General features: G+C 38.0%; 6 protein-coding genes and 1 pseudogene across 7 annotated transcripts; 4 read left to right on the forward strand and 3 right to left on the reverse strand.

The window, feature by feature from the left end:
- The first annotated feature begins 39763 nt into the window (after nucleotides 1-39763).
- On the forward strand, nucleotides 39764-45439 carry LOC107618189 (bifunctional L-3-cyanoalanine synthase/cysteine synthase D1). 2 transcript variants are annotated; one of them, XR_015900041.1, is made up of 11 exons: nucleotides 39764-39993; nucleotides 40268-40326; nucleotides 40447-40556; nucleotides 40667-40724; nucleotides 40871-41134; nucleotides 41213-41350; nucleotides 41498-41549; nucleotides 41645-42284; nucleotides 42935-42994; nucleotides 43094-43174; nucleotides 45175-45439. XR_015900041.1 is itself a non-coding variant. In XM_088500246.1 (11 exons), exons 2-11 carry the CDS (start codon nucleotides 40279-40281, stop codon nucleotides 45262-45264), a joined length of 981 nt encoding a protein of 326 aa, XP_088356372.1. In that variant the 5' UTR covers nucleotides 39764-39993; nucleotides 40268-40278; the 3' UTR covers nucleotides 45265-45439. The 2 variants fall into 2 exon arrangements, 1 of the variants encoding a protein (XP_088356372.1); XM_088500246.1 differs by having other exon boundaries at nucleotides 42205-42284.
- Nucleotides 45440-78101: 32662 nt separating this feature from the next.
- LOC107619037 (proteasome subunit beta type-4) lies at nucleotides 78102-82006 on the forward strand. Its single transcript, XM_016321245.3, has 6 exons — nucleotides 78102-78402; nucleotides 78558-78634; nucleotides 79192-79321; nucleotides 79595-79754; nucleotides 79829-80014; nucleotides 81624-82006. The coding sequence occupies exons 1-6, from the start codon at nucleotides 78359-78361 to the stop codon at nucleotides 81735-81737; spliced, it is 711 nt and encodes a 236-aa protein (XP_016176731.1). The 5' UTR covers nucleotides 78102-78358; the 3' UTR covers nucleotides 81738-82006.
- A 733-nt stretch (nucleotides 82007-82739) lies between these two features.
- LOC107619298 (putative rRNA-processing protein EBP2 homolog) lies at nucleotides 82740-85106 on the reverse strand. Its single transcript, XM_088500247.1, has 2 exons — nucleotides 84846-85106; nucleotides 82740-83917 (listed from the first exon to the last, which is right to left on the reverse strand). The coding sequence occupies exon 2, from the start codon at nucleotides 83910-83912 to the stop codon at nucleotides 83043-83045; it is 870 nt and encodes a 289-aa protein (XP_088356373.1). The 5' UTR covers nucleotides 83913-83917; nucleotides 84846-85106; the 3' UTR covers nucleotides 82740-83042.
- Nucleotides 85107-90054: 4948 nt separating this feature from the next.
- LOC148544676 (uncharacterized) lies at nucleotides 90055-104790 on the reverse strand (annotated as a pseudogene).
- A 6288-nt stretch (nucleotides 104791-111078) lies between these two features.
- On the reverse strand, nucleotides 111079-112745 carry LOC148544677 (uncharacterized). Its single transcript, XM_088497788.1, has one exon. The coding sequence runs from the start codon at nucleotides 112743-112745 to the stop codon at nucleotides 111234-111236; it is 1512 nt and encodes a 503-aa protein (XP_088353914.1). The 3' UTR covers nucleotides 111079-111233.
- An 8719-nt stretch (nucleotides 112746-121464) lies between these two features.
- Nucleotides 121465-122652, forward strand: LOC107615455 (uncharacterized). Its single transcript, XM_016317516.1, has one exon. It carries the CDS (start codon nucleotides 121465-121467, stop codon nucleotides 122650-122652), a length of 1188 nt encoding a protein of 395 aa, XP_016173002.1.
- Nucleotides 122653-125114: 2462 nt separating this feature from the next.
- On the forward strand, nucleotides 125115-125653 carry LOC148544678 (uncharacterized). The gene is made up of 2 exons (XM_088498977.1): nucleotides 125115-125261; nucleotides 125381-125653. Exons 1-2 carry the CDS (start codon nucleotides 125115-125117, stop codon nucleotides 125651-125653), a joined length of 420 nt encoding a protein of 139 aa, XP_088355103.1.
- Nucleotides 125654-144179: the final 18526 nt, after the last annotated feature.

A 144179-nucleotide genomic window follows, 5' to 3' on the forward strand; every position in this document is an offset into this window, starting at 1 on the left:
ACTCGAAGTAAATTTTCTGGAGCTACAGAAACCCAATTGGCAAGTTCTCAATTGCGTTGGAAATTAGACATCCTAGGCTTTCCAGCAATATATAATAGTCCATATTTTGTCCAAGATTTGATGGCCCAAACTGGCGTTCAAAGTCAGCCTAAAATATCTTGGCGTAAAACACCAAATTGGCACCAAAATTGGAGTTAAACGCCCAAACTGGCACCAAAGCTGGCGTTTAACTCCAGGAACAGCCTATGCATAAAAAAGCTTCAACGCTCAGCCCAAGCACACACCAAGCGGGCCCCGAAAATGGATTTCTGCACTATCTGCACTTAGTTATTCATTTTCTGTAAACCCTAGTAGCTAGTTTAGTATAAAAACTACTTTTAAAGATTTATTTTATATCTTTGGAATATCTTTTTGATCACTTTGATCTTAGAGACCATTGTACACGTTTGAAGGCTGGCCTCACGGCCATGCCTAGACCTTTTTCACTTATGTATTTTCTACGGTGGAGTTTCTACACCCCATAGATTAAGGTGTGGAGCTCTGCTGTTCTTCATGAATTAATGCAATTACTACTGTTTTCATTTCAATTCACGCCTACTTCTTCTCCAAGATATACTCTCGTACTTAATTCAGTTAAGTCAAAATGAAGGGGTGACCCGTGACAATCACCCAATCTTCGTTACTCGCTTAGCCAAGATCGCGTGCCTGACAACCACAAAGCGGTCTACATGGTGTTCAATGTAGTCATTGGACGACAGCCAGAGTATATTCTCTTGGGTTCACAATCAACGATCCACATTGTCTCTCCTGACAACAGAACATCTGAATCTGAGATTAGAACCTTCGTGGTATAGGCTAGAACCATTGGCAGCATTCCTGAGATCCAGAAAGTCTAAACCTTGTCTGTGGTATTCCGTGTAGGATCTGGGAAGGGATGACTGTGACAAGCTTCAAACTTGTGAATGCTGGGCGCAGTGACAGTGTGCAAAAGGACAATGGTCTTATTCCGACACTAGCGGGAACCGACAGATGATTAGCCGTGCGGTGACAGCGCATATGGATTTGTTTTCATCCGAGAGGATCATACAGCTTGCCATGGAAGGAGGTAACGCATAGTTGGAAGAAGGCAGTAGGAAAGCAGAGGTTCTGAAGCAACAAAGTATCTCCATATGCTTATCTGAAACTCATACCAGTGAATTACATAAGTAACTTTATCTCTTTTATGTTTTATTTATATTTCAATTATCAAACCTCGTAACCATTTGAATCTGCCTGACTGAGATTTACAAGGATGACCATAGCTTGCTTCAAGCCGACAATCTCCATGGGATCGACCCTTACTCATGTAAGGTATTACTTGGACGACCCAGTGCACTTACTGGTTAGTTATGTTGAGTTGTGAAGAAGTGTTGAGACCACGTCACGTGCACCAAGTTTTTGGCGCCATTGCGGGGAACAAATAATTCGCGTACCAAGTTTTTGGCACCGTTGCCGGGGAACAAACAATTCGCGTACTAGTCTCCTTTTAATCAACCCCCAAGTCAAGTTGGGAGTCTACTCCGTTGACAGGAATATAACGTTCACAGACATATAAGAAGAGTAAAAAGAATAGATGATAAATTAAATAAAATAGGAACTAAAAATCAATTAAAGGTAAAAATAGTTCTTTGCATTAATAAATCCCAAAATCATAAACATACGTATCTGAACAGGGTTAATAAGAAATCAAAAGAGTAAAGGAATAAGGAAACAAACTAGAATAATGGCAACTTCAACGGAGGTAGTGATTCTTCTCAATATCCAAAGCAAAAGCATAAAACTCTAAAAAAACTATGAATGTGAAGGAAACCTAGAGAAAATAGTAGAATTCTCTCTAAGATTCAAAACTAAAAACTAAAAACTATGCGAATGAGAATGTCTGTTGAGTCTCTACTCGTTCCCTGGCTCTAGTCTGTGTTTCTGGGCCGAAAACTGAGTCCAAACTCAGCCCAAAATCGCCCCCAGCATTTTCTGCGATTTCTGCAGGTAGCGCATGTCACGCATACGCGTCAGTTACGCGTACGCGTCACTGGTCATCTTTGCGTGTCACGCGCACGTGTGAGCCATGCGTGCGCGTCGCTTCTCGCTGGTTGTCTCCTTTATTTCTTGTGCTCCTTCCATATATGCAAGCTTCCTCTCCATTCTCTAAGCCATTCCTGCCCTATAAAGTCCGAAAACACTTAACACACAAATCACGGCATCGAATGGTAGAAAGGGGGATCAAAAATATATAATTTAAAGGTTTAGGAAGCAAGTTTTCAATCATAAAACAAAATTGGGAAGGGATTGTAAAATCATGAAAATTGTATGAATATGTGTGCAAAGGCTTGATAAAAACCACTCAAATTAGCACAAGATAAACCATAAAATAGTGGTTTATCAGAGAGCTTTGCATAGCCACTGACGGCACGTAAATCGGAGCACCGTAGCTCGAGTTATAGCCACCGGAAGTGGTGGATGAATAGTAACACTTCTCTTCTCCTCTCTTCACACATGCAGCTGGTGTGTTGTGTTTTGGTCGACTAAATGAGCTGAAAAGCTCATTAAGTGAACTTATATATGTTAGGCTTGGTCCCAACTTTGGCCCGGTCCAACCCGTTAGCATTTTTGGCCCGTTTGGCCCGAAATTGGGCCAAACCTTTAAAATTAGTGTCCAGTTTTTCAATTTTAATTATTTTCCTAACTTTTTCTATTGTTTTTATCATTTCCGCACAGTACTGGACAGACTTAAGCCGGTTCTACCGGTTAATTTATCAGTACGCATTTTTATGCAATTTTCTGCATAAATTACATTTTCCAACTCAAAAAAATCTACTGAGTCCAAATATTATATTTAAATTTTCTAATTAATATTCTAAAATTTTGAACCTATTCTGGACAATTAAATTATTATTATTTTAGACTAATTAATCGGTTAATTAATTTATGGTTCTTACAGTATCATTCTCAACCAAGAGTATGTAGGGTGAACCACACCCTTGCATCTATCCCGGGAGCTCAAACCCTAATTTGGAGCAAAGGGAACAATTGCACTGCATCTACCCAGGCAGGTATATCTTAATCATAGTCAATTTTTTTTAATCAAATTCACCCTAAATCTCATTTCACTTTATTCAAAATCATATTCAAACTCAATCAACATTATCTCTCATTATCTTAATTATAGTCATTATCCTCAATCAAAATCAATCATCATCCTTTAGAATTATCATAATCATCCTCATCATATCTCTTATTATATTTAATCCATCTTTCTCTAATTCATTGTCTCACCTAATTAGATCTCATTCCTAACTCCTCTACACTCTATTACACTGGTTCTAAACTCATAACAGGGTTTACAGAGGTTTAGAAGGCTAGAAGAATGGTTGAGAACTTAAAAATTTATTTTTAGCAAAACAGGGTGGTCATGCGTATGTGTGCCTTCCGCGTACGCGAGAAGAATGGACATAAGCGGTTGCTCGCATACTAAAAGAAGATTTTCGTCGGTTAGAAATTTCACACAAATAATCTGGTTGATAGTATAGTTTCCAACCAACAAACAACCTTCAATCAAAGTTTTAATTTTGGTTGTCACAAGTACAAACCCCAATAAAAATAAACCGAAGTATTTAAACATCGGGTCGTCTCACAAGGAATTGCAATGAAGTGATCAATTATTGGCTATGAAGGGACAAGGGGGGTTTGATTTGGTATTTGACAAGAAAAGTAAATAACAAGAAAGTAAATGACAATTAACTAATAAAGGGAATGAAAAGAACTCTTGGCTAAGGCATGGAAATTGAGATCACCATCCTTGTCTACAAACTATGTGTTGACAATTATGAGGGACCAACCCATCAAGTCTACTTCTATGCTTAAAGTAAGTCAAATAGGCTTGATCAACATCAACCCATAAGTCTCAACCTAGCTACTAATTGACTTAGTAGTAGGCTAGCATTAATACGTATCAAATTGACCACTAAGGGTTCTCAAATCACCAATTCAATGAGATCCAATGACTCAAGGTCACCCAATTTTCTTAGCCTAGGCCAAGAGTAAAGAAAACTACTCTAATACTAGTGGAAACATTTCATCAAACACCTAGAGTGCAATAAAAATAAACATCATAAAATGCAAGAATTAATGAAAACCATAACTAACACAAGAAATCAACAATAGTAACTAAGATAAATATAAAAAGACATGGAAACATAAAATAGCATTAAAAGGAAATTGAAATCAACAAGAGTGCATGAACATAAAAGCAACAAAATAAAGAAAATGACAAGTAAAACTAGAAGAGCAAAGATGTAATAACAAGAAATCAAAAGGGAAAACTAAATCAAAACAAGAATTAAAAGTTGGATCTAAGAAAATTTGACCTAAACTACCCTAAATTCTAGAGAGAAGGGAGAGCTTCTCTCTCTCTCTCTCTTTCTCGAATTCTAGCCTAAAACATGATGAAAAACTATACTATGACTACTCCCCCCATTCCTTTCCAATTCTTGGGTTCAAAAGCATCAGAACATGAGTTGGATTTGGGCCTCCTTGAGCTCAGAAATCGGCCCCAGCGTTTTGCCTTTAATGAGGTCACGTGCCGCTTGTCACGCGTACGTATGGGTCATGCGTACGCATCACTGGCAACTTTCTCTTTCACGCGTACGGGTGAGTGATGCGTGCGCGTCATTGGCGAATCCCCTCCTCACGCGTACGCGTGGCTGACGCGTGCGCATGGCCTTGAGTCCTCCAAATCCTCATTTTCCATGAATTCTCCTTCTTGCATGCTTTTCTCTTCACTCTTTTGATCCATTCCTTGCCCTTTTAACCCTGAAATCACTAACAAACACATCAAGGCACCGAGTGGAATCAAAGTGGATTAAATTTAACCAATTTAAGGCCTAAAAAGCATGTTTTTACTTTTAAGCACAAATTAGGAAAAATTCACAAAACTATGCTATTTAATTGAATAAATGTGGGAAAAGTTGATAAAATTCCCTAAATTCAACACAAGATAAATCACAAAATTGGGGTTTATCAAACCTCCCCACACTTAAACTAAGCATGTCCTCATGCTAAACTAAGAAAGACAAGAAATGGGGTATGAACATTTATTCAATGCAAATAAACTATATGAATGCAACTAAATGTAAAATGCTTCTACCTACTTGGCTAAAAGTAAATCAATCTCCAAGAATACATATGTACATGTAGGGCTAACGTAGTATGGTGATTCATGAATCCCACCAATTCAAATATCAAAATGAAGTTCAAATAGACTTGCAAGAAGAAAGCTCATGAAAGCCGGGAATAAGGAATTGAGCATCGAACCCTCAGCGGAAGTGTATCTGCTCTAGTCGCTCAAGTGTACAGGGTTGATTCACTCAATTCTCCTCTAATCATGCTTTCCAAGATTTGTTTTTCATCTAACAATCAACAATTATTCAATGCATGCATACATTTATCATGAGGACTTATTCATAGGTTGTAATGGAGTTAGGGTAAAGGTAAGGATGCATATGGTTAAGTGAGCTTGAAATTTGAATCTTTAATTAACCTAAGCTCTCACCTAATACACATAACAACCTATACAATTCTAATACGCCACCTACCTACCCATGATTCCCACTTTTTTTCACATACTCATGCATTCTCTTTAATTCACATTCCATATGCATTGTTGTTATTACTTTGCTTTGGGGCATTTTTGTCCCCTTTTATTGCTTTTCTTTTTCTCTTTTTCTTTTATATATATTTTTTCTCTTTTTTTATTTTTTTATTTTTCTTTTTTTTTCAAACTAAAATATATATAAGAACATCAATGCATATGGTTTTAAACATTTAATGCATGAATATGTATCCAATTTCCAAAATCTCAACAAAAATATAAAAACACACTTTTATCTCAACCAATGTTCCCAAGCTTCCTTCCCGCTTAAATGACACACACCCTCACTCGCCTAAGCTAATCAAAGATCCAAATCAGAGGACCTTTATTATTTTTCACTTAGGGGGTAGTGATGTGCTAAATTAAAGAACAAAGGGGGTTTATCATAGTCTCAAAATTGGTTAACAAAGGTGGATAAAAGGGTTAAGGCTACTTGGGTAAGTGACCTATTGAAATAACGGCCTCAATCATATAAATGCATTCATACGCAAAATAATGGACATATAAAATCAAGCAAATCAAAGATTGCAATCATAGAAAGTGAACAATACACACAAGAGTGAAAATAGTGGTTATAAGATGTAACCACACAATTAGGCTCAAAACTCACATGCTTGTGTGTTCTTAGCTCAAAAACCATGTTCCAAATTAAATTCTTCAATCAAGTTCACACAAATTTTTTTAATTCAAATTGGTAGGGTGCTCTAAAACAGTTTTCTTGGAAAAAAATCATCACTATAACCAAGTAGTCCTAACAAGAAAGAAGTGGTGGAATATATACAAATTATAACTATCATGCAATCTATCCTGCAATGCAACAACTAACTAACGAAGATGATTAAGAATTGGTGTTGGAGAAGGAGATAATTACCCACGGAGGTCGGTCCTCGACCTCCCCACACTTGAAAATTGCACCATCCTCGGTACATGTAAAGATGAGCAAGGGGGATGGGTTGCTACAACTGATGAGCTCCTTCAAAAGGTTATGCAGAAGAACTTGTTTGACTCTCCATTCGTAATCTTTTTCTTTCCCTTCTTGGTGACCAGCCTAAAAGGAGAAAAAAAGAAAGAAAATTAAGCCCACAACAAAGATATCAAAGCAAATAGAACATAGGCGGGGACTAATGCCAAATAAGAGTAGGGTTCTCAACTACATGGTAGCTACAACATGTAAATGAGAGAGCAATATAAGCTAAGGCATATCAACTAATACTTGATGCAAGAGTAAAATCAAATCATAAGCAAATGGCATGAAGAGAACACTTGGAAGCATCAAGTTCTAATAGGAATTATCACAAACAAGATTAGTGATAAGCATGAGAGCATTTGGTCCCATCCTAGCTCAATGATAATGAGGCACAAGAACGAAGAATAATGAGTTGGGAAGGACTAAAGCACTAATCTTGTGTGTGGAACAAATATTACAATTAATGCTAAACAAGTCACGAAGCACCAAAATAATGCAAGAAATTCTCAACAATTGAGTAGGAGAATTCAACACAAATATTAAAATAAAAAACTTAGAAAAGAAAATAAGAACAAGCTATAAAAACAAAATTAAAATGCCATGAATGAAAATAAGCAAATGTAACATTCAAAAGAAAATGAAAAATAAGAAAAATAAGAAGTGGAATTTTGAAGAGAGGGAGAAGAAGGAAGTAAGAAAGAAAGAAGAGAGAAGAAGAAAAGTAGAAAGAAAGAAGAAGGAGAGAAGAAAGAAGAGGACAAGAGAAGAAACAGAGGAGAAACAGGGTGCGAAGGCGACGCACGCGCATGGGCGACTCGTGCGCGCGAAAAGAAGAAAGGGGAAGTGGCGCGTAAGCGTCCTGCACGCGTACACGTGGGATGCATAAAAGAGAGGGTGACGCGTACGCGTCAATCACGCGTACGCGTGGGCGTCAATCGTGCTCTTCACACAAATGCAGCACCACTCCAGCGCAACTCTCTAGTTTTTATACCAAGAGTCCCAACATCAGCATTTTGACGCGTACGTGTCGCTCACGGTCACGCGTGGGTGTGCGAAAAAGACCAGGGACGCGTATGCGTCGTCCACGCCCACACGTGGAACGCCCTTTTTTTTAAAGAAGCCTAAAAACATAATTTAACACTCTCCTAACCTATAAACATTCTAAATCTACCAAAATTTAAATTTAACAAAAATCTTTTAGTTTTTGAAAAATTTTCAAAGACAAAATAAACAAAACTTGCACTTCAAGCAAAATACAATTCAAAACAACTATCCTACTCAAAACATGAATTTAACAAGTAACTTAACAATCAAAGCAAGGTATCCAAAAGTATGAAAAGAAGAAAACTACCTAACAATGGCAACTCAATTCATTCATTGATTATATATACAAGAGAATGGAAAGAGTTTACCATGGTGGGGTGTCTCCCACCTAGCACTTTTAGTTTAAGTACTTAAGTTGGACAATTGGGAGGCTCCTTGTCAAGGTGGTTTATGCTTGTACTCATCCTTGAACTCCCAAGGATGCTTGCTCCTCAAATGGTTGTCAGAATTTCCAACCGACTTCACCAACCTTGGGTGAAGTTCTTCCCAAGATATGAGCTCCCAAAATTGGTCTTCATGTTGTGATATGGGATCCCATATCTTATTTTCACACCCGTCTTCTAATTGATTATCATAGTTCCATCCGGGTGGCAGGCACATAGAATTCTTATATAGGCACCCAAACATCCTCCTAGATCCATGCAATTTAGTATTCTTCCAACCATAGTACCTATGCCTTGAGGGTTCAACCTTAATGAGCCTAACATCATTTTGCCAACTACTACACATTCTCTCTTACTCTTCAATCCACAAAGAACTCTAAGTTGCCTATCCGTCTCAAGCAAACCATATTCAAGTGAGAAAGTAAAGTTTAGGATAAGGATTTTACCCACTTGAATGTTATGTTGGATGGTGACTTAGGAAGGGAGGTCTCAAACAACTTGGGCAAGGAAATTTTCACTCCCTTGTGCTCTTCTTGGATGGCATCCACCTCTTGACAAGATTCTTCAATTTCAATTCCTTGTTCACCAACTTCTTTTATACATTCCTCATTGCTCAAGTCATATGTTGGAAGTTGTGCTCTAGCCTCCTCAACATCAATTTCACAACACAATGAGGAAGGTTCAAAAATCTCAAACAGCACATTAGTTGGTGTGGAATCATCTTCAATACTTGCTCAACTTCTTCCAATCTTTCATCATCCACAATATGCTCAAGAGGTTACATATTATCCTCTTCAACATCAATTTCAAGCTCAATGGAAAAGGTTCAACAACTTCCACAAAATCACCAACAACATCACTTGGTGTGGAAGTGTCTTCAAGCTTGAAATCCACCTCTTGTTCAAATTCGCCTAGGTCTTCAACCACTTTTTCTTTTTCAACAATCTCTTCCTCATCCACTTATTGCAAGACATACCCCATCTCCTTGTCCTCATGTTGGGATTCTAAAAACTCCTTCATGCTCCACTCTTCAGTTCATTTTTCACATTCATCCGTGGAGATGCTTTGTCTACGGTATAAATCCCACGAGTCCAAGTTGGCTTTAATTTTGGCAAGGTTAGCCTCGATAGCTTCGTTCGTCCTTTGGGCTTCCTCTTGCTTTTTTTGACGGATGATTACTTGAAGCTGATCCATTTCTTCTTTGAAGCGATCCCTTGGCTCTTGTTCCGCTTGACTAGTATAAGTAGGATCATATTGCTCTTGGATGGATGGATATGGGTGTTCTTCCATGGAGGGTTGTGGTGGAAAGAAAAATTCATCTTGTGGTTGAAAGTTTTTATACATGGGAGGTGATTCATCTTGGTAATGGTATGGAGGTGGTGGTTCTTGAAAGTATTGAGGTTGGAATGGTTGTGGTTCTATGTGTGGTGTGTATGGCTCATATGGTTGTTGGCATGGTGGATAAGGGTTAGGATCATATGGAGGTGTCTGGTGGTAAGGGGCTTGTGAGTATAGTGGTTGAGGACTATATTGAGGAGGGGATTCATAGGCATATGGTAGGGTTATTGGTAATCACAAGGAGCTCCACCATAGCCATTGGATTGGTATGCATCATGGAATAGTTCTTGCTCATCGTACATGGAAGGAGGTTGTTGCCAAGAATGTTGATCATAAGCACATGGATCCTCCCACCTTTGATTATCCCATCCTTGATGCATGTTCTTAATGTAGTTTCCCTCTCCTACAATATAGTTAGAACCACACTCATAGCCAAAGTGATGAGAATTCATAGAGACAAGAGAAAATAAAAACAAATACTAATAAAAACTAATAAAAACTAACTCCTAAAGCAAGCAAAAACTAACAAAGAAGCAGATTCACAATATTAACATATATACAATAGCCAATAACATAACACCATTGCAATTGCTCAGCAATGGCGCCAAAAACATGAAAGAGTATTTTTGTCGGTTAGGAATTTCACACAAATAATCTCGTTGATAGTATAGTTCCTAACCAACAAACAACCTTCAATCAAAGTTTTAATTTTGGTTGTCACAAGTACAAACCACAATAAAAATAAACCGAAGTATTTAAACATCGGGTCGTCTCACAAGGAATTGCAATGAAGTGATCAATTATTGGCTATGAAGGGGCAAGGGGGGTTTGATTTGGTATTTGACAAGAAAAGTAAATAACAAGAAAGTGAATAACAAGAAAGTAAATGACAATTAACTAATAAAGGGAATGAAAAGAACTCTTGGCTAAGGCATGGAAATTGAGATCACCATCCTTGTCTACAAACCATATGTTGACAATTATGAAGGACCAACCCATCAAGTCTACTTCTATGCTTGAAGTAAGTCAAATAGGCTTGATCAACATCAACCCATAAGTCCCAACTTAGCTACTAATTGACTTAGTAGTAGGCTAGCGTTAATGGGTATCAAATTGACCACTAAGAGTTCACAAATCACCAATGCAATGAGACCCAATGACTCAAGGTCACCCAATTTTCTTAGCCTAGGCCAAGAGTAAAGAAAACTACTCTAATACTAGTGGAAACATTTCATCAAACACCTAGAGTGCAATAAACGTAAACATCATAAAATGCAAGAATTAATGAAAACCATAACTAACACAAGCAAGAAATCAACAATAGTAACTAAGATAAATATAAAAAGACATGGAAACATAAAATGGCATTAAAAGGAAATTGAAATCAACAAGAGTGCATGAACATAAAAGCAACAAAATAAAGAAAATGACAAGTAAAACTAGAAGAGCAAAGATGTAATAACAAGAAATCAAAAGGGAAAACTAAATCAAAACAATAATTAAAAGTTGGATCTAAGAAAATTTGACCTAAACTACCCTAAATTCTAGAGAGAAGGGAGAGCTTCTCTCTCTCGAATTCTAGCCTAAAACATGATGAAAAACTACACTATGACTACTCCCCCCATTCCCTTCCAATTCTTGGGTTCAAAAGCATCAGAAAATGAGTTGGATTTGGGCCTCCTTGAGCTCAGAAATCGCCCCCAGCGTTTTGCCTTTAATGAGGTCACGTGCCACTTGTCACGCGTACGCATGGGCCACGCGTATGCGTCACTGGCAACTTTCTCTTTCACGCGTACGCGTGGGTGATGCGTGCGCGTCGTTGGCGAATCCCCTCCTCACACGTACGCGTGGCTGATGCGTGCGCGTGGCCTTGAGTCCTCCAAATGCTCATTTTCCATGAATTCTCCTTCTTGCATGCTTTTCTCTTCACTCCTTTGATCCATTCCTTGCCCTTTTAACCCTAAAATCACTAACAAACACATCAAGGCACCGAGGGAAATCAAAATGGATTAAATTTAACCAATTTAAGGCCTAAAAAGCATGTTTTTACTTTTAAGCACAAATTAGGAGAAATTCACAAAACCATGGTATTTCATTGAATAAATGTAGGAAAAGTTGATAAAATTCCCTAAATTCAACACAAGATAAACCACAAAATTGGGGTTTATCACATACGCATGACACTTCTGAATACGCATTAGTTTCAAAATGGAATTGTCCCATACGCGGACCACGTTCGCATACACGAGAGCACTTGGCAGAACCTGTTGCTTGCATACGCATGACCTGCCAGATACACACGGATACGGATTTTCAGAAAAGCTACTATGATGCAAAAATTTAGTTTTTCAACCCGAACTTTAAACTTTCATAACTTTTTATACAAAACTCATTTTTCCACCATTCTTGAATCATTGGAAAGATCATTAAATAAATTCTTATAAAAAAAGTAATTTCATTGAATTTCTAACTCCGAGGGCCGAGTTACGGCCAACCGAAGTTGGCCAAAAACTAGTTTTTAACCAAAAAAAGAATTTATCGGTTTCCAAAGGGTTCGCAAGCTATATTAGTTTCTTTATTAATATAATACCTCTCAACTATCCCAATTCACTCCTTTATTCTCAACTAAATTCAAGCCTACTTAATTTACACATTATAACTCTAAATCATCATTTTCACACCTCAATTTCATGCTTTAGCATTCGAAGCATTTCATCAACTTATTCATTTTCAAAGCCAATTCAAACCATGATGGTAATCAGTGGCTAAGATAAGGGGGGTTGAATCTTAGCATCTTTTTGTTGAATATTAATTTCTGCTTTTTGAAAGAAACTTCAGGAGATATTTCTGCTTTTGTCTCATAACAAGTCAAGAGACATTTTCTTTTTGTCTCCTAATGGGTTAGGAGATATTTTTCATTTTTGTCTCCAACGCAACAGAAACAGAATAGGAGTAGAAGAAAAAGAGAGAATCACACCCAGATGTATCCTGGTTCAGCTGCTAAGTTTAATGCAACCTACATCCAGTCTCCATCACAACAGTGACAGAATTTCACAATAATAATCAAATTACATACACCAAACTTTCCTAGGATCTACCCAATCCTATATGGGACAAATCCAAATTCTATCCCCAAATCTGAACTTGACTTGTACTTCTAGCAAGCTTTCAACCGCAAAGTGCTAACCCAACTTGCAAGGGAATCCCACAGGATCATAAAACACAATATACAGATGTACAAAGAAACTCTGAGACATCTATGGCTTTTTCTTTAATTTTGCTCACTGCCTTTTACCACTCACTGGCTTTTTCTTACAAATCTCACCTTATTTGACTTTTACCATGAGACTCAAACAGACAAAACTAAAGAAAAGAAAACAAAATGAAACCCATTGAAGGAGAAGAACTCTGCTAGCTTAGGGTAGCTATGAGAAATCTGTGCTTTCTCTCCTTGATCTCAACTCTTGGCCGTTCACCCTTAATATAGAAGGGGAAGCTTCCAAGGTTGAAACCCGTTCAACCAAGCTAGCAACATCTTCTCCAACAAATAGCATCGGTTCGGACAGAGAGAAGAGAGAGGGAAAACAGAAATAGAACCAACATGCATGTACCTCTCTCAACCCTTCTCATCAAGTTCCTTCACTCTGAGCCCTTGATCTTGACTTTGGCTCTAAGAAAGAACTCTGACGCTTGATGAATCTCTGATCCTTGATAGCTCTATGCTTTCAATTTTTGCTTCTTCCTATCTTGTAGCTCTAGAAGCTTTCTTCTTTCTTTGATGGACAAAAACAGAAATAAGCTTTTGCCACTGAGATCTTCTTCTCTGACCGAGGTAGATCTTTCCTATTCTTGGCAAGGAAGATCTTAAATCTCTTCTTGAAATCTTGCCTTCAATGGCAAAAATCTAGCCATACCCTGCTTCGGATCTTCCTTCTTCACAGGCTTTCTTCATCCTAGCTTTTTCTTCTTCCATAGCTTCACTGTTTACTTTTTCTCTGATAGCTTGTTTTCTTTTTCTTCTTTTGATTGATTGATAATCAAAAACAAGAAAGAGATGAGAGAGAAGAGACAAAGCATTCAATATAAAATTAACTCAATTTAATTTTATGTTTCGGTTACCTATGCAAGCAATTAATTCATTTGAATTTTGAATTCCATTCCACAATGTAGTAGGTAATCGTGGCTTGTATGGAGTCTTTCTCTCTTCCTTCAATTCGGACCAAGGCTTTGTTAGTCTAAGAAGAAAATTGTTTTGGGTTGTGCACATATTTCTTGGCCCAATTAGCCTTGCTATCCCTTTAAATAATTCGGCCATATAGTATGGAATAATTTTGCACAAAGGCTGATCACATTTTCATCATATTGGGCTTATATTGCCTTTTAGCCCAAATTGGAAACTTATTTTAATTTCCTGCACACTAACACACTTATTATACAAACAATTGGAAGCAATTATCAAATTAATAATTTTCTGATTAATATTTTAATAAAATTTGATCATCATAATAATTCAAGTTTTTCAAACTTAATAATCTCCCCCTTGATGATAAACATTATTAAAACTGAATTGAAAAAGATTAGGATTGGAAAACTCCCTTGATAATTTGGCCGAATCCTCCCTCTTTTAATTGATCAAATTGCTCCCCCTTAATTTGTGCCTCATTATCCATCAATTTATGGAAGCAATACCTGTAAACATGCTTAAACAGTTCCAAAAAAATTTTATATTTTTCAAAACATGGAACCTTAAGAAGCCGAGCCATAGTTTATCAAAGAAAGGCTTGTACTTGAGCAAACACTTTTATCAAACAAATGATCAAGGCTCAAATTCTAACACACTGCTCAAAGTAACATATTCAAAGCAAAACATCAATCCAAAAAAATATAGTGTTTCCTGCCAATAAAGCAACACATCAAAGCAACCAATAAAACAGAGTGTTCACCCACAAAAACAGAGCATGAAATAATAACCAAACAGGGCATAAAATCTAATTAGATCAGAAACAGAGGGCTCAAAAATAGAGCACAAGAATTAGAGCAACTGACAGCCCCAATTCTATTTTCAATTCAGCCTTTTTTTAATCTTTTCCTTCCCATTTTGTCATCAAGGAGGGAACCTGCAAAATAGATGAAACAGCAAAGCAATTCATAACATAAATATTAAAAAATAAATAAAGTATCAAAGTGATTAAGTACAGTCATCCCAAAATGAAACAGTTCAAATGAAACTAAGTCCAAAAGCAACAAAATAAATTGTGTCCATGGGCATAAGTAGCAGAGATCAAATATCTAGGCATCAAATAGGTTGATATCAGAATCAAGAAAATCTTGTTCTCCTTCAAAAAGAGTCGTATCCTTGTCAGTAGTTTCCAAACTCTTAACAAGCAACTTGATCCTTTCACGGCATTTGGTCCAGGTTTTCTCATTTTCACAGGCTTGCTTTCGCGCCTCTTTATAGGACTTGACCATCATGCTGAACATATTAGAGAACTCTGTAAGGACATCTTTTATGGTTTCTGAGAATCGAGACTTGTCAGAAGAATCATGAGGAAGACTTTCATCTTCACTTTCAGTGAATACTGATGCCTTGGAGCTCTTAACCTTTTTCTCTTTTGCAGAATCGGGAACTCCTCTGCCTTTGATTGTAGAGACCCTATTCTCAACTGGCTCATTGCTGAGATCCACATTAAAATACTCAAAAATACATGTCAGGAACATACCATATGACAGATTGGATTTCTTATCACTACGGACACAGTCCCATATGTGTCTGATCATAAGATAAGCAAATGAAATAGAAGCAGAGTTTAGAATTGTAAACAGCATAAGGGTATCACAAACAATAACCCTCTAGTAAGAACCACTTTGAGGCATCAAAATATGAGTGATGATTCGGTGTAGCAAGGCTCGCACAAGACCGAGAGCCTTATGGGTTAGATTTGTGCCATCAAGAGCAGAAAAATTTTCACACACCCGAGTCAGAGCCACTTGAAGGGAAACACCAGCATGGTTATCCCATTTACCAGACATATATGCCCTAGCCCCTTCATCTTGATACCCTAGAGCAGCACTTATGGTATCACGATTCAAAGTAAGATGAACTCTTTTGACATATGAATGCAGTGCACTATCATGAAACATCATGTTAGCATAAAATTTACGTACCAAGTTTGGGTAAACTGGTTTTCAAATTTTGAAAATAGGAGTCCATTTCAAATCATCATAATATGTAATGAAACCAATTCCTTTTTCAGAAAGATTTTCAAGATTAACCACATAAGAGGCACAGAAATGACGATTTACCAACACTTGGGAGTGAAACTCAAAAGCCGCACAAGATATAAAGCGGGAAGGATCAAAGTGAGAGTGGCTTTTATCATATTTATTTTTGAAGTCCAATGAATCAAGGTTAGATGGTTCTCTGGTGTCATGAAGGATAGGCTTCTTTGTACGTTGAGTGGGGGCTGACCGTCCTAAAGGATAAGGGGTAGAACGCCGTGGTGGTGGAGACGGACGTGGAGATGGAGGTGGTGAGTCTTCTTCTACTTTGGGTACTTGTTCCTTTCCCTTTGAAATTTTCTTTGAAGATGCTACTTCCTGCCTTGTTGAGGCCCTCGCATGGATTCCTTTTCTTGCCATGGAGTCCGTGGAGTGAGAAGAGGGTGAAGAGGTCGAATGAGAATAAATGTGTATGTGTGTGTGGGATTGTGGACCTTTGGATGATGGAGGATTTTGGGTTATGGGGGTTTGGGTGCTTCAGCGAATGGCAAGTTTCTTTCTCATGATGAAGAGAGTGAAATGGAAAGGGAGAAGTTGAAGAGAGGGCCGAAGAGAGTGAAAGGTGGAGAGAGGTTACACCATCATAAATGCTTAGTGGAGGAAAACTCATTTAAAGCAATCAGCATTAAATAAAACGGTTTTAACAAGGAATTTAAAAATCAAAAAGAATAACTAAAAAGACCTTTCCTTGAAAAGTAGGAGAAGATATGGGAAAAAGATTTGATAGGACAAAAACTCCCTTTTGAAACATATGATGTGAAACCCTTTTCAAAAAATAAATTATTTAAAAAATAATTTATTAAAAATATGATGCCAAAAAATAATGAGGAATGGGCTCAAAGGTGGTTGAACGGGCTTGAGTCCAAGGTATCAGTTTTCAGTCTCCCCCTGTTTAGTGACTTGGTCATCATGTGCCCAGATTTGTCTCCCTGCTGCCTACGAGACAAAAACAAACAGAGGCATCAAAATCACATTTTTTCAACAAAACTTAAATCCATCATCCCCAAACTATTTTTCAATGAACAAAATCTATCTTCACACAGTGGTTTAGTGAAAATATCAACAAGTAGCTCTTCAGATTTTGCAAATTGGATATCAATAGTACCCTTTTGCACATGTTCCCTAATAGAGTGATATCTCACTTCAATGTGCTTAGTTCTAGAGTGCATTACAGGATTTTTTGAAATGTTTATTGCACTCATATTGTCACAAAACAAAGGTATACTATTGATTTTCAATTTGTAATCTTACAATTGAATTTTTAACCAAATTAATTGTGAGCAACATGCAACGGCAGATATATATTCAGCTTTAGCCATGGATAGGGCAACAGTAGCTTGCTTCTTGCTTGACCACATGTTTAGTGAGCTTCAAAGGAAGCAACACATTCCAAAAATGCTTCTTCTATCCACTCGGTGTCCCACATAATCTGCATCACAAAATCCTACTGCACAAAATTCATTAGATTTAGGATACCACAAGCCAAGATCACATGTTCCTTTAATGTATCTAATGATTCTTTTAACGGCCGAAAGATTGGATTCTTTTGGGTGAGATTGAAACCTTGAGCACACACCCACACTTTGAATAATATCCGGCCTAGAGAATGTAAGATACATGAGGGATCCTATCATTTCTCTATACTTTGTTTCATCCACATCTTTCCAATTTTCATCTTTGTCAAGTTTAGTGTTTGGAGACATAGGAGTTCCCATTGGTTTGGAGTTTTCAAGACCAAATTTCTTGATTAACTCTTTGGCATATTTTTTTGGTGAATAAAGATACCACTAGGAGTTTGTTTGATTTGAAGACCAAGGAAGAAGGTTAATTCTCCCATTAAACTCATTTCAAACTCACTAGTCATAAGTTTTCTAAACTCTTTACACAAGGATTCATTGGCCGATCTAAACACAATGTCATCCACATAAACTTGAACAAGTAAGATATCATCATTAGATTATTTTATAAACAAAGTAGTATCGGTGGTACCCCTTTGAAAATTATTTTTCAACAAGAAGGCACTAAGCCTTTCATACCAAGCTCTTGGAGCTTGCCTAAGGCCATAAAGAGCCTTAGAGAGTTTAAAAATATGATTTGAAAACTTTTTGCTTTCAAAACCGGGGGGTTGAGCCACAAATACTTCCCTATCTATAAAACCATTAAGAAAAGCACATTTGGCATCCATTTGAAACATTTTAAAGCCCTTGTGGGCAGAATAGGCAAAATGCAACCTAATTGCTTTTATTCTTGCTACCGGAGCAAATGACTCATCAAAATCTATACCTTCCTCTTGATCGTAACCTTAGGCCACTAGTCTAGCCTTGTTACAAACAACACTACCATCCTCACCCAATTTATTTTTGAAAATCCATTTTGTACCAGTTACCTTTTTACCATTTAGATTTGGTACAAGAGTCTAAACCTCATTTTTTTTTCAAATTGTGCTAGCTCTTCCTCCATGGCTTTAACCCATGAGGGGTCTTCAAGAGCTTGCTTCACATTGAGAGGTTCCAATTGGGACAAGAAGGCAACATTGCTTGGTTCCATTTGCTTCTTGCTTGAGGATCTAGTGGTTATGCCTTGTGAAGGATCACCAATAATGAATTCATGATGGTAACCCTTCAAAAATTTTCATTCACATGGCCTTTGAGATAAGTTTCTGCCTTTACGAGTTTCATTGGACAGCTCTATTCTAGATTCTCTGGCTTGTTCAGGAGACAAAACAGAAATGTCTCCTTCATTCTGAAGAGATGTTTCTGGACAGACAGATTCAACAGCTGGGACAGACTTGGGATTCTCTTGACTGGCTTGTTGATTCACATCAGTTTCACTACCTGCCTCATCATCTAACACAGCACTTGGAATAGAGTTAGAATCACAAAAAGACACATGTATGAATTCCTCAATTGTTCTATGTTCTTTGAGGTAAACCCTAAACGCTTTGCTAGGTGGAGTATCCAACAAACATTCCTTTATAAGATTTTGGATCAAATTTTCCAAGATTTTCTTTATTGTTAAGTACAAAACATTTGCATCCAAAAATATGGAAATACTTAAGATTAGGTGGGGTTCCTTTCTAAAGCTCATATGGAGTTTTCTTTAAACCTTTCGAATGATGGTTCTATTTAAAATATAACAAGCTGTGTTTACAGCTTCAGCCCACAAAAACTTTGGAACATCATTTTCACAAAGCATTACCCTAGTCATTTCTTGAAGGCTTCTATTCCTTCTTTCAACAACCCCATTTTGTTGAGGTGTTCTTGGGAATGAAAAGTTATGTGCTATTCCAAATTCATCACAAAAATTTTTAAAATCTTGATTTTCAAACTCCTTTCCAAGATCACTTCTCAAGTGGGCAATTTTTAAATATTTTTCATTTTAGATCTTTTTACAAAGAGAAGAAAAAGCATGAAATGCATCATTCTTGTGAGCTAAGAAAAGAACCCAACCAAATCTAGAGTAATCATCCACCACCACCAATCCATAGTATTTACCGCCCAAACTTTGAGTTCTAGTTGGACCAAAAAGATCAATATGCAACATTTCTAATGACCTTTTAGTGAAAATTTCATCTTTTGGTTTAAAAGAAAATCTTACTTGTTTACCTAGTTGACAAGCATCACAAGTAATATCCTTATCAAATTTAATATTAGGAATTCCTCTAACCAAATTTTTCTTAACAAGCTTAGAAATTTGGTACATGCTTGCATGACCCAATTTCTTATGCCAAAGCCATTTTTCAGATTCAAGAGAAGTAAAACATGTTACTTTTTGATCTTTTAGATCCTCTAGAGTTAATCCATACACATTATTACATCTTTTTTGCTTCAAACAAAATTTCATTGGATTTTTCACAAATAACCAAGCAATTCAATTTTCTAAAAATAACCAAATAACCAAGATCACGTAATTGGCTAATGCTTAGAAGATTGTGCTTTAATCCATTAACAAGCAAAACATCATTAATGAAAGAAGAGAAATTCTTATCCACTTTACCTATGGCCACTATTTTTCCTTTTTCATTGTCACCGAAAGTAACAAAGCCTCCATCATATTCATCAAGCTTGATGAAGAATGTTGACTTTTCGGTCATATGCCTAGAGCACCCACTATTCATATACCACATGTTGTCCTTTCTTTTGGATGCTAGGCAAACCTGCTCTATGTGATCGGCCATGAGACAAGTATGAGATTTTGTTTCTGATTCTTCGTCTTCATCAGTGTCATTTTCCAAGTCTTCCCAAGATTCCATGAGACCTTTCTTCTTTCCTCTTTTCGGCTTGTCCTCCTTCTTCAGTTTTGGACAATCAGACTTGAAGTGCCCAGCTTCTTTACAGTTATAACAGATCACTTTGCTGATATCCCTCTTTGGCTTTCTTGAGCTGTCTCCTTTGTTTCGTTCCTTCAGCTTCACCATTTTCATGAATTTATTAGCAAACAAAACAAATTCATTTTTAGATGAGTTATCACTGGATTTATCATCAAGAGGTTCAGTAATAGATTTGAGAGCAATTTCTTTCTTCTTTGTATTTTTTTTTCAAATATGTATTTTCAAAGGCAAGTAAATTTTCTCTCAAATCATCATAAGTCATAGTATCAATGCCACTGCTCTCAGCTATTACTATTGTCTTAGTTTTCCACTCTTTAGTGAGACATCTCAATATTCTCCTCACAAGCACAAATTCGGAATATGTGATCCCATAGCATCTAAGCCAGGGATGATAACGTTGAATCTTTCAAACATTTCATTAATCGTCTCTCCTTCCTTCATTGAAAACATTTCATATTCTCTATTTAGCATGTCTATTCTGGATCTTTTGACTTGAGTTGTGCCTTCATGAGTAACTTGAAGCTTGTCCCAAATTTCTTTTGCTGTTGTGCATCTTGATAACCGTCGGTATTCCTCGAAGCTGACAGCACAGTTGAGCAAGTTGACAGCTTTAGCATTGAGCTCTATTTTCTTTTTGTCATCTTCATTCCAATCGGCCTCAGCCTTGGGAGCAACTACTCCATTAGCTCCAGTGGTGGTTGAAAATTATGGACCTTCCAGGATTATCTTCCAAAGCCTGTAATCTACAAACTGAACAAAGATCTTCATTCTTTCTTTCCAATAGCTGTAGTTTTTCCCATTGAAGAATGGAGGTCTGTTGTTTGACTGCCCTTCTGTCAGAGTATAGGCCACCAGATTTGAGCCACTGTTAACCGCCATCAGGATCTTTTCTCCAAGCTGCAAAACTTGATCTCTTTGAGACCAACCTCTGATACCAATTGATGGTAATCAGTGGCTAAGAGAAGGGGGGGTTGAATCTTAGCCTCTTTTTGCTGAATATTAATTTCTACTTTTGTCTCATAACAAGTGAAGAGACATTTTCTTTTTATCTCGTAACGGGTTAGGAGATATTTTTCATTTTTGTCTCCAACGCAACAAAAACAGAATAGGAGTAGAAGAGAAAGAGAGAATCACACCCAGATGTATCCTGGTTCAGCTGCTAAGTACAATGCAGCCTACATCCAGTCTCCATCACAACAGTGACAGAATTTCACTATAATCATCAGATTACATACACCAATACTTTCCTAGGATCTACCCAATCCTATCTGGGACAAATCTAGATTCTATCCCTAAATCTGAACTTGACTTGGACTCCTACCAAGCTTTCAACTGCAAAGTGCTAACCAACTTCAAAGGGAATCCCCACAGGATCATGAAATACAACATACAGATGTACAAAAAAAACTCTGAGACATCTATGGCTTTTTCTTTAATTTTGCTCACTTCCTTTTACCACTCACTGGCTTTTTCTTACAAACCTCACTTTGTTTGCCTTTTACCATGAGACTCGGACAGACAAAACTAAAGAAAAGAAAACAAAATGAAACCAATTGAAGGAGAAGAACTCTGTTAGCTTAGGGCAGCTATGAGAACTCTGTGCTTTCTCTCCTTGATCTCAACCCTTGGCCGTTCACCCTTAATATAGAAGGGGAAGCTTCCAAGGTTGAAACCGGTTCAACCAAGGCAGCAACATCTTCTCCAACAAACAGTAGCGATTCGGACAGAAAGAAGAGAGAGGGAAAACTGAAACAGAACTAACATGCATGTACCTCTCTCAACCCTTCTCATCAAGTTCCTTCACTCTGAGACCTTGATCTTGACTTTGGCTCCAAGAAAGAACTCTAACCCTTGATGAACCTCTGATCCTTGACAGCTCCATGCTTTTCATTTTTGCTTCTTCCTATCTTGTAGCTCCAAAAGTTTTCTTCTTTCTTTGATGGACAAAAATGGAAATGAGCTTTTGCCACTGAGATCTTCTTCTCTGACCGAGGCGGATCTTTCCTATTCTTAGCATGGAAGATCTTGAAGCTCTTCTTGAAATCTTACCTTCAATGGCAAAAATCTAGTCATACCCTGCTTTGGATCTTCCTTCTTCACAGGCTTTCTTCATCCTAGCCTTTTCTTCTTCCAAAGCTTCAGTGTTTACTTTTTCTCTGATAGCTTGTTTTTTTCTCTTCTTCTGATTGATTGACAACTGAAAATAAGAGAGAGAGAGAGGAGAGAGAAGAGACAAAGCATTAAATATAAAATTAACTCAATTTAATTTTATGTTTCGGTTACCTATGCAAGCAATTAATTCATTTGAATTTTGAATTCCATTCCACAATGTACTAGGTAACCGTGGCTTGTATGGAGTCTTTCTCTCTTCTTTCAATTCGGACCAAGGCTTTGTTAGTCTAAGAAGAAAATTGTTTTGGGTTGTGCACATATTTCTTGGCCCAATTCGCCTTGCTATCCCTTTAAATAATTCAGCCATATAGTATGGAATAATTTTGTACAAAGGCTGATCACATTTTCATCATGTTGGGCTTATATTTCCTTTTAGCCCAAATTGAAAACTTATTTTAATTTCTTGCACACTAACACACTTATTATACAAACAATTGGAAGCAATTATCAAATTAATAATTTTCTGATTAATATTTTAATAATGTTTGATCATTATAATAAGTCAAGTTTTTCAAACTCAACAATCCACATTTTAAACTTCCTTAATGACCTATCATCATTCTCAAATTATATTAAAATCATTTATGACCTAAATTACCCATTTTCGTCCAGTTCCAAGTATAATCATTTCTTCCTAACCATTTCAATCAACAATTCAAAAATCCAACAACTTTTTACATAGTCAATACAAATTTCAATAATTACCAATCCAATAAATCACACATTTTAATCTATCACACTTATCCGGACTTACCCGGTCACAGCTCAAGCCCAAAATTCACGGCCTCCAACCCAACATTCATCAATTCAACTCATAAATTATAAACACATAATCACCATCCAAAGTCAATTTCAACAATGCATCAATTACAATATATCAATTCCATCCAATTACACAATTTAAGCTTATTTCTAGGGGAACTGAGCCTAGGACTTCATATCATATTACATGGTATTTAAATGAAACTTAAATCGTACCTTAATGTCGGTGATTTCCAAACTCTCGAAGCTTTATAATCACTCCCACACCAATATCACACAGAGCAAGCTTCGCCTTACGCCCAAAATCAATCCAACAAGCTCTAATCCATCTAATTACATAATTTCACATAGTCTCAACCTAGAATTTCTGTGTTAAATGGAGAAAATAGGAAAAATTGAGATTCCTTACCTTACTTCGCCTTACCTTGGGCTGAAACCTTAAGAGCACTCAAAGTTGGACCTCCCCTAAATGCCAAAAACCAAAACCCTTCTATATTTAACCCTAAAAACGCAAAATTAGAAAGAATAGAAAACTGGGCACATAATTTGAAGTTTTTTACCAATTTATTCAGATAGAATCAAAGAGGATTTTGATATGAATACATAACCACAAATGGCTCGTCAATCGAAACTCCGGAGAGAAAATTATGGGCAGAAGAAAGAGAAGATGAATAGTAAAAATCGCTTCTTCTCAGTCTCACTCTCTTCTCACTAACTCATGCTCTCTCTCTTTCCTTGTTGAAATGAGCTAAATGGCTCTTTGGGTAAGGGTTATAAGGGTTGGATTGTGGGTCTTAGGTCCAATTTGGGCCTAACTTAGACCCGGTTCATTTGTTTTAGCTCGTTGAACAAGTAATCACAATTAGCAGATAATCACAAGTAATCACAAAGGCAAACCAAGTACAATATGCACATGCAAACAATGTCACATAGATGCATATGATGAATGCATGTTCTAGTGGCTGATGATATCATCTGTCGGTTATAAAGCCAACTCGACAAGTCCTGGTAGCTAACCATTGGACTGTCCCTCTATCGTGCATCCCCAACTCGAGTTATTTACAATCATAATCATAATTCACATCCAAAACCCTCACTGGTGTTTATTCACGGGGGCGAGCTCATCCGAAACTTTCACAGTGTCCGGCCGCACTTACAACATATGGTCAGTGGTATGCGAAATTGTTACTCAGGTTGTGAATTATTGTTCGAAATTGATTCCCTGGCAATGGCACCAAAAACGGATGCACAGAACCATGGTCTAAACATATCTTCACAACTTCGCATAACTAACCAGCAAGTGCACTAGGTCGTCCAAGTAATACCTTACGTGAGTAAGGGTCGAATCCCACGGAGATTGTTGGTATGAAGCAAGCTATGGTCACCTTGTAAATCTCAGTCAGGCGGATATAAAATAGTTATGTAGTTTTCGAAATGTAGTAATAAAAGAAGGATAGAAATACTTATGTAAATCATTGGTGAGAATTTCAGATAAGCGTATGGAGATGCAATCGTTCCTCTGAACCTCCGCTTTCCTGCTGTCTTCATCCAATCAGTCTTACTCCTTTCTATGGCTGGCTTTATGCAAGGGCATCACCGTTGTCAGTGGCTACATCCCCTCCTCTTGTGAAAATGGTCCAAGATGCCCTGTCACAGCACGGCTAATCATCTGAGGTTCCCGATCATGCTGGAATAGGATTCACCCTCCTTTTGCGTCTGTCACTACGCCCAGCACTCGCGAGTTTGAAGCTCGTCACAGTCATTCAATCATTGAATACTACTCGGAATACCACAGACAAGGTTTAGACTTTCTGGATTCTCTTGAATGCCGCCATCATTCTAGCTTACACCACGAAGATTCTGATTAAGAGATCTAAGAGACACTCATTCAATCTAAGGTAGAACGGAAGTGGTTGTCAGGTACACGTTCATAGGGAATGATGATGATTGTTACGTTCATCTCATTCAGGTTGAAGTACGAATGAATATCTTAGAAGCGAAATAAGATGAATTGAATAGAAAACAGTAGTACTTTGCATTAATCTTTGAGGAACAGCAGAGCTCCACACCTTAATCTATGGAGTGTAGAAACTCTACCGTTTGAAAATACATAAGTGAAAGGTTCAGGCATGGCCGAATGGCCAGCCCCCAAAACGTGATCACTATGATCCTAAGATGAACTAAAAATCATAAGATGTCTAATACAATAGTAAAAAGTCCTATTTATAATAAACTAGCTACTAGGGTTTACAGAAGTAAGTAATTGATGTATAAATCCACTTCCGGGGCCCACTTGGTGTGTGCTTGGGCTGAGCTTGAATGTTACACGTGCAGAGGCTCTTTCTGGAGTTGAACGCCAGGTTGTAACGTATTTCTGGCGTTCAACTCTGGTTTGTGACTTGTTTCTGGCGTTTAACTCCAGACAGCAGCGTAGAACTGGCATTCAACGCCCTTTTACGTCGTCTAAACTCGTTCAAAGTAAGGACTATTGTACATTGCTGGAAAGCCCTGGATGTCTACTTTCCAACGCAATTAGGAACGCGCCATTTTGAGTTCTGTAGCTCCAGAAAATCCACTTTGAGTGCAGGGAGGTCAGAATCCAACAGCATCAACAGTCCTTCTTCAACCTCTGAATCTGATTTTTGCTCAAGTCCCTCAATTTCAGCCAGAAAATACCTGAAATCACAGAAAAACACACAAACTCATAGTAAAGTCCAGAAATGTGAATTTAACATAAAAACTAATGAAAACATCCCTAAAAGTAACTAGATTCTACTAAAAACATACTAAAGACAATGCCAAAAAGCGTATAAATTATCCGCTCATCACAACACCAAACTTAAATTGTTGCTTGTCCCTAAGCAACTAAAAATCAAATAGGATAAAAAGAATAGAATATACTATAAATTTCAAACTATCAATGAAAACATAGCTTCAATCATATGAGCGGGACTTGTAGCTTTTTGCTTCTTGAATAGTTTTGGCATCTCACTTTATCCATTGAGGTTCAGAATGATTGGCATCTATAGGAACTCAGAGTTCAGATAGTGTTATTGACTCTCCTAGTTCAGTATGATGATTCTTGAACACAGCTTTTTTATGAGTCTTGGCCGTGGCCCTAAGCACTTTGTTTTCCAGTATTACCACCGGATACATAAATGCCACAGACACATAATTGGGTGAACCTTTTCAAATTGTGACTCAGCTTTGCTAAAGTCCCCAATTAGAGGTGTCCAAGGTTCTTAAGCACACTCTTCTTTTGCTTTGGACCTTGACTTTAACCGCTCAGTCTCAAGTTTTCACTTGACACCTTCACGCCACAAGCACATGATTAGGGACAACTTGGTTTAGCCGCTTAGGCCAGGATTTTATTCCTTTAGGCCCTCCTATCCACTGATGCTCAAAGCCTTGGAATCCTTTTTATTGCCCTTGCCTTTTGGTTTTAAGGGTTACTGGCTTTTTGCTCTTGCCTCTTGGTTTTAAGAGCTTTTGGCTTTTTCTGCTTGCTTTTTCTTTTTCTTTCTATTTTTTTTTCGCCTATTTTTTTTTCCTGCAAGCTTTGTTCTTTGCTGCTTTTTCTTGCTTCAAGAATCATTTTTATGATTTTTCAAATTATCAAATAACATGTCTCCTTGTCATCATTCTTTCAAGAGCCAACATATTTAACATTCTTAAACAACAACTTCAAAAGACATATGCACTGTTCAAGCATACATTCAGAAAACAAGAAGCATTGTCGCCACATCAATATAATTAAACTAAGTTCAAGGATAAATTTGAAACTCATGTACTTCTTGTTCTTTTGAATTAAAACATTTTTCATTTAAGAGAGGTGATAGATTTATAGGACATTCATAGCTTTAAGACATAGTTACTAACTACTAATGATCATGTAATGAAGACACAAACATAGATAAGCACTTAACATAGAAAATGAAAAACAGAGAATGTAAGAACAAGGAATGAGTCCACCTTAGTGATGGTGGCGTTTCCTTCTTGAGGAACCAATGATGTCCTTGAGCTCTTCTATGTCTCTTCCTTGTCTTTGTTGCTCCTCCCTCATTGCTTTTTGATCTTCTCTAATTTCATGAAGGATGATGGAGTGCTCTTGATGTTCCACCCTTAATTGTCCCATGTTGGAACTTAATTCTCCTAGGGAGGTATTGATTTGCTCCCAATAGTTTTGTGGAGGAAAATGCATTTGAGGCATCTCCGGGATCTCATGGTGATGAGATTCATGCGCCTCTTGAGCTCCATGAATGGGCTCTCTTGCTTGCTCCATCTTTTTCTTAGTGATGGGCTTGTCCTCTTTAATGAGGATATCTCCCTCTATGTCAATCCCAGCCGAATTGCATAGGTGGCAAATGAGGTGAGGAAAGGCTAACCTTGCCATAGTGGAGGACTTGTCAGCCACCTTGTAGAGTTCTTGAGGTATAATCTCATGAACTTCCACCTCTTCTCCAATCATGATGCTATGGATCATGATGGCCAGGTCTATAGTAACTTCAGACCGGTTGCTAGTGGGAATGATTGAGCATTGAATGAACTCCAACCATCCTCTAGCTGCAGGCTTAAGGTCCAGTCTTCTTAGTTGAATCGGTTTGCCTTTTGAGTCAATCTTCCATTGAGCTCCTTCTACACATATGTCCATGAGGACTTGGTCCAACCTTTGATCAAAGTTGACTCTCCTTGTGTAGGGGCGTGCGTTCTCTTCCATGTTTGGCAAGTTGAACACCAACCTCACATTTTTCGGACTAAAATCTAAGTATTTTCCCCGAACCATGGTAAGATAATTCTTTGGTTTTTGGTTCGGGTTCTTACTTTGATCATGGTTCCTAGTGATCCATGCATTGGCATAGAACTGTTGAACCATTAGGATGCCGACTTGTTGGATGGGGTTTGTTAGAACTTCCCAACCTCTTCTTTGAATTTCATGTCGGATCTCCGGATACTCATTTCTTTTGAGTTTGAAAGGGACCTCGGGGATCACCTTCTTCTTGGCCACAACATCATAGAAGTGGTCTTGATGGGCTTTGGAGATGAACCTTTCCATCTCCCATGACTCGGAGGTGGAAGCTTTTGTCTTCCCTTTCCCTTTTCTAGAGGATTCTCCGGTCTTAGGTGCCATCAATGGTAATGGAAAAATAAAAAGCTTATGCTTTTACCACACCAAACTTAGAATTTTTCTCGCCCTCGAGCAATAGAAGAAAGAATAGATGAAGAAGAAGAGGAAATGGAGGAGAGGGAGAAGGGGTTATGTTTCGGCCAAGAAGAGAAGAGAGGGTTGTGTTGTGTGAAAATGAGGAAGAATGGAGGGTTATATATAGGGATGGGAGGGGGTGAAGGTTCGGCCATTTAGGGTGGGTTTGGGTGGGAAATTGATTTTGAATTTTGAAGGTAGGTGGAGTTTATGAGGTAGGTTTATGGGGAAGAGTGGATGGATGTGAGTGGTGAAGTGGTGATGGGGAAGAGAGATTGAGGTGATTGGTGAAGAGTTTTGGCGAAGAGTGTTTATGGGATTGTGTGAAAGAGGGGTGAGAAGAAGTGAGTGGAGGTAGGTGGGGATCCTGTGGGGTCCACAGATCCTGAGGTGTTCAAGGATTTACAGCCTTGCACCAAATTGGGCATGCAAAATGCCCTTGCACACAACTCTGGGCGCTCAGCGCCAGGTTGGTGCTTGTTCTGGGTGTTGAACGCCCATTTGTAGCCTATTTCTGGCATTGAACGCCAGAACCATGCTTGTTCTGGGCGTTCAGCGCCAGCTCTCCTCCAGGGTGCATTTCTGGTGTTGAACGCCCAAAACATGCTTCTTACTGGCGTTTAAACACCAGTAAGGTCTTCCTCCAGGGTGTGATTTTTCTTCTGCTATTTTTGATTTCGTTTTCAATTTTTATATTTATTTTGTGATTCCACATGATCATGAACCTAATAAAACATGAAAAACAAAAATAAAATTAGATAATTAAACATTGGGTTGCCTCCCAATAAGTGCTTCTTTAATGTCAATAGCTTGACAGTGGGCTCTCATGGAGCCTCACAGATGTGCAGAGCTTTGTTGAGACCTCCCAACACCAAACTTAGAGTTTGGATATGAGGGTTTGACACCAAACTTAGAGTTTGGTTGTGGCCTCCCAACACAAAACTTAGAGTTTGACTGTGGGGGCTTTGGTTGACTCTGCTTTGAGAGAAGCTTTTTCTGCTTCCTCTCCATGGATGCAGAGAGAGATCCTTGAGTTGTAAACACAAGGTTGTCCTCATTTAATTGAATGATCAATTCTCCTCTGTCCACATTAATCACAGCTCTTGCTGTGGCTAGGAAAGGTCTTCCTAGGATGATGGATTCATCCTCTTCCTTTCCAGTATCCAGGACTATGAAATCAGCAGGGATGTAAAGGCCTTCAACCTTTACTAACACGTCCTCTACTTGTCCATAAGCCTGTTTTCTTGAATTGTCTGCCATCTCTAATGAGATTTTAGCAGCTTGTACCCCATAGATTCCCAGTTTCTCTATTACAGAGAGGGGCATGAGGTTTATCCCTGAACCAAGGTCACACAGAGCCTTAAAGATCATGGTGCCTATAGTACAAGGTATTATGAACTTTCCAGGATCCTGGCTCTTCTGAGGCAGTGTCAGTTGATCCAGATCACTTAGTTCATTGGTGAACAAGGGAGGTTCATCTTCCCAAGTCTCAATACCAAATAATTTGGCATTCAGCTTCATGATTGCACCAAGGAACTTGGCAGCTTGCTCTTCAGTAACATCCTCATTCTCTTCAGAAGAGGAATACTCATCAGAGCTCATGAATGGCATAAGGAGGTTCAATGGAATCTCTATGGTCTCTAGATGAGCCTCAGAGTCCTTTGGTTCCTCAGAGGGAAGCTCCTTAGTGATCACTGGACGTCCCAGGAGGTCTTCCTCCTTGGGGTTTACGTCCTCTCCTTCCCTTACAGGTTCGGCCATGGTGCTTATGTCAATGGCCTTGCACTCTCCTTTTGGATTCTCTTCTGTATTGCTTGGGAGAGTACTAGGAGGGATTTCAGTGATCCTTTTACTCAGCTGGCCCACTTGTGCTTCCAAATTTCTAATGAAAGACCTTGTTTCATTCACGAAACTTACAGTGGCCTTGGATAGATCAGAGACTAAGTTTGCTAAATTAGAGGTATTTTGTTCAGAGTTCTCTGTCTGTTGCTGAGTGGATGATGGAAAAGGTTTATTATTGTTAAACCTGTTTCTTCCACCATTATTAAAGCCTTGTTGAGGCCTTTGATCCTTCCATGAGAGATTTGGATGATTTCTCCATGATGGATTATAGGTGTTTCCATATGGTTCACCCATGTAATTTACCTCTGCTATTGCAGGGTTCTCAGGATCATAAGCTTCTTCCTTAGAAGATACCTCTTGAGTACTGTTGGATGCAGCTTGCATTCCATTCAGACTCTGAGAGATCATATTGACTTGCTGAGTCAATATTTTGTTCTGAGCCAATATGGCATTCAGAGTATCAATTTCAAGAACTCCCTTCTTCATAGGCGTCCTATTACTCACAGGATTCCTCTCAGAAGTGTACATGAACTGGTTATTAGCAACCATGTCAATGAGTTCTTGAGCTTCTGCAGGCGTTTTCTTTAGGTGAATGGATCCACCTGCAAAAGTATCAAATGACATCTTTGATAGCTCAGATAAACCATCATAGAATATATCCAGGATGGTTCATTCTGAAAGCATGTCAGAAGGACACTTTTTGGTCAGCTGTTTGTATCTTTCCCAAGCTTCATAGAGGGATTCACCTTCTTTTTGTCTGAAGGTTTGAACATCAGCTCTAAGCTTGCTCAGCTTTTGAGGAGGAAAGAACTTGGCTAAGAAAGCCATGACCAGCTTATCCCAAGAGTTCAGGCTGTCTTTGGGTTGAGAGTCCAACCATATTCTAGCTCTGTCTCTTACAGCAAAAGGGAAAAGCATGAGCCTGTAGACTTCAGGATCTACTCCATTAGTCTTAACAGTATCACAGATCTGCAAGAATTCAGTTAAGAACAGAAAAGGATCTTCAGATGGAAGTCCATGAAACTTGCAGTTCTGCTGCATCAGAGAAACTAGCTGAGGTTTCAGCTCAAAGTTGTTTGCTCCAATGGTAGGAATGGAGATGCTTCTTCCATGTAAATTGGAATTAGGTGCAGTAAAGTCACCAAGCATTCTCCTTGCATTATTGTTGTTGGGTTCGGCTGCCATCTCCTTTACTTGTTCGAAATTTTCAATAAGGTTGTCTCTGGATTGTTGTAATTTAGCTTCTCTTAGTTTTCTCTTCAGAGTCCTTTCAGGTTCTGGATCAGCTTCAACAAAAATGCCTTTTTCTTTGTCCCTGCTCATAAGAAAGAGAAGAGAAAAAGAAAAGAAGAGGAATCCTCTATGTCACAGTAAAGAGGTTCCTTATTGTTAGTAGAAGAAGAAAAGGAATAGGGGTGAAGAAGAATGAAGAATCCAAACACAAAGGTGATGATAGGAGCAGAGATGTGAGATGAAGAGAAGTGTTAGTAGATGAATAAATAAATAGAAGGAGATGAGGGAGAAGGATTTTCGAAAATAATTTTTGAAAAAGAGTTAGTAATTTTCGAAAATAGTTTTTGAAAAAGGTTAGTAGTTTTTTTGAAAATTCAAATAAAAAATAAAATAATTAGTCTAATTAAAAAGAAATTTTGAAAAAGAGGGAAGATATTTTCGAAAATTAGAGAGAGAGAGTTAGTTAGGTAGTTTTGAAAAAGGTAAGAAACAAACAAAGAGTTAGTTAGTTAGTTGAAACAAATTTTGAAAATCAATTTTGAAAAGATGAGAAGATAAGAAGTTAGAAAAGATATTTTGAAATCAAATTTTTGAAAAAGGTAAGATAAGAAGATATTTTTGAAAAGATATGATTGAAATTAGTTTTTGAAAAAGATTTGATTTTTAAAATCACAATTAATGACTTGATTCACAAGAAATCACAAGATATGATTCTAGAACTTAAAGTTTGAATCTTTCTTAACAAGGAAGTAACAAACTTGAAATTTTTGAATCAAAACATTAATTGATGATGTTATTTTCGAAAATATGATGTAAAATTAAGAAAAAGATTTTTGAAAAATATTTTTGAAATTTTCGAAAATAACTAAAAAAATTGAAAAAAGATTTGATTTTTGAAAAAGATTTTGAAAAAGATAAGATTTTTTTAAAATTGAAAATTTGATTTGACTCATAAAAACAACTAGATTTTAAAAATTTTTGAAAAAGTCAAATCTAATTTTCGAAATTTTAAGAGAGAAAAAGGGAAAGATATTTTTTTTATTTTTGAATTGTTATGATGAGAGAGAAAAACAAGAAAAATGATGCAATGCATGAAAGTTATGGATCAAAACAATGAATGCATGCAAGAATACTATGAATGTCAAGATGAACACCAAGAACACTATGAAGATCATGATGAACATCAAGAACACATTTTTGAAAAATTTTTTAATGCAAAGAAAACATGCAAGACACCAAACTTAGAATTCTTTAATGCTTAGACATAAAGAATTCAGGAATGCATATGAAAAACAAGAAAAGATACAAAACATGCAAATGCAAAGATCAAACAAGAAGACTTACTAAGAACAACTTGAAGATCATGAAGAACACTATGAATGCATGAATTTTTTTCGAAAAATGCAAAATGAACATGCAATTGACACCAAACTTATAACATGACTCAAGACTCAAACAAGAAACACAAAAAAATATTTTTGATTTTTATGATTTTCTAATTTTTTATTTTATTTTTTTCGAAAATTATTTGAAAAAGAAAAATAAGGATTCCAAAATTTTTAATATGAATTCCAGGAATCTTATGCTCCTTAAACTAAAGCTCCAATCAAGGGGTCAGGCATGGCTTAATAGCCAGCCAAGCTTTAGAATGGAATTACATCCATTGAGGTGATTAGTTGAAGACCAATCCCAAAGGAGTTTGGATATGGCTTTACAGCCAGCCAGGCTTCAACATGCTTCATGAAACACTAGAATTCATTCTTAAAAATTCTGAAGAGAGAAATATATTTTTGAAAACAATTTTATTTTAAGATTTTTTTTTCGAAAACAAAGGAGAAATTTTTTGAAAAATTTTTGAAAAATTTTTGAAAACAAAACAAAAAGAAAATTACCTAATCTGAGCAACAAGATGAACCGTCAGTTGTTCAAACTCGAACAATCCCCGGCAACGGCGCCAAAAACTTGGTATGCGAAATTGTTACTCAGGTTGTGAATTGTTGTTCGAAATTGATTCCCTGGCAATGGCACCAAAAACGGATGCACAGAACCATGGTCTAAACATATCTTCACAACTTCGCATAACTAACCAGCAAGTGCACTGGGTCGTCCAAGTAATACCTTACGTGAGTAAGGGTCGAATCCCACGGAGATTGTTGGTATGAAGCAAGCTATGGTCACCTTGTAAATCTCAGTCAGGCGGATATAAAATAGTTATGTAGTTTTCGAAATGTAGTAATAAAAGAAGGATAGAAATACTTATGTAAATCATTGGTGAGAATTTCAGATAAGCGTATGGAGATGCAATCGTTCCTCTGAACCTCCGCTTTCCTACTGTCTTCATCCATTCAGTCTTACTCCTTTCTATGGCTGGCTTTATGTAAGGGCATCACCGTTGTCAGTGGCTACATCCCCTCCTCTTGTGAAAATGGTCCAAGATGCCCTGTCACGGCACGGCTAATCATCTGAGGTTCCCGATCATGCTGGAATAGGATTCACCCTCCTTTTGCGTCTGTCACTACGCCCAGCACTCGCGAGTTTGAAGCTCGTCACAGTCATTCAATCATTGAATCCTACTCGGAATACCACAGACAAGGTTTAGACTTTCTGGATTCTCTTGAATGCCGCCATCATTCTAGCTTACACCACGAAGATTCTGATTAAGAGATCTAAGAGACACTCATTCAATCTAAGGTAGAACGGAAGTGGTTGTCAGGCACACGTTCATAGGGAATGATGATGATTGTCACGTTCATCTCATTCAGGTTGAAGTACGAATGAATATCTTAGAAGCGAAATAAGATGAATTGAATAGAAAACAGTAGTACATTGCATTAATCTTTGAGGAACAGCAGAGCTCCACACCTTAATCTATGGAGTGTAGAAACTCTACCGTTTGAAAATACATAAGTGAAAGGTTCAGGCATAGCCGAATGGCCAGCCCCCAAAACGTGATCACTATGATCCTAAGATGAACTAAAAATCATAAGATGTCTAATACAATAGTAAAAAGTCCTATTTATAATAAACTAGCTACTAGGGTTTACAGAAGTAAGTAATTGATGTATAAATCCACTTCCGGGACCCACTTGGTGTGTGCTTGGGCTGAGCTTGAATGTTACACGTGCAGAGGCTCTTTCTGGAGTTGAACGCCAGGTTATAACGTATTTCTGGCGTTCAACTCTGGTTTGTGACTTGTTTCTGGCGTTTAACTCCAGACAGCAGCATAGAACTGGCGTTCAACGCCCTTTTACGTCATCTAAACTCGTTCAAAGTAAGGACTATTATATATTGCTGGAAAGCCCTTGATGTCTACTTTCCAACGCAATTGGAAGTGCGCCATTTTGAGTTCTGTAGCTCCAGAAAATCTACTTTGAGTGCAGGGAGGTCAGAATCCAACAGCATCAGCAGTCCTTCTTCAACCTCTGTATCTGATTTTTGCTCAAGTCCCTCAATTTCAGCCAGAAAATACCTGAAGTCACAGAAAAACACACAAACTCATAGTAAAGTCCAGAAATGTGAATTTAACATAAAAACTAATGAAAACATCCCTAAAAGTAACTAGATTCTACTAAAAACATACTAAAGACAATGCCAAAAAGCGTATAAATTATCCGCTCATCAGTCAGCAGAATATCGAGTCTCAACCTGGAGCACGTGGACGTGGTGGCTAGCCACTGCTTTCACCCAGAAAAATTCGTATTTCAGATAATTGGAAGTGCAACAATCACTTTATCAGCTCCAAATCATTCATATTCATATTCAGCCATCCGGCTCATAACATATTCCACAATTAGCCATAATTCATTATCATATACAGCCATTCCGGCTCATAACATAAAAGCACTTCCACCATCCAACATCATCAAACTCATAAAATCATCATTCAAGCCATAAATCACTTTTTCTCAATTCAATTTACTTTGAAATCGAAAATCAATTCTTTCCAACCTTGTCTTTAAAATCCCCATTTCACAAATCTTTTCAGACTCATAGCCACTTTTCCTCAAATGTAACTTTCTCTTTTCTAAAACAAAGTCACCCTCAGCATCATATTTCCAAAATTCCAAAACTAGGCCAAATTAAAATCTCCTTTGCAGGATTCAAGATCATTCATCCTAATATAGGATTCGATAATAAAATTTCTCAACCGAGTCTCAAGACTTTAGGGAAGGATAACCTATCTCAATTTCCTAAAAATTCATTGAAATTCTTAAAATCATAGATCCTTGGTTTAAGAAAATAAAAACAGAGTTTATTATAAAACCGGATCATATAAAGTCACAAGTACCAACCCAATCCAAAATCAATTCACTTGAAACGGAACTGATTCATTTAAATTAAAACCACTTTCAGGTTCCTCCTTAAAACCAATTCTCTGACTTCTTCCAAAATGCCACAAACGCAACTATTCAGTCAAAGTCCAATTTCCTTTAAAATCACTAAAAGCTCCTCTGAATGAAATCTTTAAGTCTAACCAAAAGCAAAAGTCCTTTTTATATTAAAATCAATATTAGAACATAATACTTTCCTTCAGTGATTCAAATAGCAAAATAATTTATTTCTAAATAAATCGAACACAAGATATATAGTTTACTTAAATAAATTAAGCTCGAAAACATAAATATTTTCTTAATAAATCAAATAATACAATTTCTCAAATCCAAACCTTTCTAATATAACTTTTCAAACCAAGTCTAGGATTTTTATAGAAATTTCGGCAGCACCTCCCCTAAAACTTGGACTTTGCCACCTGGTTCGGGTCCCAACTAAACCATTCCACAATCCTTTTCAATGGTCCAAAATCCAAAATCAGTTCAAAAGCAAGCTAAATCCAACAGTCACCTCATTTTCATATCTCAAGGGAGCCGTTTCAAAATCAAATCATTATCAACCGATTAAACTCATTTCCAAAACTTTAAAGAAACAGTTCAGCAACATTTCATTTATCAAAACCAAACAATAATCTAATCAAAACATATAATCATATTCATCCAAGGTAGCCAAATAATATATAAGACTGGTACAATCACTAAAAGTATATAAATCTCACACCAGTATCTATTTATAACAATTCCAGATATAAAATAGCTTTTTAGAAAAGCCCCTACCTTAATACGCAAAACTATAACTCAAATGCGTCACAGGAACCTCCTCTCTCAACCCGAAATCACCGACAACCGCAACCTCAGCTCCAAGCCACTTTCGCAGTAACCACAGCAAATCTAATCGCAACATACAACAACCGAAACTCAATCTTATAGCAATTAACGCCGTAAAACTTCAGCGTATGATAACAGAGCAGCAATTAAAGGACTCTTCAAAACAAAAATGCTTACCGTATGCGAGGGAACCAAGCTGCGGCAGCACCAGTGGTGGTTCCGGCAACACCAACGCCACAGCCGGTGACCAGAACGACGGCAACTCTCGATAAACTCCTAGCACAACCAGCCTTAGCAACAACTTTCATGGCAATGGAGAACTTAACGGATAAAGAAGTTGAAGCAGGGTTAGAACTTACCAACACAGAGGACTCAGTGGCTGTTTTCGGCGACAGAGGCGGCGGCAGAAGCGGCCAAAAACAGTGCACGTCTCCCCTTCTCTCCTCTGCTCCCATGTTTTCTCTCTCTCTCACTCTGTGCGACCCGACGACCTTCTTTCCAGTGGCACGGTGGCGGCCGGGACGACTGGGAGATGCGACGATAGCAGCTGGCTTCGCGTTGGACGGCGGCGGGGTAGTGAGCGGCGAGGATGACAACGGAGGCGCCACGTTCGGCCTCTCTTTCCCTTCGGCGCTGCTCTCCCCCGGTGACCCTCCTGAGTGCGACGCGGTGTGACAGGGGCTGGGTGCAGCTCCACCAGCATCGCGTCTTCTCCCTCCGAGGCATCCATGGCTCGCGCCTCCAACGGCGGTAGACAGATCGGCGAGGGCGACTTCAGTGGTGACGGCGAGTAGGCTCGGCGACGTGACACTGGCGGCGCTGGCTTTCCCCTGGTGATGACGAACACGCATGGACTGCAGCGGTGGCGCGACGCGGTGAGGGCGACGGCGACGCGGTGAGCTTCCCTCCTCCTCTCCTCTGCCGCAACTCAGTCTCCCTCTCCCTTTCTGCTTCTGTTTTTTTCTTTCATGGAACAGGAAAACCGTGTGTGTGCTTGTCAATAGGGTGTGGGATGTGCGGCTGAGGGGTGAGGTCTGTGTGTGTGTGTGTTGAAAATTAGGGTTTGGGTAGAAATTAGGTTTTAGGGTAATTTGGTCATTTCAAATAAAAATAGGGATAATATAATAATTAGAAATAATTTTTAATCCAACAATAATAATGTATAAAAATACTATTTGTTCATCAATTTCACAAATTATTTTCAATAAAATGTTCAAATCCAAAAATTAGAAATAATATACTTAATTTCTTCATTTTCCAAAACAGCGGTATTAATATTTAAAATATTAGTTATTTAATCCAAATCATATAAAATTCTTATTATTTCATAACTATCAACTTTATAATCTAAATATAGAAAATAATTCAATAATTGTAAAATTGGATAATAATCTTAATTTATTTCAAATTCAATTAATCAAAACTTGCTTTAATTATCTTTAATAAAGAAATTTCTGAAATTAAAGTTACAAAAATATTGAATTTGAAATTAGCTCATGATAGTCCTTTTTCAAAAGTTTTGGGTCTTACACCAGATAGACTTAAGCCAGTACTACCGGTTAAATTACGAATATGCGTTTTTACGCATTTTTCCGAAATACATTACATGTTCCTACTCGAAAAAATTCTCCGAATCTAATTATTATTGTTAAATTTTTAAATTTCTAAATTTTAATTTTTGAACCCCTCGTTCGGGAGTATTTTTTAACTATTTAATTTAATGATTAATTATCCAATTAATCCTTTTATAATTTTTTCGGGTCTTACTGTTTTTCAACTCTTTGATTTTTTCTCTGGATGAACCCATGCTTTAACCAATCAACCAAGCTTTCGCCAAGTGCTCCGCAAGAAACTCAAGTGCCAAAATTCACACCAAGATCAACCAAGCACCCAAGCTATTTCCTATTATCTAGTTACATCAATCATTCAACAATTACATTAGTGTTTGCACTCAAAATTGGAGATAATAGATGGATTGAGTTTTCTTACCTTGTATCACATACTCTTGGATTAAAATCCCGCTAGAACTCAAGGTTAAGCTTCTCTTAAACTTCAAAATCACAAAAATCTGAACACCACATACTCAAAACGTAAATTCTGAGGAGAAATGAAAAATAAGGCAAGGATTTTGAAGTTTCTTACCATAATCTTTAAATAAAATTTAAGACGGAGTTGAGACGAATGCATAACCACAAATGAGTCATCAATCAGAGCTCTGAATTAAGAGAAAAGTGAAATTGAAGTTAGGAGCGAATAGTAGCTAGGGCTTGGTTCTTCCCCTCTCTCAATCTCTTCGTGGATCTCTCTTCAAAATGGAGGGATGACTTGTTGAATTGTTAAGTTTGGATGGCTTATAAGCCTTGGACTTGGACCCAATAACATCATAATTGTAAAAATTGAACTGGACCGATCAATTTGCCTGAAAAATTAATGAACCGAATTTTAAACCGTTTTAATTCATTTCTTGGACCGTTCAAGGATGAAAACCAATAAAAATCGGTCAAATTCGATTAGAACCGACAAAATCAAATCCAATTGAACCGTTTTGGTAACACTATGTGCACGCTCTACGGTGCTCCATAGCACTACTTGGCTCCCAATTGCCACTCTACCATCATGCTTCCTAATATTATGTATGACAAAAACTAATTATACAATAAATCTTGAATTAAATAATTTTATAAATCTAATTTAATTTTAATTTTGTATTTTCTATTTTTTCGAATTAATTATATTTTTAATTATGTACAATTATTAATAAAAATATAAATTTTACTAAAAATTTATTGATTTGCTCTATCTATTTTAATACTAATGTTGTGATTAATGTTATCTGTTTTGATATTAGTATTAAAATCTATTGAAATTATAGTTAAATGTTAGATCTTGTGAATTAATTAAGTGATGCACTAATGTAATTATTATTTTTATTTTGTTAAATTAAAATATTATTATAATAATATTGATAAATTTATATTTATTTTTGCATTAGTTATTTTTAAAATTTGAGATTTGATTATTTTTAAATATTAATGAAGATATATATTTTAAATTTTAAATTTTAAATTATTTTATATTTTTTATTTAAATAACACTAAATCAATTGATTTAACTAATAATTTATTAATTGAGTTAATAAATCAATAAACCAATAGAGAACATTTTCAATCATCAATTGAATCCTGACAATTATGCATAACACTACCGTAACACACGTACAATCTTCGTCTCAAGAAAAAAGAGCCGTAGTTTCACTCACATCAAAAGGCAGACATATATATATTTATTATTTTATATGAAAAACGCCGAAAATATAATTCATTAATTATTGGATAACATTAAAGCGTGACTCTTGAACGATAACGTGCAGACAAATCCATAAAACAAAAATATCTTAAAACATGTAATCTTCTGAAGTTAAATCGTTGACATGGTTATGCTTTTGTTTTGTGTCTCTTCTGATTCGGAGTCTTTCTCCTGGCTTAACAGGTTCGCTTGCCTGTAGTCACTGAAGACATAGCAACTGAAGTTCAACTAGGTAATCACCAATTACACCTTTGCAATCTCCATGTTTTACACCTTTACACTTTTGCAATAACTGTAATTTCCTCTGATGGTGCTTCATGGTTGCTGCAATACTTAGCTTACTTCCCGTTTTTTAGTCCAAGAGGAGGAGTCAACCGTCAATTTTCTTTATTTATTTACCTTTTTGGGTGTGGGTGTGTGTGTGTGTGAAAAATCTTGACTGAGTTGTTCATATTCTTGGCCAACATTCTTTTCTTCTTATCATTTTTCACTTGATCTGCTTGTAGGTTTTCTTTTAATGGAAGACATTGAGCCAAATCTTGCAATTAAGAAGGATTTTACTGAAGTAATGCTTTGCCATAACAACTATAACTTCTGCAGTTTTTATATTTGCCAAGCCTGCAGAATTTTGATCTTTATGTTCAAGAGAATAATTAAAATTTTTCTCCTTTTCTTCTATCTACAGTTAATTGGGGCAACCCCAATGGTGTACCTGAACCACATTGTGGACGGTTGCACAGCTCGAATTGCTGCTAAGCTAGAGTCAATGCAACCCTGTTCTAGTGTCAAAGATAGGCATGAAAATGAAATCTCTCAATTTCAATAATTAAAGGCAAAGCTGTTTAGTATAGGGTTTAAGGATATTTGAGAACTTGCAATGATGATATTCTCCTTTACTCCTTCAGGATAGCGTTGAGCATGATTGAAGATGCTGAGGCAAAAGGCCTAATTACACCCGGAAAAGTTAGTAATTTCTTTCATACATATGCAGAGATTCTTCAGTGTTCATGTTCCTCTCAGGAATTAAATTAAATGTACTGTACTACATATTGATATTGTTTGGTGTATAACCTAAGAAAGTTTAATCTGGTTGAATGATGGTTGGAAAGACCGTTCTTGTGGAGGCGACTAGTGGCAATACCGGTATAGGACTCGCGTCGATAGCAGCATTGAAGGGTTACAAGCTTCAAGTGACTATGCCATCTTATGTGAGTCTTGAGAGAAAAATTGTATTGTTAGCCTTTGGAGCTGAGGTGTATCTGACAGATCCTGCTAAAGGAGTCGCTGGGGTTTTCCAGAAGGCAGAAGAGCTAGTAGCGAAGAATCCTAATAGCCATATGCTCCATCAATTTGAGAATCCTGCAAATCCAAAGGTATTCTCTTCATTCATTTTGCCTAATTTGGTTTCTAGGTTGGGAATTTCGCAGCATATTAATTTTTCAACCTTGTAGATTCATTATGACACCACTGGCCCAGAGATTTGGCGAGACTCGGGAGGCAAAGTTGATGCTTTGGTTGCAGGGATCGGAACTGGGGGTACAATTCAAGGCGCTGGAAAATTCCTCAAGGAGAAAAACCCAGATATCAAGGTGGGCTTCTTATTTGCCACGAATGCTTTCTGCACTGAGTGATTGATCGAATGTTTGAACAAGTTTTCTACTGTTTGATACTTTGATTGAGCTAACTCTATTATTTTTGCTGTTTTGTTTTTTGTTTTCGCTTTTGTTTTGAAATAGGTGTATGGTGTTGAACCAGCTGAAAGTGCAGTTCTAAATGGAGGAACCCCAGGTGATTTTTTACTTTACCTTTCTGTATATTTCTTTTTAGTAATCTATTGCTCTTTCATTGAGTAACTTCATGGCTCTATGATGATGTTCATGAAGGATTTAGAAGTCAAGGAATACAATACTTTACTTTCATCAATGTATCAATTACTATATATCAAAGTACATTTGTTTATCTACCGAAGAAGAGAATCGGAGCAATAGAAGATAATGAAGCCCTGCTGCAGGAACAGGAAGACTGTCAACAAATCAGATATCTGGTCTAACTGATTCAGATTAATTGATGCAGGTCAATTTCATTGTCTTCAGACCTGAGAGTGTGACTGGATTAATAGTAGGTGGTTGCCATGAAAACCAATGTGAAGTCTCAAGCATGGAAGTCACATTGTTTAATTTACTAGTCTCTCGACATTGAAAAACACTAAAACAAAGATATACAAATTAGTCCTCCTATGCATTTATTTCGTATGGAAGAACTAAGCTGTAGCCCCTTTACGAATGGTGCAAGAGCTGAGAGGAATGTCATTGTCAAATCCTAAGCAATGACTTTGTCCTTCATGTGTTTTGTCAGGCATCAGGGGTTTACTCTATTTTTATATTTATTATTATGACATGAAGCTGTTTACTAATTGTTCTCTCTATTTGTGCAAATGTCAAAGGTAAGCATCTTATCCAAGGGATTGGTGCTGGTATCATTCCCCATGTGCTTGATGTTAATCTCCTAGATGAAGTTATTCAGGTAACTACTAATACATTTGGAGATTGTTTTTCTATTTTGATTTAAAACTTGACCATTCCCTTTCTTTGGAATGATGAGATTTTGTGCTTTATAGCAATCTCACTCGTTCTGTTTGGGATAATACTGTCATTATTTGTATTTTTCAGTGAATTTACTAAAAATAATTTAATTAGATTATGTGCAGAGATCTTTCTCACTTAGCATTGGATGGTACAATAGTACAATATCTAGGTATCAAAACGAATTCAGAAGATTGCACAATCAAACTTTTATATAATTGACAGGTCAAACAAACATAGGCCCCCACTAAGTCATAATTTGTCTTAGTGGGGGCCTATGTTCGTGCTCCCCTGTTCAAATATAAGTTTAAATATTTTCGTTGCATGGTTTATATAGTATATAATTCTTGAAAGGAAAAGTCTAGGAGGCCAGCAACTTTATTAAATTCTGGCCAGTATATAACCAACAAAGAAAAGTGAGCCATTGGATGAAATCTCACACCCATCTCACACTATTAAAACTATCATTGATGGCTATTTGATGGCTACAAATCATAAAGTTGCTGGCCCCTAACATTTCTCTTCTTGAAACATGGTATGTAATATGTTTTTGGTTTCTGTTTTGACCAAACAAGGTTTTATGAGCTGCAGGTTACAAGTCAAGAAGCTATTGAAACAGCTAAGTTGCTCGCCTTGAAAGAAGGTTTGCTGGTATGAAATGAAGTTATTGTTGTTGGCTGTTTATATCCTATTCAATAAATAATAATTGTTTCAACTTTACATACTGGCTGTGTGTGGATACTTCTGCAGATGGGAATTTCATCAGGAGCCGCAGCAGCAGCTGCAATAAAATTGGCGAAGAAACCAGAGAATGCCGGAAAGCTCATTGTTGTAAGTTATGATCCTCAGTTTGTCTAAGACTCTAGCCTGTTTATTTTTTTTGGTGACTTCTCTAGCCTGTGTTTGTTTTAGGGTCTCAAAACACAAAAATATATGTTGGTAACCGCTTCGATAGGTACTCAACGTGAACAACGGGATGGAAATTTAACCCAAAAAAATTGAAAAAAAAAATACTCTACCCTAATTACCCAACCAAAAAACTCTATTTAGTAATTCAAAAACTTAATCATCCAGATACCTAGTAAATTGAACATCCAACATATTTTAATTGTATCTAACTAAACTCGTTCCAATCAAATAACCATCCACATAAAAATTAAAATAACCATCTAAATACCTACTAAAAATGACTATCCGACTAAGAATTAAAATAATCATCCACATACCTACTAAAATAATCCAAGGAGGCAGCGTACCAGATAATAAACGACGAGTTCATGCTAGACGGAAATAAAAGTGATTTAATGTTATCCTGCCGTCAATTAAAATAATATATCAGATTGTATTTTTCAATTATTCTCACTTGAATGTATTCATTCTCAATTAGGTCTCACTTGGATGTATTCGATTTTAATATTGTACCCACTATTTGTATTTAGGTTCAATTATGTCTCTAGAAAAGTGAATTATATAAATGTGCAAGACTCAGTTTCAACTTTTGATGAACTACTTTTTGGAGTGGATCATTAATTCTATCCCAAACATTTGTATTCTAATTTTAAGAAGAGATTTTTAAAACTCGAACTAAAGCTCATGATGTGTAATTGATGGTAGGATAACATTGAATCACTTTTACAAATGTTAGGGATACGAATAAGACTATTTAAACATTAGAGACACAAATAGGACTTACTCCAAACATTTGGGACAAAAATTGATTCTTTGCGGTTATATATTGTGTAGGTACCAAAAGTATTAAAATAATATGATAATAATAATTTAAAGAGAAAAATTATTCTTTTGTACATTTATTTAAAAAAAATTGCTCTGTTTAAACTACTTTACTTTTATTCTTTAAAAATTTGCAACAATGATTTATATCCAATAGAAAACTTTTAATAAAATTTTTGTTTAAAGTGGGTGGAAATTTTTATTTAAAATAATTAATGGTTGTATAGGAAAATTTTTTTCAATAATAAATTTTTTTATTAAAGGTAATATTAGAACTTAAATTTAGACATCAAAACTTCTGAGATTGTCATTATATATTGTTATAGATGTTGTTATAGATAATGAAAAACTAATTTTATCCATAATAAAGAAAAAGTTGTTAATGTTAATGAGTTATAGTTCAAATGACATCATCTTCCCATATTCATCTAAAAGGTCGCGGGTTCGAGCCTCCTTATCTTTGGTAAAAAGAAATAAACATGTGTCATCATGTTCATGTCTAATAGGCATAGACATCAGCTAAACTCACAGTAAGAGGTTGTTTATTGACTTTATTCTTAGGTAAATTTTTTTTTTTTTGGTAAATTTTAAAAATATCACTAATGTTTAATTTGATTCGATTTTCTCTCTTATAAATTCCAATTCTATTCTTATTATATTGCTTTTTCAACAATCAACAAATTGCCAAATTCTTTTTTCAATTTTTGTCCCTCTGTTGTCATCATCAATGTCAATATCATATTACCACTCATCACATTCTTCTCCCTCCATCATCATCAACACACCACATCTGATCCATCAACAACCCATCCCATCCAGTCATTGTTATTGCCACCACCACCCTCAACCTCAGTCCCACAACCCCACTCCACCCAACAGCCACCTCCACCACCCTAACCTCAACCTCACAACCACTGATGGAGGGACAATCATGTATGAAAATTATAACTAAATTTAAATATTAGGGACAACATTAAATTAAATTAAATATTAGAAGTATTTTTAAAACTTTTTAAGTTATGATCTTGGGGCAGAAGTGGTTATAACTTATAACTCCTTTAATGTCATTGCTCAGAAATTTTATTACCATTGTTTTGCAGGTGATATTCCCCAGTTTTGGAGAGCGTTATTTGTCTTCACCATTGTTTGAATCCATCAGGCACGAAGCTGAACAATTGACATTTGACTAAGGTCCCAATTCGATAATAGTTTGCATAAATTTCTTAGCTCCATTGTTATAATCCATAGTGCAATCTATATACTATATAGTAAGTTAGATGATGTGCAGACCGATGATACTTCGGGAGCTGTCTACGAAATAATGGGAATTTTTATTAAATTAAATAAAATAAAATTCTTACAAACCTAGCTTAAAATTATAAAAAAATGGTGATGTTACATGACTAAGTTATTTTACTAATTAAGTTTAATTAAGTTTGACCAATAACATAAAAACTAGCGGGTTAATTATGGTAAGCTGACAAAAAATTTCTAAAATATGTTATTGATCAAGCAAACTATTGATAATTTGAAAATGTGACAAAAAGAACTAATAAATATTATATATTTTGTAAGTGATAAAAAATTTGTCGTATTTAACAAATAGTTTATTCATTTGATTCGAATTCTTGTGATAATATTTGAATAAATATTTAGAATATGTAACAAAAAATTAAGAGAAAAAATTAATCTCTTTTTTTTATTTTTCAAAAAAATCTGGTCATTTACACTAAAAATATTTTAAAAATTCACTTTATGTAAAATTATCAAATTTTAAGAATGAAAAGATCTTTTTTTTTTATCAATGATTGTAAATTTGTATCCATATCTAATCTGTAAAGTTTTTTTTTAGAGTATATATTTAATATTTAGTTTTTTTTTATCGCATTTTTAAATCTTTCAGGGGTTTATTTGTCGTAAGTGTGTTTTGGGGTTCTTGTCATTCAGCAATGTAAACTTTTGGATATCATTTTGGTAGTTTACTAAAAAACTAGCTAAAAAGGAGACACGTAATGAGAAAAAAAGCTTGGTTGAATTTGGTTACTAAAATAACTTGTTGATCTAGTATTTTACTATTTTAGCTATCAAATTACCACCAATATAAAATATATGTTAAAATATAAAATACACATTAAAAATGAGTTAAACAGTATATGTATTTATGCACAAATATATAGTAATTGATTTGGTAGTTAATTTTTTGTGTGTACATGGTATTTTTGAAAATAAAATCTATTTAACTATTAAAGAGAATTTGACTCTCGAGAATATTATTATCATGGTTCTGAAAATCGGACTGGATTGGCCATTCGAGCCAGTTCAATCGAGAACCGGTGAAAATACTAGTTTGGTCATAGGAAAAAAACCGTCATGGAAAAGTCGTTTTGAAATACCCACCATTTTAGTATTTTTAAAAAATCATAAAAAAAAAAAGGGTTTAGAAATGCAGAAACAGTCTCTGTCTTTCCCCTTTCACTCACATAGAGGCACAGTTACAAGGTTGTCTCAAAGCTCTTTCCCATTCTTCCTTGAAAACCCTAGCTTCCATGGTGCTACCGTTGGTCTCACCGTTGCCGCCTGGGTTCGTCATGGTCATTTGCCAATCCTCCCGGTTTATTGTGCTCGAAGGCCCTTCTGTTCACCCAACACCAACATCTCCAGGTCCTTCTTCGCTTTTGTCTGTTGCCAGTGTTCGTTGCCAGCTTGTCATCGTCTGTTGCTAGCTTTTCTTTGTCTGTCGCTCTCCATAAAATCTCTGGTCACTATCCTTGCCGAAGGTAATGCCTCGGATGCTCAGTCAGTTTTTAGTGCTTGTTCTTGGTTGATTGACTTTGCTTACTGCTTGATGATAAAGTTTAACTCTATTACTGGCTTACTGATTGATGATATATTGGTACTGATAAATTATTAATATCTCTTATGATTTTTCTTTTAGTTATAGATGTTAGTATTAATCAAGAAGCACTTGCTGATAATAATGCATTTGTGGATAATAATCTGGATGCTAATTCTCCCAATTCTAATTATGCTGCTAATCCTCTTGATTCCAATGATAGTCAATCACAAACTTCTTCTAATATACGGGAAAAAAGAGATTCAGCTTAAAAATATGTTGCGTTACAAGTAGGGTGAATAGAAAGTCACATTACCAATGCTTGTTTTGTCTACAAACTTTTGGAGGAAACGGACTCAGAATGAAAAAACCATTTAGCAAAGATAACTAGAGACATTAAAAAATGTACTAAAGTTTCTTATGATATGAAAAAACATATGGATGGCTTATTGAAAGAAACTCAAATAGATGTTTTACCAGAACATCTCTTTGAAGATATTATCAATTCAAGACTACATATCAGCCTTACACAGATATTATCAATTTAAGATGGGACAAGCATTTGAAGAAAGATCTACATGCTACAGCTTATTTCTTGAATTCTGCTTTGTTTTTTATGAAAATTACAAAGAAGCGCCTGATGTCATGCGAGGTTTATCTGATATTGTTACATTGCATTGCAAGTGTAACAATTTCAATTCAGTTAAGGCAATGAAAGAAATATACTTATATAGAAATCGAAAGGAAAGCTTTGATGGATATCGAATCGATCACCGGACCGTTCTAGTTACTGATTTATTGATTTACGAATTCAACCAGTTCAACCGTGATCTAATTGAAATAATTATTTTATAACCAAAAAAAAAAAAAAAACACCTCAAAAGGGACTGCTAGCACCTAAAAATTACTCAACTAAGTGTTCAAATCCTCATATCAAGTCTTCTACTACTAGTATACCCAAAACACAAAAATACAATAATCAAAATTTTCTATTCTAAAACTAATAAATCTCCAAAAAAAAACACTAGACCCATTTGATTACTCACTAATTTCTATAAAAACCAAGTCATATCAACCCTTAAATTCATATAAAGTTCACAATTTTAGAAACAAGTTCACATTATGATGCCTATTGGAAGAGGTGACAGCAAACTCATTCCAACCAACTTCATTTCCTTCCCACTTTAGAATCCAGCCATCTGCAACGTCGGTGTATGGCCTTCTATCGTGACGATCGAACGCGAAACTCTCAGGACTAAGGGATCCGGTGACGTGGAGGAGGCACATGGCATGGAGTAGTAAAGGGCTAAAGTGAGGCTAAATTGAGGCTAAACACCATAATAATGAGCTCAACATGGAAATTTAGCCCTTATGTTAGGATTTTATGTCCATTACAAGAGGCTAAATTAAGGCTATGACAACATTTGTCATTTCAGATAACTATTGTCAGACTATCTATTAGCCAACGTGTCACTTAACATTTTAGCTAAGCATGCTGTTAACAGAGATAGGCGAAGGAGCTATCGTGAGTAAACTTTTAAATTTGAGAGTATAATTTGAATAAATTAAAAATTGAAGGGCCAATTTGAGGCTGACCTCAAATTTCAGGGGGTCATTTTGAGTATTAACTCTAATGAGTTCTGATAAACACCATTTTATCATTCTAAATTGTGTAAAAAAGTATGAAGTTTATCAACTAATCTATACAATTTTGGTCTAATTGAGTTTTCTAAACCATACTTATGATGAAGTTGTGTGTAAAAAAATATGCTTTTCGTACTTCTAATTATTAATTTTTAATCTCTTTTTATGCCATTTAATGCCATGATGAGAATTTAGCAGATCCCATAGGGCGGATACCTCAGTCCCCACCCTTGTCTCCATTTATTTGTGGAAACGGGTCCCCGTCACCGTGGGGACTTAGTGGGTCTCTGTTTTCCTCCCCGTCGCAAGTAATCCCCACGGGTTCAAATTTTTTTTTTGCCATCCCTAACTATAGGTCAATCGTCATCGGGAAAGTCACTATCGGTATCGTATTCACGGTCCAACAAGATTGCTTCCCTTTTCTTGTTGTACTCTACTTTAGGCATAACATCTCTCAAGGCATTGAGGTCCCCTATGACCTTGAAATGGTTAAGCCTGATCATCATCTGATTATTCTCGTGCTTTATGACATTCACTGCCTTCTCCAGGCCTTCAAATGTTGAACGATCCAGTCTAAGAGAATACCTAACCGGCCTCCTACACGAGTAGGCAATCAGAGTTTCCACAAGCTTTAGTCCTTCCTTCTCCCTATACGCCTATTCCTTCCTCAAGGTCCTCAAATTTCTTATGGAAAACCTAGCACTGGGATGCATGTTGTAAGCAAACATGCTAGACCTTTCTAATGCCTAATACCTCTCCATCAAGTCATACATTTTTTTAGGTGTGTAGTTGATCTCAAGAGGAAGCACTGGATCATAAAACCTATCAGGCCAGGGAATACTCATCCTTCTTACTTATGAAGAATTTGTATTTACAACTGATGGTATTTATAGGAATAGGTGAAAGAGACTTCTTCGATAGAGAGACCTTCCCTCAAATATTGGCCTAATAGGCTCACAAGGATCACCAGAGGGCTTTACTTGCGGTTTGAGTTCCACATTCAGCAGTCGAACTCGTCAAGTTGTCACTCATCAGATGCTGCTAAAAATGTGATAGAAAAATTTAGTCTATGGATTCGACTACATGGTACACCCTTCAACCTAGTTAAGACAGGTAAGGGGTGATATTTAGGAAAGGGATACAATGAGAAATTTCTCACAACCCACGGTTCATGATTTCGACCTTACACAATAGGTATATGAGATTTTAAAATATTATAAGAATTCGGTCATAATGTAACATGGATCTTATTAGAGCTACACGTACATCGAAAGGAAATGCAACTGTTGAGGGAATAAAATTTCATACTATAATTGCTAAAAGAAACACACTATTTCAACACGTGATGACCAATGAAAAGAGATTTTGAATTGTTGGTTTCTGACTAAAAGATGGTGAAAATCTACACATCTCACTGCAAAGAATCCTACAGCATAGAACTTGCTATAGATGGATGGAACATGTCGTAACAAGTGGGCACATGTTCCAAAAGAAAGAAGGAAGATATCATGAAGATTTTCACCTTCACATGCCCCTGCCTTATGCGAAGGAACATCTACTTATGTGTAGAGGTATCTCCAAGGTCAATCTTGATGAATATTTTAACCAATATTTGACACCCGATTTGACGGAGGTGCAACTTCCAATGAAGTTTTAAGTGTTGTCCTTCCAATGACAAGACAATAGCTGATATAGGATTTTCTGATGCAACTCTACTAGTCAATCCCGAGAATATTCCAGAGCTTATTTTCACACATGTTCGAGATTTTATTCTCCCACCATGATTTTACTCATCTTGGGAATTACAAGAAATAGTCCAGCTAGACATGTTACGGAAAAACAAAGAAATAATGGTGAAAAAGAACAGAGGAAGCAAAATAGATCTATATCGGCTAATATAAACATGCCTCATTATCAAAGTGGTTTTCAACTCCAACAACTGAATCACTTTCATGGCGATACAATAAGTAGTATCCCATGTATCCCTAAGCCTTACCACGATCGAAAATTCTTTCGGGACGGCTATATCAACATGCTGGACTGGGTGTACTAGCAGTATGAGACCATCGTGCCTGAGGAGCTTGAGAAAGAGGCTATAAGGCGTGAATATGAGTTCCGTGTGAAAGAGTAAGATGATTTCAAAAGAGACCTAGAGAGGCTCGGTGGGGCTATGCCAAACTTGAAGGTTCTAATGACAATGATTATGAAATCTCCTTCCTAAGAATCCGTAAGGAGAACAAAAAAAATAGCTATTGTATAGGTAGATTAGCCATCAGGGAAGCTTGCATGAAGTGGGCAAAGGCAAAATAAGTAGAAGTAACAGAAAATGATGAAGACAACTTTTTTGGTAATGAAGACTACCTTTCAAACCCTGAGGACAATAACAGCGATGACGAGTAGAATGTGTATGACCGTGATCCAAACAAATCTACCTCCGCTAGCTATGACTATGCACCACATTCTACTATCTTCCAACCATGAATATATATTATCCTTGGTTTTACTATTGATGCTTAGTTTATGCTAGTTTTTTCTGATGCTTAAATTATTTATATGTGATACTCCTTGATGCTTTGTTTATGTGCCTCTGATGCTTAGTTTATGTGTATGTGTGACGCAATAGTGTACATGTACCTGATGATTTGTTTATGTATCTCTACGATGCAAAGTTTATGTGTTTGTCTTTATGCCTATGCTTCCTTCCGTTTAACCCTCACGGGACTACGATGTTGAGATTGGTGTCCGTTTTAACTCTACCACACTCGCTTACTCCTTTTCAACCATGATTAACGGATGCACCGCAGTCATTGCAAGAAATGTTTTGGGGAAGACGGGCACGAAACTCCTTGAGCAAGTTGTCTAGGAGGTTACTGTACTGCTCAGAGCGTACAACCGCTTCTACAACCTTGCTGAAATAGTTCTAAAGGCAGTCATAATGCTTCACGTGCAGTAGTCTATGGTCTACCATGTAACAACTGTTGATGGTTGAATGCCTTCTGAAAATCCACTTGCTCTACCTCGGAAGTAAATACCAATTAAAGATAGCCGAAACTCTCTCCTGTTAAAGCACAACTAGTAAATGACAGCACATAATGTCCTTAAACTCACATAGCAGGCAATCACACTGTATAGACCCCCGTCCCTCTTGAACTTGACTCGGTGCCTCACTTCTCGTCATCGGCCTGCTATCTTCACATCATGGACCACCTCAAAGACTTGGTTATCATCTTTATCTTGCGTCAACGATACAGCACAGTTCATCTTCTCTCGAAATTCACGCTGCACCTTCTAAAAGATGTCATTCATGTATTCGAATTGAAACTGCACTTTAATCTCGCTGTTAAAGGAGCAACATGGCACAACTTTTTTTAGAGAGTCAAAATTCTTGCGGCTTCCCAAGGTTGTCTGCGGGTTCAGATACTTGTCGAACAAAAAATGGACACTCTCGCTTCTCTGAGTGGATGATATTCTAGCCTAAAAGTCACCCTTCAGATACACTGGAACCCAGCATCTACGATCATTCCACATCCCTTGCAACCATTCGTTGTCCTCGAGACAGTAGGCATTCATAAAACCAGTCCAATTGTCTTCAAAATTCTCTATAGTCAAACTTTGGTGAATGACTTCACTCATTGTAACCTGAATATGTTCGTACCAGCCGTATCCTTTCAATTTCTCACGAACCTTCTTCATTATGTCCCACAAGCACCATATATGCGTAGTATGTGGCAGGGCCTTCCTAATAGCAGCTTTCATAGAGGAATGTTGGTTAGTTACAATAGTTGCTGGTGGCCGTTCGGACATACAGTTCCCCCAAGAATTAAACAACCACACAAAGAAAGCCTCATCTTCGGAGTTAAGTAACCCACATCCAAGAAGTACAAATTACCTATGATGGTTAACTCTGACAAAGGCAGCAAATGGCATGTCGTACTTGTTTGGTAGGTATATCATATCAAAGCTAACAATATCCTCGAAGCACTCGTACACGGCAATGCTCTGAGGATTAGCAAAATATATCCGAATAATTCGACCTTCTCATTGTAATCAGCTTCATAGTAAAAACGATTGTCTCGCTCCTTCATCAGTTTGAAGTAGTCCATCACTGCTTTACCATCGCCTCCTTTCCCAATTGACCTCCTATCCAAATCAATGAAATTCTTCACATCTTTCTCCTGAAAACTAAGGCTATCAGGTCCACAGCATGATTAAGCAGATTCTAAAATGTTTTACATACTCGAATGCCGGCTTGTGAATCAATTTGGCAAGTCCTTTTAACTTGGATAGAAATAACCTTATTTCTCCTCAATAACCTCAAATTAGTGCAGTTCAAATCATGACAGTATTTAAGTTCAACTACCTTAACAATCCAACTACCACCGACATCGAAAGAGGCAATCATCTTGGCTTTACACCCTGTAGGTCCTTTTGGGAAGGTCTTCCTCATTTCATCAACCTTTGATTCGGCTCTGCTCTCCCAGTTGCAGACAAGTATAACATAGTATATAACCCCATCGACATTCTTTTTCGAACACTTATTCCTCTAGTCAAAGGCAACACTTCTCGCGTAGGTGTAGTAAAATTGGATTACTTCATCCATAGATTCAAATTCCAAGCCAACAATGGGAACATCATCACCAATTTCTGATTGACATTCCATGACGGCACCTTAATTGATAGAACACTTCCAAAGTTCTTTGGAAGAAAATCACAAAGGGGTCGAAAAAATTAACATCTAACCATAAATGCTTGTACCAACAACATAAGCATGATCAAACAGAATGCATTAAATCAAATAAATACACTTAAATGCAACCAGAAGAATTTACGTAAAAAACCAACTGACTACTTTGAAAAACAACCATGTTTTGGACCAGGTAATAATTGAAAACTCTGCCTCCAAACTAACTAATGATTAATAACTTACAAAAATATTTTAACGCCACTATATTGGTTCAACTACCCTAAGTCGCATCTACAATCGGTTTCTTAGTAGGGTTTACAAAATACTAAAACTAGAAAAATAACTCTAATCTCTCACGAGCCGTGTGACATCAGTCTAATCTCTCACATGGGCCATGTGACAGTCATTTCCTGTTTGATCTCTGAAGGTTGTGGTAGGCTTAGAGAAGGGGGATTGAATCTATGCCTTTCTTTTTAAGTTGCTGGTATGACCCTTTAAAACAAACTTTGAATTCTGATTCTGTTTGAACTCAGCAGTGGAAATTTATGAGACAATTTGTTATTGTCTCATGAATATCAGAAAACAGAATAGTGCAGAAAAGAGAAAAGCTAACACCAGCATATATCCTGGTTCGGTTGCCTTGTGCTACGCAACCTACATCCAGTCTCCTCCACAACAATGAAGGAATTTCCACTATAGTTAACAGTATTACATACACCAATTCCATAGGATTGACACAATCCTTTCACACTCAAGTTCTAACCTAACTTGACATTGGCTATGCTAATACCTAACTATTCACTCTTAGTGCTGACTCAACTAAGAAAGGGATACCTCACGGGTACAAGATACAAGACACAGATATTCCTAAAGAAATATGAAAATAACTCTAGGCTTTTCTCTCAAGTGTATCTCTCGGCCTTTTTCCACTCATGGCTTTTACTTGAGCTTTCTCACAATGCCTTTTCTCACAAGAAATTACAGAAAGATAAATATAAAATAGTACATTACAATCTGTAAAACATGAAGGAGATTGACTTCATCAGCAGCCTCTTTACTATGTACAAAACCAGATTCGCAAACCTCAGATACAGTTCTTCAGTATTGGCCGAATGCTTCTTTGAAAGAAAGCATTATCCAAGTATAGGAACTTCTTTGCAGAACACTATTCTCAAATTCTGGTTTTCTCTCCTTGGCTTCTGAATGAACAACAAGACTTCTTTTATCTCCTTGCATGTTGCTGGGTTCTTCTTCCAAGGTCAACACCTTGAGCCTTGAGCTTCACCAACCCACAGATTCACTTTTTCTCATTAAACCTCAGAGTAGAAACTTTGCTTCTGAATTCTTCATCTTGACCGAAAGCCATAAAGCAGCAACCACAAGAGTCTTCCAATGGTCAACTTGATCTGAGCCCTTGAAAACCAACTTGGTCCCCAAGACATGTTTGAGACCGTGGATTTACAGCAGAAAAGAACAGAAATCCTCTTTTCCATATAGCTCAAAACTGAGATACAGGGAGTTGAAGATGAACAAAAGAAAATGTGTTGCATGCAAGAGGAAATGGATTACCTTGAGCTTTCTGATCTTTTCTTGATATGGATGATTAGACCTCACCCTTCTTTGCTTAACCTTCTCTTTCCTTCTTCTTTCATGACTAGCTTAGGGACTAAGCTCTCTTTCTTACTTTTTCTAAGTTCAGTGATTTGACTAAGACCGAGAGGAAAGGAATGTTGCTTTGGAAGCAATGAGAAAGAGTGAAGACTTCAATCTTGTATGAGAAGCTTGGTGTGATCAACTTGAATTGATGGACATGGGCTTGGATCGGTTTTGATTAGCTTGGCACGTTGGTTCCTTTGGCTTTGTTTCTTTTATGCTTTGCTTGTTTATTGACCCACCAGCCTTGCTATATTATTTTCATACCAATTTGGGCTGCTCAACTAAGTTTTGGCCTGCAACATATAATAAATAATTAGTAACATATAATTATTAACACTCAACACTAATTATTTATTTTGCCCAAAAATAATGTTTGTCATCACTAATTAATTTAGTTAATTTCTCAACTCAACAATCTCCCCCTTGATGACAAACATGATTTAAGTAATAATCAAAAGGAAATGAATTTGATTAAGGTTTAGAAACTCCCTTTGATTTTCGTCATTTGCTTTTATATTGCTCCCCTTTTTCTTTTCAAGATTAGCTCCCCCTGGATTTATGCTTTCCTCTTTGTACCTATTTTACATTGTGCTTAAAGAGAACACAATAGAGAGATATATACATTTATCTTGTCTAAGGGATATCAACCAAACAACACCAGATAACCAGCCCAACAACAAGCTAATATCAGCAGCACAAAGATTCAACATGTGAAAGCAATTTTTAATGCAGCAAACAGACAAAAATTCCAAAAGAAATACTAGTAGCTGCAGCAATGCCAAAAAAAAATTCCTAGGACACATTTACCATCCTATTGCTATTACTCCCCCTTTTGTCATCAAGGGCGGACAATAAGCATGATCAACAAAAACAATGTCTTGAATCCTGCAGAAAAGAGTCAGTTCACAGTGCAAAGTGCGAACTAAACTACCAAAGGTACAACAGTATTTAGAGTTATTACAGTCATCCAAAATAAAATAGTTCAAAAGGAGCAAAAGAAAACAGAGTTCATGAGACAAAAAAGGAGATCAGTAGCAGCAGTTTTCATGAGACAAATCCTAGGCATCTGAACCATTCCCCTCCGAGTCAGCTTCATCTTCACCATCAGTGGCAGGATCTTCATCCTTTTGAAGGTTATCAATGAAAGTCATGAACACAGCCACTCTATCCCTTGATTTCTTTAGGAAATTCTCATGCTTGCTGGCCAGCTTCCTTTGTTCCTTGCTCATGGCAATCATATGATTGGATTGGGAGACAAACTCCTGAACAACATCTTTGACCACATTCAGCAGAGTCGACTTCTTCCCAGTAGATATGGATGTACCCTCAGTGGAAAGAGAGGAAGATTCCTCAGGAACAAAGTCATCATCTTCATCATCTAAGACCACCCGTTCAGATCGAGAAGGTCCTTTGGGCTATTTCACTGAACCACACCCTTTTAGGTATGAATGTCTATTTTGATATTCCTCATTGGTCAAGTCAACACCAAAATACTCAAATATGCAAGTTAGAAACATGCCATAAGGAAGTGCTTTGTCCTTTTCACTCCTAACAGAGTCAAACATGTATCTAACCATCAAGTATGCAAATGAAATTTCAGTTTTGGTGGGAAGAGCATATAAAACAAGAGTATCAGTGTAGGAAACTGATAAACCCATATTTTATGATATATTTTGTGCTTAGTTTGAGTGATTTATTCAATCCTTCACCCACTTATTCATATTAATTGCATGGTTTTACTTTTTCTTCCTTATTATATGATGTATGTGAAAAACATGTTTCCTATGCTTTAAAATTAATTATTTTAATTACCTTTATTTCCATTCGATACCGTGATTAGTGTGTTGAGTAGTTTCAGATCTTCTAAGGCAGAAATGACTTAAAGGATGGAAAGAAAACGTACAAAAATGGAAGGAAAGCATAAAACGGAGTTTTTGAAGAAACTGGCAGCCACGCGATCGCATGGACGACGCAGTCGCATGCCAAGCGCGAAGAAGCAGCGACGCGGTCGCATGACTGACGCGACCGCGCGCCTTAAGCAGAACACATATGACGCGGTCACATGACTGACGCGACCGCGTGACAAGGAAAACTCCGAATGACGCGACCGCATGACCCACGCGGACGTGTGACAGAGGCCACGCACAAGAAATTGCAGAAAACGCTCCCAGCGAATTCTGAAGCCCTTTTTGGCCCAAATCCAAGTCCAGAAGGCATAGACCAAAGGTTATGAAGTGGGGGAATACATCCATTCAGAGAGAGACGACTTTAGTTAGTTTTCATGATTTAGATTTAGTTTTGAGAGGGAGATTCTCTCCTCTCTCTTCTCTCTTAGGATTAGGATTTAGGATTTCTCTTAGTTTTAGGAGTGACTCTCGATCCCAGGTTCAATGTTCTTTTACTTTATATTTATCTCTTACTTTCAGATACTTTAATGCTTATATTAGTTATGTTGCCTATTTGGCTTATGCTACATTCATGTTACATATTACTCTTTTGAATTAATGTTATTTGAGGTATTTCAGTTTAATATTGCTTTCTCTTATTTACATTATTGTTATTCACATCTAAAGACATTTTTATTCCAGTAGATTTACTTTCCTCCCTTTTGGTCTTGGTTAAGAAATCAGTAATTCAGGAGTTATCAAACTCAAACATGAATGGTAATTGTTATCTTTGTTAATTGAATTGAACTTCAATAATCCCAATCTTTCCTTAGGAAATAAATAGGATTCGAAGATCAACCAATTAATCCCTTGACCTTCCTTTATCTTAGTAAAGGTTAACAAAGTGGAATTAAGATTCAATTCTCATCATCATTGATAAGGGTAACTAGGATAGGACCTCTAATTTCTCATACCTTACCAAAAGTATTTACAGTCATTTGTTTATTTTACTTGCCATTTAAATTACTTGTTCTTCATTTACTTTATTTGCTAATTAAACTATTCACTCCTCATTCTCAAAACCCCAATTTACAATCTCCATAACCAATAATAAGAACATACTTCCCTGCAGTTCCTTGAGAGACGACCCGAGGTTTGAATACTTCGGTTATCAATTTATTTAGGGGTTTGTTACTTGTGACAACCAAAACGTTTGTACGAAGGGATTTCTGTTGGTTTAGAGACTATATCTACAACGCGACTGTTTTTATAAAATTCTTTACCACCATAAAATCCTAACGTCAAAATGGCGCCGTTGCCGGGGAACTGCAAACGTGTGCCTTATTATTGGTTATTGTAAATATTTTTCTTTTACTTGTTTATTTGTCTTTATTTTTCCCCTCTTTATTTCTTTTTAGCTACTATGAATTCTCACCCCTTTCGCTTTGAGTTTGGTTCTAATGTTATTGAAAGGAATGAAAGTTATAACAGGAACATGCATCAAGGTTAGAGCAATCAAAGATGGATGGAGCCAAGAGGATCTGATCAACCCTTTAGGCAACAACACCCTCCAAGATATCATGGACAAAGACCATTCCACAATGCATACCAAGCAAATAGACATGGTGGACAACCTTGTAATTACCAACAAGCCCCACCATATGCTTATAAACTATCCTCTCAACATAACTTCGAACCACCACACTCTCAAGCTCCTTTTCACCATTCACCACCGTATGATCCTCATTTACCCCAGTTCCAATCCAATCACTCCCACACACCACCACTTCCCCCTGTGCTATATCCAAATCTATCACCCCGAGAATCAGAGGTTCGCCTCAAGGAAACAGTAAATCGACTTCAAACAACCCTTCATCAACTGGAGCAAGCAGTAAGTCAATTATCTTCTAGACATTCGAACATTCAAGGACATCCCACAGCCCCATGTGGACAATCTAATGAAGAGCATAGTATGAAGGAGATACTAGAAACTCCAGTAGACAAGACAGAGCATGGTTTCGTACTGGAACAAGTAGAAGAAGCTATCATTATTGAAGAAGAAGAGTTGGTTGAAGACTTAGGAGACGCTGAACCTTCATGGGAATCCAAAGTTGTGGAGCATTCTGTCAAGGATGTTACAATTGATGCTAAGGAGGATTGTGCGCAATCCCCAGAGCAAGTCTTTCATGAAGAACTAGACAGAATGACCCAAGAAGCAAATTTTCTTGATGATGATAGTCACAAGTCAAGTTCTCCCAGTAATGAACTTGCATCCGCAAGTGAATTCTCTGAGATCGAAGAATCTTCCCCAAGTGAATACGAAGATGATACGGAGGTAGATTTCTCTCACCCTCCAGTTTATGACTTAAGTGATGAGGAAGACATAGATGGCTTTGATCAGGACATGGATATGTTTGAAGAATCTTGCAAAGAAGTGGAGAATTTCACAGAAGAACACAAGGGAGTAGAACTCACAGAACCACTGGAACCACCTATCCTAAGGCCATTACCACCCAATACAAGTTTTAAGTGGGTACAATCCTTAACCTTTAGCTTTATTTTTCTACTTGAATATGGTTTGCTTGAAACAGATGGCCAGCTTAGAGCTCTCTGCGGCTTTAAGAGTAAGCGGGAAATGGCTCGTACTCAGAGCTGGTGCACAAGGTTCAATAAGGATCCACACTTCGACTCGAAGTGCACGGATTGGCACCATGATCAATCGGAAGGATCTCGGAAAACGTTTGGTTATCCTGGTGAGTTTAAAAGCAAAGTTTGGGATCCTGGAATCTATGCTGACAATCATCACCCCGGAAGCCTGACAATCTGTTTGAAGCTGCTCAGAAGCTTTACATGCCTAGTTTGGGATCCCGGAGGCTATTGGCATTCCAAGCATTGATGGAGATTTTTGGATGAATTTAAGCATAAGCCGCCATAACAGGAAGCTCATCCAATGTCCAACTTAAGGACTTTAACTAAAAGTGCTAGGTGGGAGATAACCCACCATGGTATGATCGTCCCTTTTTCAATTTTTATTTAGTTTTATTTGTTTTCAAGTTTTAATTTATTGAACCTGGAGTTTTGCATCTCATTCATATTAATCATTGCATTCTGCATACTGCATAAAAAAAAGGGGGTGTGCGACGCGATTGCATCCCTCATGCAATCGCGTCAAGTTGCGAAAAACACTCCCCACGCGACCGCGTCATTCACGCGGCCGCGTGACCTGGAGATCGGCGTAAAGATCCAACGTCTAGAAAGTTAGGCTGGAATCGTGCGGCCATTGTGCGTTTTGCACAAATGACCCACGCGATCACGTCCCTGATACGATCGCGTCACTTGCACAACACACATCCCACGCGACAGCGTGAGCGACGCGATCGCGTCGCATAGGATTACACAACACCCCAAAAGGAGACAGAGAGTTGCGCTGAAACGACGCTGGATTCGTGCGTTTAGCACAATTTCCAGCGACGCGATCGCATGCCCCAGGCGATCGCGTCATTCACTCTTTTCCCATTCCTTGCGATTGCGTGCCCCACGCGATCGCGTCAATCACCTTTTCGCCCCAACCACGCAACCGTGCGCCCCATGCGATCACGTGGATTCAAATTATAACTACCCCAGTCACGCGAACCCTATCAGCCGCGCCCCCCTCCCCAAACCCCTCTACTTCCTCTCTTCTTCTCCAACCCCAAACCACCACCCAGCCACCATCACCGCCACCACCAGACGCCGCCGCCGTCACCGCCCAGCACCACCCTTTTCTCCCTTCCTTCCCCTATTACCCCCTACCCCCATTCCACCCCCCTTTCCCTCCCTTCCTCCGAACAGCACCCACCGCCACCACGCCACCCTCTTCCGCCGCGCCGGTTGCCACCTCTGTCATCCCCAGCCACCTCTCTGCCCCACTCTCTCTCTTACGCCTACCAGGTTCCGACGAACGCCACCCTTCTATCCTTCGTAGTTAATTCATATTTTTTCTGTTTATTTTCGTCATTAGGCTAGTTAGATATGCATGTTGTAGTAGATTTTAGGTTGTTAGGTAGCCTAGGATGTGGTTAGTGGATTTAGGTCTGTTTAATTGCGCTGTTCGTGTTTCTTATTTTATTCTGCTGTTGCTGTGATGATTGTAATGTTCATATGCTATGCTTCCTTGTTTCCTGCTGCTCTGTACACTGAATTTTCATGTTTATATTCCTTATATGTAATTGCAGCTTTAATTTTGATTCCTATGAACTATTCTGTTGCTGTTTATTTTCCGGGACAATCCAATTTTAGCCGGAATGCTGCCCAAATTTCTGTAAAATGTTTCCATTCATGTCTTGATTTTGGCATTTTCAACTGTGCTTTCCTTAGATCTAACCAAAACATTTCATGAATGCCAGGGCAAGCTTTCTTATTCTCTTTGATTTCCTGGTTCATAATTTGCTTTTTTTGATGTTTGATTCCAATTTTTGCTATTTCTATATCTATTTGAATCATCATCAACCTGTTTTCCATGTTTGGTTATGAGTTACCTGTAGCCTTTAATTGTGAATGCTTGTTACTTAGAAACTTATCATTATGCCACTTACTTTAACCCACTTTTTACTAACTCACTAATGTTAACTTCCTAACTCTTTTTCAATTCTAACCAACCTAACCTTTCAAAACTTCTCTTCTGATTTTCTTTCACTTTCTTTTAACATTCTAACTATGGCAGGATGTTAATTTTTCTATTTAACATGAATTCAATTACATTTTGGATTGTGATTTCTTCTTTTCGAACTTTTAACTCCTATTCAATCCTTAATGCATATTTACTTAGCTCATATTCATTACTCTCCTGCTCCTTTGCCACTATGTGCTTCTTTTGTTAATTGCCTCCTTGTTTTCCTGTTTTTATTATATCCTTGAATTCTGTTTTTCAGGATGTCGGACTCCCACAGAAAAGGGAAAGAAAAGGCAACAACTGGCAAACGGAAAAGAGGAGAAGCCTCTATGTCTATCATAGATCTCATGCATGATGCCTCCTTGTGGGAGAAAAACTTTACCCCGCAGGAGAAGGCCAACCAGCTTATCCCTGCCACTGATCCAGTAAAGTTTGCAAACCGATACTGTGAACTGAGGTATCCGGTGTTTGCAGCCTCCAGGAACCTATACCTGGAGAGAACTTTAAAGATCTCTAAAGAACTCCAGCAATACACCTCTGAGCAAATCAAACAAAGAGGCTGGTTCTTCCTGGAAAGACCCCTGACTGAGGTCAATGCATCTTGGGTTAGGGAATTCTATTGCAATTACTTCAAAACCTCCCTAGATGCAGTGAACCTCAGAGGGAAGCAGATTCTGGTTACTGAAGAGGCAATTGAAGATGTTTTGAAGCTTCTGCCTAAAACTGATCAGCTGGATGGTTATCAGAAAGCTGAGGAAGATATGCACTTCATACGATTTGATTGGGATGCAGTCAAGGCCCGGATAGCCCTCGACCCGACCATTCCTTGGATTATGGGTCAGAACACCACCATGCCAAAGGAAATTAAGCGGATTTACATGAATGATGAGGCTCGGCTATGGCATCAGATACTTAGCAACTTCATTATGCCGAGTACTCACGAGACTGAGATACCAGCCGCTATGATCACCCTCTTTTGGTGTGTGATGGAGGGTAAGGACCTGTACCTGCCACGCTTTATCCGGTACTATATGGCCAGGGTCTATGTCTGAGGCACTCTTCCCTTTCCTTATCTGATTACGCAGCTAGGACGTCGAGCTGACGTGCCTTGGGAGGATGCTGATGAAAAGCCACCTGCTGCAGAATGCAAGAAGATTATCCCGCACAGCAGGAACTTTCTGGCTTTGGGTTACAGACCTCCATTCCTCACTGCTACTGCTAACACAGCCACACCATCTGCCGGCCCCTCTTCTTCCACAGCTATCCCTGCCACCACCCTTGCACCTCCACCTTCCCCAGAGCCCATCTATCATCTAGTGCACCGTCTGTTTCGACGGCTTGACCAGATGGAGCGTCGCAACAAGCGACGCTATGAGCACCTAAAGCTGATGATACGCTCTGGCGACATCCCCTCCGAGCCTGACACACCATCCGAGGCATCTGAGGAGGAGGCGGATGATCACGAGGCAGAGACCCATCCACAGAGCGAGGCAGAGCAGGCAGGCACCCAGCAGACAGCATCACATCAGGAGGCTCCGCCTCAGATTCAGGCTGTAGACCCCGAGATCCCTATCCAGTCAGCACCTCCTCTGCAGCAGCCAGATCCTCAGACCACCACCACAGAGACCCCAGCTACCCACCCTTCCAGTGATGACACCCCTTCACACCCTGCTTGAGTGAGCATCGGGGACGATGCTACATTTTAAGTGTGGGGAGGTCACCATCTCTGGCGTTCTTTTTTTTTTTGGTGAACCACTACATACTCTTTTTATTTATTTTGCTAATTTTCTGTATTTTTCTCTTTATTTTTATTTTTATTTTCTCAGTACTTATATATATTACTATTTTTATGTATTTATTCTATGTTGCACTTTAGTTCATATTTTAGCCATTTAGTTTAGTTGCAATTCTAACTTATTAGTTATAGAAATTGTGGATTAATTAGTATGGTTTACCCTTTTTAGCATAAGATAGCTTAGTTTGAATTGAAAAATATAAAAAGGAAGTAAACTAGGAACTTGAACACAATAGAAACAATCCACACACCTTGTATATATAGCATTACATGTTAGTTAGTTAACAACATTTCATCAAGGAGAAACACTAGAACTTTAAAGCCATTCAATATAAGTTTTACATTGAGAATAATGGGAATTTTTAACTAAACCTGCATGACATACATAACTGATAAATGATTTTTGAGCTAGAGAACACACAGCCTGTGAGTTTTGAGCTTAATTGTATGGTTACATTCAAACCATAATATTTTATTCATGTGTATTCCGCCCTTCTTTTTTATTCTAATGTTCTTTACCTTGTTTTAATCTATATGTCCAATTATAGAATAGAAATACATACCAAGAGAGTGATTGAGGCCATTATTTGATTTTAGCTCACTTATCCCAAAATAGCTTATCCTTTTACATCACCCTTGTTAGCCCCCTTGAGCCTTTAAATCCCTTTTTTTCTATAAACCACATTACTAGCCTTAAGCAGAAAAACAAAATAAAAATTCCAAGTTGAATCCTTGGTTACCTTAAGATAGGAAGTATATATGGTTTAAATGTGAAAAAAAAAAACTATTGGGAACATGGATGATAAAAACAAAAGGTAGAAAAAGTTGAAAAGAATAAAATAATTCAAATAAAAATTTTGGGAAGTATGCTCATGTAAAATCAAATTAATTGAATTACCATGTGCATTAAAAAAAATTTTTATTTATTCTTTAGTACTTAAATAAAGGGGACACAAAAGAATTCCCCAAGTGTGAAATAAAGCAATGCACATGGGATAAAAATAATAAACATTAAAACATGAGCATGTAACATCAAAAGTGGGAAAATATGGAAAATAGGTAAAGAAGCTTTGCCTTAGAAAGTATGTATGTTAGGTGAGATCTTAGACTAATTAAGGATTCACTTATTAGCTCACTTAGCCTTATACATATATCCTTACCTTTACCTTGGCCCCATTACAACCTTAACTAAAGACCTCATGATTTTTGGTATGTCTATATTCTATAATTGTTGATTGGTTAGATGAAGAACAAAGTTATAGAAAGTAAGGATAAAAAGAAGAATAGAGTGATTAACCCAATAAACACTGAGTGACTAGAGAGTAAACACAAAATCCAGTGAGGGTTCAATAGCTCATTAACATATGTCTCTGCTTAAATTATTAATTGTCTTGCAAGTTTATAAAATGTTTTTCTCTCCCATCTCAATTGTAAAGGCACTTTATCAATTATATAAGGTTTGACTATATATATATATATATGACTCCTTGAGAATGTGGATTAGTTCAACTACATGCAAGCTTTATATACATGTGAATAAAAAAATTAGAATTGCATGATGCATCTAGGTAGTTGCATTTAGATTAGATTGCATTGCATGGCATTCCACCACTTTAACCTAACATTACTCTTGGACTTAGCATGAGGACATGTTATTGTTTAAGTGTGGGGAGGTTGATAAACCCATATTTTATGATATATTTTGTGCTTAGTTTGAGTGATTTATTCAATCATTCACCCACTTATTCATATTAATTGCATGGTTTTACTTTTCTTTCCTTATTATATGATGTATGTGAAAAGCATGTTTCCTATGCTTTAAAATTAATTATTTTAATTACCTTTATTTCCATTCGATGTCGTGATTAGTGTGTTGAGTAGTTTCAGATCTTCTAAGGCAGGAATGACTTAAAGGATGGAAAGGAAACATACAAAAATGGAAGGAAAGCATAAAACGGAGTTTTTGAAGAAACGGGCAGCCACGCGATCGCATGGACAACGCGGTCGCATGCCAAACGCGAAGAAGCAGCGACACGATCGCATGACTGACACGACCACGCACCTTAAGCAGAACACATATGACACGGTCACATGACTGACGCGACCGCGTGACAAGGAAAACTCCGAATGACGCGACCGCATGACCCACGCGGACGTGTGACAGAGGCTACGCACCAGAAATTGCAGAAAATGCTCCCAGCGAATTCTGAAGCCCTTTTTGGCCCAAATCTAAGTCTAGAAGGCATAGACCAGAGGTTATGAAGTGGGGGAATACATCCATTCAGAGAGAGACGACTTTAGTTAGTTTTAATGATTTAGATTTAGTTTTGAGAGGGAGATTCTCTCCTCTCTTTTCTCTCTTAGGATTAGGATTTAGGATTTCTCTTAGTTTTAGGAGTGACTCTCGATCCCAGGTTCAATGTTCTTTTACTTTATATTTATCTCTTACTTTCAGATACTTTAATGCTTATATTAGTTATGTTGCCTATTTGGCTTATGCTACATTCATGTTACAGATTACTCTTTTGAATTAATGTTATTTGAGGTATTTCAGTTTAATATTGCTTTCTCTTATTTACATTATTGTTATTCACATCTAAAGACATTTTTATTCCAGTAGATTTACTTTCCTCCCTTTTGGTCTTGGTTAAGAAATCAGTAATTCAGGAGTTATCAAACTCAAACATGAATGGTAATTGTTATCTTTGTTAATTGAATTGAACTTCAATAATCCCAATCTTTCCTTAGTAAATAAATAGGATTCGAAGATCAACCAATTAATCCCTTGACCTTCCTTTATCTTAGTAAAGGTTAACAAAGTGGAATTAAGATTCAATTCTCATCATCATTGATAAGGGTAACTAGGATAGGACCTCTAATTTCTCATACCTTGCCAAAAGTATTTACAGTCATTTGTTTATTTTACTTGCCATTTAAATTGCTTGTTCTTCATTTACTTTATTTGCTAATTAAATTATTCACTCCTCATTCTCAAAACCCCAATTTACAATCTCCATAACCAATAATAAGAACATACTTCCCTGCAGTTCCTTGAGAAGACGACCCGAGGTTTGAATACTTCGGTTATCAATTTATTTAGGGGTTTGTTACTTGTGACAACCAAAACATTTGTACGAAGGGATTTCTGTTGGTTTAGAGACTATATCTACAACGCGACTGTTTTTATAAAATTCTTTACGACCATAAAATCCTAACGTCAGAAACCCTTTGATATGAGCCACTTTGAGGAAGTATAATGTGGTTAATCATTCGGTGCAACTGAGCACGCTCATGTCCTAGGGCTTTGTGAGTGGGTGTAATGCCATCAATTAAGGAAACATATTCACAAATGTGAGCCAATGTATCATTATAAGAAATTCCAACACCTTCATCCCACTTAACTGAAGTGTAAGCACAAGGCCCAACATCAGTATACTTCAAAGCATCACTGATAGTTTCATTTTTTAAAACTATATCTCGGCCCTTTACATATGAGTGAGCAGTGTCTTCATGATAAGTCATGTTGGCATAAAATTTTTTGACCAATAAGGGATAAACAGGCTTTTTGATGTCAAAAAGATGATTCTAGTCCAGAAAAATCAAGTTATTAACAAATGGAAAACCTTTTCTTTTCAAAGATGGCAAATTAGCGAGAAAAGATGGACACATGATACGATACTGGATAACCCCCTCATAAAAGTCATTATTAATGGTAGATTTGAATCTATAGGGGTTATAGTTCGAATGAGAGGTCAAAAAATGAGCTTTGTGATCAAAAGGTCCAATGTCTGGTTCTTTAACATTTTTGAGAGGGACTCGAGTTTTACCTCATTGAGAGCGCACAGGAACCGACCTGGATTTTGGTTGTGTTGGTTCGAAAACAGGTTCCTCAACCGCCGGACGTTTGCCTTTGGAGGAGTTAGGCTTTGAAGAACCAGGTTTTGAGGAGCCTGGCTTGGAAGGAGTCACCTTCGGTGGTGGCGTCGGCTTGGCAGAGGCAGGGAATCTAGGAGTGTTTTTGGTACGAGCCATGGGGTCACACCGAGGAGGAGAGGTAGGAGGAGAAGGAGAGGGTGTGAAGGTTTGGTCTTGGGAGCGAGTTGATGGCTTGGAGGAACGCTTGAGGATTTTCTCACGAGGAGGCCTTTTAGCAATGGTTTTCTTCCTCATTTGGTAATATTTAGGCTTTTGAGGGAAGGGAAGCAGTAAAGAGAGTGGGAAGAAACTGAAGAGTTTGAGGAGAAGTTATAGAGGGAAGAGAGGGAGTGTTGGTAACCATACCCAAAAGAAAGTTTCTCAAACCATACAACTGCATCACCACTGATTTGACTTGAAAAGACATGACCTCATGAAAGAAAGATTTTATTTGATTTTTAAAATAAAATGGGAAATTAATTTTAAATTTTGAGAAAAAATCAAATTGAAAATCTCTTTGGATCAAAAACATTAAATGAAAATCCTTTCAAAAAATTTTAAACACACAGCCCATCAAAAAATAACAACCAAACAAATATTGTAACATTCATATATGGGCCCAGAGATGGTTGGATTTAAGAAAACACATAGGACCACTCTGAATCTGATTTATGAGGTTGGCCCAAATCATTTCTCACTTGCAACAAGCCCAAAACACGCTGATTAAGGGGAACGTTCTTCTTCTGCCCAGAATTGTCTCATACCTGTTTATGAGACAAAAAGCTCCAGTGAATACATCAGCAATTATCAAACAAAGAATAATAACTCAAAATTCCTAGACTGGTCCTAAGCATGCAGAATCTGTCCTCAGCTAATGGTTTTGTAAAAATATCTACTAATTGCTCCTCTGATTTAACAAATTGAATGCTAATATCCCCCTTTTGGACATGTTCTCTTATTGAGTGAAATTTCACTTCAATATGCTTAGTCCTAGAGTGCAAAACTGGATTTTTAGAAATATTAATGGCACTCATATTATCACACATCAAGGGAATATTTTCAGCATTTAATTTGTAATCGGCAAGCTGTGTTTTTAACCATAAAAGCTGAGAACAACAAGAAGAAGCAGCAATATACTCAGCCTCTGCAGTGGATAAGGCCACTGTTTTGCTTTTTTACTTGACCAAACATTCAATGACTTTCCAAGGAAGCAACATAGGCCTGAAGTACTCCTTCTATCAACTCTATCACCAGCAAGATCTGCATCACAATAACCGACTGCAGAAAAATCATCAATCTTAAGATACCAAAGACCAAAATTGGATGTGCCATGAACATATCTAATGATTCTCTTAACTGCAGAAAGATGTGACTCTTTTGGTTTGGATTGGAACCTAGAACACAATCCAACACTTTGCACAATATCGGGTCTAGAGGAAGTTAAGTACATAAGAGAACCAATCATTCCTCTATACCTAGTCTCATCAACATCTTTCTCAGTTTCTCCCTTATCTAATTTTGAACTAGGATGCATGGGAGTTCCCATAGGTTTGGCATTTTCCATACCAAATTTCTTAACTAATTCCTTGGCATACTTCTCTTGATGAATGAAAATACCTTTTTTAGTTTGTTTAATTTGCATCCCAAGGAAAAAATTAAGTTCACCCATCATACTCATGTCAAATTCACTTGTCATGAGTTTTCCAAAATCAGAACAGAGGGATTTATTGGCTGATCCAAAAATAATGTCATCAACAAATATTTGGACTAGAATAAAAGAATCATTAGAGTTCTTGATAAATAGAGTTGTGTCAGTGGTGCCTCTTTGAAAATCATTTTTCAAAAGAAAAGAGCTAAGTCTCTCATACCAAGCTTTAGGAGCTTGTCTTAAACCATAGAGAGCTTTAGATAATTTGAAAACATGATTAGAATGCTCTTTATTTTCAAAACCAGGAGGCTGCTCCACATACACTTCTCTATCTATCACACTATTCAAAAATGCACATTTCACATCCATTTGATATAATTTAAAACCACAAAATGCAGCATAGGCTAAGAGAAGTCTTATGGCTTCCATTTGGGCAACAAGGGCAAAGGATTCATCAAAGTCTATTCCTTCTTCTTGGTCATATCCTTGTGCCACTAGCCTTGCCTTGTTTCTTGCAATGCTACCATCTTCTCCCAACTTGTTCCAGAATATCCACTTGGTGCCGGTCACTTTCTTTCCACTTGGCCTTGGAACCAAAGTCCACACTTGATTCTTTTCAAACTCAAGAAGCTCATCCTCCATAGCTTTAACCCAAGAGGGGTCACTAAGGGCTTCCTTGACATTTTGAGGCTCTATTTGTGAAAGAAGGGCAATGTTTGATCCTTCATTTGCCTTTCTAGTGGAAGACCGTGTTTGCACTCTATGAGAGATGTCCTCAATGACAAATTCCTCAGGATAATTCTTTAAGAATCTCCATTCACAAGGTCTGGTAGATTTGGAGGCAGATTCAGATACCAAGGGATTCTGGGTGCTGCTGGCTTCAGGATTTCCTTCAGATTTATGAGGCAAAATGGAATTGTCTCTTGAATTTTCAGCAGTTGTAGTTTCTGGTTCAGTTTGACCAGACTTTTCCTTTTCATTATTTTGAGTGGTTTCATTTTCCTTTTGAGCTTGATTTCCTGCATCACAATCTTCCAAAATGCTTTGCACTAAGTTAGTATCACAAAATGTAACATGTATGGACTCCTCAATAATCCTAGCATCTTGATGATAAACCCTATATGCTTTACTAGTTGTGGAATACCCTACAAACAAACACTCATATGCCTTTGGATCAAAATTTCCCAAATTATCCTTGTTATTTAAAACAAAACATTTGCATCCAAATATGTGCAAGTAGTCTAAGTTTGGTGGGTAGCCTTTCCAAAGTTCATAAGGGGTTTTCTTCAAAAATTTCCTTATGATTGTTCTATTCAAAATGTGGCAAGCCATGTTAACCGCTTCAGCCCAAAGAAATTTTGGAACATTACTCTCACAAAGCATAGCTCTTATCATCTCTTGTATGCTTCTATTTCTTCTTTCCACAACACAATTTTGTTGTGGTGTTCTTGGACAAGAGAAGTTGTGAGATATTCTAAATTCCTCACAAAAGGATTCAAATAAATTATTTTCAAATTCAGTTCCATGATCACTTCTTATAGAAGATATTTTTAAATCCTTTTCATTTTGAATTTTCTTGCAAAAAGGTTCAAAGGCCGAAAAGGCTTCATTTTTGTGTGCAAGAAATAAAACCCAACCAAACCTAGTATAGTCATCCACAATTACTAAACCATAATGTTTACCACCTAGGCTTTGAGTTCTTGTTGGACCAAATAAATCAATGTGTAGCAATTCAAGTGGTATTTTAGTAGAGATGTCTTCCTTTGGTTTAAAAGAATTTTTTGTTTGTTTTCCCATTTGGCAAGCATCACAAGTGATGTCTTTGTCAAACTTTATCAAAGGAAGGCCTCTTACTAATTCTTTCTTTACAAGTTTGTTTATTTGAAACATACTTGCATGGCCCAATCTTTTGTGCCATAACCACTTTTCAGATTCTTTAGAGTGAAGACAAGCTACATTTTGATCCTTTAGTTCATCAAGAGTAAGTCCATATATATTATTAAAACGCTTAGCAACAAACATCACTTCATTTGTCTTTTCATTAACAACACAGCATTCAAGTCTTTTGAAAGTCACTAAATATCCTAAATCACACAGCTGACTTATGCTCAAAAGATTGTGCTTCAAGCCACATACCAAAAGTACATCATCAATGAAAGTAGATTGCTCATTACCTACTTTTCCAACAGCAATGATTTTACCTTTACCATCATCTCCAAAGGTCACAAAACCTCCATCATACTTATTTAGTTTGATGAAGTAGGTTGACCTTCCAGTCATGTGCCTTGAACATCCACTATCCATGTATCACATGTCCTTTTTGTTCTTGGATGCTAGGCAAATCTGCATGAAGAGTTTCAAGTAGCCTTAGGTATCCAAATTAATTTGGATCCTTTGAAGTTAATCCATCTTGGTTGCCCAAGTGCATTGAAATCACAAACAACATTGTAAACTTTGTTTCCTACAACTCTCTTTTCAATGAAACATTGTGCATATGAGTGACCAAATTTCTTGCAATTAACATAATGATTTTCTGATGTGTGTCGCTGAAATTGAGGTGAGTTATATTGGTTGAAGTGATTAAAGGGTTAAAATTTTCTAGTTTTTGGAGGAGATGCATTTCTTTTGACAAACTGATTTTTGTTATAATTATTTCTCTTTGCAAAAATATTTTCACCAGAATTTTTGAAAACCTTTGGATTTTTCGAAAATGAGATTTTGTTGTAAAAAAGTGGTTTCTTGAAAGCTCCCTCATTTTTTGAAATGTATCCCAAGCCTAGTCTGTTTGAACTCGGTTCGGTACTTGGTGAAGTCTCATTTTCACTTGTGTCTACTTCATCAAATTTTTCTTCAAATGTTAGAGCATATCCAATATCAGATTTGTTTGGTATGGTTTTGGTATTTGATGAAGAAGCCACAAACTTTATAGAGAAGACATTTGAAACTGCATCTTCCTTTGCTATATAACCTAAACCATATTTTTCAAACAATGGTCTTTGACTTGCAAGTCATTTGTCCAAGTTACTAGAACCTTGAGCAAATTTTGCTAAGTCACCATTCAGCCTTTTAATCATATCATTTAATCTTTCATTTTCAGCAATTAACTCATGAGAAGGATCCACAATGTGCTTTCCTTTTAATTTTTTAAGTTCAGATTTTAGAAATCTGTTTTCTTCAATAATGTCCAAAGCACATTCAGTTTTCTTCACTTTTTCTTTTAAAAAATTATTTTCAGCTCTTAACACATTTCTTTCAGATCTGCATTCATTATACTTATCAAGCAGTTTTGATGTGTTTAAAGTGAGATCATCAATAATAGCATGTAAGTCCTCAATGGTCAAATCATAGTAATTTACCTCATCAAGATTGTTGTTTCCAGCCATAAAGCAGTCTTTATCATCTCCTTCAGATTCTTCTTCTTCATTTGAGTCGTTCTCAAGATCCTCCCAAGCTGTCATGAGCACTCTCTTCCTTTCCTTCTTACCTTTGTCCTCCTTTTTGAGCTTTAGACAGTTTAGCTTGAAATGTCCAGCCTCCTTACAGTGATGGCACGTCACCTTGCTCAAGTCGATCTTGTGCTCCTTTGAACTTGAACCCTTGTATTTGCCCTTGTTCTTCATCATCCTTCTAAATCTCCTAGCAAAAAACAAAAGCTCATCATCTGAAATATCATCACTAGACTCACTCTCTTTTGGTTCTATTTGTGACTTGAGGGATATTTCCTTTTTTTTGAGTCTGTGTTTGTGTGTATGGTTTCATAGGCAAGGAGGTTTTCTCTTAGCTCATCATAGGTTATGGGACTTAGGTTATTGCTCTCGATTAGGACAGTGGCAGTGATTTTCCATTCTTTTGTGGGGCTTCTAAGGAGTTTTTTCACTAAGGTTTGTTCTGCATAGTTTGTACCCATAGCATCAAGGTTGTTGATTACGATTGAGAATCTCTCAAACGCTTCATCAATGCTTTCTCCATCCTTCATGCTAAACATCTCGTACTCTTTTCGCAGCATATCAATCCTCGTTTCTTTGACTTGTTTAGTGCCTTCGTGTGTAACCTGGAGTTTTTCCCAGATTTCTTTGTCTGTCTTGCATCTAGACACCTTCCGGTACTCTTCAAAGCTGATAACACAGTGAAGAAGGTTGATTGCTTTAGCATTCAGCTCCATCTTCTTCTTATCATCTTTATTCCATTCAGCTTCTTCTTTTGGAGTCACTACTCCATCAGCACTTGTTTTTGTTAGGATCTTGGGACCGCTCACAACAATCTTCCATATGTTGTAGTCAATGGATTGGATGAATATCCTTATCCTTTTTTTCCAGTAGGCATAGTTCTTCCCGTTGAAGAAAGGTGGCCGGTTGTTTGACTGGCCTTCAGTGAGGGTGTAGGCAACTGTGGTTGTGCCCAAGTTGTTTGCCATTGGATCTTTGCTCCAAGCGGTTAAGCTTGATTCTTGAGACCTTAGCTCCTGAAACCAATTGAAGGTTGTGGTAGGCTTAGAGAAGGGGGGTTGAATCTATGCCTTTCTTTTTAAGTTGCTGTTATGATCCTTTAAAACAAACTTTGAATTCTGATTCTATTTGAACTCAACAGCAGAAATTTATGAGACAATTTGTTATTGTCTCATGAATATCAGAAAACAGAACAGTACAGAGAAGAGAAAAGCTAACACCAGCATATATCCTGGTTCGGTTGCATTGTGCTATGCAACCTACATCCAGTCTCCTCTACAACAATGAAGGAATTTCCACTATAGTTAACAGTATTACATATACCAATTCCACAGGATTGACACAATCCTTTCACACTCAAGTTCTAACCTAACTTGACATTGGCTATGCTAATACCTAACTATTCACTCTTAGTGCTGACTCAACTAAGAAAGGGATACCTCACGGGTACAAGATACAAGACACAGACATTCCTAAAGAAATCTGAAAATAACTCTAGGCTTTTCTCTCAAGTGTATCTCTCAGCATTTTTCCACTCATGGCTTTTACTTGAGCTTTCTCACAATGTCTTTTCTCACAAGAAATTACAGAAAGATAAACATAGAAAAGTACATTACAATCTGTAAAACATGAAGGAGATTGACTTCATCAGCAGCCTCTTTGCTATATGCAAAACCAGATTCGCAAACCTCAGATACAGTTCTTTAGTATTGGCCGAATGCTTCTTTGAAAGAAAGCATTATCCAAGTAGAGGAACTTCTTTGCAGAACACTATTCTCAAATTCTGGTTTTCTCTCCTTGGCTTCTGAATGAACAGCAAGACTTCTTTTATCTCCTTGCATGTTGTTGGGTTCTTCTTCCAAGGTCAACACCTTGAGCTTTGAGTTTTACCAACCCACAGATTCACTTTTTCTCATTAAACTTCAGAGTAGAAACTTTGCTTCTGACTTCTTCATCTTGACCGAAAGCCATAAAGCAGCAACTACAAGAGTCTTTCAATGGTCAACTTGATCTGAGCCCTTGAAAACCAACTTGGTCCCCAATACATGTTTGAGACCGTGGATTTACAGCAGAAAAGAACAGAAATTCTCTTTTTCATATAGCTCAAAATGGAGATACAGGGAGTTGAAGATGAAGAAAACAAAGTGTGTTTCATGCAAGAGGAAATGGATTACCTTGAGCTTTCTGATCTTTTCTTGATATGGATGATTAGACCTTACCCTTCTTTGCTTAACCTTCTCTTTCCTTCTTTTTTCATGACTAGCTTAGGGACTAAGCTCTCTTTCTTACTTTTTCTAAACTCAGTGATTTGACTAAGGCAGAGAGGAAATGAATGTTGCTTTGGAAGCAATGAGAAAGAGTGAAGACTTCAATCTTGTATGAGAAGTTTGGTGTGATCAACTTGAATTGATGGAGATGGGCTTGGATCGATTTTGATTAGCTTAGCCCGTTGGTTCCTTTGGCTTTGTTTCTTTTGGGCTTTGCTTGTTTATTGACCCACCAGCCTTGCTATATTATTTTTATACCAATTTGGGCTGCAACATATAATAAATAATTAGTAACATATAATTATTAACACTCAACACTAATTATTTATTTTGCCCAAAAATAATGTTTGTCATCACTAATTAATTTAGTTAATTTGTTAACTCAACAATCTCTTATACGAGCCGTGTGACAACCCTTAGATCTATCACACGAGCTGTGTGACAATCATCTGATCTCTCACACGAGCCGTGTCAAAGCGAGTCGCTTTCTAACACGAGCCGTGTGACATCCCATGGAACCCCCCGGTGTCCCATCGAATGAAACTCACATCAAACACGAATTAAATTGATGCAATCCTAAATTAAACACAAATTAAATTGATGCAAGCAAAAAATTAGCTGTGTAAAACTATCCCGTATTTTTTCCCACCAAATGCTATTAACAATCGAACTGAAACTCCAAAATCGTCAAAATCACAGGTATTTATATAATCATCGAATCAAAACTCGAATCTCAAAATTGATTTCAGCCAGGTAAAATAAACAATATCCGAACAAACCATCCTTACCAGCATAACATAGCAGAAGGTCGAAAACTATCACATCGCGATTTCATTGTGGCGTTGAGGAGGATAAATAGTACACGAAGCTTTATATTTCGTAAAAAAAAGAGGATATATTTTTTGGAAACAAATCAAACAGATATAATTTAAATTTTGGAGAGAAATAATTTAAGACGAAAGGTAAGTATATTTTCAGCGAAAACAAGTTGCGAGAGACACGTATGAGCCTGTCAAACCCATCAAAAATAATTCTATAAAACTACAATTAGTATACATTACATATTCGTAATTGGAAACTGCCAACTACATATTCCATTGGTAAAATAGCACATCTCTTAAATATTCTAACTAAAATTACTTTACTTTATAATAAAAAATTACGCAAAAATGATTTTACAAGAAAATTGTCAAAAACTATTGACTACAGAAAATGGATAGACAAGATTATTCTATGTAAAATTTGTTAAAACTTACAAGACTTGCTTTGGAACTTTTAATATATAAATAAAAAAATTTATCTTGATAATTAATTTTTTATGATTATATTAAAATTTTGAAGTCATAAAAATATTAAAACTATTAATTTTTAAATTTAATATTTTAAAAACCATCTAATTATATGAATCTAATTATATATTAAAATTAAATTTTATATAAAATTTAATTAATTTAATTTGATCTAATAATTAATTTATTAGTCTACTTAAACAAATGTTAAAAATTCTAATCTTAAAATGGATAGGGCCAGGACGACGACGACGACGACAACAATAACAACAACTACTACTACTGCTACTACTACTACTTTGGGTCGAGTGGTCAGCTCACTCGTCTGCTTAAACAAGTGTCGGGGGTTCGAATTCCGCCTTATGCATGTAGCAACTCATTGGCAGACCCTTAAATGGAGTTCAGATCTGCGATGAATTAGTCTTTGACCTATCGGGTTGAGAGATACCATAGGCAACTAATAATAATAATAATAATAATAATATGATCAATAAATATTAGGGTTTTTATTTTTCAAATTAATTCAAAAAATATTTATAATGCTAAATTTTAATATGATCGAAAAGATTGTTGCATCTTATTTGTTATTAAAACAAAAGTTATAATTTTATATATCAAGATAATATTAAATTTACTGTTAACATGAAAAAAATAATATGATACATGAAAATCATCGTACATTGTTTTATTATTAGCTACACCCAAAACCATAATATTAAATGTGAAAAAACTAATAATATTTAATCTATTTTTAACATAAAAAAATTATTATACAAATAAAAATTATAAAATACTTTAAAATGGTATTTTTTAAATTTTGAATAATTTAAAATTTTAATAATTAAATTAAAACTAAACATTGTAGCAATTTCTTTTTTAATGTGATAGACAATCGTCTTTCATCTTATTTTTTAACCTTGTGTTAATTGATTAAGGAACCAATAAAATATAAAATAATCCTAAATTAAATAGATAAAAAATTAACCGATTTCTTAAAGATGATAAAGAAAAAATATAATTACTTGAAAATTAGTTTGAAATAGTAAAATTTCAAAAAATTACAACTTATAATTTTTTTTATCAATCTACAAGAATACAATTACTCTAATCTTTGTTTAATATTTTTTCTAATATAAAAATATTAAATTAGAAACTAATAAAACATAAAATAATAACAAATTACATAGATTTAAGAAATACCTAATTTCCATGAGTCCAATATGTTTACTTTGAAATAGAAAAATAATGTTTTGAATGCATGGTGAAAATTGGAATAACATATGGTATTGTACCTAGTAGTGAGGGACTTAAACCGGTGGATTTATTTTAAGATTTAACCATGATCAACTTCCAAACTTCATACACTGATTACAACCTTAATCATTACCAGCTTTTGTTAACACCTAAACCCTCAGAACTTTAAATACCCAGCAACTACTAATCACATGCACTTCCACTCAATCAACTCCTATTTAACACATTTCCGTATAAATTAGACTAAACATGCATGTGTACCTAATGTTCATGTTCTCCATACATTATCGATTTATCAATTGTCCTACCTGAAATTCTAAAATGATCTTACATTGCAACAATAATGTTCGACCTCATCTATGACCACAACTTGTCATTTGCAATGTTTTTTTTTAACCAAACAGTGGCTCGAGTATTTGATTATAATCACTCTCACCAAATAAAATTTTTTATTTAATATAACATTAGTAAAAGTTTTAATATTAATATATTATCATATAGTTTGAATAGTACTCATGTCAATGCTTAGGTTATTTCTAATGTTAGTTATTTTTTTTTTCTTCTACCTCCTAAGTCCTTCCAAGTCTCTACTATATATAAAAAGAAGAAACAAATTCTTTTTCCCATGTTACACGGTCCAATTACCTATGCCTAATATCAACATGCTAGTTTTCTCTCTCAAACTGAATATTTTCAAAAGCAAAATCTGTTCTTCCACCGTTAGACCCTATACAATACAAAAACAATCCTTAAAAAATTCCAAGCCCACTCTTACAACCAAAAATTTTCATGACCTACAAAAATATCCAATCTAAAAACATAACTATCAGGCTCTAATAGCATTTTTTTCCCCTCTCTACTTCGAGGTCTAAGGTTTAAACTCTAAAAAATACAATTAAAAAAAATAATAAAATATGTGATAAATATATGAATTTGTTGTGTATCTAAGATTGGAAGTTATCTAATCCATTGAAATACTTAAAATTGGAGTTGTCCAATAAAAAAAAAAAACTATCATTAATTAACTTATATTGATTATCCCAACTCACATAAATCCCTCTCTGCAACCACTGCAGCGGAACAGTTTTTGTCTGTGCGTGTAGGTGTCCACTAAATAATAACGCCAGCGCAGTTTATCACCTGCTGAAATATAAGAGCTTCAGCAACGGCCAAATCGAAAATCGTTTCTTCAACAAAAAGAAACGAAAAATAAACTCTTTAAACGACGCCGTTGTTTGCTCCCCCTCCGTAAGACCTTTACATGCTTTACTCTTTACCTTTCTCTCTTGCTTGCAATTGTTTTCTTGCTCACTACGATGGCCTCTAACTTGGACTCAGTCTCTGATACACAGCGAACTCTGTAAGTTCTCTCTACTCCATCAATCTTCATTCCTTTTTCTTCAAATTTCAATGCACCAATTCGATTTTTCGTTTCAATGTATCTGTCCCCGTTCGCTTTCGCGTACAAAATGGATGGATTATTGTTGACCCTGAAATTTTGATTTCACTTGTTAGGTATCCCTATGTAACTGGAACCTCTGTGGTTGCTCTCAAATACAAAAATGGGATTCTTATGGCTGCTGACATGGGAGGTAAGATTCTGTTAAATATTTAAATTGATTTTTTTGTGGGAGGGGTTATTGTTAGAAATCGGGGTGAGTGTATTTGATTTTGTTTTCAGTTAACTATTATATGTTTTTCAGCTGAAAAATTTTATGATAATATTATGGTCAAGTAAAAGTTTCTTCTTTTCGTTTCTCTAGAAAAAATAAATAAATAAATAAATAAATGTGCTTGTTGAAATAAAGATGTGCATTTTGTTATTGGCTATTGAACTTTTGTCTGGTAGTTAATGACTTAGTGGTGATTATTTGGTGCTACCTATTCTTAGATATTGTGGTTATATGTATGTTGTTTATCTTTATACCCAGCACCCAAAGAATGCTGTATCAGTGGCATCTGAATCTGATTTCCACGGGCATTCACAGTGCTTTTTGAAAAGGTTCTTTTGCAGGGAACAATGATATGTGATGATTTTTTTACATGTTCTGGTTTGGCAGTTGTGATCTGTTTTATGTTGCGAATGTGATGTTTTATGTTAGTATTGGCCTCAGTCTGCATCTCATTTCAATTATCAGTACATTAATAGGTTCCTATGGCTCTACCTTACGGTACAAAAGTATTGATCGTTTGAAGCCTATTGGGAAACATTCTCTTCTTGGTGCTAGTGGGGAAATAAGTGATTTTCAGGAGATTCTACGCTACCTTGACGAGCTTATGTAAGCACTTTGTATTTATGTATTTATATCGTTACTTAAATAAGCGCATATTTTGTTGCATAAATGTGCATTTGCTATTTTAAAATGAAGCAGAAAAGGATCTGTTTAGGTAAAATAATCTTAGATGCTTTTCTTTGATGTTTATGGTGTTTATATTCTATATTGTGTTTCAAACATCGAGTTAAAGAGTATATCTGCATTTTCTCCTCTTTTCTATGTTACATGTTTTAATTTTCCCATGTAACAGTTGATTTTGACCTTTTACCACTGCAGCCTTTATGACAACATGTGGGATGACGGAAACTCCCTGGGACCTAAGGAAATGCATAACTATTTAACTCGTGTGATGTATAATAGACGTAACAAGTTCAACCCATTGTGGAATGCACTTGTACTGGGTGGTGTGAAAAATGGGCAGAAGTACCTTGGCATGGTACAAAATGGTTTACCTTTATTTTTATCACTGAGTTACCCACATGCTTATTCCTTTTTGTGAATCTTATCCAGGTCAACATGATTGGCATTAATTTTGAAGACAATCATGTAGCCACAGGGCTTGGAAATCATCTTGCAAGGCCAATTCTACGTGATGAATGGCATGAAAATTTAACCTTTGAAGAGGGAGTCAAGCTATTGGAGAAGTGTATGCGTGTGCTCTTATATCGTGATAGGTCTGCTATCAACAAGATTCAGGTGTGTGCTTTTTCCTCTTCTTGCCTCTGCTAAAAAATTATGAAAATATGCCATACATCTTCCCGACCAAGGACTAGGTGCTGCTGCACCCATTTCCTAGAATACTTTCCTATTGGTTTTGCCTTCTCTATTTCAAATTCATCATTTTAATACATTGCCCAATTCTGTTTGTTTTGGATTATGAATGGATTCTTTCTGTAAATAGTAAAGCAGGCATCATAATATAGATAGGGTTATGTGTGGAATTTGAAAGTAGGTGTTTGGAATGGAATGATCATTTTCTGCAGCTCACTATGCCTAGTATTTCATAATCCATATTCTCTTTTCCGGTTATGTTAGAGATATAACTATTAATGTGCCTCTTCCCATCACTTTAAGCTTTCACATGATAATCACTCTCTAAACATGGTATTAGAGCCTCCATGACCAAAAGGTCTAGAGTTTGATCCATGTTATATTCAAAAGGAAGAAATTCAGCATAAAGACAAACTACAAAGAAGAAATAAAAAAGCCTATGCATAATCATATTTCAAGCCCAAAAAGAGGCTGTTGCGTAAGGGAGCATGTTTGAGATGTAACCATTTATATGGCTCTGATCACTTTAAGCTTTCACATGATAGTCACTCTCTAAACAAGTTTGCACTGTAATCACATGATTAATCTATTGACAAGTATAGGGTTCTGGTCTAGTGCTTGTTATGAAAGTTTGGTTAGTAGCTTTGAGCTGCTATCAATAACAACCATGATCTCTAGGCCTCTTATCTCTACATGCACCTTGTCTTTTTAGGTTTGGATACTTGTAGTCTAATCTCCACTCATCCCAAAGAAGTTAGTAGGTTTCTAGATGTTAACATAACAATATAAGTATGTGAACTTACTTGGAAATCAGGAGTAATGACCAAGGTTTCTTTGAATGCATAAAATAATTTGTCTTCTCTGCTCAAATTAGCTTGGCATACAGAGATTCACAATCTAAGAAATGAAAGTTTAACTTGGAACCCTATTGTGACAGGAAAAATGACTATCTGATAAAATATTGGGTTGTGTTTGAGTTTCCTTCATCTTTAGCAACTAAATCAAGATTTTAAATTAACTGGTCAGGAGTTAGGTTTACTAGCTCATTAGTCATTACCCAATTAAGAAACCACGTAAGAGGATCAAAAGTTTTTTTTCTTTTTTCTTTTTTTGTTTGGTAATTGCCTGATTTTCTGGAAGAGAGCAACACCTAACATATTGTTGTTCATAAGTTATCATAGCATTGAGTTGTAATGTTTAAAAGTTGAATAAGTTGAATATAACAACTTGTTTGTGATCAAAATGTGAAAATTTCATTTTCTTTTACATCAGAGTGTTTCTTATTTTTATGTTTTCAAGTCTTTATTAGAGAAACTATTATATACAAATTTTTATTTACCCCATGTTAGAAATGTTAGATGATTTTCCATTAGGGTTGTGAACTGTGGTTCTTACAATGCCTAAATCTGAACTGAATAACTTCTTTTTTCATTGATTTTTGGATTTTATTTTGTGTATAAATTCTTTTTTCAATTACAAAAGGTTTATTTATTGTGTGATGATACTTATCACATATGTAATGTCAAATTTGCAGATATCCAAAATTACTGAAGAAGGTGCTACCCTCTTCCCACCATTCTCATTGAAGACTTACTGGGAATTCTCTGCCTTCAAGAATCCAACTGTCGGTGCTGAAGGTTCATGGTAGCTTGAAATGTGAAATGAACAAATTATATCAGTTGGACAGGAAATGGTTTCCTGGGAGATCTCTTCATTATGTTAAAATGGATAAGAAACGGATCAGCCTTTGAAAATTGATATGCTCATAGATCACTTTAGTTTCACATGGTTGTTTGAGTTGACTTCAATTTCACAGTAGAATTTCTTTCGGTTATCAGAATTCTTTTGTTATAGTATCAGCCCATTGCATGTCTTTGAAATGAATTAATATGGATTATCTTAAGATTTGGGGACCAATTTCCTTTCTGCATATTTTCAGCTTCTACCGTTTTTGGTTCTTGCTAGTTCAATGGCAATAATTAATAGTTACTCTTCACACAAAGTGAAGGAAAACATTTTGAAACGAAACGATGATAGATACCATCGTGGGGTGAAAAGCTAGACTTCGGACTAATGGAGTTGTTTGTTTACGTAAAACCTAAGCTAGCATTACAAGAGGGAGAAAAGAGGTGGCCTACAATGGAGATTGTGCAAGAAGGAACCAACAACTGTCGTATCCATCCTTGCTGCAAGGAGCTCGACAAAAAAATTTTCAATGACTAAAGATGCATTTGACATTATGTTTTACATCAGTTATCCATTAACATCGTTAACTTCGCAACTGGCAAAGAGGAGGAACTAGCTCAATTCACATTTTAAAATTGAATGACTAACTAACCATTTTAAAAACTGAGATCAATTTATTGAAATGAAATTTGAAAAACCAATTTTATTGTTAACTCTTTCTATTTTAATGAAACTAAGTATATAATGTAATATCTTATACAATGAAATATCAAACTCTATCAAATGTTATCATATCCTGTTGAATTTGATAAATAGTATTTCTCCTATAACTTTTACTCAATATGTGATTTTGGGTTTGTAAACAATTCAACTATTCAAGCATGCTGTCAACGATAAAAAGTAAATTTGATCTTTGAGCAAAAACAACAAAATATATTTGAACCAGCTAAACAAATATAACAACTAAACCAGAAAATAACAGTAAATAAATCACTCTGAATATACGCCTAAGTTACACTGTCTTCAAGTCAAAAAAGAGCTACAATTAATACATGCCATACAACGGACAGCATATAGTAATAGATCATTGAACTACCAAGCACCAAAACTGGAGTAAATATTTAAGAATTTGTAATTGTCGATAAGAAAGTTACAATGAATTCACGTAAAATAGAACTAGAGTAGATAAAAATTTCAGGGGAACCACCACCATCGGCACATACCATAATATCCATCCCTCGAAAAACATACAAGAAACGGGTGTATTTTACCTCTTTCTCTTCTTATTTCCTTTGCCTTCGCCCTTGTTGAATCCCTTAACATCATAAGTCGTGTCAGCGGTGTTCTGCTTCTTCATTCCCTTCCTGCCTCCAAAACCGAATTTGGAATTCCTAAATTCCCTTTTCTTATGTGTCTTTCCTTTTCCAAAAGCTTGCTTCCCCTTCCCTCCTGACCGATCACCCGGAGACACTCCTGGCCTTTTGCCCTTTGACCTCTCAAATGACTTCCCATCCTCAAAGTCAAAACCCAAATCTGCATCATTGCTATTGTCAGCAAACCCACTCTGTTGCCTTTGTTTCCTCCATTTCTTAACAGATTCAATGTCCTGCTTTTTCTGCTTGGCCCGTTCTTTCATCTTCTGGGCTTGAATCTCTTTCGCCAACCTCTTGGCCTCCCTAGCCTTTCTTCTCTCTTCGGCCTCTTCCATCTTCCGCTTCTCTGCCAGTACACGTCCTTTCACCTTTTGCATGTGGTTATCAGTCTTCACCATTTCAGCGTAATAATCTGGAGGCCTCAGAAAAGGGAGACCCATTGACTGGAGTTTCTGATATGCCTGCTTTGTTCCCTCAAATGCCTGGTTGTAAAATGCAAGCTCACGTGTTAAGTCATCATTGACATCTACTTCTTGCTCTTGATCAATATCAATGGAGAGTGTGTGAATCCATCCCACGTTCTCTGGCCAACTGATATCTCCAAGTTTATCCAACAGAGCATCTCTATTATAAACTGCAGTTTTCGACGGTTCAGTTAATTTCACATCTTCGTCAGATTCTGATTCTGATGCAGACATTTCCTCATTAAAATCTTCAGCTTCACCACCAATGGTGGTATCATCATTTACCAAATGCTCCTCCATTCAACCTATTGAAAAAATTGGGGAAAACTTCATTTTAGAGCAAAATATTGCAGTCTAGCATTTATAACTATCAATTTCGTTCTTGCACTTTGGCTAAACAGAACTTCATTGAAAATAGGAGACTGTGCAAGGTATTGCATCAAAAGCAGAACATAACTTGAGATACACATGCCACACAAACCAGTTAAATGCTAACAGACATAACTTAGGGAAACACGGAGGACAAGAATCCTACATATTCTGCTTAACAAATTAATGATTGAGGACAACTATAACTATAATAACACATACAATATCAGAGCGGCATAGGGTAATTCAAACTACTCTTCTTTTCATATCACCAAAAACATAAAATAAGAAACAAAACAATACTATGCTTCAATAAAAAATAAACTAAAGTACTTAAATTTTCAAATTACTGGAACATAGAACCTAAAAACTGTAAGTCACCAAAAAGGACATAAAAAACCGAATCATAACACAACTTCGTTCTAAATGGGAAGTAAAATCAGAAACTCAAGTGCATTATGCAAGTGACAAGCAATAACATTTTTCTTCCTTTTTGGTTTTAACATTATAAGAAGCTCAAACTTTGCCCAGTATGGGTAAGGAGCACCAAAATAGAGTATCCAACAGTACATTAACTAACACAACAACGACCTCGGAGCAACATGAAGGCACAAAAGAAGCTACAAATATTGGTCCACCCTGATAACAATAACAATAAAATTACAAAATGAAAAAACAAAACCCGAGAAACCAAATCACAGCTTCCATCTCTTTCAATTTCAGTTCAAATTAAAAAGATTTGGCAGCCTCCTAAGTTCTAACAAATATAAATTTTAAACTCAACAGCAGAAATTCAGAATCCTAATTAACATTTAACAATATATAAACAAATATTAACAATGAACAAATATATAATATATCTACCTGAACTGTGAACTTCAAACCGCGAAAGGTGAGAGAGAGAGAGAGAGAGAGAGAGAGAGAGAGAGAGAGAGAGAGAGAGAGAGGGGGGGTTGAGGTTTAGGGTGAAGATGACCAGCAGCAGAAAGCTTGAGGAGGCAGTAGGTTTCAGGTTTAGGGTTTAAGAGAACGGAAGCAAAGGGTCTGGGAACAAAAAGCTTGTGACGGGCTGACGGCTACAGTAGGTGTTCGAACCGAATCCGTGATCAAATTATTTAGCTAACTAATTTATTGATAAATTCATTAGTTAAACTAATAAAACCGATTTTACTTACATAAAAAATATAAAATAATTAATTAATAAGTATTAAGTTTAAATTAATAAAAAATACATAACAACAATCAATATTTAAAAAATGTCTAATAAAAAAATTTCAATAAATATTAAATCTAAATTAAAATAATTAAATAAAAATAACAATCAAATATTAGACTTATATTAAAACAGCATTAATTAAATATTAAATCTATGTTAAAATAGCAATAATTAAATATTAAAACAGCAACAATCAACGATAATAATTAAATATTTTATAAAAATTTTAATTAGTATCAAATTTTAATTAGTAAATATCTCCTATATCTTAACTGTTTCTCTCATTGATTTTCACACCAAACTCATTATTTACTTCTTTTACTTTTGTTTTATAGTTTAATGTTCTTAAAACTTACACAACTAACTTTTCTGTTCGCTTGACTAAGCTAATCAGTTGACCATTGTTGCTCAGTTCTTCAGTTCTTGTGGGATCGACCCTCACTTACTGAAGTATTACTTGAACGATCCCGTGCACTTATCGATTCAGTTGTGGATTCTCTAATTCCGCACCAACCAACCAGTTCAAACAGGTTTTCACCGATTTTCTTTCTTGTCTAGTCCATTGGTGCAGAATTTCTAACCACAAACTAACCGGCAAGTGCACCGGGTCGTACCAAGTAATACCTCAGGTGAGTGAGGGTCGATCCCACGAGGATTGATGGACTAAGCAACAATGGTTGATTAATTTACTTAGTTAGACAAACAGAAAAGAGTGTTTTGGTATTCAAAAGCATTAAACAATAATTCAGAAATTTAATAAAGCAAGCAGTAAACAAGTTGTGAATAATATATAGAGAAACAGTTAAGGCTTCAGAGTTATCTATTTTTCGGATTGACTTTTCTTATTAATTTATTTTAATCATGCAAGATTTAATTCATGGCAAACTATATGTGACTAGACCCTAATTCTTTAGACCTTTCTAGTCTTCTCTAACTTTCATCAACCGCCAATTCCTTGGTCAATTAATTCCAATTAGGGGGTGAAGCTTAATTCTAGTTTATATGCCACAAAAATACTAATTACCCAAATATAAGAGGTTTATATGTCACGTATCCGTTAAGTCTAGATAATTAAAATTTAGGAGAAATTGTTTTCAAGCCGTTGTTCAAGTAAAGAGCTTTTCCAAGTTATACAAGAACTCAATTAGAAAGAGGGTCATACTTCCGTTCCACCCAAATTCATAAGATAAAGAACGGAAACAATTCTTGAAATATAAATCAGTACATGAATTAAAATAGAAAAATAATAGTGTCAATCGATACAATAGACATAGCTCCTAACCTTAACAGTAGAGGTTTAGTTGCTCATGGTTCAGAGTGGAAAATTAGGATTGTAAATTGGGCTGAGGTGGAATGAAAAGTTAACTAATGTTCAGAATCGAATCCCTAAAAGAGAAGTTCCTTTTCTCTTTTATATCTAATCCTAATTAATTTAAAATCTATTTTCTAAAACTAAAATAATATCTTTTCCTATTTATAAAAATTAAATTTTAAATTCGAATTAATTACAGCAATCAGTATTTTCTACACATGGGGCATGTCACGCGTACGCGTCAGTCACGCGTACACGTCGATGGTATTCTTCGTATGTCACGCGCACGCGTCGCTTTGCAACTTCGCTTTTCACGCGTACGCGTCAGGTATGCGCACACGTCGTGACGGAGGCAGAAATTGGCCGATTAAGAAATTAATAATATAAGAACAGCGTTGTAAGTACAATTCTTAACCAGCAAAAATCCGCTTGTCAATTTAGAAAGGTTGTCACAAATTTAGAACAAAAATACTGGGAGTATGAATCCCAGGTCGTCTCCCAACGAGTTGACAAAAGAGTGCAGCTTATTCGTCAGAGGTTTTCTCAGAAATTTTGAGTTTGAGAAACAGAAAAATAAATAATTATAAAATTAAGCAACAGAAATTAACGAGAAAATTTATATAATTCAATTAAAAACCTTGATCGGGAGAAGATTAATTGGAATTTCTATCCTTGTTGAAATTTTCCAGGTGTAATAATAAAAGATTGTTGCTCTACTTGGTCATCCCTTAATTAATAAGGAAAAGTCAAGTAACTAACTAACCAACTATATTCTTAGGTCCTAATCCTCTCCTAAGGAAGGATTAGAGTGAGAGACTAGAGTTGTCAGTCATCAACTACCAATTAGGATTAACACTTGAGTATTCCAACTCAAGGTTCTGCTTTTAATCAACTCACATTCAAGTTAGGAAACTACTCCATTAACATGAATATAAACTTCACAGAATCAAAAAGGTAATAAAAAGAAGACATGATAAACAATAATTAAAAATCAATTAAAAGTAAAAAAGGTTCCATACATTAATAAATCCCAAAATGCAACATACTTATCCGAACAGGATTAACGGGCAGTAAAAAGTAAAGGAATAAGAAAACAAACTAGAATAATGAAACTTCCACGGAGGTAATGATCCTTCTCAGTATCCAAAAGCAAAAGCATGAAACTCTAAAACTATGAATGTGAAGAACCCTAGAGGAAGGAGTAGAATTCTCTCTAAGATTCAAAAACTAAAACTTGAACTATGCGTAATGAGAATGTGTCTTGAGTCTCTGCTGTTCCCTGACTCTAGTCTGCGTTTCCAGACCAAAAATTGGGTCTAAACTCGGCCCAAAATCACCCTTAGCATTTTTCTGTGATTTCTGCAGATCGCGCATGTCACGCGTACGCGTCAGTCACGCGTACACGTCGCTGGTCATTTTCGCGTGTCACACGTACGCGTTAGGTGCGCGCAAGCGTCGCTGTGCAAACTCGCTTCCACGCGTACGCGTCAGGTACACGTACACGTCGCTGTGAATTTCTCCAAATCGCGCGCACGCGTGAGCCATGCGTGCGCGTCGCTTCTCGCTGGTTGCCTCCTTTATTTTTTGTGCTCCTTCCATTTTTTGCAAGCTCCCTTTCCATCCTTTGAGCCATTCCTGCCCTGTAAAGCCTGAAAATACTGAACACACGGATCACGGCATCGAATGATATGAAATGACATTAAAAATACACTATTTAAAGGCTTAGGAATCAAGTTTTCAATCATAGAGCATAATTAGGAAGGAATTATAAAATCATGCAAATAGTATAATAAGTGAGTAAAGAGTTGATAAAAACCACTCAAATTAGCACAAGATAAACTACATAATAGTGGTTTATCAAACTCCCCACACTTAAACATTAGCATGTCCTCATGCTAAGTTCAAGGAGACAAAGAAAATGAATAAGGGAAAGTAAGACTCATGTAATGCAATGCAACCTATGTATGAATGCAACTATATGCTGAAATGATTCTGTCTACTTAGTTAAAAGTAAATAAGTTCTCCAAGACAAACATAATTCCAATTCCACTAATTCAAATCACACAATAAGAAACAGTTAAACTTGTAAGAAGATAGCTCATGAAAGCAGGGAAAGTAGAATCAAGCATTGAACCTTCACTGGTAATGTATATCACTCTAACTCTCAAGTGTCTAGGGTTAATCGCTCTACTCTTTTCTAGTTATGCTCTCTAAACTTTATTCTTCATCTAACCAATCAACAAATATCTAGTATATCAATGCAGACATCATGAGGTCTTTTCAGGGTTGTAATGGGGCTAAGGTAAAGGTGAAGATACATGTATGGCCAAGTGAGCTATAATATGAATCTTTGACTAACCTAAGCTCTTATCTAACACACACACACACACTCTATGCAATTCTAAAATCATACCTAGCTACCCAAAATTCCCACTTTTGTATAATTTCCATACTCATGTACCAAATTTTCTTTAAGTTTCACCACATATGCATTGACCTTTTATCAGAACTTAACATTGGGGTAATTTTTTCCCCTCATTCACTTATTTACTTAATTAACTAAAATATATATATATATATATATATATATATTTGAATTACAAAAGCGAACATAGCATATCAATGCACATGGATTTTTTTTTCTGGTCTTACATGAGTAGGTACCCAAATTTCTAATATTTTGTCAATAAAACACTGTATACTTTTATCAATCCAAGTTCCCACAGTTTCCCTCACTTAATTTATACACAATCTCTAACTTAAGCTAACCAAAGATTCATTTGGGGTAATTAATTGTTTTTCCACTTAAGGCTAGTGATGTGGTAAAATATAGAACAAAAGGGGATTAAAGGGCTCAAAGTGGTTAACAAAGGTGATTGAATGGGTAGGCTATTTGGGATAAGTGAGCTAATAACCAAATAATGGCCTCAATCATATACAAGCATGTAAATATACTAAACAATGGACATATAGAATGGAACAAAGCAAAGATTGCAGTCATAGAGAAGAAAACACACAAGAATAAAATATTATGGTTAAATAATATAACCATGTAGTTAAGCTCAAGTCTCACAGGTTGTGTGTTCATAGCTATAATTCATGTTTCAAATACAACTTCAAACAAGTTTAACAAAAATTTTCAATTTAAATTAGTGAATTGCTATAAAAAAATCTTGAAAAAGAAACTCATCACTTTAACCAAGCAAAACATACATGCAAACGACTATTAATATGCAATCTATCCTATCTGATAAAAGAAAAACTAAAAATGTTGGTGTTAAGAGAGAGAAGTTACCTCCGGAAGTCAAGGACTGACCTCCCCACACTTAAAGCTTGGCACAGTCCTCCGTGCCGTCAGTAAGGAGCAAGGGAGTGCTGGAAGCGTCGCCTCTAGTGTCTGGTTCACCTTGGCTGCCTGTGCTACTGGATGAAAGGGAGTTTGGGGTGTCCTTTGGTTCTGGAGGTGGGTGTGTACCAAGTATGAGTTCCTTTAGGTAGTTGTATCGGCGCTTGTTACGGCGCTCCATTCGTTCCATTTGCCGGTCCTACCGGTCGAGTCTCTCAAGAATCTGAAGGAACATCTGATGGGTAGATGGTGCTTGTGGTGTAGAAGATGGTGGGATAGAGGAGGGAGGGGGATCCAAAGATGGACCTGCAGGCTGGATTGCGGAGGGGACTGGCGGCCTGATGTACTTCCCATTTGGGACATACTGATCGGCTATGGGAATCATGACCTTCGTGTCGCCTGCCCGAGAGGACACACCTGCTGCAGAGACTAAATCTAAAACCAAAGCGGGGAAGGACAGGTTACCCGCTATTTATACGTGTCCTATGGCAGCCTGGATGTGTCGGGGCAGGTTGAGGGGTTGCTCTGTCAAGATGCACCAGATGAGCACAACCATGTCTGCTGTGAAGGTCGACTCGTGAGTGCTCGGATAGACATAGTGGGACATGATTTGGGCCCACACGCAAGCCTCCAGGGTGAGTGACTGGGCTGAGATGCTCTTAGGTCGAGTCCTATGCTGTCCATAAATCCACTTGCTGCCAGGTTGTGCTATGACACCAAGGACGCTATTCCAGTCGAACTGGTATGTCTGGCGCTTGAGATAGGCCTCTTGATAGGCGTCCCATCCCTCTGGACTAGGGGGAAGGTCCAATGCTCTCTGTATTGCACTCTCAGAGACAGGGACTTGCTGATGACGAACGTAGACAGTTTGCAGAGTAGGCGAGTGGAGGTTTGAGTAAAACTCAACGATCCATGATAAGTTGGTCTCTCGCGGCTGTCTTTTCAAAAATCCCTACTGTCTCCTCTCTATGCGGGCTCCACAAAATCAACAATGTGTGTTGGGACAATGAGCAGACGCTCATTGTTGTAGATCCTCTCAGCTAGGATGGGGAACATCTATTCGCAATAACGATTAGCAAACCGTGTGGAGTCTCGGGCGGGAAAGGCTTTCTCTGATTCATCAACTTTAATGATCCTCTTCACCCGCTTTATTGGTGGCTTGACATTGGTAGATAGAAGTGCCTTTTCCAGTGTTCTTGTGGTTCCTCTCCTTGCTGGGGTTTTGTCAGGGGCCTTCTCTTTTCCTTTCTTGGTACCCATGTCTAAAGAAGAAAGAAAAGGAAGAATATTAAATACAGATAACTAAGACCGGAAGGGAGAAAATTCCAAGTGATAATGAATTCCAAAGGAAAGATGTTAGCCCAACAACATGGTAGCTACAACATGTATGTAAGATAACAATAAAGATAAAAAAGGCAATTCATAAACTTAGATGCAAGATAGTAAAAGCATGCAAGTAATAGGTATGAAAAGCATGAATCAAGCATAAAGTAATAAGTGTGCCAAATAAAAGAGTATATGTAATGATGACAATTGTGAATAATGATCTCAAATACATGTGGAATCTAAGTGTTGTGAAAAAGAGGCATCTAAGTAAAAGAGTAAAAGAAAATAGTGTTCCAAGTGCCATAAAAACTTTTTCACAAACACGTGGTGTGCAAGGGATCATAATAATGAAAATAATGTAATCCAAATGTATAAGAGAGCCCAAAATAAGATATCAATTGTCAAATCACTCCTCATAATGTTCACAAGCTGCATTAAAGTAAGGTAAGACCTAAATAAAATTCCAACACCAACATGAAAAATGTATGGAAGAAGAAAGAAAAAGAAATCATGAATGTAAAAGAAAAAGAAGAAGGAAACATAAAGTAAGATAATAATGAAAGAAAAGTAAAAGGGAAAGAAGAGAATAACCTTGATAAAAAAAGATGAAGAGGGAAGGAAGAAAGTAATAGAAAGTAAGAAAGAATAAGGATGAAGAAAGAAAGAAGGAAGAGATAATTAGGATTGAGGAGAATTAGGATTGGAGGGGTGGAAGATGTGAAATTAGGCGCTGAGGTGTTTAATTTGTGCGTCGCAAGCGATGCATACGTGTGCATCACGCGTACGCGTGGATCGCGCTTTTTTCAACCGACGCGTGCGCGTCAAGGATGCGTACGCGTGACATGAGTTGTGCAATTGGTGCGGAGGCAGCCTCGCACACGCACAACTCTCTGTCCATTACGCACGTTTGCAAAAATTTGGGGCGACGCATGCGCGTGAGGGACGCGCACGCGTGGATGGATTGGATGGCAAAATGACGCGTACACGTGACAAGATTTGTGTGCCTAGCCCAGTTTCAGCCCCACACCATCACAACTCTCTGCCAAAATCCTCATTTATGCCGATTTCATCATCCACGCGTGCGCGTGCTTGACGCGTATGCGAGGAATGCCAAAATTTCGATCGACGCGCACGCGTCAGGGACGTTTACGCGTGGGTCAGTTGGTGCGCAATGCACCCTTCCTGCGCCACTCCCGCGCAACTCTCTGTTCAATCCATATGTTGCACGCACACACATATGACGCGTACGCGTCAGTGACGCTTGCACGTTGTGTGCGTTTTTTTATCATGCAGAATGCAGTATGCAACTAATTCATGCAGATATGAGGGATGGATGCTGAGAAAGACAAAACAAAATAAAATAAAATAAGGTTAAGAAGAAAACTGAAAGATCATACCATGGTGGGTTTTCTCCCACCTAGAACTTTGCTTTAACGTCCTTAAGTTGGACGGTCTTCAGGCTCATTCTGCTTCTGTTGGTGGATCTTCCAATAGGAAGACCTCTAGCTTTTTGTGTTCCTTCATCTTCTTACCATGATAAAGCTTTAAGTGATGTCCATTGACCTTGATGCAATTAAAACTTGAAGGATGACGCAGGTGGAAGACTCCATATGGCTTTGCCTTCTCCACTCTGTAGGGACCTTCCCATCTGGATCTTAGCTTGCTTGGCATGAGTCTCAGCCTGGAGTTGTAAAGGAGAACTAGATCTCCCGGTCTGAACTCTCTTTTTTTGATATGCTTGTAATGCACGGCCTTCACTGTTTCCTTGTATAATCTGGAGTTATCATAAGCTTCAAGTCGAAGAGTCTCCAGTTCTGCCAGTTGCAGCTTCCTTTCAACACCAGCTTGCTCGAATCCCATGTTGCACTCCCGCACAGCCCAGAAAGCCTTGTGTTCCACCTCTATTGGGAGGTGGCAAGCCTTTTCGTACACTAAGCGGAAGGGACTCATCCCAATGAGTGTCCTGTACGCTGTCCGATACGCCCAGAGCGCATCAACAAGTCTGGTGCTCCCATCCTTCCTATGAGGCTTTATTATCTTCTCCAGAATACATTTTATTTCTCTGTTAGATACTTCTGCTTGTCCATTGGTCTGGGGATGGTATGCTGTTGCCACTTTGTGAACTATCCCATGTTTCTTCAGTAATTCTGCTAATCTCCTGTTACAGAAGTGAGTGCCTTGATCACTCATGATTGCTCGTGGTGATCCAAAGCGACAGATAATATGATTTCTAACAAAGGAAACAACAGGGTTAGCATCATCAGTATGGGTAGGAATTGCTTCCACCCATTTAGAAACATAATCCACAGCTAACAGTATATAAAGATAACCACTAGAGTTTGGAAATGGACCCATGAAGTCAATACCCCAAACATAAAAAATTTCACAGAAAAGCATAATCTGTTGGGGCATCTCATCCCTCTTGGATATATTCCCAAACCTTTGGCATGGGATAGGATTTACAAAAGGTAGCAGCATCCTTAAAAAGAGTGGGCCACCAGAATCCACAGTCTAATATTTTTCTAGCTGTTCTTTGAGGGCCAAAATGTCCTCCACTCTCAGAAGAGTGGCAGGCCTTTAAGATGGACTAGAATTCTGATTGAGGCACACACCTTCTAATTACCTGGTCAGCACCATACCTCCATAAATATGGGTCATCTCATATATAATATTTAGACTCGCTTTTCAGCTTGTCCCTTTGATGCTTAGTAAAATTAGAAGGGAAAGTATGGCTAACTAGATAATTAGCTACAGGTGCATACCAAGGAACTACTTCAGATACTACGTGCAAGCTATCAAATGGAAAAGTATCGTTGATAGGAGTGGAGTCGGTCTTAATGTGCTCAAGGCGACTCAAGTGGTCTGCCACTAAATTCTGGTTACCACTCCTATCCTTAATTTCTAAATCAAATTCTTGCAGCAACAGTATCCAACGTATTAACCTTGGTTTGGACTCCTTTTTAGCTAATAAATATTTTAGAGCTGCATGGTCTGAGTACACTACCACCTTAGTACCAAGTAAATAGGCTCAAAATTTATCCAGAGCAAAAACAATAGCTAGAAGCTCCTTTTCAGTGGTAGTGTAATTAGACTGAGCAGCGTCTAAGGTCTTAGAAGCATAAGCAATTACGAAAGGATCCTTACCTTCGCGCTGAGCCAGCGCCGCTCCTACTGTATGGTTGGAGGCATCACATATAATCTCAAAAGGCTGGTTCCAGTCTGATCCTCTCACAATCAGAGCTTGAGTCAAGGCAATTTTCAGCTTATGAAATGCTTGCATGCAATCCTCACTGAACTCGAACTCAATATCTTTCTGCAGTAGTCTAGATAAAGGCAATGCTACCTTACTGAAGTCCTTAATAAATCCCCGGTAGAAACCTGCATGGCCAAGGAACGAACGGACTTCCCTCACGGAGGAGGGGTAAGGTAAACTAGAAATGACATCTACCTTTGCTGGATCTACAGAAATACCAGTATTAGAAACAACATGTCCTAGTACAATCCCTTGTTTTACCATAAAATGACATTTTTCAAAATTCAATACAAGGTTTGAACTAACACACCTGTCTAATACTCTAGCTAAACTATCCAAGCAAAGGCTAAATGAATCACCATATACGCTGAAATCGTCCATGAAAACTTCCATACAGTTCTCAATAAGATCTGAGAAGATACTCATCATGCATCTTTGAAAAGTAGCCGGTGCATTACATAAGCCAAAAGGCATTCTTTTGTATGCATACGTTCCAAAGGGACATGTAAAAGTAGTCTTCTCCTAATCTTCAGGAGCTATATGAATTTGAAAATAGCCTGTATATCCATCTAAAAAGTAGTAATAGGATTTACCTGACAGGCGATCAAGCATCTGATCAATAAATGGCAAGGGGTAATGATCCTTGCGAGTAGCTTGGTTGAGACGCCTGTAATCAATGCAAACTCTCTATGAATTCTGCACTCTAGTTGTCAGGAGCTCTCCATGCTCATTCTTTACTGTTGTGACTCCAGATTGTTTGGGCACTACTTGTACTGGGCTGATCCATTCACTGTCTGAGATGGGGTAGATGATATTTGCTTCAAGTAGCCTGGCCATTTCTTTCTTGACAACTTCTAAGATGGTGGGATTCAGTCTTCTTTGGGGTTGATGGACAGGTCTTGCTCCCTCTTCTAAGAATATTCTATGCTCACAAACTTGAGGGCTGATGCCTACTATATCTACCAAGCTCCACCCAATTGCTTTCTTGTGTCTTCTCAGCACACTGAGCAGTTGCTCCTCTTTTTGGGAAGTGAGTTCCCTTGCAATGATAACTTGGAGCTTCTGATTATCCTCAAGATAGGCATACTTGAGGTGGGGTGGATGGGGCTTTAATTCGAATATCTGCTCATGGCTGGCTCTGGATCATCTGGAGCTAGTGATAATGGTAAAATGTCCTCATTGTGTTCAGAGGGTGTCCCCACACTTGGACCATGCTCCATGTGCATCTCTTCTATTTCCTCCTGGTGGACTGCAGCTATAGTCTCATCAATGATGTCGTACTAGAAGACGGAATGATCTTCTGGAGGATGCTTCATAGCTTCATTCAGATTGAAGCTCACTGCTCGGCCGTCTATCTCAAAAGAATAAGTTCCTGAAAAGGCATCCAGCTTGAACTTTGAAGTCTTTAGGAATGGTCTTCCAAGCAGGATGGATGACGGTTTTCCTGAGTCATTTTGGGGTATCTCCAAGATATAGAAGTCAATGGGAAATGTGAGCCCCTTAATGCTCACCAGCACGTCCTCAGCAATTCAAACCATTGTAATAATGCTTTTATCTGCTAACACAAAACGAGCTACCGACCTTTTTAAGGGAGGGAGCCTCAAAGCATCGTATATAGACAAAGGCATAATACTCACGCACGCTCCTAAATCACACATGCAGTCAGAAAATATTACATCCCCAATGGTACAGTTAACCATGCATGGTCCTGGGTCACTACATTTTTCAGGTATATCCCCCATTAAAGCAGATATGAAACTATCTAAAGGAATAGTTTCTATTTCATTAATATTATCCTTATGCATGCACAAATCCTTTAGAAATTTTGCATATTTAGATACTTGCTGAATAACATCAAAAAGGGAGTACAGTTACCTCAACCTTTTTGAAGATTTCTACCATTTTGGGATCAAGTTCCATCTGCTTTCTGGACTTCCTTACAAGGTGTGGAAATGGGATAGGAATGGTGTCTCTTACAACTTCAGCTTCCTTTGGTTCTCTATTCCTTGGTTGAACTGCTTTTTCTTCAACCACGCCTTGTACTTCATCTTCCTCTTCAGCATCCTCTGCGTAAATCATGTCTTCATCTGGGGCGTGCTCTTGTGGGCTTGGCTCTTCCTGATTCCTCTCTTGCAGTGTGGTTCCGGACCTCAAAGTGATGGCATTGATTCAACCCTTGGGGTTGGGTAAGGGTTGAGAAAGAATTCCACTGGAGCTTGAAGGATGGTTGGTGGGAGTAGGTAAGGAATCTATCCGGGAGACGAGAGCTTGTAAAGTGGCATTTAGACTATTTAAAGTCGAGTTCAGTGTAGTCTGAATGTCTTGTTGTCCTTGTGCAAGAGAACGAAGCATCTCGTCATTAGATGAGGAAGGAGTGTAAGTGATCTGAGGGACCTGTTGTTGGTTGTGCTGAGGTCCTTGGGACTGCCTTAGGTGAGGTGCTCTGTAAGGCTGATTCTAATTCTGCTGTTGATAGAAATAGTTCTGCTGATTCCAGTTCTACTGATTGTTATTATTATTCCACCTCTGATTTCCCTGGTTGTCCTTGCCTCCTCTGTTATAGTTGTCCCTCCAGCCATGGTTGGAATTATCTCTCCAACCCTGGTTGGAGTTGTCTTGCCAACCTTGGTTATAGTTCCCACCTTGGTTGTAGTTGCCGCCTTGTTGATATGAGCCTTGATTTGGGCGGTCATAGAAATTCTGAGTGGCTGCCAAGGTGTTGTCCTCTTGTTGGAGCTGCGGACACTCATCTGTGTAATGACTATAGCATGCACATATCTCGCACACTCTCTGAGGAACCAGTTGTTGACTATGTTGTGGTGAGGGAGGTTGAGATTGTTGTTGATTCAGATTTATCTGCTTCAGTAGGTTGGTCATCTCACACAGACTCTATGTGAGAGCAGTAGTCTCAATGCTAGAGGAGACCTCTGCAATAGCCTTGGGGTGGCTGTTCCTGTGCCTATGATTCTGGGTGGACTCAGCTAGGTCGCTGATCAGTTGCCACACTTCATCTGCGGTCATGTACTTTTTCAGAGAACTATTACTAGCACCACCCAATGTAGTCTTATCGTGAGGCTTCATACCTTGTGTGAAGTAGCTGATCAACACTAGCTTGTCAATCATGTGGTGGGGGCATGCATCCAGCAGACTCTTGAAGCGCTCCCAGTACTCATAAAGGATTTCTGATTCACCTTGGATGATGCAGGAAATCTCCTTCCTTAGTCTGTCTGTAACTTCAGCCGAAAAGTATTTTTTCAAGAATTCTCTCCTGAGCGCATCCCAGTTGGTAACAGTTGCTTTAGGTTGGGAGTAATACCACTCCCTCGCCTTTCCCTCATGAGAAAACGGGAAGGCGATTAGCAGAACAGAAGTTTCATCTGCACCATGATGCCTAACAGTAGAACAGGCTGTCTGAAAATCCCTGAGGTGCTTTATGGGCTCCCGAGCAGGTAAGCCATGAAACTTAGGTATCAAGTTGATTGGCGCAGTCTTTATTTTAAAATCTGCAGCCAGATTTGGGTGATGCGCTTGATACGGTTGCAGAGTAAAGTCTGGGTTCCTGCCTCCTGGAGAGTAATCCTCCTAGGTGCTGCCATGTTACCTGCACGTAAATCAACTGAATCAGTAGTAGAGGAGCTTGTTTCTTCCTCGAATGCCGCTTCAGATTCGCCCTCAGATGAGACTGGTGAATTGATAACAACCACTTCACCACCCTCAGAGGCTAGCCGACACCGAGCTCGCCTAATATATGAAAGAGTTCTTTCAATTTCAAGATCAAATGTGGCTAAGCTCGGATCAGGCAGTGAACGCGTCATTCAACGAAAGAAACATACAGCTCATGGTAGTAAAATAAAATAAAATAAAATATAAATAAATAAATTCCAACCAATAAATTAGCACACTATTGCAACTCCCTGGCAACGGCGCCAAAAATTGACGGAGGTAGTTGGCCGATTAAGAAATTAATAATATAAGAACAGCGTTGTAAGTACAGTTCTTAACCAGCAAAAATCCGCTTGTCAATTTAGAAAGGTTGTCACAAATTTAGAATTAAAATACTGGGAGTACGAATCCCAGGTTGTCTCCCAACGAGTTGACAAAAGAGTGCAGCTTATTGGTCAGAGGTTTTCTCAGAAATTTTGAGTTTGAGAAATAGAACAATAAATAATTATAAAATTAAGCAACAGAAATTAACGAGAGAATTTATATAATTCAATTAAAAACCTTGACCGGGAGAAGATTAATTGGAATTTCTATCCTTGTTGGAATTTTCCAGGTGTAATAATAAAAGGTTGTTGCTCTACTTGGTCATCCCTTAATTAATAAGGAAAAGTCAAGTAACTAACTAACCAACTATATTCTTAGGTCCTAATCCTCTCCTAAGGAAGGATTAGAGTGAGAGACTAGAGTTGTCAGTCATCAACTACCAATTAGGATTAACACTTGAGTATTCCAACTCAAGGTTCTGCTTTTAATCAACTCCCATTCAAGTTAGGAAACTACTCCATTAACATGAATATAAACTTCACAAAATCAAAAAGGGAATAAAAAGAAGACATGATAAACAATAATTAAAAATCAATTAAAAGTAAAAATGGTTCCATACATTAATAAATCCCAAAATGCAACATACTTATCCGAACATGGTTAACAGGCAGTAAAAAGTAAAGGAATAAGAAAACAAACTAGAATAATGAAACTTCAACGGAGGTAATGATCATTCTCAGTATCTAAAAGGAAAAGCATGAAACTCTAAAACTATGAATGTGAAGAACCCTAGAGGAAGGAGTAGAATTCTCTGTAAGATTCAAAAACTAAAACTTGAACTATGCGTAATGAGAATGTGTCTTGAGTCTCTGCTGTTCTCTGGCTCTAGTCTGCATTTTTGGGCCGAAAATTGGGTCCAAACTCGGCCCAAAATCGCCCCCAGCATTTTCTGTGATTTCTGCAGATCGCGCATGTCACGCGTACGCGTCAGGTGCGCGCATGCGTCGCTGTGCAAACTCGCTTCCATGCGTATGCGTCAGGTAGGCGTACGCGTCGCTGTGAATTTCTCCAAATCGCGCGCACGCGTGAGCCATACGTGCGCGTCGCTTCTCGCTGGTTGCCTCCTTTATTTCTTGTGCTCCTTCCATTTTTTGCAAGCTCCCTTTCCATCCTTTGAGCCATTCCTGCCCTGTAAAGCCTGAAAACACTGAACACACATATCACGGCATTGAATGGTATGAAAGGACATTAAAAATACACAATTTAAAGGATTATGAAGCAAGTTTTCAATCGTAGAGTATAATTAGGAAGGAATTGTAAAATCATGCAAATAGTATGAATAAGTGAGTAAAGAGTTGATAAAAACCACTCAAATTAGCACAAGATAAACCACAAAATAGTGGTTTATCACGTCGCCATGGAAAGCTCCAAATCACGCGCATGCGTCAGGTACGCGCACGCGTCGCTCCTCGCTGTCATCACCTTTAATTCTTTGTGCTGATTCCATTTGTGCAAGCTTCCTCTCCATCCTCTAAGTCATTCCTGCCCTATATAGCCTTCTTCTCTTTTTCTGCGGAAGCTCCATCAAATCCAACTGAATGCTGCCTAAAATACACAGAATTGCCCAAGACTCAAAGTAGCATCCATAATGGCTAAAAGATAATTAATTCTTGATTAAACTCAACAAGTTAAATGCAAATTCACTATGAAAAGATAGGAAAGATGCTCACGCATCACAACACCAAACTTGAATTGTTGCTTGTCCTCAAGCAACCAAAATTAGTACATGATTAAGATGTGAATTTGCATGAGAGGTGAGAGTTCTGTTATGCTCATGTCTCTTCTAAAAATGGGGTTTATTCATTGTAAATCTAAACAATTTTGGCATCTCACTCTCCTTTGAATCAGAGGGATGTCAGTGTCCTTTGGAATTAGAATCCGGATCATATTATGGATTCTCTGATCTTTTGTAACTCAATTTAACCCTTGAACATAGCATTTTTTCTTTGATTCTCTTTTCTTTAGTGCTTTTCACCTTGAGCCTAGCCGTGACTTTAAATGTTTTGTCTCAAGCTTTACTTGACACAGAAACACCACAAGCACCTAATTGAGGAACTCTTTTGAAGTTCTGATTTTTCTTTCAGCTACTCCCAGACAGTGGTGCTCAAAGCCTTTTGCATACTCTGCTAATTGCAATTGATCTCGACTCTAAATGTTTTGACTCAAGGATTACTTGACACAAGAACACCACAAGCATATGACTAGGAAAACAACTCTTTGAGCTTTTAATCATGTTTGACCTCCTTAGTCATTGATGCTCAGAGCCTTGGACCTTGCTTTTATCTCCCTTCTTTTTTTATTTTTTTTTGCTGTTTCTTTTGCTTCAAGGATTAATTTTTTTTGTATTTCAGAGAAGTCATAATAATTCTCTAAATCCCTGTTCCTTGTATATCAACATTCTTTTTATCCAAATTTGAATATGCACTGTTCATGTCATGCATTCAGAGTCACAGAAAATACCACCATATTTGAATAAATGAGACTACTCTAAAAAAAATAAACTCAATTTCTCATACATTTTTCTTACTTCTTTTTTATTTCAAGCTCAGTAGGCAATACATGAGACACCTTTTAGAATTAAAAATGAATAACAGAATGAAAATAAATAATTTAACTAGAACCTAGGAATTGAAATAACAAAGGATCATGCAGAAACCAAGTAAAATAGCAGGAAACCGGAACATAACATAGTGAGAGCGGGAAGGAATATAGAATGAAAGGAATTCAACCACCTCAGTTATCCTAGTGGCCATTTTATTCTTCAGGCTGTGCTCCTTCGTGAAGATGATTCGCCTCCCTTTGGTACCATTAAAATAAACAGAAAAGCCATCAGCGAAGCGACAACACCAAACTTAAAGGTTTGCTTGTCCTCAAGTAAAGAAGAACTGAAAACAAAAACAAATAGTATGATGAAAGAAGAGTAAAAGGATAAAGGAATAAGAGAGAATTAGGATTGGGGGGTGGATGATTTGAAATCAGGCACTGAGGTGGTCTAATTGGGCGTCGCATGCGACGGGTACGCGTAAGGCACGCGTACGCATGGATCGTGCGAATTTCAAGTGACGCGTACGCGTCTGGGACGCGTACATGTGGATGGCCATTGTGGGAAAACGATGCGCACGCGTTAGGGACGCGTATGTATGGTGGGGCTTGTGCTCCAAGCACAATTCCAGTCCCACACTATCATAACTCTCTGGCCATACACCCATTTACGCTGATTTGTAGGGTCACGCGTACGCGTAGGGCACGCGCATGCGTGGGCTGGGGAAAACGCAAGCGACGCTTACGCGTGAGGGACGCGTTCGCGTGGACTTGCTTGTGCGCAAGGCACACCACCATCACCACTCCTGCCCAACTCTCTGTTCACTTTTTATTTTTCTCGCACTTACATATGACGCGTACGCGTCAGCGACGCTTGTGCGTCATATGCTCGATTTTTTTTTAGCATAATCCTTCTCGAAGTGTTCGGTTCCTGTTCTAAAATAGCTACATGATCAGAACACACGTAAAACAAAAAGAAAACAGTAAAAACTCAATAAAAATCAAATAAATAAGAAAATCACTACTACGGAAAATAACTAAAGATACAAAATTATCGGGTTGCCTCCCGACAAGCGCTTCTTTACCGTCACTAGTTTGACGGTCAGTTCCTCTAAGGAGGAGGATCATAGGGGCTCAGCTCTTCACCCCTTACTTTGAACTTCTTTCCTGTGTCTCCATAAATCAGCTCAATATGTTCCAGGGAGAGGATTCTGTTTACTGTATAAATCCACACTGGATTCCCAGTCAACACCACCTTCATTCATGGGGAGAAATCTTCAGTGGGATCTTTTTGTTTCTCCATCCATTGGGTATTTTCTTCTTTTTTGGGGCCTCCTCCTTGGTGGATGATGCATTCCCGATACCAAACTTATGTTTGATGTCAGGAGAAATTTTATTGGTTGTCACTAAAGGAGGTTTGAGCTGCAATTTCTGCTGTGCATCATCAGGGGGTTCTTTAAGGTTTGGATCAATAAGCTTAATCTGCATGCATCTCTCTTCTTCACCTGCTAAATGTATATCTTTGAAGACATGAAAGACCAGTTACTCATTATGCACTCTGAGCACTAATTCACCCACTTCTACATCAATTAGAGCTCTCCCAGTGGCTAGGAAAGGTCTTCCTAGGATTATAGAGGCATTCTCATCCTCCCCTGTGTCAAGAATCACAAAATCTGCTGGGAGGAAGAATTTACCCACTTTGACCAAGATATTCTCCACTAATCCGTATGCAGGCTTCATAGATTTGTCTGCCATCTGTACTGCTATCCTTGTGGGTTGTGCCTCTTGGATTTGCAACTTCTTCATTACAGACAAGGGCATTAAATTGATGCTTGCTCCCAGATCACATAATGCTTTCTCAAAGGTTGTGCTCCCAATGGTGCATGGAATTTGGAAGCTCCCTGGATCCGGCATCTTCCTTGGCAAGTTATTCTGAATGATGGCACTGCATTCTTTAGTCAGAACCACTGTCTCATCTCCTTTTAAAGGCTTCTTCTTTGACAACAGCTCCTTCATGAACTTGACATAGAGAGGCATTTGTTCCAAAATTTCAGCAAAAGGAATATTAATTTGCAACTTTCTGAAGACTTCTAAGAACTTTGAAAACTGCTTGTCCTTGGTCTCCTTTTGAAGTCTCTGAGGATATGGCATTTTAGACTTGTACTTAGGAGCCTTTGGCAATGTAGGATAAGTGTCAAGAGATTCTGGGAATGGGTTGTCCGCACGCTTTGGAGGGACGTGCTCTACTTCTTCTTTTTTCTCCTCTGGAGCTTCTTTTTCAGCTAACTCTCCATTGACCTTGGTCTCAGAGCCAGCTACTTTACCACTTCTAAATTGAATAACCTTGCAATCTTCTTTTTCAACTGGCTCCCCATTAACTTGTGTCTTAATACTTGCCACTTGTCCACTTATCAAGGTGATAGCCTTGCATTCCTCTCTTGGATTTGGAATTGTGTTACCAGGAAGGCTATTAGTGGTCCTCTGATCAATTTCATTATCTCTTGTGGCTATTTGACCCATCTGATTATCCAAATTCTTGATTGATTCTCTGGTTTCCTGCATATAACTCCTCATCATCTCCCAATTAGAATCTTCTTGGGATTTAGAATTTGCCTGTGGAGGTGGTTGTTGTTGATGAGATTGAAATTGGCGGTTATTGTGATTGTTCTGTTGGAAGCCGCCCTGAGAATTATTGTTAAAATTCTGAGCTCTCTGAGGTTGGTCCCTCCACCCAAAATCTGGGTGATTTCTCTACCCCTGATTGTAGGTCTGAGAATAGGGATTATTATTGGGGTTTCTAGGACCACTCCCCATGTAATTGACCTGTTCAGAAGAGGATTGAGCATAATCATAATTGTTATTTTGCACAAAATTACCTGTCATGTCATAAGAGACCTCTTGAGGTAGATTTTGGGTGTTGATAGCTGAGACTTGCATGCCACCCATCTGTTGAGTAAGTAGACTTATTTGCTGAGACATAAGCTTGTTCTGAGCAAGAGTAGCATTAAGAGCTTCTACTTCCATAACACCCTTCTTCTGAGGAGCCTCAGAGTTCACAGGATTCCTGTTAGATGAGTATAAATATTGGTTGCTAGCAACCAATTCAATAAGCTCAATAGTCTCCTCCAGTGTCTTCTTCTTGTGCAATGAACCACCTGCAGAATTATCTAAGCACATCTTGGACATTTCACCCAAGCCTTCATAAAAGATATCTAGTTGGGTCCATTTGGAGAACATGTCCGGAGGACATTGCCTAGTCAGTAGCTTGTATCTCTCCCAAGCTTCATAAAGAGTTTTGCCATCCTTCTGCCTGAAGGCCTGAACCTCCACTCTCAGCTTAGTCAACTTCTTTGGTGGAAAAAATTTAATAAGAAACTCAGTAACAACCTTGTCCCAAGTATCCAAACTCTCCTTGGGTTGGGAATCTAGCCATAGCTTTGCTCCATCGCTCAGAGCAAACGGAAAGAGCATGAGTTTGTACACCTCTGGGTTCACTCCATTTGTCTTCACAGTATCACAAATCTGCAGAAAGTTAGAAATAAATTGATTTGGGTCTTCGTGGGGAAGACCATGATACTGGCAGTTTTGTTGCACCAGGCTGACCAATTGTGGCTTCAACTCGAAGTTGTTCACAGCTATAGGAGGCACCACAATGCTTTTCCCATAAAGATCTGCAGTAGGAGCAGAGTAAGAGCTAAGCACTCTTCTTTGTTGCTCATTCTCATTCGGATTTGTCATATTGGCATTAACAGCATTATTAGGATCCATAATGAATTCTACAGTCCTGTAAAGTCTTGCTTGTTGCAAACGCCGCCTGAAAGTCTTTTCAGGTTCAGGATCAAAGTCTAAGAGAGGTTCCTTGTCTCTGTTCCTGCGCATAAAAAAATAGAAAACAAGAAAAGATGGAAATCTCTACGTCAGAGTGTAGAGAATTCCCAGTGAGGTAACCTGTGTAAAAGAAATAAAATAAAAAATACTAAATAAATAAAACAAAAATATTTCAAAAATTAACAGAAAAAATAAACAAGAAAATTAAAATGAAATTAACTAGGTGACACGAAACTTAATTTCAGAAATTAAGAAAAAATATTAGTGCTATTTATTTTTTATATTATTTTTTTTATTTAAAACTAACTAATAAAAGAAAAAAACAAGAAACGAAACAGGGGAGGGGGTATTAACGAAAAAGGAAATAAATAAGGAAAGAAAATAAAAGAAAAATAAAAATTAATAATACTAAAAAATTTATTAATGAAAAAAAATTATCTAATCTAAGCAATCAAATAACGAGTAGTTGTCAATCACAATCAATCCCCGGCAACGACGCCAAAAACTTGGTGCGGAATTTCTAACCACAAACTAACCGACAAGTGCACCGGGTCGTACCAAATAATACCTCAGGTGAGTGAGGGTCGATCCCACGAGGATTGATGGACTAAGCAACAATGGTTGATTAATTTACTTAGTTAGACAAACAGAAAAGAGTGTTTTGGTATTCAAAAGCATTAAACAATAATTCAGAAATTTAATAAAGCAAGCAGTAAACAAGTTGTGAATAATATATAGAGAAACAGTTAAGGCTTCAGAGTTATCTATTTTCTGGATTGACTTTTCTTATTAATTATTTTAATCATGCAAGATTCAATTCATGGCAAACTATATGTGACTAGACCCTAATTTTTTAGACCTTTCTAGTCTCCTCTAACTTTCATCAACCGCCAATTCCTTGGTCAATTAATTCCAATTAGGGGGTGAAGCTTAATTCTAGTTTATATGCCACAAAAATACTAATTACCCAAATATAAGAGGTTTATATGTCACGTATCCCGTTAAGTCCAGATAATTAAAATTTAGGAGAAATTATTTTCAAGCTGTTGTTCAAGTAAAGAGCTTTTCCAAGTTATACAAGAACTCAATTAGAAAGAGGGTCATACTTCCGTTCCACCCAAATTCATAAGATAAAGAACGAAAACAATTCTTGAAATATAAATCAGTACATAAATTAAAATAGAAAAATAATAGTGTCAATCCATACAATAGACAGAGCTCCTAACCTTAACAGTGGAGGTTTAGTTGCTCATGGTTTAGAGTGGAAAACTAGGATTGTAAATTGGGTTGAGGTGGAATGAAAAGTTAACTAATGTTCGGAATCGAATCCCTAAAAGAGAAGTTTCTTTTTTCTTTTATATCTAATCCTAATTAATTTAAAATCTATTTTCTAAAACTAAAATAATATCTTTTCCTATTTATAAAAATTAAAGTTTAAATTCGAATTAATTACAGCAATCACCATTTTCTGCACATGGCGCATGTCACGCGTACGCATCGATGGTATTCTTCGCGTGTCACGCGCACGCGTCAGGTACGCGCACGTGTCGCTGTGTAACTTCGCTTTTCATGCGTACGCGTCAGGTACACGTACGCATCGCCATGGAAAGCTCCAAATCACGCGCACGCGTCGCTCCTCGCTATCATTTCCTTTAATTCTTTGTGCTGATTCCATTTGTGCAAGCTTCGTCTCCATCCTCTAAGCTATTCTTGCCCTATATAGCATTCTTTTCTTTTTCTGCGGAAGCTCCATCAAATCCAATTGAATGCTACCTAAAATACACAGAATTGCACAAGACTCAAAGCATCCATAGTGGCTAAAAGATAATTAATTCTGGATTAAACTCAACAAATTAAATACAAATTCACTAGAAAAAGATAGGAAAAATGCTCACGCATCATCCATGCATCAATCGATCGATTCCGTAACTGATTCACCAGTTTTTTAATCCAATCAATCGGTTCAGTGCAGTTTTAACAATTATAATTTCATATTTCATATTTTTCAAATATACTAAAACATTCTTGTCATTACCTCCATTAAAATAAAAAAAAGTTATATTAATAATAGTAGCAAGAATTAACATCTAACATTAAAGAACTATTAGCAATAGTTAATCAATTATAAGGACCAATTATTTTTTAAAAAATAATTTGGTCCTTCTTCTTAACTCTGATTGAAAATGGCCCTTTTTTTAATATTATTTTAGTTAGTTTTTTTAAATAATTTTTTTTCAAGAGTCTTTTTTTTTTTTGGTAACTGAAATAAATTAAACAAAGAAAAACAAAAGAAACAAAACAAGGAACTGCTTAAATAGAGGGACAGTCCCGTTTAAGACTACTCTTAAACTCCTCCCAAGGTGAAAGAAGCTCCACATGCGAAAGTTGTAACTTCATCGCCATCTTTGCCATAGTATCTGCCACCGTGTTTGCATCTCTCATAATCAAACGAAAGTCAACACGCCAATTCCAATGCATGATATCTCTTATTTTGAGCACCAGTGGATCAATAAACCCAAAACCATCTTGAGTAACAAGATTAAATGCTTCCACACAATCTGTCTCACAAATAACATCTCGTTGACCCACATCCCAAGCTAAGAGATATCCTCTCCAAATAGCAAACAATTCTCCTTGAAGAATACTATTACTCTCAATCATTCCTAAACACCCCCTTTGCCAGCTCCTATTACAATCTCTAATAACACAAGCAAAACCAACACTATCACCCGAACCAAAATAACTAGCATCACAATTAATCTTAAAAGTACCAATGGATGGGGGATTCCAAAAACCATTTAGAGTAGAGGGAAGGGACATACGTTGTAATTCAAAAATATTTCTAAGCTCCTTTTCTGAAGTTAATGCCAGACAAATGACTTTTTTCGGAGGCCAAGTTTCGTGGGGATTAAAGATGTCGTTATTCCTTGCTCGCCATATCCACCAAAGTCCCGAAAAGAACTTGAACGGGTGCTCTCTGCTATGATACAAGAACCAGTTCTTCAAATCTAAAGGATGACAAGGAATATCCAACCTTTGCCAGACAAGCTGAGCTTTTGGACAATCCCGAATACAATGTATAACCGATTCCTGGCTAGAAAGACATCTTGGACACCTATCCGATGACGACATCCCTCTTCTAAAGCGAAAACTTGCAGTAGGAAGAGCCTCCTTAAGACACAACCAAGCCTAAAACTTATGCTTTTCCGGAACAAGCTGACGCCAAAGCCAAAGCCAATTCTCCCTCTCCTCCCAACCAAACAGCTGCTTACACAACCACAAGTAACCATTGCGTGAGTCATAGACTTTGGCAGCAGACCCACTCCAATACCAACCCACTTCCGGACCTGCTTGTTCATCTGGATTGTAAGAGAGAATATTATCTTTCAGATTTTGAGATAAAGGAGAATAAAGAGTATCCAAATGCCACCTACCAACCGACCAAATATCCTGTATCCGGAGATTCGAATCAGAAATGTGGACATAATCCATCTCATTAGATAACCGTCCTTCTCTCCTCCAGCTAGAAAACCAAAAATTCTGGTTCAAATCTCCAATACGCCAAGCAAACCCATCCTTCAACACTTTCCAAGCCTTGCAAAGACACCTCCAAATGGGAGAGTCCTTGTTCTTAGGATAACTAAAACAGTCATATAGAGATGATCGGTATTTGGCATCCAATAATTGGACCCATAGCTTGTTTGGCTGCTGGAAAAAAGTCCAAACTAGCTTCCCAAGAAGAGCAATATTTACACAATAAGGATCTCTAATCCCCAAACCTCCATATTTTTTTGGAGTAACTAGTACCTTCCAACTAACAAGATTCAATCCTCTTCCATCAACTTGTCCTTTCCAAAGAAAATTCCTCATCATAGACTCCAATTTACTAATGATTCCTTTGGAAAAAATAGAGACCTGCATCTGGTACGTGGGAATAGCAGCGGCAACAGAATTAACCAAGCAGAGTCTACCAGCCCGATTGAGTAAACTCCCTTTCCAGCTTGCTAGCCTACTCCGAATCTTATCCAGGACACCATTGAAAGCTGAACGAGTCACCCTAGAATGGCTAAGGGTAACTCCAAGATACTTGCCCAAATCCTGGACAAATCTGATAGAGGATACCCCAGTGAAAACCTCTTTCCTTGTTGCAGAGACATTCTTGGAGCAAAGCGCTTTAGACTTCTCCACATTAATCTTCATCCCAGATGCTTTGCAAAAAGTCTCTAAAACCAACATCACATTTTGCACTTGTCTCTTTGTAGCTTTACAGAATAGAAGCAAGTCATCCGCAAACATTAAATGGGATATTCTTGGTCCCCCTCTAGAAATAGCAACCGGCTCCCACAAGCCCAAATCAACCTGATGACTAATAAAGCATGCCAGTCGCTCCATACACAACACAAAAAGATAGGGTGACATAGGGTCTCCTTGTCTAAGACCTCGGCTAGGAGTAAAGCCATTCAGACGACTCCCATTCCAAAGAATAGATAAGGAAGAAGCAGTGACACAATTCATAATCAAATTAAGTGTAGGAATAGGAAAACCAAAGCTCTTAAGGGTATGAGCTAAAAACCTCCAGTCAACTCTGTCATAAGCTTTCTCCAGATCAATCTTAAAGGCCAGTGTGCCTTTCTTTGATTTAGTCTTCTTCATAAAGTGGAGGACTTCTTGAGCAATAATGATATTGTCAGGAGTTCCTCGTCCCGGAATAAATCCTCCTTGAAGCGGGCCAACAATCTCCGCAAGATGAGGACGAAGCCTATTAACAAGGACCTTCGTGATGATCTTGTAAACTACATTGCAGAGACTAATCGGCCTGAAATCTTTCATAGATACCGGTGATTCAACCTTTGGAATGAGAACCAGTAAAGTCTCCAACATTCTCGGATCAAGAGTAACACCGGAGAATGCCTGCTTAACCATCTTCCAAACATCAAGACCAATGATCTCCCAATATTCTTTGAAGAAGAAAGCTTGAAACCCATCCGGACCTGGAGCTTTAAAAGAGTTCATGTGAAAAACAGCTGTTTTGACTTCCTTCATAGTAACTGGTGCCGTAAGATTATTGCAAGCTTCCTCATTCAGAGAAGGAAGAGGCACATCACCAAGGCAACCCAAATCAACATCATCCAAATGACAGAATAAGCTTTTATAGAAAGACTCTGCTTCTTGACTCAGAACCTCTGGATCAGTTTCCCACACTCCATCCTTGAGAAAAAGGCCATGAATCTTATTATGCTTCCTTCGCGCAAGAGTTTGAATATGAAAGAATCTTGTATTCCTATCCCCGAACCTTACCCACTGCTCTCTGGACTTTTGGAACCATAGGAGCTCTTCTTGCACTAGAGTATTATTATAATCATCAAGCAACTGTTGCTCTTTCTGACGCAAATAAATACTATCCACCACTTCCAAACGCTTTTGTAAATAATTAATCTGCTGCTCTAATTCACATTTCTTAACAAAAATGTTACCAAATACCTTCGAGTTAAACTCTAGTGAATTCTTCTGTACTTCTGAAAGCTTGCCATGAATTCCTCTATTACTAGACCACCATGACTGATTCACAATATCTTTATGCCCAGGATGAGTAGCCCAAGCAGCAACAAATCGGAAAGGTCGATTCCCTTTAGGTTGAGGACGACCTTTACAACGCACCAGAATAGGGCAATGATCAGACTGAAGCCTATTTAAAACTTCTGCATAAGCCTCTGGAAAGATAGATAACCAACTACTATTTATACAGACTCGATCAAGCTTTTTTGCCACATCAACATAATTTTTCACCCTCCTGTACCAAGAAAACTGCCTCCCGATAGTCTTCAGATCAAACAAACCACTATCCCCTAATGAAGTAGCAAACATGTCTGCTCTTTGATGAGAAAATTGACAGCCCTTAGATTCATGAGAAAATTTGACTTCATTAAAATCACCAAGAACAATCCAAGGTCCTTGAAAAACCATGGATTGTGCAACAAGATAATCCCAAAGGAGAACCCTTTTATTAAATTGAGGACTGCCATAAATACCACTACACCTCCAAATTAAATTATCAAAGTGAACCTCAACAGTAACACCTTGATCAAAAGCATCAATGAACTTACAACAAACACCCTTCATAGAGGATAGAAACCAAATACCTCCCTTATGCCCCTCTGCCTCTACTATACCAACAGAGTGATACCCCAACCTTTCCCAAAATAATTTTAAATGCTGAAAAGGGGAGTGAGTTTCAACCACAATAAAGAAAACAGGTCTAAATTTCCTAACAAGTTCCTTACAATGCACCCGGGCTAACTTATTAGAAGCACCCCTAATATTCCAAACAATCATATTTAAACTATCCATAAATAATAGGGACAGAATAAATAAGAACATAAACTCTAAACAGAATCACCAACCTCAATAGGTGGTTTGTCCTGCGGTACTGGCACACTCTGATCCTCAATAATTGCCACCTTTGGACCCCCTGACACTGCATTTGCCATGCTTCCATCTACTAAGGTTTCCTCCGTTGTGCCACCATTTTTATCAACTGGCGAGTTCTGCAAGGAGGAAGGCCGAGGACGCTTCCGTAGAGAAATTCCACGACGTACAGGAGTTCTGCGCGATGGAGATGGCGCAATTTCATGTTTTTCTTGCTTCCCCATCCTAATGCCAGTTGATTTTCCTCCATCACCATGCAAATTGGGCCTTGGAATCCTTCTCGAACCAAACTTGTGCTGCTTTCCATCTTGGTCCTTCAAACCTGATGACTGGCCCATTGTAAATTTTTTCTTACGCAGCACTTGTTGCCAGCCCTCTCCATCATCCATGCATGCCTCATTAACAAGACCATCAGACACGTGAGGAGCCAATGATTCCGTAACCACATCCTTCCCTTTAACAACTCCTAATTTCTCACCCAAATCACGAGCTTCTGATTCAGCCTCTTTTTGAATCTCATGATTGTTGTGTGGCACTAGTGTTGGGGCTTCATTATTTTTTCCATCACCAAAGGAATTTATGTTTCCTTCCAAGGACTCCTTCTCCATGCACAGCGATTTATCATGCCCATACCGTGCACAAGTAGTACAAATCAACTGTAAACTCTCGTACTCCACTTCATAAGTCACACCCTCCACTATAATATGTTTGATTACAGGCAACTCAAGATTAATTTGAACACAAGCTCGGGCATATTTTCCTCTTTCTGCAAGCTTAGTAGCCAAATCTACTTTCACCGGAATCCCAATTGCAGAAGCAATTCGCAGCATTGCTTGTTCCTGGTAGCACCAAATTGGAAGTCCCGAGACTCGAATCCATACCAGCGTTGATCCAAAGGATTTTTCGCATGGCCTAAAATCCACATCCCATGGCTTTACTGCAACATAGTGACCGTCTATCAACCACGGGCCACCAAGAATGACTTTCTCACGATCCCCAGCAATATCAAATTTAACCAAAAAATATCCAAATCCCACATCCAACAAATCAAACCCTCCTTTGATGCGCCATACTATCCGGAGCTTATGCATGAGAGCCGTGTAGCCATAATACTTATCCAGCACCTTGATCACGATGGCTTCCTTATAAGGTTCAGCTAGACAGCTCTTTGCCTCCTTGGTAAAACTGACACTTGGTGGACGAGAATCACCCTGCTTACCTGTCACCGTCGCGATACCATCCTCAGATAAAGACCCTACTAATGCAAAGGCCTTAGACTTTTCTGCACCAATGACTTTATCTCTAAAAGAGACCTTGGATGGCTTTCCTAACCCCTCTCGAGAAGAACCCTCCTTAACACCGGATGCACACCCACCCACGCTCTCCCCCTTATCTCTTCCGATGGCATGGCCATCTTCCTCACCGTGTTTCACCCTCAACCGCTCGCCCCCGCTTTCTCCTTCTCTCATTCTCTTTGAGTACGGAGTACGTACTCTTTCTTATGTATTTTTCAAGAGTCTTTTTGAATAAGTGATCGATGATTAAACTTTTTTAGTGGTCTTCAACGTTAATTTTTCATCTATTACATATGTTAAATAAAAGAAAAATGCGTGTGAATCATGTACTTTTTCACATTTTTTATTTTTCTCTATGTGTCTCCTCTTTTTTGTTATTTTTTTATTGCTGTTGTTATTATTGTGATTTTTTTCCTCTTCCTTCTTCTAATGATATTGCAATATTTTATTTTTTTATTTATTTGAATTTTTCTTTTGTTTTTATTTTTTATAGTGTTAAAACAAAAAAAAAAATGATGAGAAAATGAAATAAGAAAAAAAAAGATGAAAAAGAAGATGACGATGATGATGAAGAAAAGGAAAAGAGGAGTTTTGAATTGTATAAAATTTATTAGAAAAATAATACCAAAAATTTATAAACTTGACATAGGAAATTTTTTATTTTGACATTGAAATTTTTTAACAGTGACACAAAAAATTTCTTAATTAATTAGAAGTTATCATAAATAAAAACAATACTGAAATTTTTCAACAGTGATATCAAAATTTTTTCCAATATATCTTCTTCTTTTTTTCATATTTTATCTTTTTTTCTCCCAACATGTTCTTTTTCTTCTTTTTCATGTTTTGTTATTGATACAAAATTTTTTCTATATCTTCTTATATTTTACTTCAAAAATAAAAAATTTTATTTAAATAAATTTATTTTAAACTTAAATTATATACTCTTAAGTCCTAAGCAACAAATTATTTTGTAATGTGGCATAGAGATTAATTTAATTTTTGTGTTTATCATGGTATATCTTTTTGTGTTCTATAGCAAATTTAAGTGTCATTTCTATTTTATTTCTATATTTTATATAAAATATTTTTGTGTCATTCTTGTTCTTCTTCTTTTTTATCATCATCATTTTTTTTTGTGTTTTGATTTTCTTCTTTATTCTTTTCCTTCATAAAATTTTTAAAAATACACAAACAAATAAACAAAGAAAGAAGATAAATAAGAACAAGAAAAAAAACGTATAAGTAGAAGAAGAAAACAATGCCGATAACGAAAATGATGATGATGATGATGATGAAAGAAGAAGAGGATAAAGATGAAACTAAAAGAGGAAAAACAATCAAATGAAAAAAAAAAGAAAGAGTGAGGGGGGAAAGAAAAAAAAAAGAGAAAAAAAACGAACAAAGAAGAAAAGAATGTTATATCATGACTTGATTGGATTTGATTACGTACAAAATTTGATTTTCTAGAATTATTGTATTCTTTTAATAAAAAATCATTAATTGATAGATAGACGTTAAATTAGAGAGATAGCACAAAATTAGAAAAAAAAAAAATAAAAGAAAACATGTAAACTGCTAAACTTCTAATAGGATGGTAGTCTGTTTTCGTATAAATCTCTACACCATGTAAGAATTTATGATGATAATTTTCACATAAATTTCTATATTTTATAGCGGTTTATAATGGTAGTCAATTTTCACATAAACCTCTACGCCTTACAACGATTTATGTATAGATTTTGAAACTTCTATATTTTATAGCGATTTATAAAAAGTAGGGTAAAGTACTAAATTGGTCCCCTAGGTTTGGGCGTAATTCTGTTTTGATCCTTAAGGTTTAAAGTGTTCTATTTGAATCCAAAAAAGTTTCATTTAGCATCAATTTAGTCCCACAGTGAGGTCAAAATTAAATAATTAACAAAATGTCCTACATAACAACAGTACAAGAACAAAATCGATAATCTGGAGAACAAGTACAAGCTCTAGAGGCATAAAATCAACCATTGATACATCAATACATTTATTTATTATTTTTTTATAATATAAATAAAATATTTTCTACAAAACTAAAAAAAATAATAAATAAATGTATTGATGCATCAATGGTTGATTTTGTGCCTCTGGAGCTTGTACTTGTTCTCCAGATTATCGATTTTGTTCTTGAACTGTTGTTATATAGGATATTTTGTTAATTATTTAATTTTGACCTCACTGTAGGACTAAATTGATGCTAAATAAAACTTTTTTGGATTCAAATAGAATACTTTAAACCTTAAGGACCAAAACAGAATTACGCCCAAACTTAGGGGACCAATTTAATACTTTACCCTAAAAAGTATGTATAGGACTGAAATATAACCATTTTAAAAAAATTATAATTAGGTAAAATTAAGTTATCCTTTATTTATTTATGCAATTTACCTTATTTTTATGTGGCTATACATTTATATTTATTTATTTGAAAAAAAAATATATTTGTCATTTAAGTTATATGTAAAAAAATATTTATTTATTTACGTGCGTGGTGATATGTTTTATATTTACTAAAATCGGTCAATACTTTTTATTCCATACGTATTATTAAAGTCTATATTATTAAAGTCGATCAAACTTTTATTTACATATTAATATGTATTAATCTAGTTGTTTATAAAAATAGAATACCCAATGAGTACAAAATTGTTTAAACTCATTTTAGAGACACTTAAAATATTCTATAACATTTGGTTTAAAATTGAAATTACACAAATATGTTGGGAATACAAAGTATATTTTTTTCTGTTAATAATATTATTAAATTTTTGTTAATAAATGTTGTAAACACGCTAGTTCATGTTATCATTAGTATAATTTGTTTAAGAGGTAATTATCAAATTGGTATTTAAAAAATTTTTATGCTGATAAAATGGTACCTAAGTCTTATTATTGAGAAAATGACCCTTAAAAAATTTTAAAATTTGACAAACGTGTTCTCCGGTGAGCATGATGCTGACGTGGTCACCGTATGTTGTTGACTTGGCAAAAACTCCCTAACCCTAACCCCTCCCTCCCCAACACACTCTCCCTCCCTCCCCAATGCACTCTTCCCCCTCCGCAATGCAGCATCCATTTTTACCTGCGCAACGCCACTCTCTTTCTAGAGATCGTCGAATCTATCCCGCTCTCTTTCTCTCTCCCTTTCTCTCTAAGCTTCCATTTATAGACTGTCAAAATACCTAATTCCTAAATGAAATCAGCAGAGCAAGTTCCCTTCTCACTCTCCCAGCAGCACCAAGTTCTCTGGCCCCTCTGTTGTCTCCCGTGTCGTCGTCTTCCAGTAGACATTTGGTGAGTTTAAATATGGAATAATCATTTGTTCTTTTCAAAATTCAAGGATGGCATTTGGAATTTTGTGAAGTAATAATATTTAGGGTTTTATATTTTTGAAACTAGTCTTGGTGTTTCTATTCCTCCCTCACTCCACCATGGTTCCTGAAGACGGTGGCGAAGGTTGCACTAGTGGTGGATGAGCAGAGAAGACCACACCGAGGGGATGAGGGAAGTGGTTGAGTGGATAGCAATGAGAGCAGCATGAGGGGTTAAGGCAGCATAAATCGAAGAGGCACGACGCGATTGAGGTGCTGAGAGGATGGTGTAACATCCCGTTACCCTAAGTCTTACCTTTAGCCGTAGAGCGAAGGATAACAAAGCGTCACGACAGTTCTAAAACTCTTTACATTATTAAATATAGAAAGAAATAATAAATACTAGGAGCCCGATGAAGGAATAGAGTTCAAAATCACATAAGCGGAATTACAAAGCGTGAAGCGTTCACACGCGATAACTAAAAACGTAAAGGCACCAGATACAACATGAGGCTTAATATAATAATAGTCAAGATAGGTGTATATATATATATATATATATATATATATATATAAGTATGATAGACATAAAGTACTAGTTACGGATTGCAGGGTTTAGGCCGACTAGTCATATACAGACATAACAGAATTTTTGAGTTAAAACAGCTTATACAACTTAATCTCTCAAAGTAAGCCCCTTGGGCAACAGAATATAATAACAAAAGTGAGAGAACTATGGCATAATAACCAAAATACAAGATAATAAAAGATCCTCCGCTCTGTCACCGTCCGCAAACTCACCGAGGTCGGTTGCGACCTGCATCTGAAAAACAACAACAAAATATGGTATGAGAACTGGAGGTTCTCAGTATAGTAACAGTGCCCAATATATACGATATAAGGTTTCGGAACGCCAAAGGCAATCCTAGAACTTCACATCACAGATATTCAAGCTTAACAAAATAAATAACTTAAACCAAACACCATAAATAGGGTTATCTAAATTTAAGGGATTTTCAACTAATACCAATCACATTGCTGTATCCCACAGCCTTCGCCAACCAAACCTCCGTTCGATCCCATCGCCACCGCCTCCCGATCCTCCTTAACGCCAGTAAAACACATTTAATGCAAATAAGTAAAACATAAATAGTATACAAATATAACAGGTAGATCAACTAGCATTTAGGCATGTTATTCAAATAGGCATAACTCAAGTAACCAAATCAAGAAAGCATGTAGAAGATGCATATGATGAATGTCTACCCTATTTTGGCTTGTGATATCACTTGTCAGTTCAAAATGTTAACCCGACATATCTCCGATGATGTTGCCTTTCTGGCACGACCAAGGATATAGTGCTCTGCTCACTCTTACTTTATCTTGCACCCAGCGAGTTATAGTGCCCGTCACACTCTTTCGGGTTATAGTGCCCGAGTTTACTCTGGCAGCAGAAAGGTTATGTGAGAGGGAGATTGTCGCAACCCTCACATCTCAAAGTCGGCAGGAGACTGCCTCGGCCCCTACAATGGCACCACTACCTCAGGCAAGCAGGAGACTGCCACAGCCCTTGTCTGAGGCGCATAGTGACTTACCAATCATAGCAATTCAGTAATACAGCACAGCTCAGAGCATAACTCTATTTATATTCATTCCAATCTCATCGTCCATCATCAATATTTCAATTTCATCATCAAATCAGCTCCCCACTAGTTCACAGGATAAAACCACCAACTGACATACCAAGCCTAAGTCATCATCTTCTAAAACTCGTATATAAATCCATTAAATCTCAAACATAAACCCATCTATACTAATCCTAGGCCTAATTACTAGCCATAAGTCTTAAGGAGAAGTTAAGGGAGTTTGGAAAGCTAGAGAGTCCTTAAAAATGAAGAAAAACACATTTTCAACAAAACAGGAGTCACGCGTATGCGTGGGTGCATTTTTCTTTGCTCGCATATGCATGCACCTTGCTTGCATACGCGAGATACCAAACCCAAAAGGGTTGGTCGCGTCGTGTGCAGGTGGTCGCGTATGTAACCCCTCAATTTTAGTGCTCGCGTACGCAAGCACCTTGCTCGCGTACGCATGCTGTGTCAGACCCAGAAAAATTAAATACTGTAGAATTTCAGTTTTAAACACCAAACTTTGAACGCTCATAACTTTGTCTACAAAACTCCATTTTCTCCAAACTTTATATCAATTTAAAACTCTTGAAATCATCTTTAATTTAAAATAAAAATCATTCAATTTTAGTATCCGAGTCTCAAGTTATGATCCGCCAAAGTTCACCAAAAATAGGTTTTTACCAAAAGTGACATTTTTCTAGCTTTTCCAAAACTCTGAAAACCAATCCAAAACAAAAACTTACTCAAATATTCCAAACTCAACCATTTCAATACCAAAACACACTGAATCTAGACCCAATGTACCTCAATCAATGTCTAACCATTCCACTCAATATTTCCTCTTCTCCAGTCAATAACTCATATATCCAATAAATCTCAATAACATTATTAATCAATATCAACCATCAAAATCATCACAATCATCAAATTTAATCAACACTCATAACCATTATTCACAATTTTTACCAATCTATTTGTAACATCACAAACACTATCTTCACAATATTACGTCATCATACTCATAAATATCCATCATCACACACAATAATCATCAACATATTCATATATTGCTCACTTCAACATTCCATATATTCATCTCCATCATACAACATAAATCCACATATAATTAAGCATACACCAACATCATTCAATCCTATCTTATGGTCCACTAGGCTAAGTTTCACGAAACATTATATACTATATAAAGAAAACTGAAACCATACCTCGGCCGATTATCCTCCACGCACAAAACCACTTTACCACAAGCTTTCAAGTCTTCACTCAATACCAAACAAGACCAAGAATACTCTATATCATGAAAACCAATAAGAATCAAAGCTAGGGTTTATGACATTCAACTAAACACAAGAGTTTAGTAATATCTTACCTTGTCCAACGAGTTTTCGGGTAAAATCCACTACTCACCCAAGCTAGATTACACATAAACAACAAGAATACAAAGAAACTCAACAACCCAAAGGCCATTTTCGAAAATGACATAGGGCAGAGAAACTAAAGAGGAAAGAGTGAGTTTCTTACTACTTTGTCTAGATAGAAATGAAGAGTTAGACGAGAGCTTCGCGTGGCCGCAACCGGCTCGTCAATCCGAGCACCGTAGCTCAAGACATGGCTCAAAGAAGGAGAGAGTGGATAGTGCTCTTCTTCTTTCTCTCTTCTCTCAAAATCAGCGCCCCTCTCTCCCTCTATGTGCTGAAAATGAGCTTTCTTGGCTAATTTAAGGCTTTATATATGTTTATCTTGGGCTCAACTTGGGCCTGGTCCAACCGCGTAGCATTTTTGGTTCGTTTGGCCTAACTTTAGGCCAAAACCTTTAGAATACGCGCCCGGTTTGTTATTTCAAAAACTCTTTTAAGGTTTTTTACTATTTTTATTCTCTCTCATGCAGCACTGGACAGACATAAGCTGGTACTGCCGGCTAATCTATCGGTACGCGTTTTTACTCGAAAATTTTTAAAAGAAAATATTTTTCCACTCAAAAAAATCCACTAAATCCGAATCTCACATTTATATTAAAAAAAAAACACTTTTATATTTTTGAACCTATTCCGGGTAATTAAATTATTATATTCTACTTATGCAGTTTTCGTAAAAACTTCTATTTTTACAGATGGCGCGGTTGAGAAGTTCGGAGAAGAAGAATAACTGTGAGGACTCCCATGGGCATGTGTGGGTTGGGTATTATTGCAGAAACCATGGTGGATGAGAGAGGAAGGAAAATGCCAAGAGAGGAAGGAACCATGGTGGAATCGCCGATTACCTCTCTGGATAACCAATCTACCATCTTTGTTGGAGAACCAACCCACCATCTTCGTCATCAGAAATGCCATCACTGTTGTTGGAGAAAGCAAAAGGGTCAGAGTGCGAGAGCAAGAGAGTCCGTTTGGGAGGGTGGGGGGGAGTGCGTTGGGAAGGGAGAGATTAAGGTTAGGTGGTTTGCCAGGCCATCAAAACACGGTAGTCACATAAGCATTGTGCTCACTAGAGATATGCTCCGGCAAGCTCGGGGGCATGCTTGTCAAATTTTAAAAGCTTTCAGGGACATTTTATTAATAACAAAAGTCAGGTACTATTTTGTCAGTGTCAAAATTTTTTGAGTACCGATTTAGTATTTACCTCTTTGATTAATTATTTTGTTAGTAAAAATGATCCATGTATATTAAAAGTCGGTAATTAAATTAGCTGTGATGTATTTAAGTATATTTATATATATACATTTGTTCACACATTTTTCAAGAAAATAATCAACATATGTATTTGGTTATATTTATATATAGGTTTAATTATTCTGTCGGTCTCTATAATTTCACCAAATTTTTAATTGGATTCTTATACCTTTTTCTTAATTGGGTTCTGTTACAGCCTGGTCCAAATGTCCCGTGGGCCGACCCGACCCATAGGCCACCCGACCGAACGGTCGGGTGCGAGGCGCTCAACCACCGACCCGGACACGCGTCCTTGACATCTCTTTACTACAGTTATATTAGGAACCTTCGAGGAAGGTGGGTTTGCCCTTGTGGGACCCGCCTCTGACATAGTATATATGGGGAGGGTCCTACCCCTCCCCCAAGGTACGTCACATACCCCATTTCTCACTTTTGCCTGTACACCTGACTGACTAGAGCATCAGAGTGTCTTTGCAGGTGACACCCCCCCTCTCCAGACGAAGAACTCGGGACGTTAGTTACTCCATCTCTAACCCAGTGACCCAGTACCAGGCAGGACCCCATTTTACCAATCGAAGTACCACCTCGAATCGTCCGGTACCCGAGCTACCGTACATTGGCACCGTCTGTAGGGAACGCCTGAATGGATGTCGTACTAGGCCCTGGAGGACCAGGCCGTGGGGCCGAGCACAGAGGGGAAGCCTCGGTGGCTTCCTCCCGGAAGCGCACAAGGTCCCCTCCACGACGAACCGAGCTATCTTCACGATCTCAAGAAAGACGCCCCTTTGGGGGAACAGGCAGCAATAGCGCTAGAAAAATGCAGGAACTGCATCACAGGATGCAGAACCTGGAGCGCTAGCTGGCAGATCAGGAACATCGCCAACAAACTCTCGAATCAATCTACTCCCATTCTCCTCCGAGAAGTCACTCCCGGTGAACGCCTAGCCCACGATATGAACCCGAGAGCGCCCGGGAGGAAGAAGGACACCCAAGAAGACGCCACGACCCCATCATATACACCCGGCAGGAAAGAAGGCGCGCCACGGAGCGAGACCGGGAAGACGACGGGGGAAGACCAAGGAGAACGTGGCGACCCGTGATATTGGGCGCAACCCCGTTTCATCGTTCCATCCTCGAGGTCCGGCTACCAAAGCACTTTGATAAGCTGACGGACATGAGGTACGACGGAATCCAAGACCTGTAGGAGCACCTTACGACCTTCGAGGCCAGGATGAACCTGGAGGGAGAGGGAGACGAAGTGAGGTGCCGCGCCTTCCCGGTCACTCTGGCGGGACCTGCGATAAGGTGGTTTAACAGCCTCCCCCAGGGCTCGGTGGCCAGGTTTTCGGACATCAGCCGCACTTTCCTGGCCCAATTTCCTACCAGAATTGCAAAGGCAAAGCACCCGATCAATTTACTCGGGGTGACTCAGAAATCCGACGAGCCGACCAGAAAATATCTAGACCGGTTCAACGAAGAGTGCTTAGAGATCGACGAGCTAACTGATTCAGTAGCTAGCCTATGTTTGACGAATGGACTTTTGAATGAGGACTTCAGGAAGCATCTCACGACGAAGCCGGTGTGGACGATGCAGGAAATCCAAAGCGTAGCCAGGGAATATATCAACGATGAAGAAGTCAGTCAAGTCGTAGCTGCCAACAAGTGGCAGCCCTCCTACAATCAACCTCGGCAGCACGGGGGTGGAGAAAGGCAGAAGGAGCACGCCAGAGACGGCGGTCCGGGAAAGACATCCAGGCCATTTTCTTGGGTTAGAAAGTTCACCAATTACACCCCCCTCATCGCCCCCATCATAGAAGTTTATCAGCAGATAGCCGAGAAGGGAATTTTGTCAAGGCCCCGTACTCTAAAGGACCGAACCGGGGGGAACAAGATCCTCTATTGTGATTATCATAAGGGCTATGGACATAAGACGCAGGATTGCTTCGACCTGAAGGACACGTTAGAACAAGCTATCTGGGACGGAAAACTAGCCGAATTCTCCCACCTCATCAGGGAACCAAGGAAACGAGATTGCGACCGTGAAGGAGAGGACAAGACCCGCGCAGTGAAGCGACGTCATGAACCGGACGACAACGAACACGGCCTTACCATAGTGAACGTGGTAACAGCAAGAGACGCAGCCCCATGGTCGAAGTCGGCACACAAGAAAGACGCCAAAGTCCTGGTGGTTTCCTCATCTTTCGCGCGAAGCTCTAAGAGGTTTCCACCCATCTCGTTCGGTCCGGAAGACCAGTGGTTCGATGAGGTCGTGGAAAGGCCTCCCATGGTCATCACGGCCGGAGTGGGAACCGGCCTCATCAAGTGGATTCTCGTAGACACCGGGGCTGACTCGAATATCATGTTTCGCAATGTGTTCGATGCCTTGGGCCTACGGGATTCCGACTTAAAGACCCACTAGCACTATGTTGTAGGCTTAGGCGACCATTTCATCAAGCCAGACGGGATAATCTCCCTGCCGACATCCGTAGGACTAGGACAGGGGCGAAGATCAGTAATGGCTGAGTTCGTGGTTCTGCGAGACTCCACGGCCTACAACATCATCCTAGGACGGAAGACCATCAATGATATCGGGGCAGTGATCAGTACAAAGATGTTGGTAATGAAGTTCATCGTGGATGACGGATCCGTGGGATCTATAAAAGGAGACTTGGAAACGGCCGTCGTTTGCGACAATGCCAGTCTCTCATTAAGGAAGAAGTCCAAGGAAGCATCGGGAGTATTCCTTGCCGAACTGGATGCTAGAGTCGATGACAAACCCAGACCCAAACCGGAAGGGAACTTAGAGAAATTCAGAGTTGGCGACACAGAGGAGAAGTTCACCTTCGTGAACAGAAACCTCCCACACGACCTGAAGGAGACCTTAATAGAAATGATCAGGGCTAACGGCGACCTGTTTGCTTGGACGCCAGCCGACATGCCGGGGATAGACCCCCAACTCATGTCACACCACTTGGCCGTCAAGGCGGAGGCCAAACCGGTGGCTCAGAGGAGAATGGAGGATGTGTGTGGATTACTTCGATCTCAACAAAGTGTGCCCTAAGGACTGCTACCCCTTACCCAACATTAATGCGCTCGTCAACGTGGCAGCAGGATATCGGTATCTGAGCTTCATGGATGCTTATTCTGGCTACAATCAGATACCGATGCACTGGCTAGACGAGGAGAAGACAGCGTTCATAACGCCCGGAGGAACATACTGCTACAAGGTAATGTCGTTTGGGCTGAAGAATGCAGGGGCCACCTACCAGAGGTTGATGAATAAGATATTCAGCGACCTCATAGGCAAAACGGTGGAAGTATACGTCGATGATATCTTAGTAAAGACCACCCGACCTGATGACCTCGTAGGAGATCTGGAAAACGTATTCGCCTCCCTCCGACAACACAGCATGAGGCTCAACCTACTTAAATGTGCTTTCGCCATGGAAGCAAGAAAGTTCTTGGGGTTCATGATAACCCAAAGAGGGGTAGAGGCCAATCCGGAAAAATGTGAAGCAATACTCCAGATGAAGAGCCCGTGATGCATTAAAGACGTCCAAAGGTTGACAGGGAGGCTCACCACACTATCACGGTTCCTCGGAGCGTCGGCTGCTAGGGCGCTACCATTTTCCAACCTTATGAAAAAGGGGATAGCATTTGAATGGACCCCGGCGTGCGAAGAAGCATTCAAACATTTCAAAGAGATTCTCGCAACACCACCCGTTCTCGGGAAGCCCAAGGTCGGAAAACCGCTCTACCTGTATTTAGCCATAACGGATGAAGCGATGGCGGCGGTTTTGGTGCGGGAAGAAGAGAAGGTTCAACAACCAATTTACTTCGTGAGCAAAGCACTGCAAGGAGCAGAGTTGAGATACAGTAAATTAGAAAAGTTGGCACTCGCACTCCTGACCTCTTCCCGTATATTACGACAGTACTTCCAAGGTCATCAGGTGGTCGTGAGGACAGACCAGGGAATCCGCCAGATACTGCAGAAACCCGACTTAGCGGGAAGAATGATGACTTGGGCCATCGAGCTGTCACAGTACGACTTGCAATATGAGCCCAGGCATGCGATTAAGGCGCAGGCCATGGCCGATTTCTTGGTAGAAGTAACAAGGGACCCAACCGAGATGACGAGTATACGGTAGAGGCTCCACGTAGACGGGGCCTCCAACCAGATGTTCGGAGGTGCCGGGATCATCCTGGAGAGCCCTGCTGGAGTCATATACGAACAGTCGATCAAGTTCGAGTTCCCAGTATCAAACAATCAAGCAGAGTACGAGGCCTTTCTGGGTGGCTTAACCTTAGCACGGGAAGTCGGCGCTACCAGGCTAGAAGTATGCAGTGACTCGCAGGTCGTTACTTCTCAAGTCAACGGGACCTACCAAGCCAGAGACTCCTTGTTACAGAAATATCTGGAGAAGGCTAAAGAGTTGAGCAAACAATCTGAGGAGGTCACGATCCAACACGTTCCGAGAGAAAGGAACACACGGGCGGACCTCCTGTCCAAGCTAGCAAGCACAAAACCAGGGGCCGGCAACCAGTCTCTCATTCAGGGTTTGATAAAGGCACCAGCAGTCACCCTCCACTTGATAAAAATAAATCCCTCCTGGATGGACCCGATCACTGACTTTTTGGAAAGCGGCAAGCTTCCCGACAACGAGAAGGCGGCCAAAGCATTGAGAAGGGAGGCGGCCAAATACGCGACCATACAAGGGTAGTTGTTTAGAAAGGGACTCAGCCAACCTTTGCTAAAGTGCCTACCCTGACCAAACGGACTATGTGCTTAGAGAGGTCCATAAGGGGTGCTGCGGTCATCACATCGGGGGCAAAGCCCTAGCAAAAAAGCTCATCAGAGCCGGTTATTACTAGCCATCAATGATGAGGGACTCCAAAAAATTCGTAAGGAAATGCGTCAAGTGCCAGGAGAACGCCAATTTCTATAAGGCGCCGGCTTCCGAGTTAAGCTTGTTGACGTTTTCCCGACCTTTCTCACAGTGGGGAGTCGACCTCTTGGGACCCTTCCCGGTTGGTCCGGGGCAAGTCAAGCATCTCATAGTCACTATCGACTACTATACCAAGTGGATAGAGGCTGAGCCGATGGCCAGTATATCCTCATCCAATTGTCGAAAGTTTTGTGGAGACAGGTGATAACTCGATTCGGCATCTCGGAAGTCGTTATCTCTGATAACAGGACGCAGTTCACTGACAAGAAGTTCATAGAGTTCCTCGCCGGTTTGGGCGTAAAGCAAAAGTTCTCATCTATAGAACATCCTCAGACGAACGGCCAAGTTGAGGCCGCAAACAAGGTCATCTTGCTAGGCCTCAAGAAGCGGCTGGATAATAAAAAGGGTGCATGGGCTGACGAACTCGCCTCAGTTCTCTGGTCTTACCGAACGACCGAGCAATCGTCCACATGAGAAACCCCTTTCCGCCTACGTATGGGGTTGATGCTATGATACCCGTTGAGGTCGGCGAGCCGAGCCCACGATTACTTTTGGAGGGAGTGGAGGAAGCTGTAGAGAAGGACCTAGTAGATGAGGCTAGAGAGATGGCCCATTTGTCAGAGGTAGCACTAAAGCAAAGAATGACCATGCGCTACAACACCAAAGTATTCAGGAGAGAATTTGAACAAAATGACCTCGTCCTGCGGTGCAACGACATCGGGCTGCCGACTCAAGGGGAAGGTAAGCTGGCGGCAAACTGGGAAGGCCTCTACAGGGTCAAAGAAGTGATTGGCAATGGCGCCTACAAATTGGAGATGCTTGATGGCAAGGAAGTCCCGAGAACATGGAATGCAGGTAACTTAAGAAGGTTTTATTCTTAGTTCAGACACACCGAGTAGGCGATATGACGAGCTCAGTAATACTCGGGTTCCCCTTTACCATCAAAGAATTTACCTCTGTTAAATACTTATCATTGCAATAGACTTGTTCAACTATCGATTAATGTTCACTTGTTAAATTTACTCTTCCCCATTTATACATCCCATGACAACAAATTTCTTACAATACATGTCAAACGGGACATCGACACGGTACCCCGGGATTGATCACCCCGGGAACCGACTAAGTTAACGCCATAACAAACAGCTACAATGATAGTGAAGCCACGACTTGGCTTCGTCAAAATTACCAACACAATGGTAAACAAACACGAGCGACGAGCCAATACCAACAAAACGGTAACAAAATAGAACAAAAACGCACTGTTGAATAAGCGGAAAAAGACGGTAAACATATGCCGACCAAGCGACTATCAAAGTGTATTAAAAGTTACAAGTTCTACAAGTTCATCAAGCAGCGCAACAAGTTCCACAACAAAATTACAAACTCCATGCAAGAGTACAGAGATCACTTCTTCGGCATATCGATAATCTTGCCGTCTTTGATTGTTTTGAAAACCTCGATTGCCGAGGTGTCGAAGTCAGGAGCCACGATTTTCACTTGAGCCTTAAGGGCCTCTTCAGTTATCAGGATCGCACTCTTCCCCTGCTTCACGGTATCTTTGTACTTCTTCTTAAACTCTTCAGCTTCGGCTTGAGCAGTCCTAGCCGACGAGATGGCCACATCACGTTCCTTCTCTAAAGCAACCACCCGGCCCTGCGTAGCATTGAGCTAGCTCTCCAAAGTCATCTCCCGCTCGGTTAGCCGGGAAACGGTGGCATCAGAGATCTTCAACTTTTCCTCAGCAGATGTGGCCTTCTCCTCGGCAGCCTTAAGCTTCTCCTCTGCTTTGGACAGCTGCTCCCGAAGCGTTCCAACTTGAGTCTTGAATTGATTGTTGGCCTTAGCAGCAGATTCGAGCTTCCTATGCATTGACTGCATTCCTGACAGCTCAAACTCGGCCTTCCGAGCTGTGGCAGCACCACAGAGGAGGGTACGGTACATCCACCTCGCCTGCCCCGCAAGGTCGGAGCCGTGGAAATGTTCCTTCGTGCCGGGAAGCAGCTGGGAGTCTATAAAGTTCCCGGCATCAAAGTTCCTCTTCATTACGGTGAGGGCTCCTTCAGGGCTGGAGGACGACTTCTGCCTCTTGGGGTTGTGGATAACCTTCAAGTCATCCTCTTCGACTTGTGGATCGGAGGTCGAGTCCCCAGTACCGACCACCTCCTCACGAACAGGAGAGACACGCTCCCCGTCAGCATCGCGGTCCGGCATCTCGACATTATGGGGTGGAGACACCGCTTGGTTCTCCTTATTTTCAGGCAGGGCCTCTGGCTTCCAGTCAACCGTCTCTTCATCGCTGTCAGCTAGGAAAGTATTATACAAATTCTCAAGACCTGTCATGTCGGCAGATATTCCCACTACAAAATAATAAAACAGGTTAGTCGTGAAATCGGCATAACAAATCGAAGCAACAATAATGCAAAAGATGCAAGTTAAAGCTACTTACAAATATAATTTCTAGCGACCTCCCGGTCACCCATAGGAAGGTGGGAATTCACGTAGTTTTTCCCAAAAATGGCCAACAACATGTCGGCAATCTTTTTGTCCACAGCGGACATCCCCTTGTAGGTCACCTTAATAAAGGTGTTGGACCTTGCCCCGAAACTCCAATATGTCGGGATGAGGCGTTGCTCTTCTAACGACAGCCAGAAGGGATGGCGACCTTTGACTGGATGCACCTTGAAATACTTATCCTTAAACCCATGGTACGAGTCCTCGAACAAGCCAAAAATCCTCTGACCCTAGGCAGATCGGAAGGACATGAACCCTTTCCTCGCCTTCTCTTCTTTGGAAGGATTCATGAGGTTGAAGAGACAAAGAAAAAGTTGACTGACACCGGCAGCTCCAAGTATTTACACACCATCTCGAAATAGCAGATGGAAGCCCAACTGTTCGGATGCAATTGCGATGGCGCCACGGAGATCCAGTTAAGGAGCGCCATCTAAAAAGAAGAGAAAGGAATGCGAACCCCCAATTGGGTGAACATTACCTTGTAGAACCAAACCCAGTCAGCAACTCGGGGGGAGTGGAGGTTGAGTTCGTATAACTGTTCGTTGGGGGCAGGAACGAAAACATCGTAGTTGCCCTCCTCATCAGTCCCGCCGCACAAGTACTCGGCTTGACGGAACTCTGTAAGCTCCTCCTCACCCATCTGGTTTGGGGAGTCCTTCACGTCGGAAGTCACCCAAGCATACCGGTCATAACCCGCGCTTGAGGAGGAAGCTCGTGAGACGAAACAAGGCATACCTACAGTGGGGGCACCACTCGGTTAGTCTACGAGGTCGGGAGCTTGAAAAAGACCCAGAAACTATATTTAGCCTATTCATTAGCCGAAATCAAGCATGGCTGAGGCAAATCCTAAGTAAAAGCCTAAAAAACTAATTCCCTGGAATGGTAACCCCCCTAATGCACCTATCTAGCACTATCATCAGCCAGCATACAAGTTAAGCCAGAAGAGCAACATGCATACAGGAGCATAGACAACGAAGGTAAAATAAACACAAAACAAAGAATGAGGGGCGAGCGCTTACCAGGACAATTGCAGCGAGTCGAAAGGGAGCAAGAAGGAGCGAATGCACAGGGATGCAGAAATAGCAGTGGAAAATTTGAGATAGAAGAAGATGGAAATGGAAAGAGCAAGGAAATGAAGTGAAAACGAAATGTGAAACTAACTGGGGGATTAAGAAACTGACTCAGGAAGCGCGAAAGATAAAGGGAAAAACAGTCTTTGCGTGTAGGGTTTTGAAATAATTCATTATGAGCATTTAATGCTCAGCACGAAGAATGAGACAATGAACGGTTATCCCCAGCAACAAACAGACACGCGCGCAAGAGGCACGTCCACTCCACGAGAGGCCGACCTAGCGACAACACACAAGAGAGGACATAACACGCCACCAACGACCCTCAGGATCCTTGCTGGCGCATTGGGGGCACTGCTACGGCCTGGCCCAAACGTTCCGTGGGCCGACCCGACCCATAGGCCACCCGACCCGAACGGTCGGGTGCGAGGCGCTCAACCACCGACCCGGACACGTGTCCTTGACAGCTCTCTACTACAGCTGTATTAGGAAGCTTCGAAGAAGGTGGGTCTGCCTTTGTGGGACCCGCCTCTGACACGGTATATATGGGGAGGGTCCTACCCCTCCCCCAAGGTACGTCACTGATGAGCGGATAATTTATACGCTTTTTGGCATTGTTTTTAGTATGTTTTTAGTAGAATCTAGTTACTTTTAGGGATGTTTTCATTGGTTTTTATGTTAAATTCACATTTCTGGACTTTACTATGAGTTTGTGTGTTTTTCTGTGATTTCAGGTATTTTCTGGCTGAAATTAAGGGACTTGAGCAAAAATCAGATTCAGAGGTTGAAGAAGGACTGCTGATGCTGTTGGATTCTGACCTCCCTACACTCAAAATGGATTTTCTGGAGCTACAGAACTCAAAATGGCGCGCTTCCAATTGCATTGGAAAGTAGACATCCAGGGTTTTCCAGCAATATATAATAGTCCATACTTTGCCTAAGTTTAGATGACGCAAACTGGCGTTCAACGCCAGCTCTCTGCCCAATTCTGGCGTCCAGCGCCAGAAACAAGTTGCAAAGTGGAGTTCAATGCCCAAACTGGCACAAAAGCTGGCGTTCAACTCCAAGAAGGATCTCTACACGTGCAAAACTCAAGCTCAGCCCAAGCACACACCAAGTGGGCCCCGGAAGTGGATTTATGCATCAATTACTTACTTCTGTAAACCCTAGTAGCTAGTTTATTATAAATAGGACCTTTTACTATTGTATTAGATATCTTTGATTAGTTGGATGCTATCTTAGATCACATTTTGGGGCTAGCCATTCGGCCATGCCTGGGCCTTTCACTTATGTATCTTCAACGGTAGAGTTTCTACACTCCATAGATTAAGGTGTGGAGCTCTGCTGTTCCTCAAAGATTAATGCAAAGTACTACTGTTTTCTATTCAATTCATCTTATTTCGCTTCTAAGATATTCATTCGCACTTCAACCTGAATGTGATGAACGTGACAATCATCATCATTCCCTATGAACGCGTGCCTGACAACCACTTCCGTTCTACATTAGATTGAATGAGTATCTCTTAGATCTCTTAATCAGAATCTTCGTGGTGTAAGCTAGAATGATGGAGGCATTCAAGAGAATTCGGAAAGTCTAAACCTTGTCTGTGGTATTCCGAGTAGGATTCAATGATTGAATGACTGTGACGAGCTTCAAACTCGCGAGTGCTGGGCGTAGTGACAGACGCAAAAGGAGGGTGAATCCTAATCCAGCATGATCGGGAACCTCAGATGATTAGCCGTGCCGTGACAGGGCATCTTGGACCATTTTCACAAGAGGAGGGGATGTAGCCACTGACAACGGTGATGCCCTTGCATAAAGCCAGCCATGGAAAGGAGTAAGACTGATTGGATGAAGACAGCAGGAAAGCAGAGGTTCAGAGGAACGAATGCATCTCCATACGCTTATCTGAAATTCTCACCAATGATTTACATAAGTGTTTCTATCCTTATTCTAGTATTAATTTCAAAAACCCCATTACTATTTTATATCCGCCTGACTAAGACTTACAAGGTGACCATAGCTTGCTTCATACCAACAATCTCCGTGGGATCGACCCTTACTCACGTAAGGTTTATTACTTGGACGACCCAGTGCACTTGCTGGTTAGTTATGCGAAGTTGTGAAGATATGTTTAGACCATGGTTCTGTGCATCCATTTTGGTGCCATTGCCAGGGAATCAATTTCGAACAACAATTCACAACCTGAGTAACAATTTCGCATACCAAGTTTTTGGCGCCGTTGCCGGGGATTGTTCGAGTTTAGACAACTGACGGTTCATCCTGTTGCTCAGATTAGGTAATTTTCTTTTTATTTTAATTTTCAAAAATTTTTCAAAAATCTTTCAAAAAAAAAAATTTCTCATCAGTTTTCGAAAAAAAAAATTTAAAAATGTTTTCAAAAATATTTTTTTTCAGAATTTGTAAGAATGAATTCTAGTGTTTCATGAAACATGTTGAATCCTATCTGGCTGTAAAGCCATACCCAAACTGCTTTGGGATTGGTCTTCAACTAATCACCTCAGTGGATGTAATTTACATACTAAAGCTTGGCTGGCTATTAAGCCATGCCTGACCCTTTGATTGGAGCTTTAGACTAAAGAGCATAAGATTCCTGGAATTCATATTAAAAATTTTGGAATTGTTATTTTTCTTAAAAATGATTTTCGAAAAAAATTAAAAGAAAATACAAAAAAATCAGAAAATCATAAAAATCAAAAATATTTTTTATGTTTCTTGTTTGAGTCATGTGTCATGTTATAAGTTTGGTGTCAATTGCATGTTCATCTTGCATTTTTCGAAAAAATTCATGCATTCATAGTGTTCTTCATGATCTTCAAATTGTTCTTGGTAAGTCTTCTTGTTTGATCTTTGCATTTGCATGTTTTGTGTCTTTTCTTGTTTTTCATATGCATTCTTGAATTCTTAGTGCCTAAGCATTAAAGATTTCTAAGTTTGGTGTCTTGCATGTTTTCTTTGCATTAAAAATTTTTCAAAAATGTGTTCTTGATGTTCATCATGATCTTCATAGTGTTCTTGGTGTTCATCTTGACATTCATAGCATTCTTGCATGCATTCATTGTTTTGATCCAAAACTTTCATGCATTGCATCATTTTTCTGGTTTTTCTCTCTCATCATAAAAATTCAAAAATAAAAAAAATATCTTTCCCTGTTTCTCTCTTAAAATCTCGAAAATTAGATTTGACTTTTTCAAAAATTTTTAAAATCTAGTTGTTTTTATGAGTCAAATCAAAATTTCAATTTTAAAAAAATCTTATCTTTTTCAAAATCTTTTTCAAAAATCAAATCTTTTTTCAATTTTTTTTAGTTATTTTCGAAAATTTCAAAAATATTTTTCAAAAATCTTTTTCTTAATTTTACATCATATTTTCGAAAATAACATCATCAATTAATATTTTGATTCAAAAATTTCAAGTTTGTTACTTACTTAAGAAAGATTCAAACTTTAAGTTCTAGAATCATATCTTGTGATTTCTTGTGAATCAAGTCATTAATTGAGATTTTAAAAATCAAATCTTTTTCAAAAAAACTAATTTCTATCATATCTTTTCAAAAATATCTTCTTATCTTACCTTTTTCAAAAAAGTGATTTCAAAATATCTTTTCTAACTTCCTAACTTCTTATCTTTTCAAAATTTGTTTCAACTAACTAACTAACTTTTTGTTTGTTTCTTATCTTTTTCAAAACTACCTAACTAACTCTCTCTCTCTCTCTAATTTTCGAAAATATCTCCCTCTTTTTCAAAATTTCTTTTTAATTAACTAATTATTTCAATTTTTAAATCTTAATTTTCGAAAATTACTAACCTTTTTCAAAAACTGTTTTCGAAAATCACTAACTCTTTTTCAAAAAATTATTTTCGAAAATCTTCTCCCTCTCTCATCTTATTCTATTTATGTATTCATCTACTAACATCTCTTCCTCACATCACTCACCAAATTCGAACCCCCTCTTCTATCTATGTTCGAATTTTTTTCTCTTCTTTTCTTCTTCTACTAACAATAAGGAACCTCTTTACTGTGACATAGAGGATTCCTCTTCTTTTCTTTTTCTCTTCTCTTTCTTATGAGCAGGGGCAAAGAAAAAGGCATTCTTGTTGAAGCTGATCCAGAACCTGAAAGGACTCTGAAGAAAAAACTAAGAGAAGCTAAATTACAACAATCCAGAGACAACCTTATTGAAAATTTTGAACAAGTAAAGGAGATGGCAGCCGAACCCAACAACAATAATGCAAGGAGAATGCTTGGTGACTTTACTGCACCTAATTCCAATTTACATGGAAGAAGCATCTCCATTCCTACCATTGGAGCAAACAATTTTGAGCTGAAACCTCAGCTAGTTTCTCTGATGCAGTAGAACTGCAAGTTTCATGGACTTCCATCTGAAGATCCTTTTCAGTTCTTAACTGAATTCTTGTAGATCTGTGATACTGTTAAGACTAATAGAGTAGATCCTGAAGTCTACAGGCTCATGCTTTTCCCTTTTGCTGTAAGAGACAGAGCTAGAATATGGTTGGACTCTCAACCCAAAGACAGCCTGAACTCTTGGGATAAGCTGGTCACGGCTTTCTTAGCCAAGTTCTTTCCTCCTCAAAAGCTGAGCAAGCTTAGAGCTGATATTCAAACCTTCAGATAAAAAGAAGGTGAATCCCTCTATGAAGCTTGGGAAAGATACAAACAGCTGACCAAAAAGTGTCCTTCTGACATGCTTTCAGAATGGACCATCCTGGACATATTCTATGATGGTCTGTCTGAATTAGCTAAAATGTCATTGGATACTTCTGCAGATGGATCCATTCACTTAAAGAAAATGCCTGCAGAAGCTCAAGAACTCATTGACATGGTTGCTAATAACCAGTTCATGTACACTTCTGAGAGGAATCCTGTGAGTAATGGGACGCCTATGAAGAAGGGAGTTCTTGAAATTGATACTCTGAATGCCATATTGGCTCAGAACAAAATATTGACTCAGCAAGTCAATATGATTTCTCAGAGTCTGAATGGAATGCAAGCTGCATCCAACAGTACTCAAGAGGCATCTTCTGAAGAAGAAGCTTATGATCCTGAGAACCCTGCAATAGCAGAGGTAAATTATATGGGTGAACCTTATGGAAACACATATAATCCATCATGGAGAAATCACCCAAATCTCTCATGGAAGGATCAAAAGCCTCAACAAGGCTTTAATAATGGTGGAAGAAACAGGTTTAGCAATAGCAAGCCTTTTCCATCATCCACTCAGCAACAGACAGAGAACTCTGAACAAAATACTTTTAATTTAGCAAACTTAGTCTCTGATCTATCCAAGGCCACTGCAAGTTTCATGAATGAAACAAGGTCTTCCATTAGAAATTTGGAAGCACAAGTGGGCCAGCTGAGTAAAAGGATCACTGGAATCCCTCCTAGTACTCTCCCAAGCAACACAGAAGAGAATCCAAAAGGAGAGTGCAAGGCCATTGACATAAGCACCATGGCCGAACCTATAAGGGAAGGAGAGGACGTGAATCCCAAGGAGGAAGACCTCCTGGGACGTCCAGCGATCAATAAGGAGCTTCCCTCTGAGGAACCTAAGGAATCTGAGACTCATCTAGAGACCATAGAGATTTCATTGAACCTCCTTATGCCATTCATGAGCTCTGATGAGTATTCCTCTTCTGAAGAGAATGAGGATGTTACTGAAGAGCAAGCTGCCAAGTTCCTTGGTGCAATCATGAAGCTAAATGCCAAATTATTTGGTATTGAGACTTGGGAAGATGAACCTCCCTTGTTCACCAATGAACTAAGTGATCTGGATCAACTGACATTGCCTCAGAAGAGACAGGATCCTGGAAAGTTCATAATACCTTGTACCATAGGCACCATGATCCTTAAGGCTCTGTGTGACCTTGGTTCAGGGATAAACCTCATGCCCTTCTCTGTAATAGAGAATCTATGGGGTGCAAGCTGCCAAAATCTCATTAGAGATGGCAGACAATTCAAGAAAACAGGCTTATGGGCAAGTAGAGGACGTGTTAGTATAGGTTGAAGGCCTTTACATCCCTACTGATTTCATAGTCTTGGATACTGGAAAGGAAGAAGATGAATCCATCATCCTAGGAAGACCTTTCCTAGCCACAGCAATAGCTGTGATTGATGTGGACAGAGGAGAATTGATCCTTCAATTGAATAAGGATAACCTTGTGTTTGCAACTCATGGATCTCTCTCTGCATCTATGGAGAGGAAGCATAGAAAGCTTCTCTCAAAGCAGAGTCAAACAAAGCCCCCACAGTCAAACTCTAAGTTTGGTGTTGGGAGGCCACAACCAAACTTTAAGTTTGGTGTCAAACCCCCATATCCAAACTCTAAGTTTGGTGTTGGGAGGTTTCACCAAAGCTCTGCACATCTGTGAGGCTCCATGAGAGCCCACTGTCAAGCTATTGACATTAAAGAAGCGCTTGTTGGGAGGCAACCCAATGTTTATTTATTTATTTTCATTATTTTTCATGTTTTATTAGGTTCATGATCATGTGGAGTCACAAAATAAATATAAAAATTGAAAACGGAATCAAAAACAGCAGAAGAAAAATCACACCCTGGAGGAAGCATCTGTCTGGCGTTCAACGCCAGAACAAAGCATGGTTCTGGCGCTGAACGCCCAAAATGGGCAGTATCTGGGCGCTGAACGCCCAAAATGGGCAGCATCTGGGCGCTGAATGCCAGAATTGCACCCTGGAGAAGAGCTGGCGCTGAACGCCCAAAACAAGCATGGTTCTGGCGTTCAACGCCAGAAATGGGCAACAAATGGGCACCAACCTGGCGCTGAACGCCCAGAGTTGTGTGCAAGGGCATTTTACATGCCTAATTTGGTGCAAGGTTGTAAATCCTTGAACACCTCAGGATCTGTGGACCCCACAGGATCATCTCAGGATCTGTGGACCCCACAGGATCCCTACCTACCTCCACTCACTCTCTTCGCTCTTCTCAATCATCCTCTATTCGCAATAAACACTCTTCCCCAAAACCCTTCATCTAGTACCTCCATCTCTCTTCCCTATTAACCCTTCACCACTCACATCCACCCACTCTTCCCCATAAACCTACCCAATAAACTCCACCTACCTTCAAAATTCAAATCAATTTCCCACCCAAACCCACCGATATGGCCGAACCTTAACCCCCCTCCCTTCCCTATATAAAGCCTTCCATTCTTCTTCATTTTCACACAACACAACCCTCTCTTTCCCTTCTTGGCCGAAACACACCTCCCCCCTCTTCTCCGTATTTTCTTCTTCTTCATCTAATTCTTTCTTTTCTTGCTCGAGGGCGAGCAATATTCTAAGTTTGGTGTGGTAAAAGCATAAGATTTTTGTTTTTCCATCACCATTGATGGCACCTAAGACCGGAGAATCCTCTAGAAAAGGGAAAGGGATGACAAAAGCTTCCACCTCTGAGTCATGGGAGATGGAAAGATTCATCTCCAAAGCTCATCAAGACCACTTCTATGATGTTGTGGTCAAGAAGAAGGTGATCCCTGAGGTCCCTTTCAAACTCAAGAGGCGTAGGAAGCTCATCACCATGAGATCCCGGAGATGCCTCATATGCATTTTTCTCTACAAAACTATTGGGAGCAAATCAACACCTCCCTAGGAGAATTAAGTTCCAACATGGGACAACTAAGGGTGGAACATCAAGAGCACTCCATCATCCTTCATGAAATAAGAGAAGATCAAAAAGCAATGAGGGAGGAGCAACAAAGACAAGGAAGAGACATAGAAGAGCTCAAGGACATCATTGGTTCCTCAAGAAGGAAACGCCACCATCACTAAGGTGGACTCATTCCTTGTTCTTACTTTCTCTGTTTTTCGTTTTCTCTATGTTAAGTGCTTATCTATGTTTGTGTCTTCATTACATGATCATTAGTAGTTAGTAACTTTGTCTTAAAGTTATGAATGTCCTATGAATCCATCACCTCTCTTAAATGAAAAATGTTTTAATTCAAAAGAACAAGAAGTACATGAGTTTCGAATTTATCCTTGAACTTAGTTTAATTATATTGATGTGGTGACAATGCTTCTTGTTTTCTGAATGTATGCTTGAACAGTGCATATGTCTTTTGAAGTTGTTGTTTAAGAATGTTAAATATGTTGGCTCTTGAAAGAATGATGACTAGGAAACATGTTGTTTGATAATCTGAAAAATCATAAAAATGATTCTTGAAGCAAGAAAAAGCAGCAAAGAACAAAGCTTGCAGAAAAAAAAGGGGCGAAAAAAAATAGAAAGAAAGAGAAAAAGCAAGCAGAAAAAGCCAAAAGCTCTTAAAACCAAGAGGCAAGAGCAAAAATCCAATAACCCTTAAAACCAAAAGGCAAGGGTAAATAAAAAGGATCCCAAGGCTTTGAGCATCAGTGGATAGGAGGGCCTAAAGGAATAAAATCCTGGCCTAAGCGGCTAAACCAAGCTGTCCCTAACCATGTGCTTGTGGCGTGAAGGTGTCAAGTGAAAACTTGAGACTGAGCGGTTAAAGTCAAGGTCCAAAGCAAAAAAAAAAGAGTGTGCTTAAGAACCCTGGACACCTCTAATTGGGGACTTTAGCAAAGCTGAATCACAATCTGAAAAGGTTCACCCAATTATGTGTCTGTGGCATTTATGTATCCGGTGGTAATACTGGAAAACAAAGTGCTTAGGGCCACGGCCAAGACTCATAAAATAGCTGTGTTCAAGAATCATCATACTGAACTAGGAGAGTCAATAACACTATCTAAACTCTGAGTTCCTATAGAAGCCAATCATTCTGAACTTCAATGGATAAAGTGAGATGCCAAAACTATTCAAGAGGCAAAAAGCTACAAGTCCCGCTCATCTGATTGGAGCTATGTTTCATTGATAGTTTGGAATTTATAGTATATTCTCTTCTTTTTATCCTATTTGATTTTCAGTTGCTTGGGGACAAGCAACAATTTAAGTTTGGTGTTGTGATGAGCGGATAATTTATATGCTTTTTGGCATTGTTTTTAGTATGTTTTTAGTAGAATCTAGTTACTTTTAGGGATGTTTTCATTGGTTTTTATGTTAAATTCACATTTCTGGACTTTACTATGAGTTTGTGTATTTTTCTGTGATTTTAGGTATTTTTTTGCTGAAATTAAGGGACTTGAGCAAAAATCAGATTCAGAGGTTGAAGAAGGACTGCTGATGCTGTTGGATTCTGACCTCCCTGCACTCAAAATGGCTTTTCTGGAGATACAGAACTCAAAATGGCGCGCTTCCAATTGCATTGGAAAGTAGACATCCAGGGCTTTCCAGAAATATATAATAGTCCATACTTTGCCCAAGTTTAGATGACGCAAACTGGCGTTCAACGCCAGCTCTTTGCCCAATTCTGGCGTCCAGCGCCAGAAACAAGTTGCAAAGTGGAGTTCAACGCCCAAACTGGCGCAAAAGCTGGCGTTCAACTCCAAGAAGGATCTCTACACGTGCAACACTCAAGCTCAGCCCAAGCACACACCAAGTGGGCCCCGGAAGTGGATTTATGCATCAATTACTTACTTCTGTAAACCTTAGTAGCTAGTTTATTATAACTAGGACCTTTTACTATTGTATTAGATATCTTTGATCAGTTGGATGCTATCTTAGATCACATTTTGGGGCTGGCCATTCGGCCATGCCTGGACCTTTCACTTATGTATCTTCAACGGTAGAGTTTCTACACTCCATAGATTAAGGTGTGGAGCTCTGCTGTTCCTCAAAGATTAATGCAAAGTACTACTGTTTTCTATTCAATTCATCTTATTTCGCTTCTAAGATATTCATTCGCACTTCAACCTGAATGTGATGAACGTGACAATCATCATCATTCCCTATGAACGCGTGCCTGACAACCACTTCCGTTCTACATTAGATTAAATGAGTATCTCTTAGATCTCTTAATCAGAATCTTCGTGGTGTAAGCTAGAATGATGGCGGCATTCAAGAGAATCCGGAAAGTCTAAACCTTGTCTGTGGTATTTCGAGTAGGATTCAATGATTGAATGACTGTGACGAGCTTCAAACTCGCGAGTGCTGGGCGTAGTGACAGACGCAAAAGGAGGGTGAATCCTAATCCAACATGATCGGGAACCTCAGATGATTAGTCGTGCCGTGACAGGGCATCTTGGACCATTTTCACAAGAGGAGGGGATGTAGCCACTGACAACGGTGATGCCCTTGCATAAAGCCAGCCATGGAAAGGAGTAAGACTGATTGGATGAAGACAGCAGGAAAGCAGAGGTTCAGAGGAACGAATGCATTTCCATACGCTTATCTGAAATTCTCACCAATGATTTACATAAGTGTTTCTATCCTTATTCTAGTATTAATTTCGAAAACCCCATTACTATTTTATATCGGCTTGACAGAGATTTACAAGGTGACCATAGCTTGCTTCATACCAACAATCTCCGTGGGATCGACCGTTACTCACGTAAGGTTTATTACTTGGACGACCCAGTGCACTTGCTGGTTAGTTATGCAAAGTTGTGAAGATATGTTTAGACCATGGTTCTGTGCATCTGTTTTTGGTGCCATTGCCAGGGAATCAATTTCGAACAACAATTCACAACCTGAGTAACAATTTCGCATACCAGTCACATACCCCATTTCTCACTTTTACCTGTACACCTGACTGACTAGAGCGTCGGAGTGTCTTTGCAGGTGACACCCCCCCCCTCTCCAGACGAAGAACTCGGGATGTCGGTTACTCCATCTCCAACCCAGCGACCCGGCACCAGGCGGGACCCCATCTTACCAATCGAAGTACCATCCCGAATCGTCCGGTACCCGAGCTACCGTACAGGTTCTTATACTATTTATTTATTTTTAATTAAGTCCTTATCATAAAAAAAATGTATGAGATAACAGAATATTCTGTTAAAATATTGAATATCCTAAGTTAAGGGTAGGAGACCATCCCCTATGAACTCCACCTTTGCGTTGTGTTTTTGCCTGTGAAGTCGCCATCAAGGATAAATCAATGAAACTACAGTCCGTACAAAAGATTGATGACTTAATTTGATGTGATTTTATTCGTTCTTGTTGTTTTGAGAAATTTTCATTCTTTATATACTTGATTAGATTTTTTGAAATAGTTTTGGGTTTTTTGTTTGGTGTGGAAGAACTGATGGTAAGGAAAGAAAAAATTAGTGACAAACGTAGCTTTAAGAATAGGGCTCAGTCAAAGAAAGGTGATTCCGATTATTCTGATGAAGATTATTTGGTGTAAGATAAAGTTGAAGAAGTGTCCGATTGTCCTTACGAATATAGCTCCTCTCTAGAAATTCAATAGATCGGAGGTTAGAAATGATGTTTGCAGTGAATAGGAAAATGCTGGCAAAAGCACACGAAAGAGGAAAAAGATTGCATATGCAAAACATGAAGAACAAGAAGCACAAGAACAAGTAAAAGTAGAAGCTGGAGATGGAAATGGAGATGAATGTGAAGGTAGAAAATGAAGAGAGTACGATTACTATTTCTCCATAGAAATATATATGTCTTTTTTTTTCTTGAGGTTGAGGCTTCTTCATATAAAGCATTTTGAAGAGAGGAGAAGAGAGGTTCTTGGGCTTAGATCTATATACCTATGTGTTATCTCAGAGACGGTAGAAGAAGAGAAATAGAAAAAGGAAGAATCCTCATTTCATATGAACCATATTATAAGTGAAGAGTATGGATAAATAAGTGAATTCATACTTTACTAACATTTTTTTACGCTTAACTTCAACAAAGACTTAATTGAAGTAAATTAAATTGTATAGGGACCTAATTGATAAGAAAAAAATATAGAAACTTAATTAAAAATTTGGTAAAATTATAAACACCTGTGGAGTAATTAAATTATAGAATAATCAAACCTAACGTAGCAAAATCATCAAATTTGTTATTGTAGAATAATCAAATTTTTTTATAGCAACATAGTCAATTTTCACTATTACACATTGGTCAATAACCGATAGTTTACCGATAACACATTTGGATCGGACCACTTAGTTAAAAATGGCTAGACTGTCGATAAAATACGAGTTGCGGGTAGGAGTGGCAAACGGAACTAAACCCGCTGGACCGGCCCGCGTAACCCGCCAAAAAAGGCGGGTCGGATGGAAAATTGAGACCGACAAATAGCAAAAGCCCGCTTAACCCGCACCGCTTAAATCGTGGGCTTTGGCGGGCTTTGACGGGGCGGGATGGGCTTCCTCGCCGGACTTAATATTTTTTTGGCAAGGGGTATTTTTTCAAATTTTTTGCCAAAACTCAACTTTCCCCAACCCAACTTACAAGAGAATAAAGATGAAAATTGAGTGTTTTGGATTATATTTATTTTGCTTTGGAGACAATATTTATAATTATATTTTGGATTAAGTTTATTCTGTTTGGAAATAATATTTATAATTATGTTTTAGATGAAAACCTGGTTTATAATTATATTTATTCGATATTTATAATTACAAAGACTTTAATGTTTGTGAATATAAAAATTATAATTTTTTTATACCTTTAGAAATTATAAATTTATTAAAATGATTGTGAAATTATATATATTATTTAATAGTTAATAATAAAAAAGAGGAGATTTGGCAAGTTTAGCCCGTCAGCCTACAGTTAGGCGGGCGAGGTGGAATTTTAGGACCGTTTCACTAAGCAGGATGGAGCAGACCAACCCGCCAAAAAAGGGCTTTCGGCGGAGCAGGGCGGGGTGGGGCAGGCTTCCCCGCTTGCCACCCCTAGTCGCGGGTAACTTGCATAGACATATTTTTCTTATAGACCATTTTTTTATGGTGAGGCTATTGTAAACTTTCGCAAGTTAGAGCTAATTATATTATCAATGGACACCCGATGACTCCATCCGCACTAAAATTACCAATAGGCAAGCAATTAGCAATAATTAGTTAATTAAATTTAATTTTTAATTTTGAAATACATTACCAACATCATGATTGTCAGTAAAATTGATTAATCAAATTTAACTTTAAATTTCCAAAATATGGTGCCAAAGTCTTAGCTATCAGCAAAGGATTTAATTTATTTTTATATTTAAATTTTTAATATATTTAACAACAGTTAGGCAGTTAATATTTTAAAATTAAATAGTTTTGCTTAAATATTTTGTCAATAACCTGGCTGTCAGTAAAATTTGACTAATAAAATGTTATGTTTCGCGACCTCAAAACATTGAAATTAAGCGACTTACTTTTTTCTTCCTCCTATTTTTAAATTTCATGTCTCTCTCTAACCTTCACTCTTTAGCTAGAACTTTTTATGCTGATTTCTCCTTCATCAAAACTCCATTTGAGATTGCGAGACCATCATTATGCTGTGGTAAGTTGTCTTTCCCTTTAATCAGTTTAATTTTTTTGATAAATTTACTTATTCTAATTGTTTTGATTGCTGCTAAACTTAGTTCATTTTGAATTGTTTTGGCCAGTGTTGCTCTTCAGTTGTAAATTTTTGGAAGAATTGTTGTTGTTGTTACATTCATCTATATGCATGAAGAAATTCAATAGTTGTTGTGCCTTTAGGTATGTATCCATTAAAATTGACAAGCTAAGGCATATCCTAAAACCACTGAGTAGTTTCCTCTTCTTTCCTGGGTCCAGGTAATTCTGTCACTTCCATCTTCTATTTTTGTCTATAGAATGGCCTATGAAGTCTTTACATTAAACTATTCTGTTATGAGCTGCTTTTTCCATTGTGTGTTTGTGATTATAAGTTGATTAACCCATATTAATTCTAAGTCGACATTTGGAACCATTTTAGTAGATAGGGTTGGCTTATCTTTGATCCAAGTATCCTCCTATATTCTCACGGAATGACTGTTACCCACCTTCTATCTCACTCTCTTTTCCAGAACCTTTCGACTCTCCAACAAACTTTGCCAACTCCAAGGGGGGTTAATTTCAACTTTTGTCTTTAAGAAGTCAGAATACCTGAAATACTTGCTTTTGTAGACTTGGTCAATTAGCGAGTTAGGCTTTGTCTGTAATCTCCAACCTTGCTTACCTAACATTGCTAGATTGAAAGCTTTGAGGTCTTTAAAGTTCAGTCCTCCCTGAGTCTTTGGCTTGCATATAACACTCCATCTAACCTAATCCATCCTTCTCTCTACCTCTCTTTGCCCCCACCAAAACTATAAAATCATCTGATGAATCTCTTCGAGCAATGTATCTAGGAGTAGGAAGTAGTTGAGTGTATATTTAGGTATAGCCGTAGCTACCGCCTTAATTAGTACTTCTCCCCTATTCACTGAAAGTAAAGACCATTTCCACTATTGAAGCTTCTTGCAAGCTTGATAAACTCATATTTTATGATGTATTTTATGCTCAATTCAAGTGATTTATTCAATCCCTCACCCACTTATTCATATAAATTGCATGGTTTTACTTTCCCTTCCTTATTATGTGATATATGTGAAAAACATGTTTCCTATGCTTTAAAAATATTTATTTTTAATTACCCTTTATTACCATTCGATGCCGTGATTTGTGTGTTAAGTATTTTCAGATCTCCTAAGGCAGGAATGGCTTAGAGGACAGAAAGGAAACATACAAAAATTGAAGGAAAGTACAAAAATGGAGTTTTGAAGAAAAGGGCAACGACGCAAACGCACGGACGACGCGGCCGCGTGCCTAGCGCGAAAAGGCAGCGACGCAAACGCGTGACTGATGCGGATGCGTGCCTTGAGCAGAACGCAAATGACGCGTACGCGTGACTGAAGCGAACGAGTGACAAGGAAAACTCCCAGAAGACGCAAACACGTGACCTACGCGAACGCGTGACAGACGCCACGCATCAGAATTTGCAGAAAATGCCCCCAGTGATTTCTGGACCCTTTTTCGGCCCAATTCTGAATCCAGAAACACAGAATATAAGCCAGAGAATGGAGGAATCAAAAAAGGGGAAGGGATCATACATTCATAATTCACAATTTTAGGATTTTATGATTTCTATTAGTTTAGTTCAATTCATCTTCAGTCACAGGTTCAATATTCCTTTTACTTTATATTTCTCTTCTGCTTTCAGATACTTTAATGCTTTTATTTGATAATTACTTATGTTGCCAAATTGGCTTATGAACCATTCATGTTAGACTTTTCTTTATTTAATATAAGCTGAGGTATTTCAGATTTATGATTCTTATTTAGCTTTTTATATTCTTGGCTTTAACTGATTAATTGGAGACTCTTGAGTTATCAAATTCATCGTGATTGATAATTGTTATTTTTGCTAATTGAATTGAATTCCAATAACTCTAGTCCTTTCTTAGGAGTTGTCTAGGACTTGAGGATCAAACTAATTAGTCCACTTGACTTTCCTTTGCTTTAGTAAAGGTTAACTAAGTGGGATTAAAACTCAATTCTCATCACCGTCGATAAGAATAACTAGGA

Source organism: Arachis ipaensis, chromosome B9 (genome assembly GCF_059453495.1).
Source record: "Arachis ipaensis isolate K30076 ecotype BB chromosome B9, ASM5945349v1, whole genome shotgun sequence".
NCBI lineage: Eukaryota > Viridiplantae > Streptophyta > Magnoliopsida > Fabales > Fabaceae > Arachis > Arachis ipaensis.

Coding starts and splice junctions, on each gene's coding strand:
- LOC107618189 (XM_088500246.1), top strand. CDS start 40,279: ATGGAAGACATTGAGCCAAATCTTGCAATTAAGAAGGATTTTACTGAA. Junction 41,135..41,212: donor AGAATCCTGCAAATCCAAAG/GTATTCTCTTCA, acceptor TCAACCTTGTAG/ATTCATTATGACACCACTGG. Junction 42,285..42,934: donor TCCTAGATGAAGTTATTCAG/GTAACTACTAAT, acceptor TATGAGCTGCAG/GTTACAAGTCAAGAAGCTAT.
- LOC107619037 (XM_016321245.3), top strand. CDS start 78,359: ATGGCCTCTAACTTGGACTCAGTCTCTGATACACAGCGAACTCT. Junction 78,403..78,557: donor TCTGATACACAGCGAACTCT/GTAAGTTCTCTC, acceptor TTCACTTGTTAG/GTATCCCTATGTAACTGGAA. Junction 79,322..79,594: donor CGCTACCTTGACGAGCTTAT/GTAAGCACTTTG, acceptor TTACCACTGCAG/CCTTTATGACAACATGTGGG.
- LOC107619298 (XM_088500247.1), bottom strand. CDS start 83,912: ATGGAGGAGCATTTGGTAAATGATGATACCACCATTGGTGGTGAAGCT.
- LOC148544677 (XM_088497788.1), bottom strand. CDS start 112,745: ATGAGAGAAGGAGAAAGCGGGGGCGAGCGGTTGAGGGTGAAACACGGT.
- LOC107615455 (XM_016317516.1), top strand. CDS start 121,465: ATGAACCTGGAGGGAGAGGGAGACGAAGTGAGGTGCCGCGCCTTCCCG.
- LOC148544678 (XM_088498977.1), top strand. CDS start 125,115: ATGAGGGACTCCAAAAAATTCGTAAGGAAATGCGTCAAGTGCCAGGAG. Junction 125,262..125,380: donor ACCTCTTGGGACCCTTCCCG/GTTGGTCCGGGG, acceptor TTGTGGAGACAG/GTGATAACTCGATTCGGCAT.